General features: G+C 45.9%; 3 protein-coding genes across 16 annotated transcripts; all 3 read right to left on the reverse strand.

Annotated features, from left to right (window-relative positions):
• Positions 1-568: 568 nt before the first annotated feature.
• On the reverse strand, positions 569-38,173 carry Gramd2a (GRAM domain containing 2A). Of its 3 annotated transcripts, XM_041679678.1 has the most exons (12): positions 38,115-38,173; positions 11,444-11,536; positions 10,206-10,263; positions 9,799-9,874; positions 9,143-9,246; positions 8,387-8,485; positions 8,066-8,137; positions 7,368-7,430; positions 5,745-5,889; positions 5,412-5,508; positions 2,950-3,054; positions 569-2,728 (listed from the first exon to the last, which is right to left on the reverse strand). In XM_041679678.1, exons 1-12 carry the CDS (start codon positions 38,153-38,155, stop codon positions 2,725-2,727), a joined length of 957 nt encoding a protein of 318 aa, XP_041535612.1. In that variant the 5' UTR covers positions 38,156-38,173; the 3' UTR covers positions 569-2,724. The 3 variants fall into 3 exon arrangements, with proteins under 3 accessions (XP_041535612.1, XP_041535613.1, XP_041535614.1); XM_041679679.1 differs by lacking the exon at positions 569-2,728 and having other exon boundaries at positions 2,946-3,054; XM_041679680.1 differs by lacking the exons at positions 569-2,728; positions 2,950-3,054; positions 5,412-5,508 and adding an exon at positions 5,517-5,608.
• A 752-nt stretch (positions 38,174-38,925) lies between these two features.
• On the reverse strand, positions 38,926-62,925 carry Pkm (pyruvate kinase M1/2). Of its 3 annotated transcripts, none has more exons than XM_041679504.1 (11): positions 62,770-62,925; positions 53,451-53,617; positions 52,478-52,569; positions 49,358-49,489; positions 48,628-48,814; positions 47,606-47,876; positions 46,461-46,611; positions 45,999-46,151; positions 42,557-42,723; positions 40,159-40,340; positions 38,926-39,590 (listed from the first exon to the last, which is right to left on the reverse strand). In XM_041679504.1, the coding sequence occupies exons 2-11, from the start codon at positions 53,602-53,604 to the stop codon at positions 39,484-39,486; spliced, it is 1,596 nt and encodes a 531-aa protein (XP_041535438.1). In that variant the 5' UTR covers positions 53,605-53,617; positions 62,770-62,925; the 3' UTR covers positions 38,926-39,483. The 3 variants fall into 3 exon arrangements, with proteins under 3 accessions (XP_041535438.1, XP_041535437.1, XP_041535439.1); XM_041679503.1 differs by lacking the exon at positions 42,557-42,723 and adding an exon at positions 43,040-43,206 and having other exon boundaries at positions 62,770-62,924; XM_041679505.1 differs by lacking the exons at positions 42,557-42,723; positions 62,770-62,925 and adding exons at positions 43,040-43,206; positions 61,473-61,491.
• Positions 62,926-69,389: 6,464 nt separating this feature from the next.
• On the reverse strand, positions 69,390-101,411 carry Parp6 (poly(ADP-ribose) polymerase family member 6). Of its 10 annotated transcripts, none has more exons than XM_041679586.1 (24): positions 101,267-101,411; positions 99,943-100,199; positions 96,797-96,991; positions 96,114-96,191; positions 95,126-95,220; positions 94,621-94,681; positions 94,326-94,416; positions 93,654-93,720; positions 91,777-91,926; positions 90,588-90,738; positions 89,934-89,987; positions 88,281-88,376; positions 87,630-87,722; positions 86,172-86,297; positions 84,358-84,423; positions 83,219-83,286; positions 80,965-81,013; positions 80,604-80,713; positions 79,813-79,885; positions 79,106-79,175; positions 70,753-70,832; positions 70,318-70,381; positions 70,067-70,151; positions 69,390-69,736 (listed from the first exon to the last, which is right to left on the reverse strand). In XM_041679586.1, exons 3-24 carry the CDS (start codon positions 96,797-96,799, stop codon positions 69,634-69,636), a joined length of 1,833 nt encoding a protein of 610 aa, XP_041535520.1. In that variant the 5' UTR covers positions 96,800-96,991; positions 99,943-100,199; positions 101,267-101,411; the 3' UTR covers positions 69,390-69,633. The 10 variants fall into 10 exon arrangements, 9 of the variants coding, with proteins under 9 accessions (XP_041535520.1, XP_041535519.1, XP_041535518.1 ...); XM_041679585.1 differs by having other exon boundaries at positions 80,604-80,716; XM_041679584.1 differs by having other exon boundaries at positions 90,528-90,738.
• Between the last annotated feature and the right edge of the window lie 7,227 nt (positions 101,412-108,638).

Genomic DNA, 108,638 nt, shown 5'->3' on the forward strand with positions numbered 1-108,638 from the left:
AATGCCTTCTTCTGCCTGTGGACACTGAACTCATGTGGTTTGTAGGAATACATTCAGGTAAACACTCATACATATAAAAATAACTAAAATCTCAAAAAAAAAATCATGATAAAAATGGAGACTGGAGAAATGGCTCGGTGAAGTGCTTGCCACACAAGCATGATGGCCTGAGGTCAAGCCTACCATATAAAAAAGCCAGGGATTGGCGGGTGGTGGTGGTGCGCACCTTTAAGGCAGATCTCTGTGAATTGGAGGCCAGCCTGGTCTACAAGAGCTAGTTCCAGGACAGGCTCCCAAGCTACAGAGAAACCCTGTCTCAAAAATACAAAAACAAGTCAGGTATGGCGGAGCGTGCGTATAACTGTAGCGCTGGGGCGGTGGAATCAGGAGCACCACTAAGGCTGTCTAGGCCAGTCTAGTCTACTCTCATTCGATTGCAGGCATTGAGAGACCTGTCTCAAGGTAGTTGGTGCCTGAGGAACAATACCCAAAGTTGTCTTCTGGCTTAAACACACACACACACACCCATGATAAAAGTGAACTTCCATACCACAGAACACTAGAAAAATCAAGATTTTATTTTTTAAAAAAACATTATTTTCAGTCCCATTTTTTTAAAGTTCAGAGGCTAATGCCATGGTGGAACAACCCACTCTTGTTGAACCAGACCCTCTGGGAATCAGAAGAGCATTAGCCAGTGCAGTGGGGAACAGTCACGGCAGACAGGCAGACCCTCCAGAGGAGCTGGGTGTGGGGATAGAGAGGTGAAGGAAAGAACAACCCTCCAGAGGGATGGACACACCTGTATCACTCAAGGCCCCGGCCCCAAGTTTACCTCCAAAGCCAGCTACCCTACAGCCTGTCTCCTGCCCTTTCTGAGCCTTGGTCTGGCTGGAGACCAGGCTTTCCTCGGCATGTTGGCACGGCCACCTGTGACTTGGCACACCTCTCATGAACCCTGGCTCAACCTAGCAAGGCTTAGAGAATGGATTTGTTCTCCCATCTTCTGGCAGGGACCACGGAGGGCAAGTCCCAGGGCAATGATAATTGTTTCCATGAAAATTTGATGGGAAATTATGATGGGGAGTGGTTAAGACAAAGAGGATGGGCATTAAAGGATGGGCATTTGACGGGGTGGCCTTGGGAGGAGAACCAAGGGGACACTGGGTTTCACCTGAGATGTAAAGATTTGGTACAAACAACATACAAGGCTGGGCTCTATATTCAGTTCCAGAACTTACAACAGGGGGATGATGCAGAGACCTCTAGTCCGAGCTCAGGGAGTTGTCACCTACTGTCCTTTCTCCAGTCCTGTCTGGATTTGTCCTCAATGAGACAATCACAGCTCTGCAGTGATTTCCACCTGGGTTTCCTCCCCCAGCTAACCTCCCGGCATCAGAGGGGGAAACAGTGGCCACCCCACCCACCACCTGTGCCTTCCCATGATACCTCCAGCTTCCTCCCTAAGGCCCTCTAGAACCGTCTAAGGCACTGTCTTAGCAGATGAGAGTCCTGAAGAGATGAACCAGAGTTCTTTTAAGAGAAGAGTAGACAGGGGAAGATTCTTTATGGCAAAAAAATCAGGAGGCACCCATCTCATTACCTCCCATCTTCTTCCCAAGGGGTCAGAGAGATCATTTTACCTAGTCTCTCACTGAACCTGTCCCACCCGGATACCTCTATCTTATTTATGATTACCGGATCCTACAGACTGGCAAGCCTATGGACTACAGGTAACATAAGTGAGCTCTGCCAAGATGTGGCCCAACACTGTCAGATCCCACCGTCCAGCCAAGCTGCCCTGGAAGTGCAGTTGGCCATGCAGGAAGTAGGCCAGCAGCTGGACCTCAAATTCCTCACTGCTCTGTTGCTTATATCCAGGACCTTGGAAATGTCTGTGACCACTGGGAATAGACCTAGTACCAAATACCAAAGTCTCTATTCCACCTGTCATACCAAAGTGAGGGCTGTTGCAGAATTCTGGGACCTCCAATCTCAGCCCCACCCCAATCCTCTCCTGCAGAAAGCCTCTTTCCAAGTTCCTGGCCAGCCCAGAGCCCCAGCTCAGCTAAGAGCACTAAGTTTGGTCTCTTGCTAACCCCCTGCCGTGAGCTCTGTTCTCTACAGTCCAACTTTCTCACAGGTGCCTGGCTCCATGCAGAGAAGTCCTGAGGGCTCCAGAGCAAAGATTCTGAGAGGCCCACGTGAGATCACAGGGTGTGGGGAAGCAGCAGAGTTCACAGAGACAGGCTGTGCCTCTGTCACTCCCCGAACCCCCACATGCCCCTACACTCACTGGAGTGTGTCATGTGACAGCAAGCAGCAATCCAGGTATCAAAGCATGCCCTTTGTCCCTGGAGGAGGCCCCCAGGGCTCTGTCAGTGTGCCAAAACCACTGCTCTCAAAAAAACAAGTTAATATGTTTTCTATCATTTAAGTGGTTGCTGAGGCTTAGTGTACAGAACTCCTCAACTGATTAAAAAACAAAAGATCTAACATTTTGTTTGAGTCCAAAAACTGTAGAAGCCAGTTAATCTGTAAACAGGTACTTCAGATCACTCACTGGGAGAAGAAGTGTTGGGGGAGGGGCTGAAGGAAAGATCTAGAATATTGTCCTTCATACTCGTTCTCAGCACAGCTGCAGTATAAACCCCAGGAATCGTTGGTAGAGACAGCACCCAGAGCATTCTTGGACAAGGTGTGGGGATGAAGACCGAGCGACTGTTACCTGCACACAAGAAAGATGCTCAGATCAGAGGGAAGGTCCAGAGACCCTGCTCCCCTCGAGTGTGGGCCAGAGTGAGATCTGGTACCCTACACACATACCCAACCCTGCTTAGGGCTATCAAGCCAGTTCAAAACAGAGCCATGTTCAATCAGGGCTGTGGCAGCCTGGCCCTGACCTTTTACCCTTAATCCCAAAGGCATTAGGAAGAGAAAGGGCCTCACCTGTGCCCTGGGAGTGGCCTGCCCCAGTTCAAGGAACATAACTGCTGTTCCAGCCGGGAGATGCGGAATGCCAGATAGGATGAGGACATCACTAAGAAGCAGATCCTGGAGAAACAGGAGCAGTGAGGGGGTGACTCTGGTTCTTCATTCTCTCTCTCTCTCTCTCTCTCTCTCTCTCTCTCTCTCTGTGTGTGTGTGTGTGTGTGTGTGTGTGTGTGTGTGTGTGTGTGCATCCACAGAGGCCAGAAGAGGGCACCAGTTCATCTAGAACTGGAGTTATGAGTGGTTGCAAGCGTCTGACACGGGCATTAGGAAACAGAACTGCATAAAGAAGGCAAGCAGGCTTAACTGCTGAGCCAGCTCTCCAGCCCCTGGTTTGCTTTGCTGAGACAGGGTTACATTACGGGTAGCCCAGGCTGGCCTCAAAAGTGATATGTAGTCAAGGATGGCCTTGAAGTCTTGAGCCTTCTGTTTCTAGTCCCAATTGCTAGGGTTATAGGCACATGCCGTCGTGCCTCATCTATACAGTGCTGAGGATCAAACCCAGGGCTTTGTGCCTACTAGAGCAGCACCCTACAACTGAGCTACACCTCCATATGCTTTTTTAGTTTAGCTTAGTTTTGTCTTAAGGCAGTCTAAATACATAGCCCAGGCAGGCCTGGAACTTACTAAGCAGTCCAGACTGAACTCAACTCCATGATCCTCCTACCTTAGCCTCAAAGTTATAGCATGGGATTACAGGCGTGTGCATCAAGGGCCACCTAGGAGTTGAGCCTTTCTCCTGAAGAAAGGGCATTAGTGGAGGCTCACCAGAAACAGCAGGAACACTTTCCTGTTCTCCAAACTAGAGGGTTTAAAGAGCCCTTTGCTCCTATGCATTAAATAGGCCTGACATCATTCTTCTTAAAGGCCACAGGAATGGCCTGAGACTTGTCATCGCAGAAACATCCTTACAGTTAGCAAGAATTCTATCTAGGCCCTTCAGCTGAGCCACGGAGGAAACCAGTCAAAACGAGTATCTTTCTTTCTTTCTTCCTTTCTTTCTTTCTTACTAGCCACCTTGGTTTTTCCTACAGCTCCTCCGGGGGCCATTAAGGTGATGTCAGTCTCTAAGCCGTCCCATTCCCCTACAGAGGCTGGGACTGAAAATCAACCTAGACGGCAGAGACAGAGGACGTGGATGATGAAGGGTTAACAATCTAAAAGCCTTGGGTGGGTTGAGATGCTCCAGACAGGAACATTGACTTGACCGAGAACACCTGTGGGAGTATCTGAGCTCCACAGGCTAACCTCACTGGTATCTCCCACTTCCAGACTTCAGGGGCACTGACCTGCTGATGGACTCTTCCATCCCAAAGCTCCCCCTTTTCTACCCTATTAAGCCCCAAGATCCCCATGCCACACAGACACAGTCTCACTTCCACAGAGAAGATGCAGCCCTTCAGCTGTCCTGATTAAAGAACAATTCTGTCTCTGGAGGTGCCCATCTTTTTACCCTGTAGTTCCATGTTGCCTCCATGAACCCCATCTAACATTTGGTGTCCAAACCAGCTGCATGTTTCAGGATCCCACATCCCAGCCCCTCGCATCCCAGCCCCTTTTCTGAGACCCACATCACATAGCATGTGGCCCCTTGCCAATTTACTAGGGCTTAACAGCCACCAGTCTCAACTCGAAACCTCTGGGTTTTTGGCCGGCAAAGTAAATCAATGTGGGTCTTTCCCCTCATCTGCCTCCCCCTCTCCCCCCCGACTCCTGTTACTGTCTTCTGTTCTCCAAAGCAGAGGCCCTTTGCCAATTGTCTACTGGACTGCATACACCACCAACTCAGCGGAAGGTAAGGCCTGGCTAATATCTGGAAGTGTACCAGACCCAGGCCCTCCACAGCTCTGGGAGTTCCTAGACTTTGGCCACATGATTTTCATAAACAGGGGATGCCCTCTTCTGCAGATGCGGCTCCTCCCTTCAGCCACCTCTGACCCTGGGCAATGACTATAGCCTCTCTCTCCCCGGGTTAGTTCAAATGAGAGACCCTGCCTCCATATAGAAGTTGGAAAGCGATCAGGAAAGACATTTACAATGTTAATGTTAACCTTTGGCCTTCATGGGCACAGGTATATACATGCAATCACATACATTTGAACATGCATGTATATATACACATGTTATATAAGGAGAGACTAGTATTTCTCTCAGTTATCTGACAGCTCCCCAAGCCCGGGCAGCAACTCTTCCTTTTCTCAACAGTTTACCCTGCCCCTTGCCCTCAGCCTGAGGTCTGAATACGGGGACTCAGACATAAAGCTGGGAGATTGGGTCACGAGACCTTCAGAGCTCGGAGTTGCTCTGGACCGTCCCCTTGGATCTAGGTAACAGTCAACTCTCTAAAACCCCCGTTGAACCATAATCACCATGACGACTGCCACTCTGGGTTACAGACCTCGCTTGGTATAGACACTTACATCACAAAGATAACTTTGAGAAGCCGAGAATCCCACAGCCTCAATTCCTGGTCCATGGTGGGCTCTTCCTCCAATGCATCTTCCTCACAGACGGCCTCTGCAATGGGAGAGCAGCTAGGCATCTTCCTGGGGCACTCGGGGTCCCAACCAGAGTGGGGCAGCTCCCCCTCCCTTCATGTGCTGAAGCTGCTTGGGCTCTTGGATTTTCCATATGGATTTGGAGAAAGAAAGAAACAGCTCTCAGAAGCCTGGCTGGCCATGCGGGGCTCTTTGCATAGAAGTGAGAAAAAGGGTGAAGACAAGCAGTTGCCACAGACAAGATCCTGAACTCACCAGACCCTGGAGGCTTTCTGGAGGGGAAGCAGCTATCTGTGGAGTCTGTAGGTATCCGAGAGACATAAGAGATGTTGTCGGGGAGTGACAGGGAAGTGGAGGCTGGGCACACTTTTCTCCACTTCATCTCAGGGATAAGGACTTCCTGTGGAGAAGACGGACCATGAGCATCCTTGGTCCTAAGGAGCCTACTCCAGGGTTATCAAGACTTTCTCCAGATGCCTCCTCAGGAGAGGACTATAGCAACAGCATGTCTCTTCTGGAAACTCCCTGGCTATATCATCCTTTGGTCAGAAAACATCTTTTAAGTATTATTAACTGTAATTATGCCATTCACTATTACTACTGAAAACACATTTGGTTGAATTTTATGTCATTTTAAATAATTTCATACGTATACAATGCACCATAACCATTTGTTACCTTCTCTTAACATTTTTTTTTTCTCTTAACATTTTCACTCTTGCCCCAGCTGGTCCTTTTTGTCTTAGCATCTTGTCCCTGCCTCCTTTCACACCTATTGCTTCATGGTTGTTGTTTTTGATCCACTGAGTTTTTGAGTTGGTTGTATGAGCATGGGCAACTTAAAACACCGAAGAAAATGGAACCCCTTCCCCCAAACAATATGTCTGAAGACCACAGTGAAGAAGTACAGTGGTCATCTTCGGTCAGACAACCCGAGTACGTGCTCAGATCTGAGTTCAAGACTGCCTCAGATGGTACAAATTATGGCTTATTTAACCTAGATCCTAACTCTGAACAAGCCGCTGACCTTGGCAGAGGTGAATATGGTTCCAATCAATACCAAAGGAAACAATGACTTCTCCCCCTGGCATGATACTCTGTATACTGCATGCCGGACTAAATGCTTCATGGTTACTGAGGAAATCTAAACACTTTGAGGTCACCGACACTTCATCTCTGCCCTCAAAACTCAACTGAACCTACGCAGGGCCTCAGCTACCGAAGGAAAGCAGAAGTCTGGGTTGTCAGGGACAGCTTTGGGGTTCTTTTTTTTTTTTAATGTATTCATTTTGCTTGCATGTGTGTGTGTGTGTTTTGCCTGCTTGTATTTGTCTGTCTGTGTTTTGCCTGTTGTATTGTGTGTTTTGCTTGATGTATATGTGTGTGTCATTTGCCTGCTTGTATTTGTGTGTGTGTGTTTTGCCTGCTTGTATTTGTGTGTGTGTGTCATTTGCCTGCTTGTATTTGTGTGTGTGTGTTTTGCCTGCTTGCATGTCCTCTGCAAGAGCAGCAACCACTCTTAACCACAGAGTGTTCATAACCACAGAACCACCTCCCAGCCTCTGACTTTGGAGTTCTTGTCTAAGGACATGTCTGTGGCTTTGAAAGTCCTCCTTCCTCTGAGAAAAGAAAGAGGATGGATGACTGGCTTGGCATCCATTTGGTTTGGGACTCAGCCCAGCCAGTGCTTGGGGGACATACTTCTGTCAGAGTCGGCAAATCTGCTGAGGCCCTGTGTGCTCCACATGGCAGGCAGTCTAGGAGCCCCTTACCAGTGTGGCCACCGGCTCCAGAACCCGTACCCTAATTCTACATGGTGGCCCTAAGGTTTTGGAGCCCCGCTCCCTCGCAGGCCCTGGCTCCGGCCTCAGCTCTCACCGGAGACTCGCACTCCGCCTCCTTGGGGCACTTCCTCACACTCAGACTCTTCTTGCTGGAAGGCTGGGGAGGAAAGGGGAGAAACAGGCGAGATCAAACACGGGGAGGCCCCACAAACACGCTGCCTGTGTTGGGTGGAGCCCAGGTCAGAGTTTCTGCACAGTGGGGAATTGGGAGTGTTTTGTACTACTGTAGGGGAGCAAATCCCAAGCAACTCATTTTCCATGCCCCTGTCCCCACCCTACTTCCCTTTCTTCACCTTGGCCAGAGGGTGCACTGAGAAGCAGCCATATGCCCCTGTATCTCTACACTTAGAAAGCATAGGTGGGGACACACCAAGACTGGCCAAAAAGATATGCCAATGCTGGGTGGTGGTGGTGCACACCTTTAATCCCAGCACTCAGGGAGGTAGAGGCAGGTGGATCTCTGTGAGTTCAAGGCCAGCCTGGTCTACAGAGCTAGTTCCAGGACAGCCAGAGATACACAGAGAAACCCTGTCTCAAAAAACAAAAACAAAACAAAAGATATACCCAGTGATGCAGAGTTTAAATACAGCCTCTGGTGTATTAAGCTGACAATAAGTCCCCTCTCTCTGCTCCATTCCTGGTGCTAGAGAGACAGGTTAATCTCCCCGAATTGCCTTCTCCCACGACCTGGGTGCAGACTCCTAGATCAACCTTTGCCTCTGGGTTCCATACCTGCAGGTGGGTGCAGACCCTCCTCAGCACGTCATATACACTGTCCCGGGAGAGCAGAGACACAAAGATGTACTGGGATATGAAAGGAAACAGAAAGGTCTAGAGTGAGATGGGGCTTCTTGCCACACCAGCAGACCATGTCCATGGATCAGGGCCAAGCCCAGAAGTGTATGGGGCCGTGAGAACCAAACAAGACCACCACCTGGAACAGCTACAGGGTAAGAAGTCCAAGTCTGGGAGTAAGCAGGCCAGCATCGGGCCATGAGTGTCTAGAGCTATGGTGGAGAGAAGGAGAAGGTGTTGGCCCAGAGACCCACAGACCTTCTGGCTGGTGTTGGTGGTGATGGCCAGTCCATTGGGAAGGAGTCGCGCCATCTTGTGTTTTTTGATCAATTGCACAGATACCACAGGAATGACCACCTGAAAGAAAGAGAGAGAGAGGCGTGCTTCTCTCAGGACTTACCGCCCAAGAAGACAGGCCCTGGGCGTTCTGCACTGGAGCAAAGGATAGACACAGCTGGCACTCAGCCAAGAATGCACACCCTGGTGAAGCCTTGCTTGTGTGTGGTAGCAGGGGGCATCTAGGCCTTTCACAGTCTCATTCAGCATCCCCTTCCAACTATCCCTACCTCTGTGCCCCAGCCTGGATAACACACGCTGCTTCAGATTGTCCTCTGTGCATGATCCCTGTTATCCAAGACTCCAAAGACAATTGTTTGACGACTCACCGAGTCCCCTGAGCTGGCCCTTAATCACACCAGTGACTCTTCCTGAAAATGATACCACACTTTGACCCTGAAATTATTTCTGAGATACCTGAAGCCAGTATAATTTAGCTGTCCATCGTTCAGGCCAGCAGATGTAGGATCATCTGTGTTTTAGGAGGAGAACTACTTCCCTGAACATGGGATGACATACCTTGAGGCTACTCATCCAGACAGTGAGAGGCTTCACCATGTGCTGAGGACATGGACAACAGGCATGGCTAGAGGCATGCCTACAGCAGGAGACCGTCCCTCCCCTGGTCCCGGGCAGGGGCCTTCCTGGTTCATAGTAACCCTCACCACTCATGACTACCTTGACATCCTTGCCAAAGAGGCTGGCATGGAAGCAGAGCCAGTTAGGAGAGATATAGAGCCGGCCATGGAGAAGGAGGTCTCTCTGGAGGGCACAGGAACACACTGGGAAGTCAGAGGAGAAAGGATGGCCATGAGGAAGGATAACCCAGAGAAGACCCAGGTCTGGATCCTCTTACCTTTTCACCTGTCCTCAGACTCTCCTGTCTCCATCGCCAGTCTATCCCACAAGCACACAAAGGGTCCTTCTGAGAATCCTGAGTGTCCCACTCCACCCCACTAGACTGCTAGATGTTTCCTCTTTCTCCATTGCCCACAAGGTCTGAGCAACTTCCTGTCCAGGTCTCTAGACCCAGATTCCTGTTACCTCAGGAACAGGCTTTAACCTGCCCCGAGAAGAGGATTTAGCTTGTACAAATGTCCCTATGTGCTCAGTGAGGGGACTGAGCAGGGGACAACACTCTGTCTGCAATGAGAGCAGAACAGAAAGAGCTTTCCTCCCACAAACCTGCAGAACTCAACCCTGCATCCCAAACCACACTGTCTCTCTCCTCAGGCTTTTGAAGAAAGGACCAGCCGCATCGACATTGTTCCCACGTGTAAACTAAGCACAAAGGCTCCCAAGAAAGGGGCTGGGTACCCACCAGCCGGGCTCACCTTTGAGAACCATCTCCTCCAAGGGGATGTCTTTAAACAGCTTGTGGTACTGCTGGTTGTATTTGCTCAGTGGTGTCTGCAAACACAAGACCCGGCTTTGAGAGGCTAGAGGCCAGATCACCTCAGGGCCCTGCTCTGGTCACTGGGAGATAATGCTGTTTACCCCTTGGGAAGCAGCAAGGGTGTGAAGGGCTGAGTTCCAAGTCTAGCTTATCTCCTGGTAATGTTGAGTTCTTACAGGGAGCGGTGACTAGAGGGAACACACTATCCCCATCAAGGCAAGGGCTCTCACTCAGGTCTCCTGGGCTTCTGCTAACAGGCCTAGTGGTCAAGAGGCCAATAGTGAATTCGGGCATCCCAGCACACCTCCATCAGAGAGCAGACAAAGGTGGCCTCCACACACTTACCCCTTCCCGGCCATACTTCTTTATCTCTTCACCCTTTGAGCCTTCTGACCAGTGTAGGCTGCAAAGGAGACATTCCATTCCAGGGACAAGGAACCCTTGAGTCCGACCCATGTATCCTCAGTGCCAGTTCTGCCCTGGCTTTGAGCCAGAAGATTGGAGCAGAGATTGGCGACTAAGGCCCTTCTCTAAGAAACACAGTAAAATGGTTAAGAACTGCAAGCACGCTGCTCATCTCTGGGGAAGGGCACTCGCGAGGTCGCCTTCCCAAGCAGATTGGAGTGCAACACCCACGAAGGTATGCTTGGCCTGAGCCTCCGTCTCCCACAATGCTGAGGAGCTGCTCAGCCCTGAGAAGCAAAGACACCCCAATTTCTCTAGCCAAGGAGTGAGCAGAGGCACACGCAATGCGGGTTCAGCGACCACAGTCTAAGGGTGTACAAGCCGGGAAGCATTAGACTCACAGCTCCAGGGCCATGATACAGACAGATCTGCCCTCCGTGCGGCCTCCTGGGGCAGCCTGCACCTCCTCACTGAGGCACTCAGCACATTCAACTGACTGACTGAGGCTACTGAGCAGGAAAGAACTTGATGAAATACAAAGCAGTGCTCTGGCCAGGTTGGCCCAAGGACAGGTGGGCAGGGAGGAGACTGGTAACCTGAGAAGCCTGGTCCCTGCAAGGTCTCAGTGCACTGGGTCAGGCTGGAAGGGTGGGAGGAAGAGGCCTCAGCAGGCTATGCTCAGCCTACAAGGTGTGCTAAGGTGTTCTGCCTGACTCAGACCTATGATTCCCCCACCTCTCATATTTATATGTCTTTGTGTGTGTGTGTGTGTGCACGTGTGCATGTGTGTGCGTGTGTGTGTGTGTGTGTGTGTGTGTGTGTGTGTGTGTGTGTAGGCCAGAGGACAACCTTGAGAGTAACCCTCAAGAACACCATCCACCTCTTTTGAGTCAGGGTCTCTCACCTGTCTGGAGCCCTCCCGTTAGGCTAGGCTGGCTGTCCACCGAGATTCTCTACCTCCCTGGCACCAGAATTATAAAATCACATCGCCACAATCAGCCTTTTTCTCTCACATGAGCACTGGGGATTGAACTCAGGTCCTCATGCTTGGGAAGACAGGTGCTCTATTGACAAAGGGATCTTTCCAGTCCCTTAATGCCCAGTCACTAGCAGGTTACTTCCTGACAGTCCCCACCCTTCCTAGTCTGAACTTCTGTCTGATCGGAAAGGGGCCTTACCTGTTACTTGGGGGCTCCTGGACCTTTTCTGGTTTCTCTGTGCAGGGCGTAGAGCTCTTCAGAGACGCTGTCTTCCCCTGCATTTGTTGGTTGCTAGAGGGAAATGTGTCCATGTTAGAAAGAAGACTAAGGGGTATCTTTTCCTATCGGCCTCACTCTGTCCATCCGGAGCAGCTGGTCTGGCTCCTGCTGTTGCTTGATGTACAAGGTAAAGTTGAAGATTTCATAATTTGGAGTCACTTCCAAAGGCTGTGCCCATTAACCCAGTGGCCAGCCTTCGGAGAGGGAGCTCATTTTCCCATTTCTAAGCACCGTCCTCACTTCTGCCCGTTTGATAGGCGTACTATGTCTGTCACCTTCATTTGCATTTTGTCTACTGGGAGGTGTCTCCCACCCACAGTGTCTTGCCTGGAAACCTAAAGTTCAGTTAACGCTTGGCCCAGAACAAAAGATGGGTCTGTCCACCCTGTTTTAACTTCTAGGCAACTGCTTGCTAGTCCAGGAAGATTAGAGCCTCCAGCCCCACCCTGGAGGACAGACACAGACGTGTTCATGTTGAAAGTGGAAGTTTCTAAGGTGCCCTGGCAGCTACTGTAAACTAGCAGTTTCTGGGAAAGGCTGCAATGGACAGGGTCCGTTATCAAATGCCGTTAGAGATGCGGAAGGTAGATTCCAGTCAGCCTACAAGGGAGGGCGGCTGCAAGGAAGGAGTGGAACTGCCCCAGACTAGGAAGTGGTGGCCTAAGTCACCTTCAGACAGTGGGAGTACCTCAGCCATGATAGCCAAACTATTTCAAAAATGTCCTTTTTCAGGCTGAGGAGAGAGCTCAGTCTGCAAAGTGCTTCCTTGCAAACATAAAGACCCCAATTCGATCCTCAGAACCCTGTAAAGATTCCAGGCATGGCAGCACAAGACCTGGAGAGGCAGAGATGGGCAGTGGGCTCACTAGGCAATCAGCCAAATCTCCTGGGAAAGGCCAATGAGAGACATAAATAATAAATACATAAGGCAGTCAGCTCCAGAGGAACAGCTTCCACACGTGTGTGCGCCCATGGGCTTGTACGACTGCCACACCCACGTGTACCCTCACAGGCACATGCAAACACTTTGTCTTCTTTAAGAGATAGAATTACAGGGGGCTGGAGAGATGGCTCAGAGGTTAAGAGCATTTCCTGCTCTTCCAAGGGTCCTGAGTTCAATTCCCAGCAACCACATGGTGGCTCACAACCATCTGTAATGGAGTCTAGTGCCCTCTTCTAGCCTGCAGGCGTAAACACAGACAGAATATTGTATACATAATAAATAAATAAAGACTTAAAAAAAAAAGAGAGAGACAGAATTACAGACTTGGCCTAAGGTCCTCCAGGACCCTCGGAGTTTATCTAGGCTGACACCCTGCAACCACAACATCATACAGATCAGAAAAGAAGTTAACCCTGACAAGGGACAGGCCCTATCCAGGGTCACAATGTGAAGATCTGTCCACCTCACTCATAACATTGGCCTAGTCCCGTGTGACCTGGTGACCTATCTCCTCAACCTCATAGAAGGTTTGGCATGTATATCACCACACACAGTTAACCACACTGCATGCTGTTTCAGCCCACGATGGGCAACTCATCTGTGACATAGCTCCCTCAGGTACACCACCCAGCGATGTCTTGGTTCCTGTGACATAGCTCCCTCGGACACACCACCGAGCGATGTCTTGGTTCCTGTAAGCACACTCCATGTCTGCACTACAGCAAGACCTACTAATGACACATTTCTCGGAATGTTTCTTTGTGGCTAAGTGACACACGGTTGTATTGACTGAGCGAAGTGACAGACTGTTCTAGCGACTTGATCCCCCAACTCCTCAGGTTAGTTTCTGGGTATGTTTGACTTTATCACTTCCCACTTCGCAGAGGGCTTTTCTTTTAATGTTTGCTGTAGAGAATGTGGTAAGTATAAAGCATCTATAAATGATTGAAATCATCCATTAAAAAATTCCCTAAAGGGGCTGGAGAGATGGCTCAGTGGTTAAGAGCATTGCCTGCTCTTCCAAAGGTCCTGAGTTCAATTCCCAGCAACCACATGGTGGCTCACAACCATCTGTAAAGATGTCTGGCGCCCTCATCTGGCCTTCAGGCATACAGACAGAATATTGTATACATAATAAGTAAATAAATAAATATTTTTTAAAAAAATTCCCTAAAATTTGCTGGGGGTGGTGGTGGTGTACACCTTTAATCCCAGCACTCAGAGAGGCAAAGGTAAGTGGATCTCTATGAGTTTGAGGTCAGCCCAGTCTGCAGTACCAGGACAGGCAGTGCTACAGAGAAACCCTGTCTACACACATACACACACACACACACACACACACACACACACACCAAAAACAACAATTCCCGAGAAGAGCTGAGGATGTGGTTCAGTTGATACTGTGCTTGTCTAGCATGGAGCAGGAGGTCAGCCTAGACTCCATAATGTGAACCTGTTTCAAAGAAGAGACGGAAGAAGAGGGGGAGAAAAGAAAAATTCTATTCAAGTCTTTTACCCATTTTCTTAACCTTAAGTGTAAATGAATGTTTTATATAAATGTTTTATATATATTGCAGAGCATATAATCTGTTCTGTGACTTTTGTTGTTCCATAGAAATTCTCCCAAATTACCATTTACTCCTGAGATAGAGTCTTTTTTTTTTTTTTTTTTTTTTGGTTTTTCGAGACAAGCTTTCTCTTTATAACAGCCTTGGCTGTCCTGAAACTCATTTTGTAGACCAACCTGGCCTCTACCTGCTTCTGCATCCCAAGTGCTGGATTCATGGTGTGCACCACCACACCCAATCTGAGATAGATTCTAAAAAGGAAAACTAGAGGCCTGAAAATCAACTTTTCTCAAGCTCTTTAGAGCCACCTTCAAACTGTTTTGCATATGCTATGCCAACTAACCCAGTGACCAGCACCTGAAAAGCTGTCCACCCCCCACACCCAAGTCCTATTCTGAAATCTTCATTTCTCATCTTTGTTAATTTGATAGCAAAAAAATGTGTCCTTTAATTGGGGGACGGGGTTTGAGCAGAAGTTCAAGGTCATCGTTGATTACATAGAAAATTCAAGGCCTGGGACCTGTCTAGTAAGAAAGGTGGACCAGAAAGATGGCTCAGGAAATAAAGGCACCCGCTGGCAAGCCCAACAACCTGAGTTCAATCCCTGGACACACATACTGGAAGGAAAGAATAGACTTTCCAAAGTTGTCCTTGGACTTCGACATATGTGCCAAGGCACACGTATGTCCACACACATGCACATACACATGTAAATAAATAAGAGAAAAATTAAAGAAAAAAAGAAAGGAAGGAAGGCAGGCCGGTAGGCAATGGAGCTGGGCATTGTAGCACATACCTGTGATCCTAGCACTTGGGAGGCAGAAGCAAGGAATCCCAGCATGCTTGAGGCTACCCTGGTCTACCATAGCAACTTTTAAGCCAGCCAGAGCTTACATATCAAGACTCTGTCTCAAAAAACAAAAAAGAGCTAGTGAGATGGCCCAGCAGATTAAGGGGCTTGCCACTAAGCCCGAGGACCTGAGTCTAATCCCTGGGAGTCACGTGGTGGAAAGAGAGCATTGATTCCCCTGAAATTTTCCTCTGACCTCACACTCATGCCGCAGCACATGCATCTCCCCCACATCATACACATACATGTGCGCGCACACACAAATCAGCAAATGTAATAAATATTAAAAAGGAATAGTAGGCACTCAGGAAGCAGAGGCGGGAGGATCTCTGTGAGTTTGAGGCCAGCCTGGTCTACAAAGTGAGTTCCAGGACAGCCAGGGCTGCTACTCAGAGAAATCCTGTCTTGAAAAAAAAACATAGATAGATAGATAGATAGATAGATAGATAGATAGATAGATGTGTGTGTGTGGTGAGGAATAGCAGCAACAGTACCATATGAAGACCTTCAGGCTGAGTGAGTTTCTAGCACTCACATCAGAGCCTGCCAGGCCATGGGGCACCTGATAACTACTTGGACTTTGACCCAGGGGAACTTTAAGAGCAGGGAGCTCAGCCCTCTACCTGATTCTGTAGGCAGCTGATGTCCATCCAACTGCCATCGATTTTTCCTGAAAGCAATTTCTCATGACCCAAAGGTCATAAATCATACCTACAAGGCTGGAGAGATGGCTCCAGCATTAAGAGCACTGGCTGTTCTTCCAGAGGTCATGAATTCAATTCCCAGCAACCACATGGTGGCTCACAACCATCTATAATGAGATCTGGGGCCCTCTTCTGGTATGCAGGCACAACACTGTATACATATAAGTAAATCCTTAAAAAAAAAAAATAGCAGGGCGATGGTGGCGCATGCCTTTAATCCCAGCACTCGGGAGGCAGAGGCAGGCGGATCTCTGTGAGTTCAAGACCAGCCTGGTCTACAGAGCTAGTTCCAGGACAGGCTCCAAAACCACAGAGAAACCCTGTCTCGAAAAACCATAAAAAAATAAAATAAAATAAATAAATAAATCATACCTATAATCCTGAGCTCTAACCCATCCCTATGTTCAAACAGTGGAGCTACTATCAGGGTCTAGGATACTGAAATCTGAAAAAAAAAATTTTCTTAGAGTTTAAAAATGCATTTTTATTTTGTGTGTATATGTGTCTGCCTATACGGTCTTTGCACTAGTACAGAGCACTTAGCAATCAGAGACGCTGATGCCCTGGATCTGAAGTTAAAAGTGGATGTGAGCTGCCTGATGTGAGTGCTGGGTACCAAACCCAGGTCCTCTGCAAGAGCAACACATGCTCTTAACCACTGAGCATCTCTCCGGCCCCAAATCTGTATAAACTACAATAACTACTGCCATGAAAAGGATGGAACAGGGAAATGGCAACATCTTTCCACAGTAAAGGGAGGCTCCTCTCCCGAGCTGAGCCGGGTCTAAGGTAAGCCTAGGAGAGGCTCCAGTAGGAGCCTGGAGCCCCACTGGCCTGTGCAGAATTCCCATCCACTCCATCTTCCTCCAGGAAGGTCACTGAAGTTATCACTGCTCCTGGGCTGGGGTCTGCCCTAGGGCAGCAGGGTGAGCTGGGTAGCAGCAAAGGGAGATGTCAAGAAAGGGTGATATAGAAAAGGAGAGAGAGGCAAATGAGTTGGAACCAGGGATGCAAGTCTCGCTGCCTCCCACAGACATCACATCTAAAAAGAGAAGGAAAAAGGAAGGAGGAGAGGGACTAAGGAGGAAAGAAAAAGGAGACAGAGAAGGAAGAGGAGGGAAGGAGGGGCCCCATGAGTCGAGCCGTCTCCAGACAGATACTCCAAAATCTCCCACCTGGGCAAGTTACTGCCTCCCCAACTTCAGCCCTGTCCACTGGAAGAGTCTATCAGAGTAAGCTCAGAACCACCTATTCCCCATCCCAAGACGGCGTCTCTCTAAGCACCCAGTATCCATGAAAGGCTCCACCCTCCATCCAGTTACCCCTAGCGAGAATCTTCAAGTCACTCTCCTTCCACCCGACACAGTCCTGAGGGCCTGACCTGACTGATTAATCAAAATATCTGTTTCTCCACTGTTGCTACAGCATGCAAGCCCAGACCTTGCCTGGTATCTTTTTTCTTGGATCCTGGCAACCTCTCCCTAGCCACACCTGCCCCAGCGTTGCCAGTGTCGCCTCACACAGTCTCTCTCTCCTATATCCACAGTCAGCTGCAACCAGCTCTGCCCCTGCCTGTCTCTGAGGAATGCACTGAGGTCCCCGACCTGTGCCTGTCACTCCTAATCTTCCTGACAGGGTCTCACTGTGGAGCTATGGCTGGCCTGAACGCACACACTATAAAGAGCGAGCTGTATCTCATAGAAACCCACCTGCTTCTGCCTCCCCAGTGCTCGAATTAAAGTCTGCCACCATGTCTATCCCTGCTCTTCTTTCTACCCTCACAACTTGCTACTCTACCCCATACAGTTCAGCTCAGTGCCCCACTTTCTTCACCACAGCAGCCCCTCACAGGGGACCGCCTTCCCGGCTTATCTACCTGGGGAGGTCTGGGTCTTCTCTGAACCACCAGTTCAAATACCTCCCGCTGTGTAGATGCCAGCAGTTCAAATGCATCCCCATTTCCCCGACTGGCTCCCTCTCTCCCTCTATATTACTCACCCCTTATTTGCTGTTCTGTTTCCGTTTCTTCCTTCCTCAGCTGACTCTGAGCTCCAACCCCAGAATGTCTGCATCCTAGCACACATCAACACTCAGTGCTTTCTGAAGGGAGGCAGTGAAGAGGGAGAGAGACAGAGAACATGAATGCGTCTTGACACCAAAAAGAGATGGGGAGAGAAGAGGAGGGGAAAGCAGTAAGAATAAGTCATAAAATGAGTGATGCGGCCGGGCGATGGTGGCGCACGCCTCTAATCCCAGCACTCGGGAGGCAGAGGCAGGCTGATCTCTGTGAGTTCGAGACCAGCCTGGTCTACAGAGCTAGTTCCAGGACAGGCTCCAAAGCCACAGAGAAACCCTGTCTCGAACCCCCCCCCCCAAAAAAAAAGAAAATGAGTGATGCCACATGGGTAAGGAAGAGAAGGGATGGACAGGAGCTGGCGAGGTCACCCATGGTTAGATTCTTCCTTCTGGGAGCCCTGGTCTGAAGGGGAGGCAGACAGTCCTGGCCTAGCACCAGGAGTCACTCAATCTACCGCGCTTGGCAGATCAAGGGACACAGAAGGCACGCAGAAGCATAAAGAGAACTAGACAGCCAGATGCATGTGCATGCCTGTAATCCCAGGACTTGGGAAGTGGAGGCGTCTGGACCAGGGTTCAAAGCCATCCTTGGTTACCTGTACATTCCAGGCTAGTCAAGGACATGAGATTATTGTCTCTAAAAAGAGAAGGAAAAAGGAAGGAGGAGAGGGACTAAGGAGGAAAGAAAAAGGATACAGAGAAGGAAGAGGAGGGAAGGAGGAGAAGAGGAGGGACAGGAGGACCATCACAAGACAACATGGGATATCCATCTATTGGGTTAAAAACATAGGCGAATCCTGCAGCCTCCAGGGTACTCCTCCTTGTGTCTGTATCCAGCCAATGCTCCCTCAAGTTTTCCAGGTCCTTTCCCGCCCAAGTCCTTTGCAGAGCTCCCTCCAGGTCTCTTCTGAGCCTCTGGCAGTAGCAATGCCTGTGGCTGATGCCAAAGCTGAAATCTTAGCTGGCCCTGCTCCCCTGAACCAGCAGGGCCCCTGTGGTTCACAGAGGGGGCTTTCCCCCACGACTCCCAGCGGAGTGTCCCTTGGGCGACTTCTCCCTAGGAAAGGACCACACTCTCCCAGGTTGATTTCTTGTGGACTTTTGAGATACTAGAGTTCCCTGTGGGTCCTGCCAACTCTTCTCAAAGCCAGGCTGAGCGCCAATGCCTCCTCTGTAGTCAGCCAAGACACTGAGACTCTGTGGTCTCCAAGGAGAGAGATGCCAACAACGCTGTTCTCCTCAGACAAAGGCCACATCACCATGCAGGCCCCTGACAGGACAAATCCAAAAGTCATGGAAGCAGCCACAAGGGATAGGAAACTGGGTAGACTTGGATTAGAACTTCAGAAGCCAAGGCTCAGCATCCTGGGCTTGGGGTTCTGCTTTGAGCGCAGTTTCAAATCCCCCAGGCCTCCCAGCCCACCTCCTGTTAGCACTAATGTGGGTCTAGTAACTGGACTCAGATTAGAGTCACCAGCAGGACCTTAGAGAAAAACAAACAAGGCTGTGGTTGTACAGGTCCACAATTCCTGCACTTGGCAGGCTAAGGCAGGAGGGTGATAGTGAATTTAAGGCTAGCCTGTGCTATATCTCGAAAAAATAAAAAAATGCCCGGAAAGGTCAGTGGTGATGACAAATGCCTTTAATCCCAGCACTGAATTCAAGGCCAGTCTGGTCTACAGAGTTGAGTTCCAGGACAGCCAGGGCTAAACAGAAAAACCCTGTCAATAAATAAATAAATAAATAAAAATAATTTATAAAAATGCCTGCGAAGATATCTCAGGGAGTAATGGGGATCTGAGTTAGAATCCTCAGGGCCCAAGCAAAGTTCATGGTGACTCCAGTACTCTCTCAGTACTCCTGAGACAGGAGAATCCTCTAATGTTTGAGGACCCGTTAGCAATAAACCACAACAAAGAACCTGTCTCAAAGAGGGCGAAGAACAGCATGACTCTGAAGCTGTCTTCTGACTCCCACGTACGTGTCCACACTCACACAACATGTACACACGTCCTACACACGACACAGACACACATAAAAACAAAACAAGCCGAGCAGTGGTGGATGGCGCACCTTTAATCCCAGCACTCGGGAGGCAGAGGCAGGCGGCTCTCTGTGAGTTCGAGGCCAGCCTGGTCTACAAGAGCTAGTTCTAGGACAGGAACCAAAGCTACAGAGAAACCTGGTCTCAGGGGAGGGGGAAAAAAAAGAGGAAAATGCCTAAGTCCTGTTTAAGAGCAGTTACATCAGAGTCTCTAAGAGTTGTACTTAAACGGCTATTTTTAGGTTGCTATGAAGCATAATATACACATAGCAAAGGAAGTGTACAGTCCAAAACCTCTCTTTCCTTTTGTTTATTTTTTTTCTTTCTTTCCTTTTCCTTTCTTTTTTTGCTTTGTTTTGTTTTGTTTTCATTGTTGTTGTTAAGACAAGATCTCTCTATATAGTCCTGGCTATCCTGGAACTCACTAAGTAAATAAGGCTGACCTTTGACCTTAAACTCAGAGGTCCACCTGCCTCTGCCTCACAAGTGCTGGGATTAAAGGCGTGCATCACCATATAAAGCAGTTCAAAACATTTCAAAAGCACACAGGGGGAAACCAGCCCCCCAGAACCCCTTCTTGCTCCTTGTAGTTTCGCCCCCACTATCCCAAGGAGAATCCAAACCCTGACATCTGAGGGCAGACTGCTGTCTGATGTGGGAGTCCCCTCTGTATGCTGTGAATACCATTGGTGAATAAAGAAACTGCCTTGTCCTGTTGATAGGGTGGAATGGAGGTAGGCAGGGGAAACTAAACTGCTGGGAGGAAGAAGGCGGAGTCAGAGAGAAGCCACGTCGCCCCACCGGAGCCAGATGGGTAAGCCACAGCCATGTGGTGATATACAGATTACTAGAAAGGGGTTAAATTAAAATGTAAGAGCTAGCTGATAAGAAGTTAGAGCTAATGGCCAAGCAGTGATTTAACTAATACAGTTTCTGTGTGATTATTTCGAGGCTGAGCAGCCAGGACAAACAAGTGACCTCATTACAACATGCTGCCCCTGTAAGACTGGGACCACATCATCCATCTTACCATGCATCTGAAGACTCCAAGGCATATCCACAGGGCTGTATGAAGATCTTTTTAGGACTTGGTTTTTAAAGACCGGGTCTCATGTAGCCCAGAATGGCTTAGAACTTGCTATATAGCTGAGGATGACCTTGAACTCTGATCCCCCTGCCTCCATCTCCCACATGCTGGGATTATGGGTCTCCGCCACCCGCTGCCACCGTGCACTCTTAGGGACTGAACCCAAGACTTGTGCATGTTAGGCTAGCACTCTTCCAAATGAGCGCTATCCCTACCGCATGCTGTGTTACCTTTGTAAGCTGCATTTTCACTGATAATTCCTTTGTATAAATATACTATACTTTATTGCTTTCCTTTTCCTGATGACAGGCTTGGGCAGTCCCAAGTTTGGCTTGTTACCAAAGCAATGAGAAAGCTCTGGTTGCAGCCTTGCAAACACAAGTATTCACTCCACTGGGTAAACACTCAGCACTGGCATCGCTGGGTCACAAGGCAGCTGTATGTTCAGTGTCTGGCTTTTAAATGCTCCAAGGTGAACTGAAACCTGCAGGTGGAGTTAAGAAGCCACTGGAAGATCCCTGACCACCTCCTTTTTCTGCGGCTCACAGGGAAGACCATGCCTCCTTCTTCCCATGGCCAGCCTACCTAGGGTCCTGACTATACCAAGTTTCAGGCACACCGTAGCCAGACAGGATGACCCCCACGCCACTAGAGATTCTCCTTGCCTGCTAAGGTCACACAATCCATTTCCTTCTGCCAAGGAAGGGATGGGTTGGCTTTCCCATGTGGTACAAGCTAGCTGGAGCCACACCGTATCCTCCCTAGGGAATCTTCCTGTGTTCTCTCAAAGCCAGAGTCCTTCCACACAACCCAGAAATTGGCCGGCAAGAGCCCCCCTGTTAGAATGTGTTCTAACAGGAACAGCAGTTTCTTCTCCCTCCAGAGAATTAAGAAAGCCCTGTCTTTCTGCCCAGTGGATTTTGAGAGAAAGGCTGGCCTCCATCTTCCTACTGCGGCAGCCAAAACATTTGCCTATGTCTCTTGCCTCAGTCCAGATCTGCCCTGTCACCCAGGCCATCCTCTGCTCGGGTGACTGGACCACTCCAAGTTCTCCTGTTTCCTGACCTTTGAACCCAAATCTGGGCTCTCAGCCTGCCAAAGGGTCGCTGTTCCTTGTGAGACAGAGGTCACAGCAAGGTGCCCAACTGGCCTTGCTCTGGGAAGAGGGTACAGATAAGTGGCCCTCCCAGTTCTGCTTGGGCCATTCTCTGCCAGCTTGCTCCTACCCAGGACAGAATCCCTTTGTCCTTGTCCCAGCATCTCTTCTCCCTGAAGCTGCAGCTGTTTCTAAGGAGGGAAGTGGTCTCTATCCTACCTAGAAGACTCCATAAGCTGCATAGCCTGTCTACAGAACCAGCTCCCAGGCTGAGTCTTACCCTCAGTTCCCCACACTCCAGGGACCTGCTCAGTCTCATGTGGACAGTAAGTGCTCAGAAATAATGAATGGAGGACTGGAGAGATGGCTCAGAGGTTAAGAGCACTGGCTGCTCTTCCAGAGGATCTGAGTTCGATTCCCAGAAACCACATGGTGGCTCACAACCATCTGTAATAAGATCTGGTGCCTTCTCCTGGCCTACAGGCATACATGCAGACAGACACTGTGTACATAATAAATAAATCTTAAAAAAAGAAAAAAGAAATAATTCATGAACTAAATAAACACTCCCAGCTGAAGGTTCCTCTGTGTATGCACTTTGTTTGGTAACAGAGGTCTCTTACGGCACAAATACAAGCCCTGGAGGGACAGCAGCTCCTGATTGTACCTTGAACCTCTGGTGATCCTGTCACCTCCTTCGGAGCCTGCGCTTCTACAAAACAGAAGGACAGAAACTCCTCCTGCTTCTGAGCTGTGTGATGATCTGAAAGAGGTCAAAGTGCAGTGGTGGGGGGGGGGGGACTCCTACAGCCCTGCCCTTTGAGCTTTCCATCCCTCACCAGCACTGAGAGTTGCAGTCCCAGGTCCCACCACACTCTGCGAAGGACACCTAGAGGTCCAGCTCCCTGCCCACGGGAATTAACAAAGTGGGGACAGGACTAGGCTTCGTATGCACTCACAGAGCTCCACATGTATCCTGCATGCCTCGATCTTCGACCTACAACATCAGAAAGCAGGAGCCCGCAGGAGAAGGTAGTCTGGTGCCTAAGCTGTACCAGGGAAGGGCTCCCACCTGACGGCCAGGAGGCATACAACTACACCAGACCCCGCCATGCTCAGATGCTCCTCCCTCCACTGGAAGTTTGAGGGCAGCCATTGCTGCTTCTGTCCTGCCCAGAGTTCAAAGGCCTGCAGACTTAAAACAGTTGAAACCTGGGAGTTTCCCTTCCAGGACACCCAGGCTTTCCCACAGAGCCCGGGCCACATCAGGGCAGGCGTTGGGTTCTACAAACTGCCTGACTGGCTGCTAGCCTTGCCAGCAGTGCCCACAGCTGGGGCAGCATCTGTCAAGCTGGCCCCACTAGGCCCGATGACAGACCACTTTTTCTTGGCAGGCCCCTTGGGACCTGGCCATCTCCACACAAGAAGCTGGTCATTCAGGTCTAAAAACAGACTTGCATTCAGTCAGAAACAGAACACCCCTGTACTCCCAGTGGCCACTCTTCTGCAGGGAGGTACACAGACAACCTTGACCACACAGATGTCCCAACCTAGGCTGCCAGGGGTGTGGCTCCTCTCTGAGGACAACTCAGCTCTGTTTACCCATGGAGAGTGTCTAGCAGAGGAGCATCTGAGGATGTCCACCTCAGAATCCCTCTGGCCCTGTGGACCCACCAGACTCTGCTCAGAAGCACAGGCAACTGTGAGGCCCTGAGAGACTGGGTAGAGGTGTGGGCAGAGAGGCTTGTACTGCCCTCTACAACTTCTGTTAGGACCTCTGAGGAAGCCACTGTTGCTTTCTGGGACAAGAAAGTCTCCATTCAAAAAGTAAAAAGCAGAGGTCAGGAAGTAAGGTGACCTACAGATGGTCACCCACCTTCTGCTTCAGGATTCCTGTCCCAGGAGGGGCAGGCAGTATGCTCAGAGGACAACCAGCTCCTCTCCCTTCTGCCTTCCTTCTACAAATTAATACCAACTGAAAAATGAATGTTTGCTATTCCCTCAGCTCTGGGTAAGTGCTGTGTGTTTCAGGGAAGGAAGGCCAGGCACTACTTGCAACATGCCTGCCTGCCCGGGGAGGCAGACAGGAAGCAAAGATTTACATAAAGCAGTATGTAATTACAACTCTGTGATGTATGCACTGAGGAAAAGCAAGGGAGAAATTCTATCAGGGAGCGGGCTCACCTGTGGAGGGCAAGGATGGCTCTTTAAAGCGACAAACACCACACAGCTGAGCTCCACGGGACATTCACTGGGTGGAGAAAGGCGCTGGGGGCTGCAGAGGGATCATTAGTGAGGTCAAAGGATGGGAGGCTGGAGGTGTGGGACGGGATGCGATGCATCACAGAAGCCCTGTGTCTGGAGGGTATTGGTGAACAGTGAAGCTGGAGAGGTGGCCAAAGCAGCCTGGTGTGGACTCTGTGAGCCCTGACGGCAGTCACTACCTTACAAGCAGTGGGGACCCAGAGAAGGAATTTAAAGGAAGGGAAGTATACCATCAATTTTGGTTTTTTAAATATAAATACTGTATTAAATTACACATGTGGGTGCCTGTGCGCCCGCAGTGGTCAAGCATAGCTTCAGAAGTTGCTTCTTTCCACCGTGTGGTTTCCAGGGATTAAATTCTGGTCTTCAGACTCGCTGAGCCATCATGCTAGATCTTAACACTGAACTACATTCTTAAAAGGATTAAGATGCTGACCAGGCGGTGGTGGCACATGCCTTTAATCCCAAAGCTCGGGAGGCAGAGGCAGGCGGATCTCTGTGACTTGGAGGCCAGCCTGGCATACAAGAGCTAGTTCTAGCCGGGCGATGGTGGCGCACGCCTTTAATCCCAGCACTCGGGAGGCAGAGGTAGGCGGATCTCTGTGAGTTCGAGACCAGCCTGGTCTAGAGAGCTAGTTCCAGGACAGGCTCCAAAGCCACAGAGAAACCCAGTCTCGAAAAACCAAAAAAAAAAAAAAAAAGAGTTCCAGAACAGGCTCCAAAGCTACAGAGAAACCCTGTCTCCAAAAGCCATTTAAAAAGAAAGAAAGAAAGAAATTAAGATGCTAAGTTTTATGTTATGTGGATTTCTTAAATCAAAATTCATTCATTTATTCATTCATCCATTTTGAGACACAGGCTCACTATGTAGATCAGGTTGGCCTTGAACTCACAGAAATCCACTTGCCTCTGTCTCCCAAGTGCTGGGATTAAATGAGTGGACTACCACACCAAGCTCTACAATTTAAAAAAGAATCCTTACAACTCAACAATGAAAAGACAAATAGCCCTATTAAAGAGTGGCACATGGGCTGGAGAGATGGCTCAGAGGTTAAGAGCACTGGCTGCTCTTCCAAAGGTCCTGAGTTCAATTCCCAGCAACCACATGGTGGCTCACAACCATCTGTAATGAGATCTGGTGCCCTCTTCTGGCCTGCAGGCATACATGGAGGCTGAATATTGTGTACATAATAAATAAATAAATCTTTAAAAAAAAAAAAGAATGGCACGTATTTGAGCCAGTATTTCTCAAAAGATATTAAATGTCCAGCAGGTATATAAACAGGCCATCAACACCACTGATCATGAGGAAGAGAGAATCAAACCCACAAAGCATACTCCACATGCCGCCCCCAACACTGTCATCAATGCTGGGTGCAGGTGAGACCGTGGGGAGACTGGGCGCCTTCTCTCCACCTGCTGGAATGTTAAGTGGGGCAGGTGCTTTGGAAAACAACCTGGTAGTTCTTCAAACTGCTGAAGTTACTATACAGCCTAGCAAACACCCCTAGGCACATACAAAAGAGACTTTAAAATGCATGTCCAGAGACGGGAGAGACGTCTCAGTGGTTAAGAGCGTGTACTGCTCTTCCAGAGGACCAGAGTTGGATTCCCAGTACCCACATCACACAGCTCACGAGCATGGTAAGTCCAGCTCCAGAGGAATCTGGGGCCTCTGGGGGCACTTAGCATACACATACCCACACACAGACACATAATTAAAAATAATAAAGCAGATAGAAATGACCACACTAAATATTATGCATGGATGCTCCCAACGCCTTGATTCAGTGCAAAGTGCAAAGAGACTAAACACCCAGCAATAGATAAACAAAGTCTTTCCTCAGCCATTAAAAAAAAAGCACTGACACTTGCCAATCATGAATGGATCTTTTTAAAGAATTAGCCAATGGCTGGAGAGACGGCTCAGAGGTTAAGAGCAATGATTGCTCTTCCAGAGGACCCAAGTTCAATTCCCAGCACCCACATGGCGGCTCACAACCATCTGTAATGAGATCTGGCGCCCTCTTCTGGCCTGCAGATAGAGCAGATGCAGGTAGAGCACTTGGACTCATAAAATACGGTATTGTAAGTATTATGGGGAGGGTAGGAAGTTAGTAAGTGCTGGTTGACTATAGTGCCTGTGGAGGCCTGAAGAGGATGTCAGATGCCCTGGAGCTGGACTTACCGGCAGCTGTGAGCCGGCTGAAGCAGGGCTAGAAACTCAACCTAGCTGCTCTTAACCACTGCGTTCTCTCCAGCCCTGAAGGAATCTTTAAAATATTGTTAACTGAAAGAAGGCAGTCACCACTTACTCTATGTATACACATAGAAGGAATATACAAAATTGGTAAAGCTATACAGTAGATTCATAGTTCCTTGGGGGCCAGGAAAAGGCAAGTGGGGAGTGGTGTCTAAGGGAACACTTAGTTTCTTTGCAGGGCAAATGATTACGTATTATAAACATCACTGAACTGCACAGGCAGCAGGTTGGCTGTGTGGCACATATGTTTAGCATGTATAAAAGGTTTCATCCTTTTATACTTAATAAAAAACAAACATGAATTTTATGGTATATGAATTACATCTGAATGCAAATGAGGAAGGAGGGAGGGAGGGAGGGAGGGAGGGAGGGAGGGAGAGAGGGAGGGAGAAGAGCCCCAGGGCTTAAAAGAAGTGTGTGTGTTCCAGGACAGGCTCCAAAGCCACAGAGAAACCCTGTCTCGAAAAACCAAAAAAAAAAAAAAAAAAAAAAAAAAAAAAAAAAAAAGAAGTGTGTGTGTGTGTGTGTGTTTGTGTGTGTGTGTGTGTGTGTGTGAACAGAGGGGCAATTCCCCTAAAATTAGGTTATAAAGAGCGGCCTAAGAAATAGGGGGGGAAAGCTGGTTGGTGGTGATACCCAACTTTAATCCCAGCACCCGGGAGACAGAGGCAGGTGGATCTCTGAATTCAAGGCCAGCCTGGTCTACAGAGTAAGTTTCAGGGCAGCCAGGGAAACACAGAGAGAGATCTTTCTTGTCTTGAAATCCCTCCGCCGAAAGAAAAAAAAAAAAAGCAAAGTCCAGGTATAGGTTGCCATGGAAACAAAGAAGCATTTCCTAAGGAGGAATGGACAATCGGCAGGGCAAACAATGCCGAGGTTTGCTGAGGTAACGGGAGGAATGAAGGACAGACCTTGAATTTGGACGCGTGAACCCGTAACTTAGCAAGGACACTTCTGTGCTGTGATGGGCCATGCTCCCCCTTCCTTCCTCCCCGACTGGTGACTAGGAGGGACAGTGAGCCTCTGACCACATGTGAAGAAGCTAGGCCATCAGCCTGCTCAGCACAACAGCCTAGGATGCTTGCCTGCCTCTCCTCACTTCCAGTAAGAGACTGCACGGTTGCTGGGGTTGGGCAGGGTAGTGCACTTCTCTCCAGGTCGGAAAGGGCAGTTGAGTTCAGACGTTGGAGACCAGGTGGTGCCTCACTCCTGGCCAGATCTCCCCACCCTCCAGTCACTCTCACCTGCTATTCCTCCACCCCAAAGACGCACCAATCACAAGCCTGTTTTCTAAACCTGCCCTCGAAAGAGATGGGAAGACCAAGGTCCCTCCAGTCCCTAGTGGCAGCCACACCCAGAATTCCAGAGCCACACTTAGTGGTTCCCAAGGCGGCGCCTGCAGCGACACTGATCGCGTCAGCGTGGCGCGGCCCAGCCCTCTGCCAGCCGGAGAGTCGAGCTGGTGGGTCGGCCTAAAGGTAGCACATAGCGCAGATCGGGAGACCTGACGTGAGGGCAGGAGCAGCGCCCCCACCAACCGGCTTCCTTGGATGCTGAGCGCGCAACCCATCGGTGCCCGGCTCCTGGAGCTGTGCCCAGCACCAGAGCTGGCAGCTGGCCGCGACTATGCACGCCCCTGGCGGGGCTGGAGTCCACGCCCTGCCGCAGGCTCTCGCCAACGTGGCTCCCCAGGCAGATTCCTGACCAATGATCCAGTCTTGAGCCGTTTGCTGGGTCCTGGGGCCTCTTCCCCAGGGAGCAGCACCGCAGGCTGTGTAATTGATAAAAACCCCTAGGAAGTGCCAGCTCTGGCCACTTTTATTCAACACATGGGAGTTGTAGACATTGTAAAAAGGTGAGAAAAAAATAAAGATTTATGTATTTAAAAGAAACCATTGTTGCCCGGCGGTGATGGTGCGCGCCTTTAAACCCAGCACTCTTGAGTTCGAGGTCAGGCTACAGAACCGAGCTCCAGGAGGGCCAGGGTTACAGAGAAACCCTGTCTCGAAAAACCAAAAAAGAAAATAAAGAAACCATTGTTATTTGACGCTATAAACTTAAATTGGTGAGATGGACCAGTCAGTAGAACACTTGTCATGCAAGAATGAGGACTTGAATTTAATCCCTAGAGAGAGGAGATGAAGAGCAATTGAAGCAGTCACTTGATCTCTGATGGGGGGGGAGGGGAGAGAGAGAGAGAGAGAGAGAGAGAGAGAGAGAGACTATAGACTATTACACTTTGATCACACATAATTACTTAACAAACCATAAGAAAGTGGATGGAGGGAGGGTTTTTCTGTTGGGCATTGGGCTAGCAGATGGACTCACAGCTAATACAATAGGAGAAGCCCCTAGTCCACTGGGGATGCCTTGTGCTTACTAAGTAAGGATCTACCATCCCACCCAACTACATCCCCAGCCCTAAGAGTTCATTACTATTCTAATTGTTACAAAATCAACACAAAAATCTGTAGTTTATCTGGGTGTGGTGGCCCATGCCTGGAATCACAGCATTCACGAGGTGGAGGCAGGAGGATAATGAGTTGGAAGTCAGCCTAGGTTCCATAAGGGGAGGGTGGGGGGAGAGGTAAATCTTGGTAAGTTGACTCTAAACGTCCTTACGTTATATTTGATCTACAAGACTATATGCACGAGAACAGAAATTTTTTAAAAAGAAAATGTGAGCCGGGCGGTGGTGGCGCACGCCTTTAATCCCAGCACTTGGGAGGCAGAGGCAGGCGGATCTCTGTGAGTTGGAGACCAGCCTGGTCTACAAGAGCTAGTTCCAGGACAGGCTCCAAAACCACAGAGAAACCCTGTCTCGAAAAACCAAAAAAAAGAAAAAGAAAAAAAGAAAATGTGGAGGTTTCAGCCAACCAAATGTTAGAACAAATTACAAAGATACTATTGGCTTTCAAAAGATTAATAGATCAATGGGACAAAAAGAGTTCAGCAAATGATCTCTGGATATGATAAAACTGAGTATAAAATGAAAATATTCCGAGAAAGAGAAAATGAGTTTGTCTAATAAACGAGACGCGACAGCTCTGTCTCACCACTCACAAAAATACAGTCCAGGCACGGTAAACATCTACATATCTCTAACTTTGATTTTACCTGAGACAGGGCCTTCAACTCAAGGCAATCCTCCTGCCTCAGGCTCCTGAATGCTGGGATTACAGGCACACATCAGCAGGCCCAGCTAACCAACTATAAATCTAACTCTACAAAGATCTAGTATAAAACAGAAACAATTTATTTTTAATATCAGAAGTTTCCCAAGTAAGGTATAAAAATCCAGAAAACTAAGCTTTAACTGTATAAGAAAAGGTTAGAGAGATGGCTCAGTGGTTAAACTCACTGGCTGCTGTGTCAGAGGACCCAGGTTCAATTCCCAGCACCCACATGGTGGCTCACAGCTGTATGGAACAGTACCCCAAGGGAGCCTACGCCCCTGGTCTCCTTGAGCTCTTATTCTCACACATACATACCCCACCTGCAGACACACATACACCTAAGTATAGATTTTAAAATAATAACGCTTTTAATTGCCTAAGAAATTTTAAGCTTTTACATATTAAAATTTAATTTTTACTTATTTATCTTGGTTCTTTTGAACCAGGTATTTCTCTGTGTAGCTTTGGCTGTCCTGGAATTCTCTCTGTTGACCAGGCAGGCCTCAAACTCAGAGATCCACCTGCCACTGTCTCCTGAGTGATGGGATTAAAAGTGTGCACCACCACCACCTGGCTCAAAATTTAAATTTTGATGAGCAGATAAAAGCTGGGGGTAAGTGAAATGCTGCCCGCCCATCACCTCAGTATGTTGAGACTGAAGCAGACAACTGAACAACATAGTGGGGACTGTTTTTAAACATTTGTACAAATTATTGATTTCTTTACAATGAATACACCCAAATCATTACGGAGACAGTAAGTAACCTGACAGAAAAAAAAAAATGAACAAAACCACTGTAGAGGTACACACCTGTAATCCCACAGCCAAGGAGGCTGAGCCGAAAGTGTGGAGCATTCTAAACTATCCTGGGATACAGGAGTTTAAGGCTGCTGGGCGGTGGTGGCGCACACCTTTAATTCCAGCACTCAGGAGACAGTGGCAGGCAGATCTTGTGAGTTCGAGGCCAGCCTGGTCTACAAGAGCTAGTTCCAGGACAGGCTCTAAAGCTACAGAGAAACCCTATCTTGAAAAACAAAACAAAACAAAACAACCAGGGTTGGTAAACCATACAAGCCTGACAACCTGAGTTCAATCTTTGGAACAAACAAAGGAGATGCTCCTGAGGATTGTCATCTGATCTCTGCATGCATGCTGTGGCACCTGCACGCGCACACACACACACACACACACACACACACACACACACAAATACCAATAATACATAACACTCTAAAAAATACAATATAAATAAAACTGATCTACAAATATTTTTAAAAATAAAAGTTTACGTTTAAGAATTAACTTTAGGCCAAAGAGACGGCTGAGCAGTTAAGGGTTGCAGCCTGTTCTCAGCACCGGTTTGCTCACTCACACCTGTAACTGCAGCTCACGGGGGAGCCAAAGTCTCTAACCTTGGAAAGCACCCACACACAAGGCCACATTCTCCCGCACAGACACACAATTTCTTTGTTTGTTTGAGACAGGGTTTGTGTTGCTTTGGAGCCTGTCCAGGAACTCGCTCTGTACCCCAGCCTGGCCTTGAACTCATAGAGATCCACCTGCTTCTTCCTCCTGAGTGCTGGGATTAAAGGCATGCACCACCACCGCCTGGCTACACGCAATTATTAAAAAATGAACTTTGGCTGGGTGTGGTGGCACACGTCTTTAATTCCAGCACTTGGGAGCAGAGGCAGGTGGATCTGTGTTCAAAGCCAGACTGGTCTACAGTGAGTTCCAGGACAGCCAGGAGTGTATAAAGAGACACTGTTTCAAAATACACACATACATACATGAATTTTATCTGTCCTGGTGTGTGTGTGTGTGTTTGTTCTGTTCTGTTCTGTTTTTTTGTTTGTTTGTTTGTTTGCTTTGTACAAGCTAGAGAGCAAGAGTTATCTGAGAGAGGGAATTACAATTAAGAAAATGCCTCCGTAAGACTGGGTAATGGGCAAGCCTGTGGAACATTTTCTTGATTAGTGACTGAGGCAGGAGGGCCCAGGCCCTTTTAGGTAGGGCGGCCACTGGGCAGGTGGTCCTGGGCTCTATAAGAAAGCAGGCTGAGTAGGCCCTGAGGAGCAAGCCAGTAAGAAATGTTCCTCCATAGTTTCTGCTTCAGCTCCTGGCTCCAGGTTCCCATCTTGAGCTCCTGCCCTGACTTCCCTCGGTGATGGAGAGCAACCTGAGAGCTGTGAGCCGAAACAAACCCTTTTCTCGCCGCATTGTTTTGGCTCCTGGTGTTTCATCACAGCAATAGAAACCCTAACTAAGGTGCCCAAGGATGTGTCTCAACGGTAGCGTGTTTGTCTAGCTTGTGCAATGCTAGGTTTATCCTTACTCCAAAGCTTAAAGTGGAACGGACTTCACACCTTAAAAAGGAATACAGAGGAAGCACTTAGAGCGGGTGCTGAATCATCGGAGATTCTCCGAGCTGGAGGCCCTTAAAGAAGATGCCTCTGGGTGAGCACGTACTCTGTACAAGCTGCCTGACTGCACAGCCTGAGGGTCGCCGACGACGTCACAGATGAATGTCTTGTGGACAGACTGGAGAGCTCACAGGTGAAATTTATAGACTAGGACCTCAGACCCAGATCTTTCTGAAACATGGACTATTTGTATTGTATCACATTGACTACCTACCTAGAAATGACGTAAAAGACCAAAAGAAAAAAGAAAAAAAGCAACACAAATCACCCTTTTCAATGTTATCCATATTCAAGAAATTAGGGTCAAGAAAAAAAGATTCAGAGCTGAGAAGACGGCTCAGTGGTGTCTCTAGAAGAGAAACCAGTGCTCTTAACTGGAGCGCTATCTCCAGCTCCTGAAAATTAGTAAATACAAAGAAAGCGCCACGCATTTACTCTGCCTGCCTAGTACTAGCTATCCTCAGAGTAGGGACCTTTGAACAAAAAGAGTTCACTTGCTAAATGAAGAAAAGACTTGCGGAATTAGATTTATATTCCTTTTGCCTCTAATGAAACAGGTCTAGGTGACATAATGATTGGGGGCCACTTACATGGCCCTAAGGGACAGAACAAGACATGGTATGTTTCTTGGAAGGTAAAATACCCTTCCTACTTGGCCAAGAATGTAAATTCAACTCCCAATTTATATGACATTCAGGAGTCTGAGGAATATATGTGTTTAAAATTTAATTTATGTGCATGGGTATTTTGCTTGCATGTATATTTGTCTTTCTGCACTCCTTGCAAGTCTGATACCTGTAGAAACTGGAAGAGAACATCAAACCTTCTGTAACTGGCATTAAGAGATGGCTGTGACCACCACTTGGGTGCTGGGAACAAGCCTGAGTCCTTTGGAAAAAGAGACGGTGCTCTTAACTGCTGCGCCCATTCCTCAGCTCCAACCTTTTAACCACCAACAACTGGGAGTTAGGCATTGTGGCTCATTCCTGGAATCTTAATATTTTGGGGGCCAAGAGAAGAGGAAACCCATGAAATCTATTTCAGGGCAGTCTGTGCTACAGAGATACATACCATCTCCCTCCTTCCCTCCCTTCCCTATCTCTCTCTCTCTCTCTCTCTCTCTCTCTCTCTCTCTCACACACACACACACACACACACACACACACACACACATGCTTAAAAAAATTTAAAGTTAAACACAGAAAGATTTTTCAATTTGTTTGCTAACAAGGAAGCCTTATAATTCTGAATGTTACTGACTTACCATAAGATTAAATTTCTGAATAGCCCTTCAAGGTTCAAAAGTTATTTTTGGAGCTTGGGACATTGTGTATGAGCCCCTGCGTTAGATTCTCCAGCACCACCAAAGAAAAACAAAAAGGCTCCAGTCACGATAATGGGGTAAATAACGCTTTGTGTGACCTGAGAGATTATTGGCAAGCCTGGAGTCATTTGCTTAATTCGAACACAAGTTGAAAAGAGAAAGGAACAGTTTTATGACCAGAGACAGTTGACAGAGACAAACACCAGTCAGGGGAAAAAGAGCTGATGAAATAAAATACCGGAAGAACTGACAACTATTTAGTAAGTCTTTGATATGCTATTTCAACACATGAAGAAGGAAAGCAATCCATGTGAGAGAGACTTAAACAAATTCTTTAAGTGCTTTTTATTTCCACTGGAAGAAAAAAGAAAGAAAAGAAAAGAAAAGAAAAAGCATTCTGAGCTGGTTTTAGTGGTGTAAGCCTGTAATCTCAGCTACTCAGAGGCTGAAGCAGAAGGGTTGAAAGTTTGAGGACAGTTTGGACAATTTATGAAAACTAGCAAAATTTTTTTTTGAAGGGCTGGGAAGCCGGAAGTGAGGTCCAAGTCTGTAATCTCAGCACTTTGGAGTGGAGGATCAAGAGTTCAAGGTCAGGCTGGTGAGACTGTGCAGAGGGCAAAGATACTTACTTGTCTGGCAGCCTGACGACCTGGGTTCAAACCCTAGAATTTGTGGTGGAAAGGACAGAACAACTCCCAAAAAGCTTTCCTTTGCCAGGTGTGGAGGTGCAAGCCTTTAATCCGGACACTTAGGAGGTAGAGGAAGGTGGACTCTGTGAGTTTCAGGCTAGTTAAGGCTACACAATGAGACCCTGACCCCAAAACAAATAAAAAAACCAAAACCAAAGTTGCCCTTTGCCTTCCACACCTGTGCACGGCACTCACAAGCCTGAGACTAATATATATAAAATAAAGAGTCCAAGGTCATTTTCAGCTACAGATCAAGTATGAGACTAGCCCAAGTGACACAAGAACCTTCCAAAAAAATCAATAATAAATAATATATTTTTAAAATTGAGAGAGTTGGGGATGTAGCTTAGTGGTAGAGCACTTGCCTAGCCCTGGAGCCAATCCCTAGTACTTCAAGATAGAAAGGTAGGTAGGTAGGTAGGGGAGTACGTAGGTAGGTAGGTAGGTATGTAGGTAGGGGAGTAGGTAGGTAGGTAGGTAGGGGAGTACGTAGGTAGGTGAGTAGGTAGGTAGGTAGGGGAATAGGTAGGTAGATAGGGGAGTATATAGGTAGGTAGGTGAGTAGGTAGGTAGGTAGGTAGGGGAATAGGTAGGTAGATAGGGGAGTATGTAGGTAGGTAGGTGAGTAGGTAGGTAGGTAGGGGAATAGGTAGGTAGATAGGGGAGTATGTAGGTAGGTAGGTGAGTAGGTAGGTAGGTAGATAAATAACCTAATGTAATTTTAGGCATCATTGAGGAAATAGTCACTTAGAACAAAGATTTAAAACAGTGCTTCTCAATCTTCCTTATGCTGCATGCGACCCTTCAATACATTTCCTCATGTTTTGGTGACCCCCCCAGCCATAAAATTATTTTGCTGCTACTTCCATAACTGTAATTTTGTTACTGTTATGAATTATAATGTAAATATCTGATATACGACACTCCCCCTCTCCCCAAAAAAGAGCTGGGTCATGACCCACGGGTTGAGAGACACTGATTTAAAGATTGATTCAATTAGTTATTCAAACTACCTCTAAATTCTCAACAAGCATTTCTCAACTAACAAAAATAAGCAGATGTGGGAAGAAAAGGGAGGGAAAACAGTTTATCCCTTTGAAGCTTATATGCTTAAGAATAACGCATGCTCTGGGCTGTCGTGGCGCATGTCTTTAATCCCAGCACTCAGGAGGCAGAGGCAGGCAGATCTCTGTGAGTTTGAGGCCCGCCTGGTGTACAGAGTGAGTTCCAGGACAGCTAGGGCTACAGAGAGAATGACTATTTAAAAAACAAAAACAAACAACAACAAAACAAGCACACTGCCACAGCAGACAGGCACATCTGGGGGAAGCTGAGTTCTTAATCACACAGGAAGCTCATCCGTGTCCATGTTCTGTGAGTACCTGGACACCTTCAAAGATGTCCTGCTCTATCACCGTCCGCCCACCCCCTCGAGACGGTCTCTCACTGAACCTGGAGGTAGGCGGCCAGTCAGCAAGCCCCAAGGACCTCTCTCTTCCTTCTCTATGCTAGGGTTGCAGGTGCAGGTGGCCGCACCCAGCTGGCGCTCAGGTCCTCGCGCGTAAGCAACAGTGCTATCTACCGAGCCGCCTCCCGTCTTCAGGAAGCTCGTTCTTCGGGCTATCTGCCTTCATCCCCTTCCTCCCCTGCATTAGCAAACAGGTAGGAGAATCATAGCTTACAGGTTAGAGAGAATGGGCGACGAGAGACCGCTGCCTTCCAGCCCATGCGCAGAGGTTCAGAGGCCAAGCCTGACCTCTGTCAAGCTTGTAACTGCATCAAAGATGGCTACAGAATGAGGGGGAACTTGTCTTCTCTTCTCTGAGAAGGACAACACATTATTTTTCTGGTCTCCAGACATCGAAGAGGAACACTACACTCTTCTTGGCTCGATGGGTTTTCAAGACATATCATAGGTAAATATGAAGAGAAATGAGACACCTTCAGAAATGGAGGAGCAAACGTGTTAGCAGACACCGACTGTGTGGAGGAGTATTTAGGAAGTCACGTCTCTCCTTACTCTATGCTAAAGCAGGCCCTGAGAAGGAAGTGATTTGTCCCAAATCACAGCAAAATGGTAACAGCATTTGAATGACTCTCTGACTCGGAAGCTCTTCATGCCAGCCAGTCTTATAAATAGGGAACACGTCTCTGTCCACAGCAAAAGCAACAGCTTAGGCAGCTTAAGGGCTGGATGGAGTCACCTTGACAGGCACTAGCAGATCGTGGAAGAGCTAGCTCCCTGGAGGCCAGCAGGCATAAACCATCTGGAACACTGTCCTCACCCTCAGTGGGTCACCAGAACACCCCCAGTGAGTGAATTAGCATACAGGTGTTTCTAGTCCCAAACAAAGCTTTGAAACCCACCTGAGCTCAGAAATTTGAAAGCGCACCAACAGGAAGGCCTGGATGGGGCCCAGGCTGACCTCTCCGGGCTATTTAGCAAATCCTTGCCCTCTGAGAAGTTGAGAAAAACTTTCATTTGGCACCAGTGAACACCTCCTCAGCAGACATCAGCCAGTTTTGCCCTCTGGACCTGCTCATTTGCCCCAAGGAACCCACTGAGGGCACTTTTAATGACTTCCCAACTCTAACCTCTATTCTAAGAGTGTCTCCACTGTGCTGGACTCCAAGTGGCCTTATAAGAAGACTGTGGAAGCCGGGCGATGGTGGCGCACGCCTTTAATCCCAGCACTCGGGAGGCAGAGGCAGGCGGATCTCTGTGAGTTCGAGACCAGCCTGGTCTACAGAGCTAGTTCCAGGACAGGCTCCAAAGCCACAGAGAAACCCTGTCTCGAAAAACCAAAAAAAAAAAAAAAAAAAAAAAAAAAAAAAAAAAAAAAAAAAAAAAGAAGACTGTGGAGCAGTCTACAGGTTTGGAGAACCTTCAGTACTTTGCCTTTACTGCATTAGGAGTGGATTTCGGAGCTAAGAGGTGAGAGGTGGACACCCAGCCTTTCAGCTCTCCAAGGAGGGGCACCTTTGCATAGCCTTGTAAATTGAGAGAGGAGACAAGCACAGAGACAAAGGCAGATAACAGCTAGCTGGACACCCCACCTCCTCAAGCCCTTAGGGGGCCGAGCCGCTAAATCCACACCCGCTATGTATCCAGAGTTGATGTAGGCACAGGATCACATTTGCCCTAACTAGATCCATCCTGGCCTGCAGGGATGTCCAGCTGTGCAGGGTGGGACTGGGTAGGAGTAGGAATTTACAGTCTCACCCATAAACTGTGTCTTCCCCCAAATAATCTCATCCACAGTACCCGAAGACTTCAAGAATTAAATCCCCTCACTCCCCAGGTCTGGTCCTGAATTCATTATGTGGTCCAGGTAAGAGATTCCCAGAGGTTAGCAAGCATAAACCATCTTGGATACTGTGCTGGGATTGTAGGTGAGCATCACCGATGCCTGGTTTATAAGGTGCTGAGGATCAAACCCAGGGCCTTGTGAATGCTAGGTAAACATTACACTCCCAGCTCCCATTCTTGATGCCACCTGCCATCCCACCTCGTGTCTTCCCTGCCCCCTTGCTCTCCTCCAGTTACAAGAACTTTCCTTTCCTCCCAGGTCGACTTTGGACCAGCTCTCCGGGCTTGGAGACCGGCCCCAGCCCGCCCGGGCCTGGCGAACGGGGTGCGGCCGAGTCGTGCTGGGACAGCTCCACGCTGCCTCCGGGGCAGCCGCGTGCGCTACTAGAACAGATCCCGCTGGGAAAGGAGAGGAGCTGATTTTGCAGGGGCCCGCAGGATAGCGACAGCCTGGGAATGGAGGCAACCGGGGCTGGGGGGTCGTTATGGTGAGAATTGAATGAAAACACAAATGAATGGACCGCGAAGGTGGCAGACAAGTGGTGAGCCCAGGAGCGTGCCTACCTCGGCGAAGCCATCAAGACCGACCCTCGGACACCTCGCAAGGAGGCGGTACAGGGTCCCAACAGCGCAACTTGACCCGAGCGGGAATTCCCGCGGCCGGGAAATGCCCGGCCCACGGGCAGAAGACGCCCAGGCGCTGCATCCCAGAGCCGCCCTGCCCATCGCCGCAGCCCAGAATAATCCAGAGCCCAAGGACGCCGCCCTTACCTGTCCGCCTCGACAGGCTCACTACGGCTCAGGGCGGTCATCGCAGCGCCTTCTCCTGGAGCCCAAGGCGGCGAGCCAGACCCTGTGCCCTCCGGGCTCCGCCCACCAAGGGGGAAGGCCCACCCCCTGCCGTCCATTGGTCGCTTGCTCGGGATGAGCTCAGTTAATTGGTGGAGTCTTCCCCGCTCCCAGACCGCCCTCGTGGGTCGCAGCGGCACAGGTCTTCGTTGGGTCTCTCAAATTGCGAGGTCCCAGAAGACAGGCTGGGTCTGCAACTATGATAGGCCTTCACATCGCGTGTTTTGCTTCATCAGAGCCCGTAAGTTTGCTCTATTCTAGTTCCGCCCTGTCCTTCTGTTCCCGGAGTTTTTGGCGCTTCAACTTAATTTCACTGGCCCCACAGGACCACTTGGCTCTTGTGAGTGGCCCGGAGCAAGGCAAGGTCCTACCTTGTCCCTTATTCTAGAGAGGCTGTGTTTAACTGCTGTGGGCAGGGAGTCATCCTACACACCCTCAAGTGGCCTCTAAGGCAGTGGTTGGCGCCAGCACATAACTCCATTATAGGTGCGAGTTGTCCCCAGTCTTTGTCGAGAATAGAAGGAGCTTTCCAACACACCTAGCCTTGGTGCTGGAGGCAATTTGCATATCCAGTGAATGTATAGTATTCAATGGCTTAGCCCTTCATCTTCCCTGCAGGTGAACTGGTGGGACCATGGCTGGGTACAAGACCGTTTGTCATTTTCACCTGCTCAGAGGGCGGGGCTCAACCACACTACCCCCCCCCCCAGCAGAAAAGAACAGGACACAGGTGCTTCAGCTGCTGTTTATTGACACTCAGGTGGGCACTATAGCAACAGGCCTGGAGATGCTGCACAGTAGAACGGAAGTGGAGAGTGCAGGGTGTGACTGCAGTGACAGCTGAGAAGTGTGCAACGAGGAGTGGGGGAGGCCAAAGCTGTTGGGGAAGCAAGTCCGGCCTGGGGGCCAGAGGTTATTATCTACACAGGAACCTGGGCCCCATGCCCTAAGCCCCTACTCTTGCTGTCTCCTGACTCCAGGCCAGGGCTGGGAGTTCTCTGGACAACTTTCTACAGGAGCAAAGTACACAAGACATGTTGCTGCCCCTTTGTGATAAAGCCAGAGGGTTTCCAATTCTGCATTCCTCTGTCACCCCTGGTTTGGGCAGGGCCATATGATAGACAGACAGCTGGGCTCTATTCCATGTTTCAGCAACAGTAATTTTCCGGGGTGTCCCAGCCCATCAGCGCCACACTCTGGCCCAGAGTGAGCACTACAAGCGTTGCTGGCCTAATGGATGGGATGGGGGAGGGGATGGGACAGGGGCTAGAAGAGGGGCTCCAGAGGGCCATCAAGGCACAGGCACTACACGCATGGTGTTGGTGAAGCCAGAGCCAGGGCGCCACCCAGTCAGCACAATGACCACATCTCCCTTCTTGAAGAAGCCTCGGGCCTTGCCTGAAAAAGCAGAAAGGTTGGTGAGTAGGTTTACACTTGGGGTAACTGCCCCAAAGCCCCACTGAACAACCATTACTCTCTCCCACCAAAAGGTGGCGCTTACCTCCTAACCCAGACACCAGCCAGGAAGGGGCATACCAGGGCAAATGCCCAAGAGCTACCACCTACAAACACAATGCTGGTAGGGGACTACACTGCCGGACCAATTCTTCTTCCTACCACAAGATGGCGCTAGCCTCCTAGCCTAAACAAAGGCTGAGTCCAGATTGCAGGGACCTTGGGAGGTCAGTCAGTTTATACTTGGCCAGCTTCCCCAAGGTCAGAGTCCTCCTCTCACCTCCTGATATCCAACCATATACAGGAAAAGACCATAATCTGTGAGTTCCACCCACAGCACAGTAACTCCAGCCCTGCTTAAGAAAACCTCAGTAATGAGTAGAGGCAATTAATTTTGCCTTGGGCACCAAACAGGGTGAGAACAGCCGGGCTCAGCCCAGGACTGGAGAGAATGATAGTTTGAGAAACCCCAGCAAAGCCACTGCCCAGCATCTTGCTTCCAGCTACATACCAACATTCATGGCCAAATTCACACGGAGGTCTACATCCTCAGCCCAGGCGTCCTGCACTGCATCCTTACACAGCACAGGGAAGATGCCTCGGTACAAATGGGCCTGGCGAGCTGTCTGGGGATTGCGCGTCACAGCAATGATGGGCGCACGCGGGCGGTACCTGGCCACCTGGTGAGCACTCCTGGGAAACAGGTTGGATAGACCGTCCATTAAACAGTATCACAAGACCCAGGAGACAGGAAGCACCTTCAATATAGCAATACAATTCTGAGCCATAGGCTTCTCCCACTGGAAGTTTACTCTGCTCCAAGGATCAGAAAGCCTCTCCACTCTGCCGTTTGTGCTTGTTTCAGTACGGGCAGTTCCATAGCTAGAACCCCTTCCAAGAAGGGGGGAGGCAATTGGTCCAATCTCACTAGCACCTACCTACAGCTGCTATCAACATATACAAACCAAGCAACACGTGTCGAGCTCCAGACTTCTGGCATCTGGAAACAGCAACAGCAAGGGTCAGACCCTGGGAGCCAATAAGACTGCAATCCCAGCAGCTGAACTCTAGTGCCCCAAACACACTTGATAAAAAAGCTTTAGAAATCTAGGTGGAGGGGCTGGAGAGATGGCTCGGAGGTTAAGAGCACTGACTGCTCTTCCAGGTCCTGAGTTCAATTCCCAGCAACCACATGGTGGCTCATAGCCATCTATAAGATCTGGTCCCCTCTTCTGGCATGCAAGCATACATGGAAGGAATGCTGTATACATAATAAATAATAAATAAATAATTCTTTAAAAAAAAAAAAGAGCCGGGCGGTGGTGGCGCACGCCTTTAATCCCAGCACTCGGCAGGCAGAGGCAGGCGGATCTCTGTCAGTTGGAGACCAGCCTGGTCTACAAGAGCTAGTTCCAGGACAGGCTCCAAAGACACAGAGAAACCCTGTCTCGAAAAACCAAAAAGAAATCTAGGTGGAGACCAGGCAGGTATAGGAATGCTTCTCCCATCTAGATCCTTTGGGGATGGAGGGATCCTCCTTAACCTTGTGACAAGTGTCTACCTCGAGTACATTATTTCATGAACACTGAAATAACTGAACCAGCTCTGAAGACATCCAAGAGGTACTGGGAGACAAAGCCCAGCAGAGAATACCCTTCTTCATGCTGGATCCACAGGCTTTAAAGGAAAGAGGTGGTTGCTGCAATCAGGAACTCGGTGGTGAAACCCCAGAAGTCTAGAGCCAAAGTGCAGGCAGTGCTGAGGCACAAAGATTAGCCCAGACCTTCTATCTTGGAGCTCCTGAGAACCCACCAACTGATACTCATTCCAAAAGCACAGGCTTAGCCCAGGTTAGACTTGTGACCTTACTTGCCCTGACTCATGAGCACTGAGGTTATAGACATGGGACATCATACCTGGATATTTTTACTTATGTATTGTTTAGCATGTGTGGTACCCACATGCAGAAGGCAGAGGCCGATAGTGGGTATCTTCCTCTAATACTCTCTCCACCTTATTCTTTTACACTTTATGTGCAAGGGTATTTTGCCCACGTGTGCACCTGTGTGCCACATACATGTAATGCCTGTGGGGTTAGAAGAGGGCACTGGGGGGCTGGAGAGATGGCTCAGTGGTTAAGAGCATTGCCTGCTCTTCCAAAGGTCCTGAGTTCAATTCCCAGCAACCACATGGTGGCTCACAACCATCTGTAAAGAGGTCTGGCGCCCTCTTCTGGCCTTCAGGCATACAGACAGAATATTGTATACATAATAAATAAATAAATAAATAAAAAAGAAGAGGGCACTGGATTCCTCCAAGACTAGAGCTATGCAGTTGTGAGCTACCATGTAGGTGCTGAGCAGTCAGGGGCAAGTACCCCCCCCCCCAATTTCTTGACTGGCTTGCTGAGAAGCCCACAGTATCCTTTCTGCATGCATTTTTGCCACAGGTGCTGGATCCAACTTCAGATTCTCATGCTTTACCCACTGAGACGTTATAGCCAATCCCTCCAAGTGGGACTTTAAAATGCTTATCGCTGTTATAGTGTGTGCCTGCTGGCATGTGTGAGATCAGAAATCAGCGTGCTCCTCCTTCCATGGATTGGGGGGACCGAATACAGGCCAGGCTTACATAGCAATTTTACCAGCTGAGCCATCTCATCAGCCTTCCAAACTGAATTTGTAAAACCCCATGGTAACTAAACTAAGCAAGACTGACTATTTGCTTCCAGTTCATTGTGAGGCAGGCTGTGAACTTACACTGGAGCCAAATCAAATGGTTTGGTATACCTGAGTGCTGCCTGGAGTCCTTTGGTGGCAGCCAAACTTGGCCCAAAGCCACTCTCGGCATCCCCGAGGAGGGATGTCAATTGAGCAGGACATCCCCAGGGAGCCACTGCCGCCTCCTACCTGCCAGACTTGGTGAGCACGATAATGGCCCCGCTGCAGCATTTGAAGGAGGCCTCCACAGCACCCACGGCAGCAGCTTCTGTGGGGTCGCTGGTGATAGGCGCCAGACGGCGGAGTTCCTCGAATAACTGCAGGTGGTAGATGGCAGCCTCTGCCTCACGGGCAATCTAGGGGAGCAACATCCGTCCAGAGGGACGAAGGGGGGGGGGGGGGACACATGGCTTTTGTCAGAGCTTTAGCACAAATGGAGAGGGAGGAGTCACAGACAACAGGGAAGGAAGATGTCCCCAGCACAAAAAGGCCAGGAGCAGAGTGCTCTAAAGTGAGAAAGATCAAAAATTCTACAGGAACCATCCTGCACCGGTGCCTGTGACTTCCAGTGTGCCCACAGAGAATCCTTTGGTCCTGTCCTATCATGACCTCCTGAGGTGGCTGGAGTGCAGAGCAGTTATCCTATACCAATACCTGCCGTTAGGGCCCTACCTGCCAGACTCCGTCAGAACTATCAAAGCTGCCGCTAAACACTTATAAGAAGCCTCCACGCTGCCCATGGCCATGGCCTCCATGAGGTCTGTGGAGTGACTGGAGGCCCGCACAAGTTCTTCAAACAGCAGACGGTGGAACATGGCTGCCTCAGCCTCCCGAGCTATCTGTAAGGTTTAGGGTAGGAGGGATAAGGAAGAGGGATGAAGAAGGCAAAAATAGGAGACAACACATGGAAAGACGGGGGAATTAATTAGAGAGGAAGTATAGTTAAACCTGTCCCGTGGACAGATACAGAGGCAGGGTGGTCAGACAGTTCCTCCATTCCCTGCTGGGATTTTCCCCTCTGATTTCTTTTCTAAGCACTCCCATACCGCCATTTGAGCTTTTAAGAAAAGATCTTTCTCTGTGGCCCTCACTGACCTTGAATCATTCTTTGCCCCAGCCTTCTAAGTGCTGGGATCATGGGAATGCACCATCAGTTTTAAAGGGACAGAGTGATAGGCCCTAGGACCTTGTCACAGAAAGATGCCAAGGTGGAGGCCACATTTTCCCACTGACCACACTGCCTCATGACACAGCTTACAGGAAGGAATAGGCCCTAGGACCCTCTTCACATGGCTGTCTGCCTACAACAACCTACAGATGCAGGAGCTTTTGCTCAGTGTTTACAGTGGAAACATTGGGGGCAGTTCTGGAAGCTGGGGTCAAGGGCCAAAAGAGCCAGTGTACCAGTTCTAAACAGAGCCGTGGAAACTCTGGCTCACGAGAGCAGTACAATGAGCAGCCATGTGAAGAGACCAGTGCCTATGAAAGCATGCGGGGATATCAAGACACGGATTAAAACTTTAACAATTAAAACCATTGCAAGATGGCAAGTGAGTTACAATACAGACTACCTACTCAGGTAAGACCAGGTATTAGGTAATATAAATTTCAGAGAATTGAAAAGCAATAACCACCAGCATCTTAGTATGGGAGGGATGAGAAGGACCAGCAAATCATTTCACGGATTTGATAGCAGAAGCAGATTCATAGGCAGAAAGTACTCTTTTGGTCAAGAACAGAATACACGCAGCGCAAAGGACCAACAACCATAGCTGGGGTGCCTAGCTCATGATTACAGCTCATGGACTGCAGTTAGACACAGGAGGAGACAGCAGACAGGTGAGGGGAGAGGCTGTCTGAGTGTTAATGGATGGCAGCAGAGGCTTGGACCCCATGAAGGGGCAGCCACAGTCTGACCCAGACTGTGTCTCATCTTCTGAGCAGCGCCATGCAATCCCAGCCTAGAGGTTCTAAGTTGTCTGTTCATATGAAAGACCAGGGCATGGAAGACAGGACATAGACATCAGAACTAAGCTGGACTCTAGACCCGTCCACATCCGCTGCTCCCACACGGTGCAACAGACAGAAAGCAGGGCCCAGAGACAGCAAACTGGGCTCAAGCCCACATCAATCACATGTGATTTACATTACAAATCGGGGCCACAAATGTTGCCCCGAAATGAACATGTCTCAACATGTTCAGAGGCCTAACATTTAATAATGACAGTAAATGTTAATTGCTAAGACTATAATTAATATCTCAAACTCATCTTAGGGCGAGGTCTTGAGGTCACACAACCTGCCCACAAGCTATACATACAGCTCTGTGGTTGCGTGCTTCAAAATATCTGGTCAAAGTCAGCCATAACCTATTCCTGACCACTCTGTGGCCAGTTCACACAACTAAGCAGGTAGCTAGAAAATGGGTGTATGGTGTAAAACCAGGGAAGCAGTGACTATGGAGGTGACGGAAGGCACACGGTTTTCTGGGGGGGAAAAAAAAGCACTTTCCTGCCACGGGCAGCTATGTGAAGACACAATATTAATGTGAACAACAATTGCACGACACAAGCATGAGATGAGCCAGAGGCCCAAGCCACACAGCCTTCCAGGACAGGGCTGGCCTCTGTCAGCTTCAATACAGGCACACATAAGAAGCCACAGAAAAGGTCACACAGTCAAGAATACAATCCCCCCTGGAATCTGCACAAACTTAATAACTGGATAGATATGCAAGAAAGAAAAGCAAGATGGCCAGAGGGTGCTGTTTTCTCTCTTCTCAGACATCTTAAATTTGGGGGTTTGTGGGAAACTGGGTTCACAAAAAGGATAGGGGTCCATTGCTGGCTGAAAATGGAACAAAAGCTCAAAAAAAAAAAATTAATTCACAATACTCTTCCACCAGGCAGAAGTAAGCAGCCCTGTAACTGGCTCCTGAGTCAACTCTTTGGAAGTTCCAGGGCAGAATATAGAGCTGAGAACCTGGGTCTCCACCTATGAGAAGCAGTCAGCAGAAGATGCTTCAGCTCAAACTCTTAGCTAATCCTGCCTCATTCTCTGAATACTGGACTTGAGGCATGACTGTCAGCACTGTATCTGGTCAGAGCTGGAAGTCTGAAAGAACATACTCCCAGAGAAAAGGCCTGGGAGTGAGTCAGAGCCTGCTGAATTCCACACCTGCCCTCCACCCTAGCTCATCTGTAGCCCTGCTCTGGGTCTGGCTGACACAAAAAGAGACGCAGTTCCAGGACACAGGCACCATGCAATTCCAGCTCAGAACAGCTCAGTGTGAGTACAGCCTGCAGTGGAGAAGCATCTGTTCATGGCACTAGCAGGGCATCAAACTGTAAGCCAAACCAAGACACCAGCTGCGAACAAACTCTTGGCTAAGAGTCCTTTGGACCATCCAGATCCAACGCATCCTGACTGCATCCTAGGACTTAAATCCTTTCTTTTGCCAGATGTGGCCTATGTAATGGAAAGTGGCATCCTCCACAGCAGGAGAAAGTGGGGCAGGACAGGGGCAGTGAAAGCACAACAGGAAAATCAAGAAGCACTCCCCCACACACTATCTCACTCTTTGCTGTGACATGGGGGAGAGGATGCAGAAGCCTCTGCTCTAAGGACTTACCAGGTGCTGCATGCGAACGGCTTCCAGAGGGTAGTCCCCTTTGGCGGTCTCTCCAGACAGCATGATGCAGTCTGCTCCATCTAGGACTGCATTGGCCACATCACTGCCCTCAGCACGGGTGGGGCGGGGCTTCTTGATCATGCTCTCCAGCATCTAAGGAGGGGACAGACAAGAGCATCTGCTGAGACCAGTGTGAGACTCTGGGCCATGTGCAGTGATAAGTAATTGCCAAGATGACTCCCTGGATAGTGTGTATGTGCACGGAGTGCTCCGTACAGACGCACACGTTTGGAGAACAGGGACCATGGAACAAGACCAAGAGGTCTCTCTTTCTGAGGCAGGGTTTCTCTGTGTAACAGCCTTGGCTGTCCTGGGATTAAGGTGTGCACAAGCCATCCAAACCATCGCCCGGCGACCCAGATCTCTTAGCCATAGTACATGGACAAAGGGAGGAGCACATGCCTGTGTGGCGCAGATGACTGGCTTCCCAGCTCGGTTGCATCGTCCAATCATCATCTTCTGAGCCAGGAAGACCTTCTCTGCAGGAATCTCAATGCCCAAATCGCCACGAGCCACCATGATCCCATCACTGGCCTCCAAAATCTCATCAAACCTGATGCAGAAATAAAAGTAATAAAGAACAGGAAGCCCAAAACAAAGGACGGACAGATGCTTTTCCAAGATCCTCGAGGGTCACACCCGCAGGCACACAGAAGTGATGGTGCACCAAGATAACCCAGAAAAGGTTGATGATGTTGCCTGCTGAGCTTCAACACCACTGAATGAGGGATGAGGTTCACCGTCTGTATCTTAGACCCCATCTATCGTGCCTTCTCTAATCAGTACTTCCATAAGAGAGAATGAGGCAGCCAGTGCTTCTACAAAGGCCCACAGATTCATTTAGCTCAGGATTCTGAGAGCATCCTTTGAGGTACTCCATCCAAGTTCCCCTAGGGCTGAAGGAACACCAAGAGCTACCAGTACCTTTGGCTTATCAAGACAGAACAGGCCGGGCGGTGGTGGCGCACGCCTTTAATCCCAGCACTCGGGAGGCAGAGGCAGGAGGATCTCTGTGAGTTCAAGACCAGCCTGGTCTACAAGAGCTAGTTCCAGGACAGGCTCCAAAACCAGAGAAACCCTGTCTCGAAAAACCAAAAAAAAAAAAAAATAAATAAATAAATAAAAGACAGATGTCAAACTAGTCACCCTATTTTGCCTCACTTCCAACCAAAGCATCATGTGATGTCCTATGGAAAGCTGACTGGAACAATCTTCATCAGCATCATTATGTCTGTTTGTTTTGAGACAGGGTTTCTCTGGGTCTTTGGAAATCTATCCTGGAACTAGCTCTTGTATACCAGGCTGGTCTCGAACTCACAGAGATCCACCTGCCTCTGCCTCCATAGTGCTGGGATTAAAGGCAGCGTGCGCCACCACTGCCCGGCCTATTATGTTTTCTAATCAAAAAGCACGAGGCTACCAGTTTCAGCATGGATACCAGGACCTGAGCTTCCTGGTGGGCACCAAAATGAAGGGCCCTATGATGCCCACCAGGCCACACCTTCCCCTCCAGAGGGCTGGGCCATGAAAGGGGTCCCAGGACTCACCTACGGACGCCTTCGTGGTTCTCGATTTTGCTGATGATCTTGATGTTCTTGCCCTTCTCTCCCAGGACCTTCCTAACCTCGTGCACATCAGCTGCCTTGCGGATGAAAGACGCAAACACCATGTCTACATCCTGCTCCACCCCAAACTTCAGGTCCTGGATGTCCTTTTCTGACACAGCAGGGAGGTCCACAGCGGCTCCGGGGAGGTTCACCCCCTTCTTGCTGCCCAAGGAACCACCATTCTCCACCTCTGTTATCAGGAAGTCAGCGCCTGCATAAGAGAGGTGGAGGAGCAAAGCGATGAGGGTCCATCTTGTGGGAGGCAAGCAGCAGGGTCCCCTGCCCCAGTCCCTGAATTCAGTGAAACACATGCCGCATCACACCGAGGACACTGGAGCCATGAGGAAGTGAGTCCATTTCCTCACCTATAAACAACACTCCCAGATTGCTAAGGAATTTAAGTTATGGATGTGCTAGCCCTAGTACTCAAGAGGCAGATGCAGATAAAACTCAAAGACTAACATGGTCTACACACAGTGAATTCCAAGCCAGCCAGGGCTAAAGTGAAGCCTGGCCTCAAAACAAAAAGACAAATGGTCAGGCGTGGTGAAAAAGGAGTTCAAGGCCAGCCTCAGTTAATCTCAGCTCAGGCTACAAAAAAATCCTTTCTTAAAAACAAATTTAACCACGAATACCTAAAAACCACTTAAACAAATCACCAAGTGATTTTAATTAGCATTCAAAGGGACATAGGAGTATCATACACGCCATATTGGGACCCACCTCCCAATATGCCAGGACTGAAGGCTAAAAAGGCATGTACCAAACACTTGGCCCTCGGTGGCGTTTTGGGTTTTTGAGGCAGTATTTCAGATGGGTCAGGGACACAAGACAAAGAATAAACTTCAGATCCTCTGGGGATGGAAGCCAGGCCTTCATACATGCTAGGAGTGCTTCCCCAAAGAAGTTCTAATACATTCAATTTCACAGAGTTCTGGAGATGGGAACTGTCCCAGACGTACCTTTCTCCTTCACCTGCAGTGAAATGAGCCCATCGTCTACGTAGATCTTGCTGCCCACTTCCACCACCTTACAGATGTTCTTATAGTCCAGCCACAGGGTGTTCTCGTCACACTTTTCCATGTAGGCATTGTCCAGGGTGATCTTCAGGGTAGCTCCCTTCTTCAGCTCCACTTCTGCAGTGCCGCTCTGTAGAGTCAAGGTGAAACATGGTGTGAACTGCAGCAGGCAGCACTCCTGACTAGGAGGCTCAAACCCCGGCTCAACCACCAAGAATCCTTCTTCCTCTGAATAAATTCTTATGCTGCCTTTGTATATTTTGAGGAAACAGGACCAAAAAACCCCCCAAAAACAAACAAACAAACAAAAAAAAAAACCCTTCATCACAGGGAGACCTAAAAGGCTTGAAAAAAAAAATAATTCCCTTGATACATAATATTTCCTAGCTATGCAGATGAAAATGGCAAAGAATAAAATATTCTCATTTGGGGCTTGAGAGATGAAGAACACTTATTTTTCACGCAGAAGAGCTGGCACTTCAGACACGCATGAACTCGGTTCCAGCGGATACACGCATGTATGTGATGCAGTCACACAAAACACCAACATTCAAACCCCCGTCATTTGTAGACCTAAGTTCCAAAACACCCACCCAGTCAGAAGCTAGAAGACCACCAGAGAAAGGCAGGGCAGCTTGCACCCACGGCACGCCTGGCTTCCTAGGATACTCACCCCTTTGATGAGTCCAGTCCGGATCTCAGGCCCCTTTGTGTCCAGAGCCACGGCAACAGGCCGGTATAGAATGGGATCAGAGGCGAAGCTTTCTGTGGCTGCACGCACGTTCTTGATAGTTTCCGCATGGTACTGGATAAAGAAGGGAGACTGATTGACAGGTGCCCTTCATACCCGACTCCAGTTCGTATTCTCTACCTTGGAGGCCAAGTTGACAGATCACAAGTGTCTAATCTTCCCTACCCCCTAATCTTAGCAGTACACACTCTTCCTTCTATGACAGCGTCACCACCTCTCATGGCGACAGCTACCACAACATCATCTTAATACAAATCTTGGGAACATTCCAGAATACTGCCACCAAACCCATCATAGGCAGGAATGTGACCCTAACCTGCTTTTAAAGCAGCTGTGTGTGTCCCTTCAGTTGCTCTAGTAACCCTAGGCTAAAGACTGAGGCAGGTAAAGAACCCGGACTTGTGTTTGATGTCTGCTCTGGCAGTCTGTGTTGGTCTGTTTCCACTATTGATCCCAACTTCAATTCAAACTCAAAGTTGTTGACTTAAGTGACCAATGGCCCAAGGTGAACGCTCATTGCTCAGTCATACAGACACCTCCTTTCACAATCACTTTCTCAGGTCTAGAAATGCGAACGGTGACCAGTGGCCCATCTCTGACACAACTGCCCTTTGATAGTTTGAACGATAGGGCTGCCCAAAGGACTTTTCCTTTCTCTACCCGGGACTCAGCCAAGGCAGACCAAGAATTTGTGGATGGTGCAGATCCATGTGACACCACTGATAACGGGCCATTTATTACATCACTTTATGGGCTTTGTCCTTTAACCACAGTGGGCAGGAAAGACACCTGCAAGCCTGTTATCTCTAGGAGACAAGGACAGTAGTCCTTTAACAGTGACTACTGACTGCCTTGGGTTTTTTTTTTTTTCAACAGAGTTCCTTATAGTAGTTCATTTCCATTGAAGAATTACGGCTGTATAATATCTACTTTATAGGGCCTACAACCTTTCCCACTGGCATAAGATATTTCTGTAGGTATAAGTGAGGCTGAACTCAGATTTGTGCTTACCGAGTTACACACTTCAGCCCATAAGTGTCCTAAACAAACACACATCTTGGCCTCGTGCATAAAACTGCACTATAATTAATCCCAATACCTAGAACACTGGGAGGTCTATCATTAAAATTCTCTATATGGCTAGCCCTTGCTACACTTCTGGGAGGTGACTGTGTCTTCCACTGTCATCGCTGTGACTTTGCTGGTGCGTTCCCAAATGGTGACAACTGGTGCCCATCAGTGTCCTCCTTCTGGAGGCTCTAAATTTAGGCCGTTTTAAAAAGTCAGTGTGGCAGTACAGCCCTGCCTGCTCAGCAGGGAAACACACATCTTGCCCATGTGAACAGCAAGAGGTACAATTAAGAGGCTGCCAAAGCTGCCAAAGGATCACATGCAGCTGGTAGATGTTCCTGTCAGAGGGAGGGAATGCAATTTCAGTGTCTCCAGGAGTACTTAAAAACCACCAAGATTGCGGCAAAACACACCCTGGTTCTTCACAGAAGGAACACATGCAGTCAGAGACCTGACACGCAGTCAAGCTGCTTAAATCACATGCCCGAACAGAACAACTTCAGATCAGCTTCCCAAAGGGGCTAACCTCATCTCAGTACAAAACCTAAAAATAAATTTTCAAGGGCAACAAATAAAAAAATAAATAAAAGGTCAATCTATGAATAAGATTCAAAGTACAGATAATCTCCAAATGCCTCTTATAGTTTAAAAAAAGTCGAGCTGGAGTTGGCCTCACCCAGGTCTCGATGACCTCACTAGCCACTGCCATCTCAGCTGCGTGGTATTATTTTACTAGACTCAAGAGCCATGAAATCTAAAGGTCATGTCCCCAAATTTATTTTTGCCCATCCTGCAAACCAGAGACTCTGCTTGCAAGTGGATCTAATTCTGCCTCTGGGTTAGGCTTTCCCTTGAGTTTATTCCAGGTAGCTCCTGCCAAGAAAAGCGGAACATGGAAAGCATCGATCTCTCCCTCTTTTTGGTTTGCAACAGGACCCTGTTATGTTTATGTTCCCGAGGCTGCCTCCAGACGCTGCTGCGTATCCCAAGCTGGCCTTGAACTCAATTCTGCTTCAGGTTTTGTGCTATGACACCTAACAAGGATGTGTTCCATACCCATAAATGCTTAGGTGCCTACTGGACTATCCTAAGCACCATGCATGACATTTGGGAGCTGGCCTTCATCGGGCTGTTTATAGAATATGGGTTAGGGCATCTATGATGTGTTCTGGGAATGAGGGGTTCACTTCTTGGACTGCTCTTCTGTTTCTATTTTTAGTTCAAACAACACCCAAAGGTCAGAGGGCAAAATAGAGCACTCTGAACAGAACCTAAAGAAACCAGGGCGGACTGTCCCTCCTCCATCAATGCCAGTAGGAAATCCACAACGAAGCATGAAAAGTATTTGAAAGGTAGCTGTAAGATGCCTCCATCTGCCTAACTGCTAGAATGGATTGTTCTAAACTTGAAAGCACCAGAACAAATGGGCTTTTCTAACAACTGCCATCTGCTTCCTGTGTATGGCCCCCATCAACATCAGTCAGAACATCTAAGGACCAGCCCCAGCTCAAATGCATTCCTACCTCTCTCCTCTGAAGGGCATTACTAGACTCAGCCTCAAGTGGAAACCCCCTGGACCTGCCTAACCAGCTTGGGACTTGGGACTGAACTAGGTCAGAAGCAATCTTCTGTATGACCTTTTGTTCACCAGACCCATAGGAGCCACTGCAGAAACCCTCGGGTGTGGACATCATGTGTGGAGCAAAGACACATGATAGCCTAGAGGGGTTTCCGGTAAATAAATCCTTCCTGCCTTCTTTTGTGAAGGTTAAAGGCAGAGACAGCCCCGGTCCTTGATAAAGCAGGCCTTGTTTGTCTAGGCCAATGAAAGTGGCAGGAGGGAATCAGGGATGGCCTAGGACCATGTCTCATTCCCAGAGAAACCCAGACTCACACCTGTTGGAAGCTAGCTTCGTCAACACCACACCTTATGTTTCCCATCAATATCCCAGCAACCCAGCTGAGGCCTACCTCATGAGTTCCATGAGAGAAATTGAGACGAGCCACATTCATTCCCGACTTGATCATCTCCTTCAGCATCTCCACAGACCGGGAAGCAGGACCTATCGACAAACAGTGAAAGCCACGGTGAATAAGCCATGAACACTCAGGAAAATGTGCAAAAATCTGTTCAACATCCAAACTCTTCATCCTTCGATTGCTTTTTAACCATTAACTCCAAAAATTAGCAGAAAGTATTACACTAGTCAACTTTAATTTAGATATGAGGGGAAATACTACCATTTTCTACAATTTCTTCAGGGCCCCACATACTCAGGCAAGTGGAGGGAAGAGCCAGGCAGTTTTCTCCCTTAAGACAGACATCTAACTACTGATGTTGGCGACACAGACCACATGAAAAAGATCTGGCGGGGTGATACCTTTAATCCCAGCATTTGGGAGACAGAGGCAAGTGGATATCAGTGAGTTCAAGGCCAGACTGGTCTGCAAAGTGAGTTCAAGGACAGCCAGGCTTATGACAAAGAAACCCAGTCTTGAAAAAACAAAACAAAGATGATCTGAGGTGTCTGAAATCCTCTTACAAAGACCCACTAAGGAAGACACCTACTGCAGAAAACTAGGTGTACTAATTCTCTATGCCCTCTTCTCATGGCTTCTGTTCCCAAGAAATGTGTACAGCGCCCCACTTAGAACTTAGATTAGCGGGGGCTGAGAGAGATGGCTCAGCGGTTAAGAGCATTGCCTGCTCTTCCAAAGGTCCTGAGTTCAATTCCCAGCAACCACATGGTGGCTCACAACCATCTGTAATGAGATCTGGTGCCCTCTTCTGGCCTTCAAGCATACACACAGAAAGAATATTGCATACATAATAAATAAATAAATATTTTTTAAAAAAAAAGAACCTAGATTAGCTTTGTAATCATTTCGCTTTTCAGGAGACAATGAGGCAGGAAGCCTCCATTTAGGGGAAGGCCACACTCACCAATGGTACAAATGATGCCAGTGTTGCGGGCCGTGATGGGTGCGGAGTCAATGTCCAGGCGGCACATATGTTCCAAGAAGGTGTCAGCCATGGCCGCATGCAGCTGCTGGGTTTGAATGAAGGCAGTCCCTGCTTCGCTGTGTGGCTTCGGCATGGTTCCTGAGGTCCTGGGGCCCAGAGAGGTGAAGAGTGCGAATCAGACCGGGCCGTGTGTAATGAGCCACTTGGCAGAGGCGGCCGTCTCCCACTACACATCAACCCAATACGGTTGCTCTGTGTACAAGTCACAGAGGCCTGGCACGTGCTGGTTATGTGGATGCTCCTCCAATTGGGCAAAGGGCTCATGTGACCGGGAGCAAACAGCAAAGACCTTAAATGAATGAAAGTCACTTCCAATCCAATGCACATAGTCCCAGGGAAACAGTGTGAGCAGGATTCAGACATGAGCCGCTCTCAGCTGTGACAGCTTCACACCAACACAACCAAGAACACTTTACATACATGAAGGAACTTCCCCAACACTGCAAGAAGAAAAATCCTCCCAAACAAGTCCTTTTTAGCTCCAGAGTGTTAGGTTTTCACTCGTTTCATTGGCTAAGTTTATTCTTTAGCTTTTATTGGGCAAAAAAAAAACCCAGAATTCTTTAGCAAAAAACAGCAACGTTTGCAAGACACACAAAGCCAATTTTGCACATAAGAGCACTGGAACAGCTCCCAAGTCCTTACAACTCCTTACGACTAAGGAGTTGTCTGTAACCTTGGAAACAGAATTGCACACAGTAGCTAGTTTCAGAGGGCACAGAATCCACTCCACAACCCAGGCTGACCTTGAACTCACTATCTTTGATCTTCCCAGAGTTAGACCTGGCTTTCCCAGCCCCAGTTCTGACCACCTGGACTTCCCCTCTATCTGTGGTAGGTAGCACATTCCCGGTAGTCTGAGCATTCGTTCCAGGCAATTAGCCACCCAGGTCACAATCCCAACAGCTGCACCGACCTTTGCTTTAACTTTATTACCGACTTACAACTAAGTGCTCACTGAGCTGGTTAGAAGACAGAACCCTGCAGAAGCTCTGTGCTGTATTGGCAAATGTTGAGAGGCTTGAGCAATGTTGGGCGTCCTTCTCACCCAGAGTTCTCAGACCAAGGGGCTCTTTGAAAGCCCCAGAGCCTCAAGACTTCAGCCCAAGTTCTACAATAAGCCCCTCCTTATCCTTGCTCTCTGCCCTGCCTCCCAGTCAAGGGCCCTCAATCTACTGACTGTGTGCTTTTTTTGCACGCCTGAAGAATACGCACATAAAGCTCGTCTATGTTACCCTGTTGAGACCTGGCAACAGCCAGGGACCTCTACAACCTACTAGTGATCCCATGCAAACAAAGGCCTACATGTCTTCAACCACACAAACGGCAAACTTTTCACGGGACAAGCTCTCATTCTTTGTCACCCAGGCTGGCCTTGAACTCGTGGCAGTCTTCAAGTTCCAGTCTCCTGGGTGCTGGGATTACAGGGGGCACCCCTACATTCACTGCAGAATTTAAAACTAAAGGAGGGATGAGACCTCCAGCTATTGCCAGTGGCCAACATGGTTCATTCCTAACTCCCCCAAACAGTCAACCTCTCCTCCGGGGTCTCCTTGGGCTAACCCCCAACACCTTGCAGTGTTTGTTGAATTTGTTCTCAGTCCCATTAAGACCTCTCTGTCAAAATCAGTTCTGCCTCTTCCCTCTCTCCAAATTTGAGGATGTCCCAGCTCCTTTGTCTACTCATGGTTGAAACAAACATGGCTGGGAACTCTCAGGGCTCGCAGCCATGCTTAGGAGGCTGCTGGGGGGACAGTATGGGTAGCACATCAAGCCAACAAGGCACGAAAGCCTTGCTGTGACCACGATGGGACTATAACTATGAAGTCAGTGAGTGGAACAGACACTGAACCCACTTTCCTAAAAGCCACCAGGCGGCTCTTCTTTCCATGTGTCATTGTGTCTCCTTCCGAGGCCACTGATGATCAGGCCATACCTTTGCTTCTCTTCTGGGCCTGGGCTTCCGGTGACATATTGCTGTTTTTTTGACTCAGGGCGGCAGCTCCTTGGCCCCACTTGGAAAGACCGCTCAGATCTGAGTACGGTTTGCCTTGGAGAGCTGGATGAGGATGGAGGATGAAGGCAGAAGCTGAGTGTAACCTAAAGCTCTCTGTGGTAATCACCTTAATAACCAGGAGTTGCTTAGAGCTGCTACACTATACACACACACAGAGAGAGAGAAACTAATGAAAACCTGGAGGTAAAAGTGACTCCTTACTGGCTCCCCTGTGGTACTTTATCCCAACACCCAAAAATTGATATTTAGTTTTTTTAGGCGGGGGGGGGGGTGGGGGTGGGCACTATGCAAAGTCAGAGGACAACTTAAGAGATGCTGCTTTCTCCTCCCACCAAGGAGTTCTGAGGATAGAACGAGGGTCATCAGAAACCATTTCCTTCACCACTGAGCTATCTCAGGGACCCTCACGGCTTTGTTTTCTTCTCTCTCTGGCAGAGGCTCACACTATCCCAAGCTGGTTTCACTCAAAGATCCTCCTACCTCAACTTCCCAAGTGTTAAAAGCACACACAGGCATGACTGACTCCCTGTGAAGTGTCTTTAAACCTATAATTTACTATCATTCCTCTTGGCTGGCCTGGAACTTGGTATGCAGTGCCTTTCCCCAAGGTTGAGATTACAGGAATACATCACCTCTAGTTTATATAGAAGCCTGGTGCCTTTCACCTTATGATGAAAGGAAAAAGACTCAAGAGGATAAATATCAAAATCACCAGTTCATAGCTGATAAAAAAAACAAAACAAAACAAAACAAAAAAAAAACCTTGTTACCTGGGTGGCAGTATTTATCACAACATTCCCTCCCTCCTGTTCTGAGACTATGTACTCCTGGAGATGTTATATACACCAGACTGGTTTTCAACTCAGAAATCCATCTGTTTCTGCCTTTCTATTGCTGGGATTAAAGGCATGTTACCGTGCCCAGCATCATATCCTTCATCAACAAAAACTGATGTGAAACACTTTAAGAAAAAAATAAATAGGGGGCTGGAGAGATGGCTCAGCGGTTAAGAGCACTGACTGCTCTTCCAAAGGACCAGGGTTTGATTCCCAGCACCCACATGGGAGCTCAAAACTGTCTGTGACTCCAGTTCCACAGGATCCAACACCCTCACACAGACATATATGAAAGCAAAAGCACCAATGTGCATAAAATAATTGAAAAAGTAAATAAAAATAAATCTTTAAAAAGGGAAAAATTAAGTGAACAGCTTTTGAAAATGATGTATTCATTCCCATGCATCCTAATAAAGCTCATGGGAATTACATGTAAAGCATAGAGTCACACATCAGCCCTGCACCCTTCAGGCTCACTCTGCTAAAATGGAAGCATGTGCGCTCTCTACCTTCAGTCACAAGAGCGCCTCACAGGGCAGCTTCACTGACCTAAGAAGGGCAACTTCATCCATTGACTTCAAAGTCAACGTTCCTAATAAAACCCATGGAAAAATTTCATGACCAAAACCTGTAGGTTCCACTTCAGTGTCCAGCAATTTTCTTTTCCTGCTTTGACTGCTCTCAGGCTTTGGCAGCACAACCTTTGTACTGACATGGATGTTCTGATAGACAAAGGCTGCTGCCTGCAGGGCCCGGAAATGCAATTTAGCAGGTAAAACTTCAAAAACTATTTGGCCTCAGATACACAACCTAATGCATTTTCCCCACCTGGAACTAACCTGAAGTCTGCAGATTGGACTATCTTGCTACCAGATACAATGTGGCCAATGGAATCAATGAATTGATACAATTAAATAGACTTCTAACAAAACGTCAATTGTTTCAAGTCCTCTACCAATCTAGACCCTAGCTCACTGAGCTATTTCTCTTCCTAAATTCTGACCTGGAATACTCTGGCCCCTTACCAGGGCTCTTCTGCCTATCCCATGGTCCCCACAACTCAAACCACGTGATCAATATATTTATAGAATACCCTTTCTGAGGTATTTTCCAGGCCAGGAAAGCAGCCCCAGCCTTGGTTCCATGGGCAGGGTGGGCATCCATGAAGGGCTTGCCCTATGGCCTACTGGTACAGTAATTCCTGCCAGGACATGCGGCCCCTCCCATGCCAGCATCCTCCTCTTTAGGAGGCACCCACATGCACAGCCAACCTCCAGCCAGCAGCAGAAGCCTGGCATGTCCAATGACAGCAGCAAACAGCGTGCTCAGGGGCAGGAGCCTTACTCTGGAGCCCGAGCCCCAGCAGCAGTATCTTCCTCAGAGCCATTGCCCCTCTGTGAGAAAGGAAACTCCAGCTCAAGCTTCAGTGTGGCCTACAGGCCACAGGCCAAGGCATGCACAGGCCCAGCTCAGATCACCTTGGTTCTGCCCCTCCCATCTGTTTCCCTCGTGTCAGGCACAAAGGTCATATAAACAAATAAGAAAATAAATGCCCAATGTCACCCTGATTCTTAGAGCTGGCACTCTTTTTTTTTTCTTTTTGCTTTTTCGAGACAGGGTTTCTCTGTGGTTTTGGAGCCTGTCCTGGAACTAGCTCTTGTAGACCAGGCTGGTCTCGAACTCAGAGATCCGCCTCCCAAGTGCTGGGATTAAAGGTGTGCGCCACCACCGCCCGGCAGAGCTGGCACTCTTAAAAAGTTTCATGCCTCACTCCACCAATTAAATCTTCCAAATCATTGCTGCCATTAAAGTACCCTGGGGTGTGAAGAGAGGGTTTCTCTGTGTAGCTCCACCGAGCAGGCTGACCTAGAACTCAGAGACTTGCCTGCCTCTACCACCCAATTAAATGCATGCACCACCACTGCCTGGCTTATTAAGACATGTTCTCCTGGGGGCTGGAGAGATGGCTCAGGTTAAGAGCATTGCCTGCTCTTCCAAAGGTCCTGAGTTCAATTCCCAGCAACCACATGGTGGCTCACAACCATCTGTAATGGGGTCTGGTGCCCTCTTCTGGCCTGCAGGCATACACACATAGAATATTGTATACATAATATTAAAAAAAAAAAGACATGGTCTTACTATATATAGTCCTGGCTACCCTAAAACTTACGAGATCCATCGGTCTGTCCCCTGCTTCCTGAATGCTGGGATTAAAGGCATTTGCTACCATGCCCAGGGGAGGTCTACCCTTGAACCTCAGCAAATTCTCTATCAGAAAGGCCTAGCATTAATCAACCAGCCTATTCTGAACTCGAGCCCACCTGTTGGAGTTAAATTAAATTCCTGCCCTCCCCCCGAACTATAATAGCCCTACTTTAAACTCTTTTGTGGAATTATGGGACCCTCACCCAGGAAGACCATGCTACCTCAGGACAGAAAGCCAGATCAAAGGAACCTTTCGTTCTCAGTACCAAGGATCTCCTGGCCTCCACCACAGCTCTGCAGAGCAGAGAACTAGTTTGAGCCAAAAGGAGATTTGGGAGAAGTTTCTGTCCTGCTGGCACTTGGTGCCTCCTTAGCAGGTTTAAGCGGCCAGGGTTTCTGGGAATGATGCCCACGCTCTGGACCCTGGCTTAGGAGCCCAGGGAACTAGGTGTAAGCAGAATGCACAATGGCCTCCACAACTGGAGGCGCAGGCTCAGCATTTAAAGGAGTGCCCTGAACCACAGTGGGGGAGGGGGATTGAAGCGGGAAGGCAGCACCAGCTGTCCAAGAGCACTGACCTACTTACCATGAGTGCCTGCCTACAGTGACCTTTATAGGACTGCAACTACTGCCTCTTCCCAAGGGGGAGTGGAACTCCAAACCCCACATTTCTGCCACCCACAACTCAGCATCAACACTGACTTGTATTTTTAGACTTTCCAAAAATAAAAAGTATTCTGACTTTATTCAATCCATAATTTCATTCTTCCATCCCCTGACTTCTCGAACCCTTCTACAGAGCTTGGGGTGTCCTCAAACTCAAGACCCACCTACCTGCCTCTGCCTCCTGAGAGGTGAGATTAAGAGCATGCACCACCACACCCAGCCCTTCCCTACTTCTTAATCTGAAGTTGGGACTCCTCCAAAATGGGCACGGCAAGAGGCTTAAAGTCAAAATGTTTGGAAAGGATGTAGCTTCCTTTAAGAGACTTAGCTGGCTTTGGGAAAGAGGCTCAAGATCCCCAGACCTCAGTGGAGAAGTTGGGGCATCTCAGAGGCCACCAGAGGTACTGCAGTTCAGACCTCCCTCCTGCGTGCAGACAGGCACAAACTGCAGCAGGGGCGTGGCCTCACTGAACAGCTTGGTGGCTCTAAGACCACCCCCAATCCCTAGCTGAGATGTTACTTTTGGCCTCAAGAGTCAGCAGAGGTTTGCAAGCCCCCAGCCACGTGGGCTCACCTCTCCTATCTGACTACTCCATATCCAGTCTGTGTATCCAAGTATCATGTCAGGAAGAATGGTCCTCATTTAGTCATTTAGTCCGGTCTGCACCCGAGTGAAGTTTACAGGAATGACTCAGCCCTTAAGTACTCTTACCAGAACAGTAAAAAATCTCATAGGCACCAACTCATTCTTGTAGTTTACCAGTTAACTTGGCAGTGGGTATTTGGGATGATTCAGAAGCTGAAAGGCAAGTGACTCATTTTCCTCTACCTCAACCTCCACCTTAGTTCTTGGCCAACTCATCTTGATTTCCTGAAGAAAAGCTAAAGCACAAGACACTAAAAACCCAAGTAATATGAATTTAATGCAAGAGACTTTTTCCTTAGCTTTCTGTACATGGCTGTTTCCTCATTTCTTCTACTCAATATTAAGAAATCAGCAGCTTTGAGAAATAAGGTGTCTTTTCCTGTGACCAACGCCTTCATGTCACACACACAGATGGCATATCCAACTCTAATGTGATTTGAGTAGTAGCCAGCTATAAAATGTGCCAAGTCACTCACTGGGGATAAGGCTCTTTTCTTTTGAGACAGATATTCACTATTTAGCCCAGGCTGGCCTGAACATGTAGCCATCTGCCAGTGAGTCTCCAGAGTGCTGGCATAGAGCTCTTAATGAGTTCACAGAAACTGCCATTGCACTGGTTCTTCCCTGAGAGGCTGCTGTGCCTACCAGTCAGGAAGGACCTTATACAGACCCTGCATTTTGCTGCCACCCACGCACTTGAGACAGGGTTTCAGAGCCTGGCTGGTCTAAAACTCAGCGAGATCCTGTCCTGCTCTTCAGTGCTGGAATTAAAAAGTTGTGTGCAGCACCACACAGCCTGGGTGAGACCTGTTAACTTAGGGAAATGCACGCTAGTTCAGCATCTGACTCACTAAATAGGGGGCCTCACTACATCTAGAAGAACCAGGTTTCCCACTCACCCAAGGAACAAAATTTTCTCAAACGCCTCTAAGTTGAAAGGCTGAGTCATCTTGCCCAGACCCGGTGATGGTTTACACTAAACTTCACTTTCCCACAGAACAGGCTTACTTCTTACCTACAGCATCCTCAGGCCACCAGAAGGCAAATTGTTGCCTAACAATGGTACCTTGAATCCTAACCCAAGGTCCTCCCCCTCTGCACCCTAGAAAGTGCCACACCCTGAGTATTGTGGCAACAGAACTTACTGCAACAGCCTCCAAACCTTACTTCCTACAAGTCAGCAGGATGAATGGTCTTACATTGAACCGTCAGGAACAAGAATCAGAAGACATCGATCTGGATAGCTGCCTCTTTGTTTCTACCATTACAGAGGAAGACAAAGGACGCTGCATTTCTCCCTTTAAATGGCAAGCTCCTTTCTCAGGAGAGTTACAATGTAACGGTAGTTACATTGTAAACACCTACCCGATTCCAAAGAGAATTCGTTTCCAGGGGATACTGGGTATTCAGAGCCTTCCTGCCTCCCCAAGCTTAGCCTCAAAATGTATAGGAACAGCAGGGAGGCCTTCAATCTAACTGTATCTCATTCACTGAGAAAAAGGGACGTATGCATGCTCTTCTGGGCATTTCACCCGAGATTACTCCCTCCATTGGATATGCCCCCTACTTACACGGAGACCAGTAACTTCAGCAGCCTGGAGCAATCGTCTTTACTCGTGACACAGGACCAGAGGCTGAACCACCTCAGAAAATAAATCACACCGGATTCCAAAAACCTGTTTATATCCCCCCGCTGCCCACAGGCAGAACTGTCCCTTCACTGTGAGGCTCTTAGTCCTATCAATCTCCTTGGGTTTAGAAGAGGTGATCGAGAGACATCTTTCCATGACTGGATTTTTATGTAACCTTCAGATTTGGTGCTTTCCTGCTTCTTCAAAACCCAACGTGCGGACCACCCTGTGCAGCTACCTCCATCTTCCTCACAGCACTGACTTGACAAATTCTGCTTCCCTGTTTAGACTGAGCTCTGCGGGCTCCAGCTCCACCCGGAAACCTCTCTCGGTTGATCGCTCACCCCCCACCCTTTCCCCAGCACGTGGGCGCAACGCAACCGGCTGGTCCAGGCGCCCTGCCGTACGTGCAGCCCCGCCACCGCAGGATGGAGCGCGACAGAACTTGCAGGCGCCCCGCAGGGCTGGGAAGCACGGTGCACCAGTGCCTCGCGGGCAACCAGAGGAATCTGCGTCGCACAAAATAGGAAGGAATAACGGCCAACAGGGAAGACTGACGTTACACAACCCGTGGATACATCTCCTGGGACGGCCACTGACTGCATCCTACCTACACGCACCGGACCACGAGGGCTAGCGGGGAATCGGCGGACGTGACCAGAATGCAGGGGGCGGGGGAAGTTGCGCGGAGGGGGAGGGGCGAGGATCCGGATGCTGAAGGGATGCAGAGCCGCGGACGTGACCGGAATGGAGGGGGAGGGGCGCCCGGAGTAGCGAAGACGGACGCGGGAAGAGCACACTGACCTGAATGGAGGATAAATGCGGGGCACAAGGGGGGAGCGGCAGAGTTATTTCAAGGAGAGATTATAAGGAGGTCACCGAAGGAGGGAGGGGAAGAGCACAGAGCTAAAATGAAGGGCGAAAGAACTACTAGTGAATGCAGGAGGATGAGCATCGGAGTGGGAGAGAACAGGGTGGAGAGGATGGCAGCAGTAAGATAAGAGGGTGGAACCAGATTGAGAGGGAAGAGGGGCCAGAACTAGCATGTGGGGAAGGGGCTGTAAGGCCTCTCTGTCTTTGGAAGTTCAGGACCTAGGCTCGAGTGTAGCTTCTCCCCCCAACCCGGACTGGGATGCACGATGCCAGGCGTCTGGGTCCCGCGTGCGCAGGCAGGCCTGCGTTACCCAGTAGCGGGCGTCGGCCCTGGGCACAGATGGCGTAGGTTCTCCCCTCTCACCTCGGGCGTACTCCGAATCCTGCAACGATACCCAAGACGGACGACGGAAGGGTCGAGACGAGTCTCTGCTGTGCGGGACTGTGCCTCTTGGGCCTCAAGGTTATCACAGCTGCGGCCGCAGCAATCCCTCCGCAGCCCCGCCCCTCGCCCAATCCCCGCAGCCGCCAGCGGCGCCCCGCCTCTCGCGTTTAGCTGGGCGTCCGCACCTTTGGAGAGAAGCGCGGTGGAGGCGGGACGGGCAGGTTGCCCTTTAGAGGAGGACTACCTTCCTTGGCGGAAGGACACAGTCATCCAAAATTGCTCATTGGTTATTCTGATAGCCAATGGGGAAGTGGTGGTGAGGGCGCAGGGCCCGCCCTTGGAGACCGCGACACCACCACCCCCAGTTCCCCAGGCGCCAGGCCACCTGTTGCCTTAGGACTTGGGAGTCTTCTGTAGGGCTCCCCTTTTGGCCCTCTGCCCAGGTCGCCCCATCTACCCTGGATTACCAGGGCGGTGCCCAGATTTACACGTCCCCTAACATTCTTCCAACCCCGCCCAAGGTCTCTCCACTCTCCCGATGGCCGCCCCAGAGCACCCTCCTGGAAGCTGGAGTGATGTGAGCAGAGGGTGGTAGGAGGTCTGGACTGCCTCCCAGACCTTGGAGGCCGAGTAGGGGGAACTTGGGATCCTGTTGCTGGAGCGTGAATGCGGCCTCATAACAAGAAAGGCCAGGGCCGGGCGGTGGTGGCGCACGCCTTTAATCCCAGCACTCAGGAGGCAGAGGCAGGCGGATCTCTGGGAGTTCGAGACCAGCCTGCTCTACAGAGCTAGTTCCAGGACAGGCTCCAAAGCCACAGAGAAACCCTGTCTCGAAAAAAAAAGAAAGAAAGAAAGAAAGAAAGGACAGGTTGGGGCCATGTTAATACTTTCAGTAAGGTCTTGAATTCTGTACTGTTAAGTGCCTTGGAGCAGAAAACCAGTTTAAGGTAATCAGTGCAGAACTGACCATCTTGTAGCGAATATCTATGCAGGAGTCAACACTGATTTTCTACTCAGTCATGTATTTAAATCTGTACTATAGGAACCTTAATTTTTTTCCTACAAGGTATTTTCTAATTTCCCAATTCTAGTCTTAACAAGAGTACTTACCAAGCTGAGTCTGTTAACACTGGTCTTCATTCAGTAAAGTTTTGAAAGCAGATACAATGTTGCTACATTCTAAACCTGAAGACTGTCTCTTACGTTAGGTTTGGTTTTTTGTTTTTTGGTTCTTTTCTTGGAAAAAGATGGGTGTGAACCACTCAAGCAGACATCTTTGTGACTGAATCACAGATCTTTATTCCACTTTGTCAGTTTAGATTAGGGGAGGGTGACAGTATAAATGTAATTTGTATTGAAATACTGTCTTTTAATTTCCTCTATAAGACTTTTGTGGTCCCCTTAATTTAGGCAAAGTAAATACTTGGTTATTCACATAGAAAGAGAACATGAAGTTGAAATAAAACAATCACATCTACGGGGAGAATGAAATTCCCTCTGTCCAGAGAAAGGAGTAGAAGAAATGACACGACCAAGATCACAGACTTGGGCACACCTAGCTTTACACCTACATTTGTGGTGATGGTAGTGTGTGTGTGAGAGACAGAGACAGAGACCCTAACCTGGGTTCGCCTAGAGCTCACTGTGTGTCTCAGGCTGACCAGTTCAGTCTCTGGAGTGCTGGGAATACAGGTGTGAGCCACTAAACCTGATTCCCAGTTAGATTTAGAACTTTGGGTCATATTATGCACAGTAGATCTCAGCATGAGTAGATAGCTATCACCATGGTTCTTTTTTTTTTTCCAGCCCAGGATACAAAGAGGGTCATGTCATTTGAGACTGAGGCAGGACTGGAGACCAAGCTGGGTATAGTCCCAAGATTAACATGAATATCAACTAAACTGGAGAATTGGTGGCAGCTGAGAATTGCCCATCATCTGCAAGTTTCAGAGATGTGACAGTTACACAAATGGGGTTCATGGAAGTGGCAGACTACAGCCTGTCTTGTTTACATTAGATGTCAAAATGTGCCATAGTGACTTCCTAAGGGTTACTGTCTTGGTTTTCCTGAGAAATCACCATGAAATAGAAGAGTAAGGTAAGGTTGTATCTTATCTTTGTTGTTCTAGTTTTAATCTCTAGCCCTGTGACTATACCTGTAATTTAACAAGTAGAGTCTGTTAAAAGTAATCTGAGGACAATTTCTATTTCACAGGGTGGAATTTGATCAGTTAATTATATGTGAATGAGTCCATCAGTGCCCAACAGGCACCTTCTCCCTTTGGTAACTGCCCAGTCTTAAAGGGCTTTCTTGGTGACCAGGGCAGAACAACTTTCTGAATTCAGATTTGCCTTCTTGGAGCCATCCCTCTAGGATGGCATTCCATTGATCTATACCAACCCCAAGACTACAGGAAACCAGGGTTAAAGGACACAGACCCCTCACCACCCAGCCTAAAGTAAGCCCTTTCTTTGTGTTCACTGACTTGATCAGCATGGGAGAGTGCACTGCAAGATTCACTCATTATAGATTTTTGGCCAAGTCTACAGAATCTGATTTAATGGCTTAAAAGTTCTTAAAATTAAATGTGAGTTCTTGCCGGGCGATGGTGGCGCACGCCTTTAATCCCAGCACTCGGGAGGCAGAGGCAGGCGGATCTCTGTGAGTTCGAGACCAGCCTGGTCTACAGAGCTAGTTCCAGGACAGGCTCCAAAGCCACAGAGAAACCCTGTCTCGAAAAACCAAAAAAAAAAAAAAAAAAAATGTGAGTTCTTGGGGGATGTGTAAGTCAAAAAATCATATACCAACCCAGTAGCCTCAAAATAAATTTTAGCCCTGGTGAAATGGTGAGAGTATAAGCTGTCCCATATTGATCTCTTGGTCTCTGGAAATAGCAGTGTTATTTCTAAGGACAAAACAGACTACCAGAGCTACCCACAAGCCTTGAACATCAGGTCGAAAGCAGAACCAGAGCTGTCTCACTCTAGAGCCAACAATGATCTTAAATTCATAGATTATAGGAGGTATTTACCACCATACTCAGAAGGCCTTTTCATGCCATGCCTTCTTCAGGCATCTAAAAAATTCTGTCACAGCTGGGCGGTGGTGGCGCACGCCTTTAATCCCAGCACTCAGGAGGCAGAGGCAGGCGGATCTCTGAGTTCGAGACCAGCCTAGTCTACAAGAGCTAGTTCCAGGACAGGCTCCAAAACCACAGAGAAACCCTGTCTCGAAAAACCAAAAAAAAAAAAAAAAATTCTGTCACAATGGTAGAACAAAGTTTCCCCAGAGAAACCCTGAAAAGGAGAAAATGATGGATTTTTGGAGTTAGGGATAAAGAGAAAAAGAGCTGTCTCTGAGAAAGGGAAGGCTTCAAGTAGGAGAAAACATTTGAGTTTCACCTGGGAAGTCAATATACGTATGGAGCGCCTCTAAAAGATGTTCAGTATTCCGTAAGTGAATGTAATTTCAGTAAATAATGAAAATGCAAGTTTTCTGAATGTGGCTGTGTCTGGTGTGGGCTTTCCCAGCATCTTGCAAATGCTGCCTCAGCAATGAGAAGCAGGAAGAGATAAGCATGGAGTCCTTGCTCACGCTGTAAAGCACTATCTCAGCCACAGAGGCCTTGTCACCCGACGTGACCTCCAACTTTTTTCTATCCCAGAACTTCCAAGACTCATTTTTAAAAGGCCTTTTAGAGTGGTGGGTGTAATCAACCCACCCAATTACTCCCTAGAGGTCTTGTGCTCCCCTTTCTCCCTACATTTGTAGCTCAAGTTCCCTGGTATGCAAACTGGAGAGTAAACAGAACCTACCTCAAGTCCATCTGGACATAGATTCTGCCACTTCAGCTCCAAGGAGGACAGAAAGGGAAAGATGCTGACACAACAGCTGTATGATGAGACTGGGGACAGGGTGTCAGTCAAGCTGTGGAAGACCAGGGGGTCATGATGGACAAGATGACACCCACCAGCAAAGTCACATGGTCTCTCAGTATGGTTCCCTTACAGAAAAGACAGTTCTAAACTCAGTGCCTCAGCAGCTCTGTGGCCACTACTATTCCCTCTATCTTCTATAATTTTGTATCATTCTGAAGTAAGTATATCCCCAGGTTGGCTGCTAGGTCAAGAGCTACCAGACACTGTAAAAATAATAAAATCATTATCTCAGAAATACGGAAGGAAACCTACATGTCAAGAAGAAATGGACTTTATCCAATGAGGAAATGATCATTGTGACTGCTGTTTGTCATCAGAATAATTACCTTTCCAGTAAGGAACTTCCAAAATGATAAGTGAAAATTTTTTTATTAAGCAACCTTAATAAATATTCTGGAAAAATAAAAGGTGAGACCAGGTAACAACAGATCAAGTGCCCTCCTCCCAAGAAGTCCTTATTGACTGGCTGCCTGCTACCTCACTCACTCATCCCAAGGACAAGTAGAACTGAAGAGACTGTAGGCTCTTTCCTGTGTAAAACCATTTTTAAAGGTTAGCATCTCTGGCCCTATGGTGCCAAGAGGGTGGGTGGTCTTAAATCAATCTGTGGAAAGTCCTACATATGCTCTAGAGGTCAATGCCTCTTCTAATGAACTGAACTCTACCTTCTCATTCCTGGGGCTGGAGGGCTCCCGTGAAATTTTGTGATCCATAGAACTGCCTCCCACCACCTATAAGAAGCCAAGCTATCCCTAGATGTCTACCCCAAATACTGCTGTGAGCTGGTAAGAACCAGTAATGACTCAGCACCGGCTTCTCCTTCCCAGCTGGAACTAAAAGCAGAAGCTAGCTCCTCCCCAGCTGATGGCCACATCCTTACCACAAACTGAGTTATGACCACACCCAGCCTGGATGGAAAACTACCAGGAAAGGAGGGAAGGTGAATTTTGAGTCCAAAATCACGGCTACATACTCTCCATCTGGCACTAATTGAGGAAAACAGTTCCTTTTCCTGGCCCTGTCTCTATTTAAGCATGTCTAGATCTAAATGAAGAATGCCTCCACTCAGATAAGTGGAATGTGGACAGGCCCTGTGTGTGCAGTTAAGAGCCCTGCCCTCTGTGAACAATGTTTTCTTGTAGCTCACACGTCTTCATAAACCCCAGCCCTCTCACCTTCAAAGTAGCCGGGCCCTCAATTCTCCAAGCTGTGAGAGCATAGCTCTACAGAAACACAGGACCCCTACCAACCACCTTTTTCTGCTATGAGGACATTCTTCTGATAAAGCTTTTCCTTCTTCCTTACAGTACTGAAGAATGAAGTGTTATGCAGAGGCGCTAGGGCTGAGCCACAGGCCATTTTCAGAAAGCATTCTTGATTTTGGTTAGCCTTTTTTAATCTCATGTTTTGAGTCATAAGGGTTTATGAACTTCTGAGATCAACTTTTTAGGAGAGAACTATAAACTGATATACATAATTTTATTAATATAAAAAGGCCATTATGTTGTGGCTTTATTTCTTCTTTATTTTTTTTTATTATTTATTTATTTATTTTTGAGACAGGATTTCTCTGTGTAACAGCCCTGACTGTCCTGGAACTCAAGCTATAGACCAGAATGGCATTGAACTCACAGAGATCTACCTGCCTCTGTCTTCTTCTTCTTTTTTTTTTTTTTAAATTTTCTTTATTATGTATACAACATTCTGCCTCCATGTATGCCTGCAGGCCAGAAGAGGGTGCCAGATCTCATTATAGATGGTTGTGAGCCCATGTGGTTGCTGGGAATTGAACTCGGGTCCTCTGGAAGAACAGTCAATGCTCTTAACCACTGAGCCATCTCTCCAGCCCTGCCTCTGTCTTCTTGAGTGAGGGGATTACAGACATATGCCACAACCATTCAGCCTGTTGTGCTATTTTCAAAAAACAAAACAGAATGATACCACAAGGATAGCTCAGCTATTGCAGCTTTGGGATCAAAATAAGCTGGTTTTTCATTCCTTCTCATACCATCATTTGCTAGCATTTGCAGGCAGGTGTTGAAATGTTTACATGTGGGAAAAATTTCTTCTCTGAAATTGCCAAAAATGTTTTATATGAGTAGTCACATACCTAGGTCCAGGTAGTAAATCAGCTGATTGAACAGCTCTAGGTGCCCAGTGTGTTAGGGCACACCTTTAATCCCAGCACTCTGGAGGTAGAGACAGATTTCTGTGAGTTGGGGACCAGCTTGGTCTACACAGCAAGTTCCAGGTCAGCCAGGGTTAAACAGTAAAACCTCCAGGATGAGGGATGATAAGAGCTCAGGTTCTGGAGTTGGAAGGATCTGGAGTTGGAAGTAGCTGGTCCTGAAGATTTGGAAAAACAAAATCAAAGCTGCTCTGACTCTGACAGTTTTAATAACTGTCATCAGTGGTATTCTCCTGTTTATTTCATATGCATAACTGATAAACTTCTCTTTATTTGATATTTTTATTAAAAATACAGACAGATCTGTAGAATACAACACTGAAACCAATGGATGCATCTTTCACCTCAGGAAAACCAAATCGTCCCAACCTTCGGATATTCCACTCTCACAAAACAACCCCTATCTAGGGCCTTGGCTAGGCGCTGGGCCAAGGCTAGCAGACCACAGTGATCATATCCAGTCCACAGCACCTTCCATTTTATTGTTTTATTTACAAACAGGGTGAAGTCAACTGGGCAAATCAGGGGTGGGAGTCAGTCAGAGCCATCCAAATGTGGAGTGGTTCCTGGATCAATCTCCACCATGAAGGCCGCCTCTTCTATCCTTTTCTTGCCCCTTGAAATTTCTCAGGGCAGCCTCACCTGCTGCTCCTGAGCCCTTTTACAAGGGTAGATGGATCCTGGGGGAACAGGATGATACGAGGGCTGGGGCCCCCTCAGTTTGTGTAAACCTGAGTTCCGATCACACGCATGATTTCCTTCTGTATCTTGGGGTCCTGAGTATTAATGTTGGCATCGCCCACCTGCCCATCCTCATATCTGCCAAAGACAGAGGAAGTGTGAGCACAAGGGGAAGCATGATACCAACCCATATCCACCAGCAGAAGTGTTTCAAGACGTGACCATTTCATCCCAAAGTGAAAGATTTTGTCACTGCTCTTCAGGATAAAGGGATCAATCAGCTCAGCAGGTTTTTCTCTACACAGACCCCAGTGATCTGTCTTTAACCTAAGGGCAAAGTCCCAGTGCCAGCTAAATTAGACAGCAAGGGACAGGACTCAGACAACAAAAAATGAACATCCTCAGCAGCCACACACCATCTACCACCCTCACTCTTGAAGTAATACCAAAGGCTCCTTTTAGACTCACACAAAGAAGAACCTTGTGCAGACATGGTCGGACACAGGGCACACCCAAATGTTTCCATGCTTCTGAAGGTCCTTAGATGTAATCACTGGGAGAAGAGAGGCCAGAAGTCACAGATATAAAGCTTAAGGCGGTCCGGGTAGGGAAGGAGAACATGTTGCTTCAACATAACTTTTGGCTGAATCATGTGCCAAGGGAGCAGCAGAAATAAAGGTTGGGGTCTCAAAAAGACATGAAATGGGTGAACTACATACCTTCACAAAGTGCGATACAGTTTAGATTCCGACTCTGCAGGAACCTTGACTGAATGGATCGGGTCTGAAAAACAAAGAAGCAGAGGAGAGCAGAGCAAGGTAAAATGCTAGAGCTTGCTCTCAAGAGCCGATTAGCTACTGGTGATGGGGACTAACTGGGGTGTGAACTGGGTCTCCTGAGCACCCAGCCGCCCTCCAAATGTTTGCTTATATAGAATTACCCTGGTGGGGCCACAGTTTCCATGTTCATCTTTTCATTTAACCTGCCCTTGCTTTCATATGACTTTGTTTTCATATAACATATGACTGAAGAAAGATCATTTTATAACGTACTTTTAAATGACCTACAATGGCCCCTGCTCCACTGTTCTCCCATTCATTATTTTAGCAGGATGCAGGAAAAGGTCCTAACTCAGGCAAAACCAGAAAAAATACCTGGGGGATGGTGTTCATCCTGTTATATCTCTGGACCAGCTCATCCTTGGATGGCATTCTGTGCTGTCCTTTGCCCATTCCTGTCACAGAACAACAAACTCAGTTAATTCGTCCATTTCTTAAATATTTGTGAAAGTACTTACTATATGTCAGATACCAACTAGAGATACTTGGTGATACAGTAGTGAATAAACAAGTGATTACCCTCGCTTAACCTGGTGGAGACTGAAGGCAAGGAGTAAGTAAATACAATGGAGTACGGTGACGACTGTGATGGTGAGCCTGTAAGCACCGTGTGAACCAGGGAGGGGAACTAGCTTAGCCAGGAGATCTGAAGATGTTCTGGTCCAGTAAGACTAAGGACCTCTGAATTAGGAAGAGTTAGTATAATAGAATATGGAAAGCATAAAGACAGATAGACCCACAGAACTTAATTTGCATACAGTATAATGAATGGCAAAAAATGATGTAAAATATATAAACCAGGCTGTTAAGGCAACTGAACTTGATCCTCCAAGAACTCCAGGGAACCAATGAGGTTCTAATGAAACACTCAAGTTGGGAAAGAAGAGCTCGGCAGTGTAGGACACCAATACCTCAGAGACAAATGATAAGCCAGAGACACAAGTTAGGAGAAAGCTTTAAAGTTACACAAAAGATTGACCACCCAGGATAGAAGGAGAAAGCAGAGCCCTTCCAAATCGATTCTCCACAGATATTCACCTTGAAGAATCTTACCTTTAGAAAAAAATGCCAACTCCCTCTCATTTCCACATTATCTCAGAGAATAAATTCTCTACCATCCCTCTACACCCCCTTTTTAAGTTTTATTGAGACATGTTCTCTGTTTAACAGTCCTGGCTGTCCTGGAAATTGCTTTGTAGACCAGGATGGCCTCAAACTCACAAAGATCCACCTGCCTCTCCTCCCAAGTGCTGGGATTAAAGGCGTGCACCACCACGACCCGGCTCCTTTTCTATTTTTAGCAGTTATAGGAGAGGTCTTGTTTGTAAAGACTGAAATAGGATTTTTACTTACATATCAAACAGTACCTATATACCCCTTACTGCCAACTCTTTTTGGCCTAAGGACAGGATTTCAGTCTGTCTACAGGTTTATCATAATCACAGCCTTATCACTTAGGGGTGTATAATCAAGGAGATGGGGCAAATATGAAAATGTTGGTTTATAATTACAAGCCATAATCAGGGTTCCAACCTCACCATTCTACTTTATTTCAACTTCACTCTGCTTTAATTCTTGGTTTTGCCGTTGTCTCTATATCAAAAATTTAAACTGAAATTTTATTTATTATTATGTGTATGTGATGTGAGTGCAGGTGCATATGGAAGTCAGAGGACAACTTTTGGGGTTTTATTGCTTTGTTTTTTTTTTTTTTTAGTTTTTCAAGACAGGGTTTCTCTGTAGCTTTGGAGCCTGTCCTGGCACTAGCTCTTGTAGACCAGGCTGGTCTCGAACTCACAGCGATCCGCCTGCCTCTGCCTCCTGAGTGCTGGGATTAAAGGCGTGCGCCACCACTACCCGGCTTATTGCTTTGTTTTAATTTGTTTGGAATTTTTTTTTTTGGCTTAGGTTTTGATTTTCCAGTCTTAGTTGACCTAGAATTCATTATGTAGACCATGCTAGCCTTGAACTCATAAAGAGCACCTGCTTCTGTAAGTGTTGGAATTAAAGACAATGTGTGCTACCACACCCAATTCAGAGGACTACTTTTAAAAGATAGCAGGGATCAAACTCAGGTCGTGAGGCTTGGGCATCAAGAACTTTTACCAGTTGCAGCTTATCTTGATTTTATAATGTTCACGATGTACAAGTGGGAGGTGATAACCACTGAACTGAAATTCTTTACTGAGCAATTCAGCTGTCAACTCAACACAGACATATACTATATTCTCAAATGCAAGTTCATGGCCTGAACAAAACTCAGCTTGAACTGCCAATCCCTTCCTCCTGTAGGACAACCTTCTCCATCATCCTTAACAAGTCTCAACTCTGCATCTAAACATCATGATCTCAGTTCAGATATTTCATTGGCAAGATTCTAAGAGAAATTCCCATTAAGGTTCTACTCCAGAAAAAGCAGTCAGGGGGAAGAAAGAGTAATTTTCTTTGGTGAGCCTTAGAGGTAGCACTTTAAGTAACTAAACTCTTGCCCTGTTTCAAACCTATGGCACTGTCCTGTTCATGCTGACCCACTGATTATTGCATTCCTGTCCTCAGACTACACTATTTAATGCCTAGAATAATCTCTGAACACTTTTGTGTCCAGAATTAATTTCTTTTTTCTTTAATTTTTTTTTTAAAGTTTTTTCAAGACAGGGTTTCTCTATGTAGCCCTGGCTGTCCTGAAACTCTCTTTGGAGGCCTGCCTCTGCCTTCACCTCCAGAGTGCTGGGATTAAAGGCATGTATCACCGCTGCCCAGACAGAATGAGTTTCAAAACAGGACTAAACAAAGAAAATTTCCATCTCTATTCACTATCCCTAATTTCTGTGACACTGACGGCCCAGTTACTAGCAGAGTGATTGGTCAAATGCATGCTCTCTAAACACACCCCATGCCACCAACCCAAAGGTACCCTGGTGAAAAAGAAATAAAAAACCAAAATAGACTGAGAAGGAAACAGGCAAGAGAGCTGGTCAAATGCCAGAGTGACAACAGTAAGTGGGACATTTGCATACATCCCACCCAGTGTTGGAAAGATTCTTATTTAACTTCTGGGACCCAGAGACCCAGCGATTCAAACAAAGCCTCCCCTTGTCAGGCAATAGAATAATGAGAACAACTGCCTACAAGTCAGGAGACTTGGATTTCAGTCATATGATCTAAAGAAAAGTGTTTGGCTTTTCTACATATCAGCTTATCCATAAAGTAATAAGGAATTGGACTAGATGATCAGTAAATCCAAATTCCTATTAAAATCCCGTGATAGTCTGGATCTATAATCTTACAGTTAAAAAAGGACAGTGTGATTTGATGTTTTAAAGTAGTTGGTAAAGTGCTAAGGAAAGACAAGGAATCTATAAAGATTCCTGGCTCCATCTGGTAACTGAAGGTATTCAAGTACCTACTAACTTAAAGAAAATAAAAAGAAAATAACTTGGTAAGAGATGAGGAAAAGGGAAAGAACATGGGAACTAAAAGCCAGGAGAATCTGATTACTTGGAAAATAAGAACTTAACCATAGGAATGCTCACGCTGGAACAAAGATTAAAAACTGAAAATCCTAATAAGAAGCCAAAAAGACTAATTCAAGTCCACTCTCATGTTGAACCTAAGGATGCATTTACACACTTAGGATGCATTGGGCACTTATCCTATATAGATTAAACATGTTACTTCAAGACATTCTGACTTATCTAAGAGGAATTGTTGCCCTGAAACTTACTTAACATTTATTCTGCAGCACTGGGAACTGAAGCTAGGGCCCAACACATGCTGGGCAAGTGTTCTGCCATGAATTACATGCCCAGCCCAGGGTTAGAACTCTTTCATATTTTATCTGGTTTTATTGAGCAATATAAAAAACATTTTGCCCTTCCCACATGTCAGAGATCCACTGTAGCATCAGAAGTGCACTGGCTTTGACGTCCTCATTCTGTTCCCAGTGCCCAGGGAGTTAGACCCTCCCCGTATGATGCAGATTAAAATTCTCATGTTAATAACAAGATTCAAATTCAAAAAAGTAAAACCAGGACACGGCTTTGTCTCCTCTCCTTTCTCCTTTTGTCTTCCTCTCTCTCTTTCTCTCTCTCCCTCTTTCTCTCTCCTTCTTCCTTAATAAATACTTATTGGCAAAAAAAAAAAAAAAAGTAAAACTAGTAGGGCAATGACAATATGCCCTTGATCCCAGAAGAGCTTCCAAAAACTACTGTCACAGAGTATAATTTTCAGAAGTCAATTCTTAACAGTCCCACCTAGTGAGGCAAGGTCTCTCTCTTGTTGTTTCTGCTCTGGCTGGTCCTGAAGTTTTCATGCGATTCTCCTGTTTCTGTCACCCATGTCTCCACAAGAGCATTGGGGTTCTAGGTACTGAACTTGGGTCATCAGACCTGTATGGCTAGCACTTTTCTCTACTGAACCACTTCCTTAGCCTGACTTGCCTACTTTTAATCAATATTACTAAGATTGTCTATGTTGTTACATGCTATTGCTGCCTTTATTTTCATTGCTCAATAATTACCCAGTACGATTATATCAAAATTTATTTGTCTCCTATCCCAGTGATGAGGATCTGAGCTATTTCCAAGATTTGCTGCTGCAAACAGTCGTGCTATAAGCATTCCTGTACATGTACATGAGTTTGCATATGCAGAAATGAAAATGCAAGGTCAAAGAGATAAATTATATTGCTTTTTTTTTTGATCCACCTGTCTCTGCCTCCTGAGTGCTGGGATTAAAGGCATGCGCCACCACTGAGTGGCTTTTAATTTTTTTGATTATGTTGCTTTATAAAATAAAATAGAATAAAATTATTTTCTTGGGCTGAAAAGATGGCTCTGTGGATAAAGACACTTACTTGTAACCAAGCTTCATGGCCTGAATCGGACCTCTACTCATATTAGGAGGAAAGGGCTGATTCCAGCAAGTGGTCCCTCTGACCCTGACCTCCAAAAGCACAAATGATATTATGTGCACATATACATACCTGTGTGCACATACATATGCACAAAAAGAACAATAAATAATGAACGTTTAAGAAACCCATCTCTCAGATGGGTGTCAGTGGTGCTTGCCTTTAATCCCAGCAATGAGAGGCAGAAGTAGGTGAATCTCTGTGAGTTCAGGGCCAGCCTTATCTGCAGAACAAGTTTCAGGACAGGCTCCAAAGCTACATAGAGAAACCCTGTTTTGAAAAAAAACAAAACAATAACCAAAAAAGAAAAACTGTCTCCTAAAATGGCTGTATCAATTCTTATCCCTACAGACAGTAAAGGAGATCCTGTGGTATTACCATATGAATACTAAATAACATGTCACTTGGTTTATTTTACTTTCCTCTAGAGATTACACAGCTTTCACACAGAGGTGAGGGAGCATTTCTTCAATGGAATCACCATTTATATTATTTGCTTGCTTTTAAAGACTTTGTATTGACCTATACATTTTTTAGTTTTTTTTTTTTGGTTTTGTTTTTTTTTTTTTTTTTTTGGTTTTTTCGAGACAGGGTTTCTCTGTACCTTTGGTGCCTGTCCTGGAACTAGCTCTTGTAGACCAGGCTGGCCTTGAACTCCCAGAGATCCGCCTGCCTCTGCCTCCAGTGCTGGGATTAAAGGCGTGTGCCACCACCGCCCGGCCCTATACATTTTTTAAATATCACTTGAGATTGGACTCAAGGTTTTGGTGCATGCTCTACCATAGAACTCACTTTGTATACCAGGCTGGCCAGTACTGGGATTAAAGACATTTGCCACCACCACCCCAGCCTGGTCCTATTTATTTATTTATTTATTTACTAATTATGTATAAAATATTCTGTCTGTGTGTGTGCCTGCAGGCCAGAAGAGGGCACCAGACCTCATTACAGATGGTTGTGAGCCACCATGTGGTTGCTGGGAATTGAACTCAAGGACCTTTGGAAGAGCAGGCAATGCTCTTAACCTCTGAGCTATCTCTCCAGCCCCCTGGTCCTTCTTTTAAAATCTGAGATAAGGTCTTAATAAGCTGCCACTTTAAATTATCTATTAATAAATATATACATAAAGTATTATGTATATAATTGTGTACCATGTGCATATCCTTGGAGGCCAGAAGAAGATGTCAATCTCCTGAAACTAGAATTATAGATGGTTGTGAGCTGCTGTGTGGGTCCTAGGAACTGAACCTGGGAAAAACAGTTAGTGCTCTTGACCACTAAGCCATCTTTCCAGCACCTTTTGAATACATGTAAAGACTAATCTTATGTTTTTATACATCTTACAAGCATCTTCTCCAAGTTGGCAGCCTGTCTTTACATTCCCTTTAAGATGTACTCTGATGGAGTGCTTTAGTTTCAACCAGACCTGACAAACTTTTATTAGTTGCTTCCCTTTTTCCATTCTCTAGACTTTTGTCTAAGATTAAAACAATCCACTCTTTGACAATTTAAGACTCATAAGAAAGATATGAGGAGAGGGGAGTGATTTAGAGGAAAATAAAGTGTTATCTATCATGCTCAAAGTCCTGGGTTCCATTCCCAGCCAAAAATCAAACATACAAAATACCCACATACTATTTGGGTTTGGTCATCATTTATATTTTTAATTTCTTTTAGTCAGTCTTATTAAGTTTTTTCTATTTTTCTAGATGTTTTGTCAAAAGGTTTCAAATTATTATTTTTTAAATATTTATTTATTTATTATGTATACAATATTCTGTGTATATGCCTGAAGGCCAGAAGAGGGCACCAGACCTCTTTACAGATGGTTGTGAGCCACCATGTGGTTGCTGGGAATTGAACTCAGGACCTTTGGAAGAGCAGGCAATGCTCTTAACCACTGAGCCATCTCTCCAGCCCCCAAGGTTTCAAATTATTAATAGAACATTTACAGACTTTTCTCCTAAGCTTCAGAAAATTTGGTACATCTATAGTGATGCTTGCATTTTTGTTCATATTTGTGCCCATTCTTCTTCTAATCAAGATCTATCTACCAGTTGTTTTTGTTTTGTTGCCTCACTGCACATGGTAGGCAAGGACTGCACTACTAAACTACATTTTGGTCCCTCATTTTGTTAATTTGTTTAGTTTTTGATACAAGGTTTCATTCTGTAATCAAGAGTGGTCTGGAAGTTACTATGTAACTTAGATTGCCCTTGAACTCATGGGGCCCCTCCTGTTTGCCTCCTGAGGACTGGGATTAAAGGCATGAGTCACCATACTCAGTTGAATCATCTGTTTTTTTCTGCCCTATAGTGTATTAGTTCACTCGTTTTCCTTTCTACCTATTACCAGCTCTTCTTTGATTCCTTTATTCTATCATTAAAACCAGTTCTATATTTCTTTGCTTATTTTATAGTATTAAAGATTGACCTTAAGGCTTCATGTATGCTAAGAAACACAACACTGTGAACCTATGTCCCTAGGCATTTCATGAATTTATTTTGAGACAAGATCTCAATAAGTAGCCCAGGATGACCTCAAACTCATGATTTTCTTGTCTTGGCCTCCTGAATATCTGGGATTACTTATAAACCTATCACCATAACTACATTATTAGTTTTGCAGTTCTGGGATTCTTTTTTTTTTTTCTTTTTGTTTTTTGTTTTTTTTTTTTTTTTTTTGAGACAGGGTTTCTCTGTGGCTTTGGAGCCTGTCCTGGAACTAGCTCTTTTTTTTGTTTGTTTGTTTTTGTTTTGCTTTTCGAGACAGGGTTTCTCTCTGTGTATCCTTGGCTGGCCTGGAATGTAATATGCTCTATAGAATAAACTGGCCTCTAACAGAAACCACTACTGCCTGTCTTGGTTCTGTGATTCTAGATATAAGTTGGTTGTTTATTTTTTAATTTCTATAATGGGCATAATTACTAAAACTACTAAACAATAATCTATAAAAGAAAAAAAAACAGGATAAACTGCCTTCCTATTGTGGACATGCAACTGCATGGCTTGCTGTAGCTTAGACAGAGACTCCACTGAACAAGAACAAAGGCAGACCAAAGTGGAACATGAACCAGGAAGACCAAAAGAGTTCCGACTTCAATTGTTTTTCTGAGTTAAATAAGCTAGAATCATCTCCTTAGAATCTAGAATGAAGTACTTTCTCTTCCACTCAATGTAAATAAATATGATAATAGTGTGATTACAGACCATTTACATTTTAAAAGGAAGAGAAGAATAATATCTCCAAAAATATAAGCAAATTATATTCAAGAATATTCACACATGTATGCACATAATTTGTAATTACTCATATCAAATATGTGGTTTACATGGGCATGGTGGCATATGGCTGTAATTCCAGTACTTAAGAGGATCAGGAACTCAAAGTCATCTTTGGATACACACTGAATTCAAGCACAGCATGAACTACACAAATCAGTTTTAAAAAGAAAGAGAGAAAAAAAATCTGGTCTACAAAAAGCTTTTTTTTTTGTTTTCTATTTATTCATTAACCCATCCCCAGGGTCTAGTTCCTCCACTGTATAAAACTACCATTTTTTACAATAACTACCCTTGCCTCATAAATAATCTAAATTTCTAGTGAGAGAAAATAGAAAGAGACAGAATGTGTATCCATGGTTGGGGAAGGTGCTAACAAAGACTAAATATCCATGATGAAAGAGAAGATAGCAAAGTTCATGTGTTCACAGACGGATGCAATATAGAGTCAAGGTGGCCAAAGAGTATTGCTTACCTGAGTATCCAAAGGAAATACTGGAGATGGGGCTCAGGTAGATGCCTTTGCCATAGGCTGCTCCATGCAGCTTGCAGGGAAACACCAGGATGAATATATGAGCCTGGGACCCCCATGGCTGTATATTAGGCATCCACAACACTTATGCAGTCCTTTGTCCCTCCATTTATCTACCTTCTTACTCATTCAAAAAACTCGAGGCATCTACTCTTGAAAAGCTGATTGGCTGAAAAGTGGATTCAGTTAAACTGCTTGCTTGCAAAATACTAAAGAATACCATGGAGAACGGTGAGTAGCAGAGCCACTGAGTCATTGCCTCAGCATTCATACTTATGACCTCAATCCTTAATATATTTTCAGATTCTCAAACAAAGAAACTATGGAAAAGGTAGCAGGAAGAGGAACAAAAACCACTCCTAGTAGTTTCTCAGGGCAATGAAATAAGCCTTTGTAACAACTCCTTGAATAGCCACAAATGGAAAGTCTTTGTCATAATAGGTTAATTCCCATTACCTAAACAACCAAAATATACAACAGCCACATTCATTCTATATTTACAGTGCTAACTTTCTCTGTAGATAGGCTCTATCTTTCTCAAGATAGGCTAGACATGGTGATGTAGAGGCACAAACAGATATTCAAGCATTTTAAAACAGATTTCCATAGCTGAGTGAGTGGAAAGAAAGAAGAAAAGGACACAGCCTCACCTGCAGTTTGGTGTAGGATGCATTGACCAGCCCATTGCGCAGGATTGAATGCCAGTTCTCAATGTGGGACCCACTGTAAGGCAGGATAGAACATGCGTCCCCTCATAGTATGAGATTCTTAGGAATATTTCCAAGACCATTATCACCCCCTACCCACAATACATGCAGATGGGCAAACACACCTAAGGAGTGACATGTTCACAGATAAAGTCATAGGCAGCAAGAAGTGTGTATGTGCATATGTGAGTGTGTGGTTAAACTTTACATCTTCCTGTTGTTCAACTAACCCCACATCTTAAACCCTCAAATGCTGGCTCAGTATTTTCATATTTTCATTTGCCTATTTTCCTGACACTTCAAATTCAGTAATTTCATCTCAAATTCAATAAACTTATCAATGATCTCAATATGGCTTCTAGTCCAGAGGTCACACTGCAGTTTTTTAATAAAGAAGCACTAAGACTTCCTCTAAATTACCCTTAACACTTTTTTCTTTCTTCCCTCCACAGTTAGACATAAACTGTGGATTTCTTCCCCAAACTTTAACTCTATCCTTCTAATCTGCTCCTTTGTATTTACATGAAAATATTCTGTCCATTCAACCACTCCGTAAGCAGTTTAAAAATAAAGACCATGTCACATGCAGCATTTTCTCCTTTACAGCACCTACCACAGTAGCATTTAGTAAATAACCGCTGACTAGTTGACCATCATGAAAAAACAAAACTCATAGATCCCAAGGCCCTGCTAGCCTAGCCCATCTCCTGATGCCCCACCTCCACCATCCTTACTGGAAGGCAAAGGTGCTTCCATAAAGCTTCTTGGCGGTCCGGAACCGAGCCTCCTTGGCAGGAGGGCTGCTCAGCAGGAGGAATTGGTGTGAGGTGTGCATGAACTTCAGCTGCTGCCCAGGGTGGGGGTGGGATAAAAAAAACCAGCAGAAACAGAGATCAGGGAGGGAAAGGTTGGAAACAGGAAACAAATCAGATTTACACTAACTACAAACAAGGGAAATATGTTTAGGGTCACTATGCTGATGGACAGACAGTACCAACCAAGCTAGTCAGGGACCAATACAATGCGTGGGCATAGAGCCCCTCCTTGCCTCTCACTTAAAAGTTTTAAGATTACAGAGGGAGAATAATTACTTACCCTGCTGAGAGGTAGTTTGACAATGTGTGACCTGTTGCTAGAAATTATCCTGGAAGAAACAGAAAAAGAAGGGACAGAATAACTATGTGGTGAGGTTATCCTGAAGAAGAACTTTAATCTAGGTACTGCAAGTAAGATTCCAATGTCTGAACTGTGTAATAATTTCCAAGTCATAGTTGATATTTCTTCTTCTTTCTTCCTTTTTTTTTTTTTTTTTTTTTTTGGTTTTTCAAAACAAGGTTTCTCTGTGTTAACAATTCTGGCTGTCCTGGAACTCTCTTTGTAGACTAGGCTGGCCTCAAACTCACTGAGAACCACCTGTCTCTGCCTCCCAAGTGCTGGGATTAAAGGCATGTGTGATCACTGCCTGGCCATTGATAGTTCTTTTAAGTGATATTGCTTATATAAAAATTACATATATAATTATATAGATTTTAAAGGGAAGCCACCAACTGGACCAGTTAGTTTTTAAGGAACTAATAACAGATAAAAAAGAGTCGGGGGGGGGGGGGGGAGGCTGCTATAACTAGGGAGAGAAAAACATGGAACAAAAAAAATATTAGAAGCCAGGTGTAGGTGGTACATGCCTTTGATCCCAGCACTCAAGAGGCAGAGGCAAGTGAATTGCTCAAGGCCAGCCTGGTCTACAAAGTCAAGTTCCAGGACAGTCAGAGCTAAACAAAGAAACCCTGTTTTGAAAAACTAAAAAAAAGAACCACAAACAAAAAGAGAATCAGAAGTTACCAATTAGAGAGAGGTCTGAATTGAAAATGGTTAAACTGGTGTCTGGGGTTTAAAAATCCCAAAACTGAGGCTCAGGAGCCAACCTGCTTAAGCTCAAAGGAATCCTAAAGGATCTCAGGGATGAGAAAATAGAAAGATACTATATAGATTGGGGGGAGAAACAAAAGAAATTAGAATGAACTTTCTGAGGAGTCAAGGACAGACTAGGCTGTATATAGCCTGAAGAGAACAAAGGCATAAAAACTAAGGATTCAGCAAGAGCACTATCTCCTACAGTGGGTACAGTGTACTTATTTTGTGGTTGTTTAAATTTTTGTGTATGTATATGCAGTGTGCATTGGGCAGGTGGTATGCATACGTGTGCACCCACAGAGGCCACAGTCAACCTCAGGTATTGTTCCTTAAGAGATGTCCACCTTGTTTTTTGAAACAAGTCTGACCGGGACCTGAGGTTCGCTGATTAGACTACCCTGGCTGGCCAGTGAGCCCCAGGGACCTGCCTATCTTTGCTTCCCAGTGCTGCAATTACAAATGTATGCCATCATGCCTGTCTCTTCTTGTGAGTGCCAGGTATCAAACAAACTCAGGTCCTCACGCTTATATGGTAAGTATTTCACCAACTAGACAATCCCAGGCTCTCACCATAGTTTACAGTGCTACTTTAGAAGTCTATGTCTGGTAATTACTCATGCTATGAGGAAATAATCTACTGCACTGGCTACCTACTTTCAGGGGTTGACTTAGAAGGAGGCAAACTAGAAAGAGAAGTTGTCAGGAAAACAAGAAAGATCAGCGGGAGGGAAGGAGAGGAATGGAACAGCCCAATTCTTTGCTAGCAGTAGGAAACAACAGTGCATCTGGTTCTAGCTACTCTTCATCAGGGAAGAAGATAGAAGACAGAGATGAATTTCTTTGGACACACAGAAAACTATGCTGAAAAACTGAAAACGTACTAATGGCAACTATAGTTAATAACATTAAATTTTTGAGAATTGCTGAGTCATAATGGACAATATCCTAGCACTTAAAAACTCTAATGAACCATTACATAATGCATGTTGTGCATGACAAATACACACATTTTTTTTTTCTTCTGGTTCTTCAAGACAGGGTTTATCTGTAACTTTGAGCCTGTCCTGGAACTCACTCTGTAGACTAGGCTGGCCTTGAACTCACAGTGATCTACCTGTCTCTGCGACCAGCACTGAGATTAAAGGTGTGTGCACCACCACCACCCAGCTAAATACACATGCTTTTTAAACATCTTATATTAAAATAAGTAAGAAAACAAACATTTGGGGAAATTTGGAATACTTCAAGCTTGAGAAATCACGTCAGAATTTGTGAGCTCTTTGTAGTTACTGTCAAGTCAAGGCTTATCAGCAAAACACCAAGAAAAAGTAGTCATAATATAGAGCCTTGCAAAGAATGCTGAAATGCCTCTAGGAGAACATATAGATGACTCTTTTCTTCCCCACCCCATACAAAGCCTGAGCCATTCTATCCATACCACTGCAGAAGAGGATGGGCCAAGGGATCCAGCTTGTCCATCTGTTTCTTGATTTCCAAATATGAGCCCTGTAAGACAATGGCCACAATAAGATTATCTCCCAGGAGAGGAAGGACCCCTCCCACTCTCTATAGACTACTGGGACCCAAGGCAAGATAGGCTATTGGAAGAATGAAGACAAGGGGTTCCCACCCTTAAGGAGGCCCAGTCAGGTTGGCAAGACATAAATATGAAAATGCTTACAAAACAACATGCAGGTGGGTCTCCCTCATTTTTTTTTTTTTTTTGATTTTCGAGACAGGGTTTCTCCGTAGCTTTTGGTTCCTGTCCTGGAACTAGCTCTTCTAGACCAGGCTGGCCTCGAACTCACAGAGATCCGCCTGCCTCTGCCTCCCGAGTGCTGGGATTAAAGGCGTGCACCACCACCGCCCGGCTAGGTCTCCCTCATTTTATGCAACTCCTACAGCTCTAAAAATGTTGCTTATAAATCAAAAAACAAATAAAATCAATGTCCCCCAAAGAAAAGGCTAAAGAATCCTGTGGCAAATCTTCACATAAATTAGTCTTTCTAATAGTAAATCATCCTTTCTAGGTATACCTTCTGTGTTAACTGCACTGTGATATATAGGATTTACTGAGAAGAGGCCCACCTGTAAATATGAGTACAAATGAATGTCTATTCATGCAGAGACTGCAGACAAGGGGTGGGGAAATCTGGTGAGGGACAGCCTTGTGTCAAAGGATGATCACTGCTCTGTGTGGGTGCCCTACCCCTAGAAGGACAGAAGATGCAATCCCTGGATCTAGCTCCTTATCTCTACGTCTCCTCTTCACCCTCCTAACCTTGGGCAGAAGTCTTTCCCTAGCTTCTCTAATTCTCCAAGAACTATGAAAAAAGTTGACACATGAACAACTTGTGAAAGAATCTGCAGCAAAGATAAAGATTGAGAGAGAGAGACACCAGGAGTAAAGAGAAATAGAGTAAGAAAGCTAACAAAACAGGAACAAGAACTGGGATGGTTACAAAGGGAACATAAGGAAAACATAGGAATTTGAGTAGCTTCTCTAAATCTTTACCCTACTCCTGTGAATTACAAGCAGGAAAGAGGGCTGAGCTAGGCAAAGAGAAGGCAAAATACCTGGGTCATCTCCCGAATGGACATCACACTATCCAGAGCTTTCTGAAGTCGCTCATAATTCTTCTTCTGTTGATAATCAATGGGAAGAAAATAATTAAAAGCAGATACAAAGATATGATAATAAAAAAGAAAAAGAGGGCAGTTAAAGTCTACATTCAAGTGTGCCATGGAAAAAAACAAGCTTTATCTGGAAACTTTAGAGTTTTATGCTAGTCCTTTTACTAGTTATGTAATTATCTGGGTAAGTCGTGGAACACCTTCAACTATTACAAGCCCTGTTTGCAAATAACAGGGGGTGTTCTGTCTGTCTGATTTCTGTATGTCAGGATTTTGGTGATGCTAAGGATTGAACCTATACCCTCACATATGCTGGTAAGCGCTCTACATTGAGCTATACTTCATTTCATTTGTAACTAAAAATACTATTTCTGTGGCAATCGTCAGAGATGTTCTCAGAATTAAATAAATGTATAAATCTAGTATTATATCCAATATATAGTACTGACAGAAAACAACGAGGCACTGTGACATACAGTGATGGTTAATTTTAGAAGTTAGTTTGAAAGCTGGTGGTCCACGCCTTTAATCCCAGCGCTTGGGAAGCAGAGGCAGGCAGATCTCTGAGTTCAAGACCAGCCTGATCTATAGAGCAAATTACAGAAACTACAGGACAACCAGGACTACACAGAGAAATCCTGTCTTGAAATCCCACTCCTCTGTTGCTGGGGGAAAAAAAAAAGGGAAAAAAGAAAAGAAAGGAAAAAAAAGGATTTAAAAAAGTCAATTCAAATAGGTTAAAGAGTACCTACTTATTTGGTCAAACATGATTACTGGGTTTTTCTGTGAAGGTGTTTTGGGGTTCAGATTAACAGCTGAATGACTAGAGTAGGCAAAGCTGATTGCCCTTCTTAATAAGGATCTCATATAGTGAAACAAAGACCCAAATAAAATAAGAAAGCTAATCTTCCCAATCCTGGCCCTTGAATAAAAAGGTATTCTTCACAAGTTGAGGTATCAGCCTTTTCCTGGCTTTAGATTTGAATGAATTACAAAACTGGCCCTTGTGGGTCTTGAGCCTGCCTGGTTCTCAGGTCTCTGAACTGGAACTGGAACATAATTCATCACAGGCTCTCTAGGGTTTCTAGTCTACTGACTGTAGATGTGGGGACTTCTCAGCCTCCCTAAGTAGGTGGGACCATTCCTCATAATAAAATCCCCTACAGTTCACATGTGAATGAATGGAATATATTTATAGTCATCCACAGCCTATTAACTATTTCTCCAGAGAACTCCCCATAGGGTATTTCATTTACATTATCTCTTACTTTTATAACAGTTCACAAAATAACTCCTACCCCCTTTTATAGGCAGACAGCTGAAACTGAGAAAGATGAAGCACTATTCAACAAGAAAGCCAAAGACCCTACGTCCTTTCACTGTTGTTTTATTTTCCTCTCAGTCATAATCTCATTCTTAGAGTAAACTAGGGTGAAGTTTACTATGTAATCCAGGTTGGCCTTAAACCCTAAGCAATTCTCCTGCCCCAGTCTTCCAAGTGTTGAGATTATAGGTACATGCCACCACATCAGCCACAAGCCTATATTCTTTTCATCATGATATAACAGGTACTAATTTTTCTTCCTTTCTTTTGACAAGCCGAGCTATTTTGTCGGATTAACACCACTGTTCAAGAGTACCCAAGAAACAAGTGTTCCATTTCTTCTGTCCTTCATTGGATCTGTTGTGTATATAGGAATTAGAACCCAACCTCCCACCATTTCTGTCCCTTATTCCTTTCCTCCCAACAACTATACCTTAGGATTAAAGGCCAGAGTCTTGGGATCAGTTGGGTCTACCACAGACGGATAAGGCTCGAAGATGATGCTCTTTCTAGGAGACTCCAAAGCTGCTCTACACATGGCCACCAGCAGATCTACCACCTTAGGAAAAAAGAAAGGGGAAGAACTAAATGACAGTTCTGGGAGTCTCCAGAATGTTCCCACCCCCCCTTTAAGGCAAATGTTTTCATGGCTTTCTAATTAGAAATTATAAAAATTCAAATACTAGGGCTAGAGAGATGGCTCAGTGAATAAGAATACTTGATGCTCTTATAGAAGACCAAGGTTCAGTTGCTAGCACCCACATGACAGCTCACAACAGTCTGTAATTCTGATTCTAGAGTATCTAAAACCCTTTCTGACCTCTTTGGATATCAGACACCTACATGGTACACATATATACATGCAGGAAAAACACTTTTACACATTAAAATAAATCTTTACCTAAAGTCCAAATACTAGCAAAATGATTAAAGAGATACCATCTCCAATCCACCAAACAAATTTATCTGCTCCCAAGTAACTACAAAATATGGTAAATATACTTCCAAGATATTCTGATATACAAATAGTATCTGTTCTTTCTTTCTTGGGCAAAGGTGCGAAGAATGAACTGAGAACCTCATCTATGCTAAGCATTTGCAAATCTTTAACTCAAGCAATCCTCCTGCTTCAGTCCTCCAAGCAGCTAGGAAGCTAAAGAAACATGCCACCACAAGCCTGATTGGTATTTGATTTAGACAACTGTGCATTACAGCTTTATGTGTACAAATAATAGCTGTTCAGTGTTTTCTTTCTTAAGATTTATTTATTTATTATGTATACAGCATTCCTTCCATGTAAGCCTGCAGGCCAGAAGAGGGCACCAGATCTCATTATAGATGGCTGTGAGCCACCATGTGGTTGCTGGGAATTGAACTCAGGACCTCTGGAAGAGCAGTCAGTGCTCTTAACCGCTGAGCCATCTCTTCAGCCCTGTTCAGAATTTTCAATGTAAGGATATGCCATAATTTTGATGGACCTCCTAGACAGACCATTATCCATTTAGTTTGATTATAAGCTTTATACTTTAGTGAGCACCAATAAGTATGAAAGCATATTTGGAAGTTAAATTCTCTTTTTTAATTACTTTATAAATAATACCAATCAAAATTTCCACTTCCTCCCCTCCTCCCACTTCCCTCCCGCTTCCCCATGGAAGTTAAATTCTAAGGAATGAAATCGCTGGCATCCTTTGCTTTTGTTTTGAGCTAGGGTCTTACTTTGTAGTTCTGACTAGACTGGAATTCACTCTATGAACCAAACTGGCCTCAAACTCTAAAGATCCTCCTGCCTCTGCCTTCTAAATCCTGAGGTTAAAGACACTGACACCATAACTTGTCTCTTCTACTTTTCTTGATCCCAATTCCCCAGTGTCCTTTTCCTCCCTCTTACCTCTGCTCCAGTAGCCACCTCCTCTGCAGCTCCAGACATGACTCCCAGCGTGTAGAAGGAGAAGACGCATAGTTCACGAGTACAGACAGCTGGCTAAAGGGAGATATTAAACAGACAGGAGAGATGTGGGTTGTGTATGGAGAAGATATAGGGAGAGATGAACTGTGTGTTGAGAAGATGTGTGTGTGTGTGTGTTGAGGAGGACTATCAATCAAAATTTAAATGCCGTAACAGTAAGTTTGAGTGATCTTGTCTACCTATAAAATTCTCTCTGGTCATTAAGGTATTTAGATGTTCTCTTTTCTGAGTTTTTAGAACACTGTTCCTTGCCTTTAAATATATACACATAGATTATAATTTATAGCTAAGTGTTTGGCCTACTCACCTAGATTTGGGAATAGCCAAGAACACCATGGTCAATACCAGATGCTTGCTTATAAATGTTAGGTGGGAATGGTGTCATCAGAATTGTTTTTATAAATTTCTCTCTCCAGAAAAGATTACTGAAATTCATCTTCTGAGAAAATGATTATTTATAGTGTCTACAGGAATGTGAACAGAATGTATCTTTTACTACAGGCCTAGGAAGAAAGGAGAGCTAGGAAACAAAAGGCCTTGGCCAAGTAAGATGGTCAGAGCAGGGACCTATACCTTAAGCATGGACCCGTTCTGGAAGACATGCTGCTCATCACACACCACACAGTACTCATTCAATGTTGGAATCCTCTGCTCTGCATATTTCATGATCTAGAGAGAGAAAAGAGTCTGTATCTTTTCTAAGTATAGAAGTTTTTCATGTTGTTTTGAAGAAAATGGAAATAATTGAATATTTTCTAGCTTAGATTCTGAACTTAAACTGATGGCCTCCCTACACTCCTAACCCTGTATGATACTATACAAGTAGACCAGCCTGATCTTTGACATAGAAGTCTCGAGTTAATATTCCACATCTACTATTTACTATCAAACATAACTACTAGGCAAGTCAGATACATTTAGCCTTGTTTTCTTCACTTATAAAATAAGACATTATACATCTCATAAATATACTGCAAGAAATGAGATCTGTCCATGCATTTAAATTTGGGGAGGTGGCATCAAGCCTGTCAACCTGAGTTCCTGGGATACATATGTAGAAGGAGAGAACTGATTCCCACAAGCTGTCTTCTGATCTTCACACAAGTGCTATGGCATGCACGTGCGTGCCTGTGTGTATGTGTATGCCCCTTCTAATTAATTAAATAAAATTTTGTTTTTATTTATTTATTTATTTTGGTTTTTCGAGACAGGGTTTCTCTGTGGCTTTGGAGCCTGTCCTGGAACTAGCTCTGTAGACCAGGCTGGTCTCGAACTCACAGAGATCTGCCTGCCTCTGCCTCCCGAGTGCTGGGAAAATTTTGTTTTTAGTCTCCATCATTATGTATTAGATGGGAGAAAAGGCAACACAGGGTCATAGGACAACTTTACGAAGTCAGCTCTCTCCTGCACCTTTATGGGCATTCTGGGAGCTAACTCAAGTTGTCAGACTTTCACAGCAGGTGCTTTACCAGCTGAGCCATTTTACAGGTTCTCATCAAAGTATTTTACAAATAGGTACTAACTAATCAGTTACAGTGGCTGTAGTCATTATAGATTTTCTACTTGTGGCATGAGTGTATTCAATCCAAGATGAAATGCTGGGGGGCAGGGCTTAAGTGATTTCCACCACTTAAGGACAATTAACCCATCTCCTAGTCAAACACATACATGCAAACACACATATTCTATGGAAGGAAAATGGCATAAATCCAGAGCTTTTGCAACAGTATTTTAAACTATATGCTTTTAAATTTTTATTTACTTAACACTGGTTTAACTACTTGTTCTTGTGTATCAATCAGGCTGTTCACATGTTTATGGGCTGGTTATTAAGCCTGAAAGTCAGTAGTTCCAAACCCACAGGGATAGCATATCAGATATCCTACATATCAGACATTTTACATTATAATTCATAACAGTAGCAAAATTACAGCTATGAAGTAGCAATAATAGTAATTTTATGGTTGGGTCACCACAATGTGAAGAACTATATTAAGGGGTCACAGAATTAGAAAAGTTGAGAACCATGGCAGTGTTCTTGATAATGCTGTGACCTTCTTGAGGATGGAATCTACACCTTCTTTTCTTTTGTTTGCTCAACCAACACTCAGTATAATTTTGGGAGCAAATCAACTCAGGAAATAACTGACTCAAGACTGGAGTTTAGGCAGTTAGATGGGTGAGCAACAGGGAAGGGTTTTGGCAAAAAGTTCTGGACTTGATTACCTGGACAAGGAATCCATACTCCAGAGTGGGAATGTTCTTGCAGTGACCACTGACCTAGTAAGAGTTCAAGACAGATCCTATGAGTTTCTTATAAAGTGGGGCCCAAACACTCCTCATTCATACCTTTATCCAGGATTATCCTAAAATAGCTAAGTCTTAGCTCAGATCAGCCTAAGAAATCACAAAGCTAGAGAGACCTTTAGAAGTTTTTGTTAAAGGTTCTAAGGTTTACCAGTCTTTAACCCTCTTCAAAGTTACAATAGGTTGGCACAGCAGCTGACTACCAAGTTGTAGCCATAACCTAACTATACTATACATGACTTCTCCTTGGCATGCTAATCCCCAGACTCTGCTTTATAAACTACTATCAGACAGGCCTGTCAGGTATGAAATAAGCATTTAATAATTATTATTTAATATTATTTATTTATATATAAGCATTTAATAATTAAAAACTATTCCATTCTATACATTCATGATATATGCCTAGATTTGACTAGACAGCTCTACCCCCACCCCTTTGAAAAGTTATTCCCCTACATATCTACCCCCACCCTCCTGATGCCCACATCACACAATCCCCAGCCCATGTACCAAAGGAGAAGTCCGTGCTGAGGGAGGGAGGCCCACGTGCTGGGGGCACAGAAGACCTGCCTGGGGGCTGGGGGGATAACCAAACACCTCTACTTTGGGGTTCTTCATGGTGCAAGAAATGGAACGATTCATAAGGCGTCCAACTCGAAGCTCTGGTACACCCAGTTTGCCTTTTAGCATGGAGTCCTGTATGATAGGAAAACTGGGAGACCTGTAGAGAAAGAGCAAAGAAAAAGTAATAAAACTGGGAACTCATTATGAACTTTAGAAGAGAATTAGAAAAAAGAACATTGTAGGCCAGAGATGATCATAAATTCAAGAGCATAGTCTATTGTTATCTTAAATAATGTCAAAAGAGAATAATAAATCACAAAATTGGCTTTTGATATCATTATCTGTATGTTCTTCAGGTCGTAGCACATAAAAGGCAGAAGAAGAGCCTCAGCCACCATGTCATTCAGACTAAGTATGACCAAGTATATTTCTTAAAGATGACAGGATCATTTTTTGTTGTGAGAGAAAAGGACTAAGCATTCAACACTATTCTAGGCAAGTAGTTGTATCCTAAACCTTGCCTAATACCAACTGTCTAACCATCAAAAGTGGCCTGTGGAACACTACAAATCTAGCTTTGTGTCCATCTTTGGAGAATCAGAAATCTGGATATAGAACCAGGGTCAAAGAATAGAGCAATGTTTATTTCCAGAGCCTAGGTATCAGCACCTCCTACATAAGTGCAAGAAGTAAGTGTCTATGTCTCTGCTTCTTTATGACAAGAAATAAAGATGAGAGATGAAGATAAGATGAAAAGATAAAGGGCTGAAAAGATGGCTCAGCAGTTCTTACAGAGGACCTGGATATGATTCCCAGCACCTACATGGCAGCTTACAGCCAAATGTAGCTCCAGTTTCAGGGGATTCAATACCCTCTCCAATGGCCTCTGAGGGCACTAGACACACACATAGAGCAAGCAAAACACCTTTAAACATAATTTTCTAAAATGATGGAAAAATAATGCATATGCCTCCAAAAGATAGATATTGTGCTTTACATAAGGGATGAGTTATAAATATTGAATCAAAGTAGAAAGGTAAGGATACAAAGGGGACCAGGACCATGTGTCACTATTATTATGTAAAAGGTACAGAATTTACTGGACTCAGAGAAAAGACAGAAGAAATTATTTTAGGCATTCCAGAAGGTGATAAGACAGATAATTGGAAATGATCAATTCTAGGAAAATATTTACTTGGGAATGGGTGAGAAGATGCTGAGGCCAGCTCGGAACTTCTTGATGGTACCACTTGCTTTGAACCAACTGTGTCTCTTCTCCTGCTGGGTCTTCAGGAAATCGTTGCTCAGATGTTTCCATTGTTGGGATGTAAACATACCCAGGATCCTAGGACAAGAGAATTAGGCAAGATCAGGCAAAAAAGGACAAAGAGAAGCAACTAATCTCCAGACTCAGAGACTATAAAGCTAGTTTTGACAGAATGTTTGCCAAAGCCTCTCTTGATATGACACTGGCATATGAAAATACTATCTATCCTAAAGCACCATCTTCATCCTAGGACTAAACACTCACTCCTGTTACCTAACCAACAAGCCAGAATATTTCTGGAGACATTATAAAGGAGAACCTTCAGACTAGAAACCACAGTCTGGATTTAGTGCCAAAGATAACTACACTGAAAACAGAATAGAAGGGGTAGGGCAGAAGAGAATATAACCTTCTACTTTGCAATTAGTGCAATGACTATGGATATGTGATACCAATAATGTTAGGTGAAAAACTACATCCCTGAATTTATAGTCTTCACCTTGCAACCCAACTTGTCAATCGTTTCACTTGTCCTTGACCAGTTCTTTGTAGGATTACCCTAGGCTATCATGATAAAACCTCAGCAGCTTCTTCAAACTCAAAATTTAACCTATAACCAATAACTTCCTTTTCTTCTCATTAGAGAAATCATGAGGTATTAGCTTCCCTAATTTTCCAACCCTAATACAAAAGCTGTTTCTCCTTCAACCCTTATCTCTAGCCCTTCATTCTCTGGAGAAAAGGTGACTCTCATATTAAGACTGACTTCTCTATTTGGGCTCTACCACCATCTTCTGTCCTTAGGGGCCATGATCAAACATCTTCCTGTCCGGTCAGTTCCTTTCCCAAAGTCTGTAAGATACTTCATTTTTCTGCATCTCAGCTAGGCAAGTGTTCTACCTCTGAGATCTATCTTTAAGGGGGTCAAGATTCCTTTGGCCTAGTTTTAGTGTTTCTTCTTCTGTCCACCATCCTGAAGGATTCCTGGATACTTTGGGTATTAAAAAGTTTTTTGCCTTCGATTCTATTTTCTTTTCACCCTATCATCCTCTTCTTTAACAATCTTACATCTACTGGTACTAAGTTCCACCAACACTGATGCTTATCTTCAATCCTTATACTCAATTCTGAGCTAGTGTGAGACTATCTTATAGCATCGATCTACAGCTGGCTGTTCTGTAGACCAGGCTGGCCTCGAACTTACAGAGATCCACCTGCCTCTGCCTCCCGAGTACTGGGATTAAAGGTGTGTGCCACCACCAACCCGATCTGGCTTCCTAAATTTATTTTAACTTTTCCTAGGAATATTTTAAAAGGCCATTTCTGGAAAAAGACACGATGTTCAAGGCTTTGACACATTTGTGGTTAGAGTCTGGATTGTGAATGCCCCCCAAAGGTTAACATGCTGAAGGCTTGGCTCCCAGTCTGTGACACTATTGGGAAGTGGCAGAATATTGAGGAGGCAGGACTTGATTGAAGAAGGGAGCACACCGTTGCAGGGGATATTGGTACCCTGAGCCTCATGTGTATGTGTCTGTCTTTCTGTCTGTGTTTGTCAGCACACTGTAAATTGAACAGACCCCTTCTACTACATGCTTCTACAATGATGTATTGTGATGTCAAAGATATAAATAGGGTCAAGTTATAATCGGCTGAAACTGCTAAACTGTGAGCTAAAATAAAATTTCTTCCTTCTAAGTTGAATAATTCAGGTATGTTGTAACAGAAATGGAAAGCTAAGATAAGTATTTCTCAATACTTTTCCATCACATGTCCATGAACAACAACAACAAAAAAGTTCTTACTTTTTTAATTGAAGACCTAGCCCAAACCCTTCCTTATTCGATGGCTGGAAAACCTCAATGGATGGTTCTGCAAAGAGAAGAAAAAGTTTCCAATGTGTGCATAACTCTAATCTCTACAAAGTCTAAAGTCACAGTTCAGTAGGACAGCTTCCTCAGATTCTAGACACAGTAGCTGATAGGTACTCTCAGGCAAATCCAACTTGCAGTTAAAGATAGCCATAAATGTGGCTGAATATAAAACTGTAACTTACTTAAAACATTATAAAAATTTTGTAATTGTTTTTTTTGGTAACTTGGTTGTTCAGTTCTTGAGTGTGGATTTTGAAGATGACAATGTGTTGGAATGTCAAAAGTTGGACATGCCTGCATAGTAGAGGAAGAAAACTTGAGGCAGCAGTAAATTCTAGAAGCCATTTAATAAACTTTAAATATTTTCAGTCGGAAGTGGGAGGTTTGAAGAAGAACAAATATCTTCAGGTCAGAGAAAACAATTTCACAAATCAAGAAGAAGGCTATCAGATGAGTGGGGATGAGGACACTAATGACAAGAAATAGAAAACAAAGGGTGAGCACAAAGGTCTTATTTCCAACTTTATTTCTACTTCAATTAACTTAGTACTTTGGATCAGACTATACTCAGATTACCCACTTGTCCAATGTCACTGTCTTTACCTGGTCCATCAAGGTACTGGGAGAGAGAAAACCGTAGCCTCAACACAATCGGTTCTGTCCGAAGGACCTTCCAAGCTGTAGATACTTCCTCCTAAGAGAGTAAGAGAAATTATTTCTGGTTTACAACAGAGAGAAATGGACACATATATGCACATATACACCATTGTTCGTTGATGGTCTAGGAATGACAGAGGTGTAGAATATAGGCTCCAAATACAGCACTCAAGAACAAGACACCAGGCCTACATGAAAAAAACCCGTAAGGCAAGCTATACATACTGTTGGCACTACTTACATCGAGGAAGCTGATGTTGATATGGAGGTCAATGTCCACGTCATCAATAGTTCCATATTCTCTACAGAGACACAGGCAACCACAAGGGAGGCTCATTAAGACAGAAGGGACTAGAGAGGTAAAGAAGGTAAAGAACTAACCCTGGGAACATGAGAAAGGGTGGAAGAGAGCTCCATACTTAGACCTTAGTTACACAGAGAAACTCTGCCTCAAAATAAACAAACAAAAAACAGCAACAAGAAAAAGATCTTAGCTATGTATCAGATCACTTATGACCATAATCCTTCTTATCCCAAAGGGAACTAGTGACCTAAAGGTATTTAGGATAAGAGGGAATAGCTAAGAAAATTAGTTCTAACTCCTATCTCCTATGGTCAGCCATTTTTATTTTTAAATACTCTGAGTAACCTTCTATTGCTAAACGCATAAATTTATCAGTATATTACACCATCAAAAGAAATTCTAGCCTTTTAAAGATCCTTGTCATCCTGAAGTTGAGTCCCACCTGATGGACACAGAGTTCTCACTGTAGATCTCCTTCACTGCTTCAATGTCCGCGTCAAGCTGTGGGTGTCTATACAGGTCAGCTGCACAGCTCCCCTGATTCAGCCATAAAAATATTAATGGTAGCAGAGGTGGAAAGAGATAAACAAAGGGGAAGTAAGAAAGAGAGAATAAACAGAACATGCAGACACACCAGGAACAGGAAAGATGAAAGGGCAGCATATAGGCTCTTGGGGGGAACTCTAACACATATTTCAGGGAACAAGACTCTCTATTCCAGCCTAAGAAAGTTTCAGCAGACCAACAGGCAGTTTTGCTTTAAGAGTTCATATTCTCAAGCTCTAGCCTTTCCTCTCAAATTTTGCCTTCTACAGAAATTCAGACGAGTTCTATCTGAAAAGCATCCTGAGAGTCTGAACAGTTTTGCTTAGGAATGCAATTGTTAGCAATTGCATTTTTCTGGGTGGCAATGATAATGACATTCTCCGGGAGCCATTTAAGATTTGATCCTGGGCTGGAGAGATGGCTCAGCGGTTAAGAGCATTGCCTGCTCTTCCAAAGGTCCTGAGTTCAATTCCCAGCAACCACATGGTGGCTCTCAACCATCTGTAATGAGGTCTGGTGCCCTCTTCTGGCCTTCAGGCATACACGCAGAAAGAATATTGTATACATAATAAATAAATAAATAAATAAGTTAAAAAAAAAAAAGATTTGATCCTAACAATGAAATGACTCTCTCTGAGAATGAGAGAAGAAAATAATAATTTCTAACTAACATAAGGGTCCCCTTCATGTGGAGAATGCAGTTTACTACGGGATAACAAGTCCTAGGTATAAGCAAGGACAATGAATCAGTTCTGAAAGATTCCTATCAGATCCCACTAACATTTTATCTCATTTCATCTCTGTTCAGTAGAACTTTCCTTCTGATGTACCCAGCATATAAAATCTAAATCATCCAACAATGAGTTTGAGGGAATGCACTTCACCTGAACTCCATATAGAAATTCCTCTGATTCATTATCTCCTTCTGAATCATCATCATTCCAGAACTGGCCTTTGATGTCCTGGAGATAAACAACAATAACAAAAACACTGAAGCACCATCCTTTGTTAGGTCTTTGTTATTACATGGGCTAGGGTAGGGCAAAAGGATGGAAAACAGATTCTCACATTTCTTGGGAATAAGTAACTGAAGCCTGAATCCTTTTACCTTTCACTTCACTCTGACTGAGTGCAATACTACCTAAGTCTAGCTCTGACTCGGTGGGGCAGAGAACATCCTAAGCTCTGCATCGTCACTTCCTCATCTCCCTTGTTTTGTATTCTCTCTGAGGCAGGGTCTTACTCTATAGCCCTGGCTAGCTCAGACCTTGCAGCAATTCATCTGCCTCAGTTTCCCAAGTGCTGGGATTACAGATGCAAGCCACCACAGCCAACCTCACCTCTACTCTTTTATCTCCTAGTGTTCATCTCTCCCCTTCCTTTCAAAGAGAACAGCCCTATACAGCTCAAGTGACACTTTTTCCATACTCCTCCTTCTTCCATTAACTTCAAATAGCTACTTCCAAAAGGGCAAGAGGGGGAAAATACCAGGAAAAGGTAAAGTCAGCCTTCTGTCTTATCTGCCCCTTAGATGACTAGTCCAGTGACACAAGGAGTCAGTCCTCACCATTGGGTCAGTGAGTCTCACACACACTCTCAGGTCAGTGCTAGGCAGCACCCCTCCATACCACCAATCGAACCCAGGCCAACAAGATGAGCATTTAGGAGATCACAGAATGAGACAAAGGAGGTGATGATGTCATAGGTACTGGCGATCTGCTGGAGATGGCAGACTCTGCTGTTGTGGTAATAAGTCACTGTCCTATGGAAAGTAAATAACAATTGGGTTCACTACTTATTAGCTGGATAGTATATACACAGGTATATTTTGTTCAATTACAGACACATGTAAAGAGGCATAATGCACATAAACACATAGACTTTACTTCTTTAACTAAGCTGAAGGCACTGTCAGTAGAATATACACCTGTCTATTACACTCAAAGTTGAAAGTTGGAACTGGAGTAAGTATCTGCTCTAGTCTATAAGGTTACAATAACCTTAAAACCAAAAGTAACAATGGCAGGACCAAACTGCTATGCTTCTGTGTCCACTCAGTTCATTTATGAGCAGCTTTCACAATACCAAGCCTCATCAGCCTTATGAACCAGAACCAGATTCTTTTTAGACTCTTTGCTCCTATTTTCCCATATTGGGCCACTATCACTTTTTTTCTTTACATGTGTATGTGTGTGCAAGCAAATGTGTATAAAAGTACACGCGAATGTGCGTATGTAGGCCTCCAGGGCTGACTCTTGGAGTCTTTCTCATTCATTTTCTGCCTGACTGAGACAAGATCTCTCAACTAATGCTGTACTTCACCAGCACAGGCTAGTTTAGCTAGCCACCTTGCTGAGATCCTATCTCCACATTCCCAGAGCTGGAATTATACGTAGCCACCATGCCCACCTGACATTTATGTAGGTTCTGGGGACCCAAATTCTAGTTCTCACACTTCCATGGCAGGCATTTTAGCCAACAAGCCATATCTGTAACCCCTCATTATTGCTTTTAAAACATCAGCTTTAGTTGAGCTTGGTGATTCACACAGCAATAAAGAGGGATCTATGGTCAAGAAGATAACATCTTTGAGGTTAGCCTAGGATACTTTGAGGACTCTGTCTAAAAATAAATTAATTCAAGGGGGCTGAAGAGATGACTTAGTAGTGCTCTTACAGAGGCCCTGAGTTGGGTTCCCAAGCATCCACACCAGGCAGTTCATAACTGCCTATAACTCTAGCTCCAGGGGATCTAACACAAATATTCATAAAACTAAAAATAAATCTTTAAAAAATAACAGCAACATTACTAGAAGCCATTATATGACAACCATCTAATTCAGAGTTCTCAATAACACCGACGATGCTCTGGTAAAATTTATCTGAGTTGTCATGGCTGAAACAATGCTCCAGGGTCGTCTCAGAACCTAACCTCCACATAGTTACAGTAATGACCCAACAAGCACTCAGAAAAAGCACTAACCTTCTCCCCACTTCTAATCCTAGAAGACCTCCATCCCATAACAGGCTATTTTTAGCACCACTGAAGTCTTCACTTGCATCAGGTCATGAAAAAACAACTCAGCTATAAAATTATGAAGGCTTGAACGATAACAGATGTCAAAGCTACAGTAACAGTAGGCTTTCAAAGCTTTCTGCTGCTCTCTAGATCAGTAGGTCACAAACATTACCTACACATTACCTGGGGAGCTTTCAACTTAGACCAACACATAGCCCTATTCCATAACCAATTAGTACAATTTCACACGAATTAATCCTGAACGTTAAGTCAGTTAAAAACTCTCTACTATTAAGCCAATACTAGGAACCACTAGTCTTTCCTGGCTCCACATATACCTCAATCTAATCCATTCCAAACTACTCAATGGTGTTCTTGGTCCTTAATGTGATTCTACCAAACCTTACTTTTCTACATCATCGGTTCTAGGTGGGCTGGTGTGACTCCAGCATCAGTATTACCTGGGAACTTGCTAAAATGCCAATCTTAACCCTTACCCCCTGAGATTTAGTGAAGCAGAAAAACCAGAACTGGAATGCAGTGATGTTTTAACAAGCCCTAAAGTTATTATTCTGCATGATAAAATCTGAGAACCATCCCACAAGGTCATTGCATCTTCCAAGGGTCTGTCGTTTCTTCTCAGAGACTAAGTTAAACTTGGTAATTGGTTCAGTATGGGGCTATAAAGCACAATACCAAAATAAACTCTACATAACAGTCCTTGAGCTGACTGTACTACCTCACTGACCAAAAAGTAATATGCAAAAGTCAATTACAACTCAAGTTCTTAGAGATAACCTGATATCTGACAATTGCTTTAAAACACTACTGGGGGGTCGGGAGGACAAGTATGAGCAAAGTCCAATTGTATGTATGAAAACACTCATCGTTTTGTACATCAACTACAATTTTAGTTTTAAAAATTAAATACTATTCCATTTTCAAATAAAATAAGTGTGAAAACAGATGAAATAAATTTTGCAAAATGTTGATAACTGTGAGTCAGACATAGTGGCATGTCTTTAACTCCAGCATTCTGAAGGCACAGGCAAGTGGATCTCTTTGAGTTCTTAGCCAGCCTGGGCTACACAACGAGCTCCAGTACAAAAACAAAACAAAAGAATGTTGGTAACTGAGGAAGCTGAGAAAAGTACACAAGGGTTTCTTATATTCCCTGCTTTTTGGTGTATAGTTGAAAAATTCTGCAATTATAAAATCAAAGGCTCTCCCTAGAAAACCAACTCTGCACGTCAACAGGAAGATTCCCCTTGTCTCCTTGCTGTTCTTCAAACACAGCAAGCATAGTCACACTACACAGCCTTGTCTCCGCTGTTCTCCCCTTTTAGGATGGCCTTTTACCATAGCAACACTCTGGTCACAGGTCACCTTAACTACCTCTATAAAATACCTACACTAAAAAATCCTAACAGTAATAATAATACCTACACCAGCATTCCCTGTCCCTCCCCAATTATTTCCTTCCCCACACTTGGACACACATTTATCTCTCACCAGACTGTAAGCTCTACAAGCAAAGATCCGTACTGTTCTCAGCCTCTATAACACATTTACTGAATTAGTGAATGATCCCTCAGCTATGTACCAAACGGGAGATAAATATAAGAACTTAACGCCGCTTCTATGCATGAACAATAATCACACAAAATGCTTTTTAAAAAGCAAGATCTCATTCACCTTCAAGAGCAGCAAGAAGCAAATTCTGAAGTTCTGGAGACTGGAGTTCTTTTGAGATTTGAAAATAAACAGTCAAGCGCTGATCTGGACAACCACGGAGGGATATAAGGGAAGGAGCACTGCTCTTCAGCCTGGGTTCTCTGGGAAGGGTGGGACGATGGCAGCTGAGGCGAGAAGTGCCAGCTCTTTCAAGGTCTTTCACCCTAAGTCAAGAAACACTGAGCATGTCTTCAAGGCTTGCTGCTTGGCTTCGGTTGCTATTAAAAGGACAGGGGGGAAATCAGTTTTTCCAAGGAAAAGACGGTTATGAAATGAAATGACCAACTTTTCAAACCAAGCTGTTTTAGTGGGAAAGATTTGAACCCTCAACACTAAATGCTCTTCCCTCAGGAATGAGGAGTAGATTTAAAAGCTGGAGAGAGGAAGGTTTGTGGATCATGGAATTCCCAGACATAAAAAAAAAAAAAAAAAAAAAAAGAAGGGCCTGAAAGATGACCTAGTTCAAAGTTCTCATGTAATATTCCAAGCTAAGGAAGTCACAACTTGCCTGAGGAACTCGAATATTTGATAGGTCCTAAATACATTCATTTTTCATGGGATGAAGCAGTAACTAACACAGCGGTTACTAAACTAAGAGACGAAAACAGAGCTGGACCCTTTGAAGAGGAGCTGGGCCAAATAGGTACTATCAGAGTGACCAGAGAAGAGCGCTGTTTCGCTCAGTGTTTGTTTATTTTGGGTGATGGCAGCTCGCCCTAACATGCTTGATCTGTTCCTATAAGATTATGCCAAAGGTAAATCTGCCGTAGAACGACTCACAAAGGTCTTTCTCTCTAAGTCCACAGGCACTTTCCAGAGTGACCATCTGACATCTACCTAGTCACAGAAGCCTCTGATCTCAACGTCTCCACTCTGGGCTTGCCTCCCCAGCTCTGTGTGCTAGCAGAGGAAAGCTCCAACAGGAACGACAGAAGGACTAAGCTACTAAACAAAGGCGAAGCGGGGCGCGGAGGGGCGAGTCCAGCCGGCCAGCGCTAAGCCGGGCACCCGCGGAGGGAGAGGACCGGGATGCTCGCCGAGGACACCCGCGCTTGCAGGACAGAGCCTGAGGCCTCTTCTCCAGGTGTCCCCCGTAGGCCCCCAGCCCCGGCCTTCCCCGTTAGGAAGCCGTCTGCGGCTCACCGCCGCCAGCCGCCCAGCCGAGCGAAGCCTGTCCTCGCCCCTCACTCGGTCCCTCAGGCAGGGCGGACCCCGCCCGCCGCCCGGCCGCCCCGCCCCATCCCGCTCCGGCCTCCCCCGACACGCCAGCCTACAGAGTACTCACGGCGACCCCGGGCCGCGCGCGGCCGCCGCGGAGGGGACGAGCGGCCCGGGACGCCCCGCGGGGGCGGAGCGGCAGGCCAAGGGGCGGGGACCGAGGCGGGCGGGCGAGGTCGCGCTCCCACGCCTCAGCGTGCCGTCCCGGGCACGCTGGGCCACTCTACGCATGCTCGGGCGAGGACACTGCGGTCACGTGTTTCGCCTTCGCCCAACCGCCATGCAAGCTGAGCCTGGGCGTGTCCCCGCCCCGGGATGCCGGCCTGGGCGCGCATGCGCAGTGACCGATAGCTGAAGGCGTGAGGGAGCGAGTGGGTGGCGCCTGTTCCTTGGGTCCCTGAGGGCGAGGGAGGAAGAGGTGCTCCCGATTCGCCAAAAAATGTTTTTTCTTTGTCGCCTCGTGTGGTTGGGAGGACTGCGGAAGGAAAGCAATTTAGATTGTCTATATAGAGATACTGAGGCGTCCCCTCGGTGCAGGTTGAAGCCAGGTTCCCCCCTCCCAAAAAAATCAAAAATTAAGATTCTTAAATCTGCCTCGCCCCCATGTACTGTTGCTGGGTGTGCTGGAATCTACCTGGCCTTCGGGACACACAACCTTAGTGGATTGGGGCCATAGCTCACTAAGTAGAGTGCTTGCCTGGTATTCACAGAGCCTTGGTTTCTGCACACCTGTGTAAACCCTGTGTGGTACAGCAAACCTCTCATCTCAGCATTCAGGAAGTTGAGGCAGAAAAATTCAAAGTTATTCTCAGCTACATAGCAAATTCAAGACCAGAATGGGATGTGTAAGAACATCTCAGAAGATAACTAAATAAAAGATTTTAGTGGAGGTGGAAGAGATGGCTCCGCAAGTAAGAGCCAGTGGTTGCATTGCCAAAGACCTGGGTTCAGTTCCCAGCACCCACATGGCAGCTCACAATAATCTGTAACTGCAGGTTCAGGGGATCTGACACCCTCTTTTGGCTACTAAGGGCACTAGGAACCAATGTGGTGCACACACACACACACACACACACGCAGGAAAACACTTGTTTAAGTGATTTTATGTGAGATCAAAGCTTGGTTTGAGCACTTGGGATTTTTCACTGGGCTCTAGATTTTCTCCTTGCTTACTCATGGTTCCCATCGGGATATTAGCAAAAGGCCCCCAGGTAGCTGACTGCTAACAAGCTTCACTATTTGTTACATTGTAATAACTGAGAAAAAATGAGGGATATACTCCAGTCTTAGAGTGCAAAAGTTCATAGTAGTACAGAAAGGATGTAAGCATTGTGCCTCAGATGGAAAAATAGTCTGGCAGTCGGGAGGCAGGGAATAGCACAGGTCACAGTAAGGATAGCAGTTTACAGCCCTGCTCTGGGGAAAGGTTTTCCCAATGTAACAGTTCTGGTAGGAAAGGGCTTTCCCAGCAAAGTTGTTACAGCTAGACTCTGGTGCCAGGAGTGTAACAACACGGCTCTGCTAGGAGAAGGTTTCCCCAGTGAAAGTGTTACATCCCTGTTCTGCTGCTTACCGGTTGAAGTTGTAACAACTCGGAGCTGCTAAGGTAAGGCTCTCCCAGGGAATGTGCTACAATGCTGTTTGGCTCCATCTTTGCTCTGGTGAAAGGTCTTCACCCACACCTTATTCAAGAGATTTATTAGGAGGGAAGAATCCAGGGGAGCAGCTGTCTCTGCCACAGTGGAAAAGGGGCAGCAGCAAACAGAACAGGTGCAGGGCTTAAATAGGACTTCCTGGGAGCAGAGTTTTCCAGGGAGATTGTCAGGGTGGGAATTGGTCAGATTTCAGGCCCTTGAGCTCAGATTGGTTTAGATCTCTGCTCAGACTGGTTGGTTTTCTGCTCGGGGATTGGTTCATTTCCCTGCCCTGGAATTGGTTAGTTTTCAGCTTAGTTGATCAGGGGCAGGTTTGGCTCTGGTTTCAGAGACCAAATTGTGTTTCTTTCATTGACCTTTTAAAAATTTTTTTTCTTTTCTTTTTCTTTTTGACTCTAGTTTTAGGGCCAGGGCATATTTCTAATTCTAGGGACAAAGCGTCTTTCTTTGGCACTGGTTTCAGGGTCAGGGTGTGTTTCTTTGGCTGGCCCTTTTACCCTACAAAGGGGTTTGCCATACTCATAACCATCGCATAGTCTTTGAGAGCCACGCACTGTGAAAATGGGCTCAACGTAGTGTTTTTAAGAAACCACAAGAATTTTGTCCCGTGAATGAAATGTCAAACTCTAGACTCCCACAACCTCCTAGGGTTCCTTCCCTCTAACCCCTTCCCTCTCATGCTCACGTACTCACGGTGACTATCAACTGCTTTATAGGTATGATCTTCCTGACTTTGTTCTTTTCCCTAAGCACACATATCCTGTCAGTTAGCCTCCCCCCACCGTGATGTGTGTGAGTGCATATGTGTATGTGTGTGTGTGTGTGTGTGTGTGTGTGTGCACTCTGCCTTATTTTTTGAGACAGGGTCTCTCATTGAAAGTGAAGTTCTTCAATTGGATAGACTAGTTAGCCAGTGAGCCCCAGGGATTCTCCTGTCTCAGTGCTGGGATTACAGATGGTACAACTGCACCTCACTTTTTACATGGGCCCAGAGGATCTGAACTTGAATCTTCATGCTTTCATGGCAATTTTTTACTGACTGAGTCATCTCCCCAGGATCAAATCAATCACCATCATCACAGTTGTGTTAATATGTGTTGTTGAACACTCACCTCTGACCCTAACAGCCGTTTACTGTTAATCTTAGAAATCACAGTGGTTACCACAAGTGACCCTCACAAGATTGGGTCTGTTGACATCCCTTCACAGAAGGGGGGAGTGAGGAGGACTGTTAGACACTCACTGGAGATTTCAGACATTCCCTGCATGACTTCCTCCAGCTCCATGCCTTCTCGGCAACAAGGGGCTGAAATTTCTCTGGAATCATGAGCCAGGCATAAACCTTTTCTTCCATAATTTGTTCCTGTCAGGTCTTTTATCATAGCTTCAAGAAAGGGACTAATACTGGGTTAAGGAAATCACCGAGTTCTCAGACCTGAGTTTGTGGGTAGGCATTCTTTTTGGTTAGTCAAACCCCTGAGCCCATTCTCTGGGAATTGTGTTTTCCATGGCTGTGCCGGCACCAATAGACTCTGTACATGTTTCCTGAGACGTCTGGTGCCTATATTACAGCTACCAAGTTGTGTACTGTGTACCAGGCTTTTTCTTTTGGGCCACCAACTGGCTCCCAAAACAGAAACTTATTATTAGTTTTGAATGCTAGGCCTAGCTTAGGCACTTCCTGGCTATCTCTTTTTAACTTATATTAACCTGTTTCTCTTTATCTACCTTTTGCCTTAGGGATTTTTGACTTTTCTTATTTTCTTGCTGTCTCTCTGTTTGGCTGGCTTAGAGTTGCATGGCTTCTGGCCCCAGGTGTCTCCCTCTTTCTCTGCTTTCTCTTGAACCTAGATTTCTCCTCCTATTTATTCTCTCTGCCTGCCAGCCTCCCCTATCCATCTTCTGCCTAGCTATTGGCCATTCAACTTTTATTAGACCAATCAGATACCTTAGGCAGGAGAGGTGAAACAGATGCCGCACATCTTTACATAATTAAACACACATCATTAAACAAATACAGCATAAACAAAGGTAACACGCCTTTGGCAAGTTAAAATAATATGCCACAACACTGCTGTGTTAAACAGATTGTTTTGTTTTGGGATTATGAGATTAGGACTGAGAGGTTAAGATTCTAATTGAACATCATCCGATCTACTCTGAGGGATGAGAGTGGAGAAAGATAAACCGCCAAAGAGAAGGAACGAAGAGAGGCAGAGAAATGGGGAGACTCTTCCAAGTTCCTGGCAGCTTCCCAACCCTTTCTGAAAACCTCTGAATTCTGACATGGCGAGGGGTGTCTATGAATCACTCTAGCTAGACTCAATTGCTTATGCTTACTTAACTTATACACAATACACTTACAACAAATTCACAGCCACCCCCTCTCTTAAGATAAGGTTTCGTGTAGCTCCAGCTGGCCTTGAACTCCCTACATAGCACAAGAACTTCTGATCTTTTTGCCTCCCTTACCTGAGTTCTGGGATTACAGGTATATGTCATCCCACCTCTTTATGCAGTGCTAGGACCAAACCCAAAGGCTTTGTGCATACATACTAAGCAAGTAGTCCAACAAATGAGCTACAGATTGTGCCCTTCACGGTCTTTTCAACAGAATCGTTGGTGGATCCAACTGTCCTTCTGCCTATCAGCTTTTTCACCTACTCCCTATTCGGCTTCACAGCAGAGAAAATAAAGGCCAGGAGGCAAGTTGCTTCATTTTTGTGTTTACATTCAAATAGTCATTCCCTCCCATCCTTTCTGTTTGAGATGGGACAACGACTCCCTTGTAATCCAAGGCTATACTTTCACTGTATCCTATGTTTCACTCATTTTTGCCGTGTGGGAACTTTACTCCTTCATTTATTCTGCCTTCTTTATATAAATTCAGTTTTTCTTCTCTCTTACTCTTTGATCTCAGCACATTAATATGATAAACTAGTTCAGTTTTCTAAAAAAAATAAAGTGTGTGTGTGTGTGTGTGTGTGCGTGTGTTCATGAAAGTCAGAAGAAAGTATAAGATACCTGGAGCTGAAGTTACAGATGGTTGTGAGCCACTTACCATGGATGCTCCTCTGAAAGAGCAGCCAGTGCTCTTAACTACTGCGCCATCACCAGTTCCAGAATCCAGTCTTTTTAAAAAAAATTCAGGGGCTGGAGAGGTGGCTCAGTGATTAAGAGCATTGCCTGCTCTTCCAGAGGTCCTGAGTTGAATTCCCAGCAACTACATGGTGGCTCACAACCATCTGGAATGAGGTCTGGTGCCCTCTTCTGGCCTGCAGACATACACACAGACAGAATATTGTATACATAATAAATAAATAAATATTTTTTAAAAAATTCAGTCTTAACCAGGTACTCATGCCTATAATCTCAGCACTTGGAAGCTAAGGCAGAAGGATCACCATGAATTTGAGGTCAGCTTGACCTATAGAGTAAGGCCCTTCTCAAAAAAGTAAACAATGAAAAAACTACAAGTTAGAACTCAGTTTAAATCTCATATGCTATTGGTTTTGCTGCATTAGAACAGAAGATGTCTGGATGTTAGAGCATGGAAATCCTGAGATTTTTCAACAGAACCTGAATAAGTACAACTTTGCTGCTTTAGCCCATCAATTCAGTCTGCCAAGACTAAAATAATTGTGCATATTATTATGAAAGTCAAATACTCCTTCCTAATCTTTTTTTTTTCATTTTCATGTATGTGTTATGAACATTGTATATGTAGGGGCACACGTGCATATTCGTGCATGAGGAGGCTGGAATTATCCACCATATGTCTTCTCTCAGGTCTAAAAGAAACCCAGGACAAATGGCTAACTGTGGTGTCTATTAGCATCAAAGTATGTGCTAGCCTAAAGGCTCTTTTCGCAAGTACCTGTTCCAGGCATCCTGGCTCCTCCAGTTCATCTTGTCACACCTCCTATCCTAAACTTCTCTATGCACAGGCTCTCCCCACCCCCACCCCTGGCTTCTCGTTCCCATATAACCGTGTCATTTTGGCCAAGTGCCTCTCTTGCCCGCTCTCCTGTTGGTTCTCTTGCCCTTCCTTCTTGGTTCTCCACCTCTCTCTTATGGACCAGTTCATGGTCATATTTAGTCTAGTACTTTCTCTCCCTGCACTGTACTCTTCCAGATGCCTCTGGCAGTACTCACCGTCATATCTGCAATAAAAACCTTCACCTCAGCCACACCTTGGGGTGGTCATGTCCTCATTTCACTCATCTTCCACTTTTTTCATTAAGGTAGCATCTCTCAACTAAACTCAAAGCTTGACAGCGTAGACAGTCTCCCCAGGCAGCTTGCTTGGGAGATCTCCTATCTCTATCCTGAGGCTGGGATTACAGCAGTCCCCTACCTGTCTTTTTATGGTAGCTTGTGGGGATCTGAACTATGGTCCTCATGCCTGTGCAGTGAGCCTCTGGCCCCAGCCTTCTTTCCCCAAATCTAAAGTGAGTGAGAACAAAAGGGCTCAACTGGGAAATCCAGGAACTACTGGAATTTAGGGCTTAGGCATTTCCAGAAAACAAAACAAAACAAGAGAATCTTGATCATCACAACCACACTTAAGCACTTCTTTCATCTTCCAAGTTAAGATGCATTTGGTGTGGAACTCAATGTTACAGTTCTGGTGCTTGGTTGCCAACTGGGCACAAACTTGATGCACCTTTTTGTATTCCAGAAGCAACCTCCTTCTTTCTCAGTGGAAATTTGCCTATACCAAATAGCTTCTCTACTTCTACATCTTTGGTAGGAAAGCATATTGGCCTTCCCAACCTCCAGGGAACAAATGTGAAGTACCTGAGAGTTGCTTTGTAGGGTGTACCTTGGCCAGTGGAAAATAAAACATAGGGGGTTGTGGATGGATAATCCCTTTTGAAATCCCCTTGGTGAACTGCTCCAAAACGCACCTTCTTCTTACAAGTACTGAATGCTTAGAAACAAGCCTGGCACTGTCCTGTGGCTTGCCCTTTCTTCACCACTTATGTAGTGTCGCCAACACAGTGCTGCATCATTCTTCAATGGCCTCCTATCTCTTCTCCCTCCACCCCCACCCTGCCACCATTCTGGGGTCCATGCTCAAGTCATCATTTTAATCTTTGCCCCAGAGTCTGCTTTCTGGAGGACTTGTTAAGCTATAGAGAGATAATAAGTTCCCATCTCAACACTAGGTCCAAACAGTGGGTAGCTGACTTTCCTATTCAACTGCAATTAATCTAGCCAAAGTGACTACGTCAGGCCATTTGTGGACTACTTACCTAGAAGATGAAGCTCATTCTGCAGGCTTTCTTCCCGAGTCCCTGAGATTTCTGCTGAGCACTAAAGGCGTCTCTTGGGAAAGCCAGACTGTTTTCAGTCTATCATGATTATCTGGGTAAGTAAGGTCTGTAAAAATGTACACACTCATCGTACACACACACACACACACACTCACACACACACACACACACTCACACACACACACACTCAAGCTCTCACACAGAGAGGTTTGTGGCTTGGTGGACTGGGAAGATAGCAAGTTAGTAAATTGCTTGGCTTAAAATCTTGAGGACCAGTTGTCAACTTAGAGGAAGGCAGAAGAGAAAGCTGAAAGTACAGATTCAAGCTGCAAGCTGGGAGCCAGCGACCTAGCCTGTTCTGGCTCTGCTATAAAGCCCAAAGAACACCAGGCTATGTAATATACAAACATAGTTGGCATGGGGGAGGCCCAGAGGCCACAGGCAGACTATTGAGCTCTTACTTAACTTTTCTTTGTCATGATGGATGCTACAGCATTAGGACAAT

Source organism: Microtus oregoni, unplaced genomic scaffold (assembly GCF_018167655.1).
Source record: "Microtus oregoni isolate MIOR12 unplaced genomic scaffold, Mior012 000032F_ref0000030, whole genome shotgun sequence".
Lineage (NCBI taxonomy): Eukaryota > Metazoa > Chordata > Mammalia > Rodentia > Cricetidae > Microtus > Microtus oregoni.

Coding starts and splice junctions, on each gene's coding strand:
- Parp6 (XM_041679579.1), bottom strand. Junction 87,723..88,280: donor AGAACGGGTCCATGCTTAAG/GTATAGGTCCCT, acceptor ATCTCCCTTTAG/CCAGCTGTCTGTACTCGTGA. Junction 70,833..79,105: donor TATTTCCTTTGGATACTCAG/GTAAGCAATACT, acceptor GTTCTGTGACAG/GAATGGGCAAAGGACAGCAC.
- Pkm (XM_041679504.1), bottom strand. CDS start 53,604: ATGCCGAAGCCACACAGCGAAGCAGGGACTGCCTTCATTCAAACCCAG. Junction 48,815..49,357: donor GGACTGGACTCATCAAAGGG/GTGAGTATCCTA, acceptor TTGACTCTACAG/AGCGGCACTGCAGAAGTGGA. Junction 42,724..45,998: donor CCGTTCGCATGCAGCACCTG/GTAAGTCCTTAG, acceptor TTGCTCCCCTAG/ATTGCCCGTGAGGCAGAGGC.
- Gramd2a (XM_041679678.1), bottom strand. CDS start 38,155: ATGACCGCCCTGAGCCGTAGTGAGCCTGTCGAGGCGGACAG. Junction 11,537..38,114: donor GAGCCTGTCGAGGCGGACAG/GTAAGGGCGGCG, acceptor ATTTCCCTCTAG/CAACCAACAAATGCAGGGGA. Junction 5,890..7,367: donor AGGCGGAGTGCGAGTCTCCG/GTGAGAGCTGAG, acceptor TCTTCTCCACAG/GAAGTCCTTATCCCTGAGAT.